General features: G+C 47.5%; 41 protein-coding genes across 41 annotated transcripts; 19 read left to right on the top strand and 22 right to left on the bottom strand.

Annotated features, from left to right (window-relative positions):
* Positions 1-1,029: 1,029 nt before the first annotated feature.
* On the bottom strand, positions 1,030-2,515 carry ONS95_011635 (uncharacterized protein; the record flags this gene model as incomplete). The annotated part of the gene is made up of 11 exons (XM_058505262.1): positions 1,030-1,035; positions 1,087-1,446; positions 1,587-1,592; positions 1,654-1,698; positions 1,744-1,834; positions 1,944-1,961; positions 2,016-2,029; positions 2,094-2,116; positions 2,168-2,180; positions 2,236-2,361; positions 2,429-2,515. 11 exons carry the CDS (start codon positions 2,513-2,515, stop codon positions 1,030-1,032), a joined length of 789 nt encoding a protein of 262 aa, XP_058359819.1.
* Positions 2,516-4,794: 2,279 nt separating this feature from the next.
* On the top strand, positions 4,795-6,261 carry ONS95_011634 (uncharacterized protein). The gene has a single exon (XM_058505261.1). It carries the CDS (start codon positions 4,829-4,831, stop codon positions 5,876-5,878), a length of 1,050 nt encoding a protein of 349 aa, XP_058359818.1. The 5' UTR covers positions 4,795-4,828; the 3' UTR covers positions 5,879-6,261.
* A 270-nt stretch (positions 6,262-6,531) lies between these two features.
* Positions 6,532-11,139, top strand: ONS95_011633 (uncharacterized protein; the record flags this gene model as incomplete). Its single annotated transcript, XM_058505260.1, has 7 exons — positions 6,532-6,950; positions 7,013-7,101; positions 7,160-7,330; positions 7,379-7,403; positions 7,454-7,500; positions 7,559-8,084; positions 8,136-11,139. The coding sequence occupies 7 exons, from the start codon at positions 6,532-6,534 to the stop codon at positions 11,137-11,139; spliced, it is 4,281 nt and encodes a 1,426-aa protein (XP_058359817.1).
* A 261-nt stretch (positions 11,140-11,400) lies between these two features.
* ONS95_011632 (uncharacterized protein) lies at positions 11,401-12,222 on the bottom strand (the record flags this gene model as incomplete). The annotated part of the gene is made up of 1 exon (XM_058505259.1): positions 11,401-12,222. One exon carries the CDS (start codon positions 12,220-12,222, stop codon positions 11,401-11,403), a length of 822 nt encoding a protein of 273 aa, XP_058359816.1.
* Positions 12,223-13,128: 906 nt separating this feature from the next.
* On the bottom strand, positions 13,129-20,787 carry ONS95_011631 (uncharacterized protein). The gene is made up of 7 exons (XM_058505258.1): positions 20,487-20,787; positions 19,354-20,427; positions 18,587-19,242; positions 17,978-18,490; positions 16,702-17,927; positions 14,650-16,604; positions 13,129-14,552 (listed from the first exon to the last, which is right to left on the bottom strand). The coding sequence occupies exons 1-7, from the start codon at positions 20,591-20,593 to the stop codon at positions 13,151-13,153; spliced, it is 6,933 nt and encodes a 2,310-aa protein (XP_058359815.1). The 5' UTR covers positions 20,594-20,787; the 3' UTR covers positions 13,129-13,150.
* Positions 20,788-22,242: 1,455 nt separating this feature from the next.
* On the top strand, positions 22,243-23,765 carry ONS95_011630 (uncharacterized protein; the record flags this gene model as incomplete). Its single annotated transcript, XM_058505257.1, has 2 exons — positions 22,243-22,291; positions 22,348-23,765. The coding sequence occupies 2 exons, from the start codon at positions 22,243-22,245 to the stop codon at positions 23,763-23,765; spliced, it is 1,467 nt and encodes a 488-aa protein (XP_058359814.1).
* Positions 23,766-23,839: 74 nt separating this feature from the next.
* Positions 23,840-24,919, bottom strand: ONS95_011629 (uncharacterized protein; the record flags this gene model as incomplete). The annotated part of the gene is made up of 4 exons (XM_058505256.1): positions 23,840-24,065; positions 24,116-24,291; positions 24,350-24,852; positions 24,913-24,919. The coding sequence occupies 4 exons, from the start codon at positions 24,917-24,919 to the stop codon at positions 23,840-23,842; spliced, it is 912 nt and encodes a 303-aa protein (XP_058359813.1).
* A 600-nt stretch (positions 24,920-25,519) lies between these two features.
* Positions 25,520-27,350, top strand: ONS95_011628 (uncharacterized protein; the record flags this gene model as incomplete). Its single annotated transcript, XM_058505255.1, has 6 exons — positions 25,520-25,806; positions 25,866-25,971; positions 26,019-26,306; positions 26,356-26,500; positions 26,545-26,799; positions 26,851-27,350. 6 exons carry the CDS (start codon positions 25,520-25,522, stop codon positions 27,348-27,350), a joined length of 1,581 nt encoding a protein of 526 aa, XP_058359812.1.
* Positions 27,351-27,672: 322 nt separating this feature from the next.
* Positions 27,673-34,052, top strand: ONS95_011626 (uncharacterized protein). The gene is made up of 10 exons (XM_058505253.1): positions 27,673-28,010; positions 28,084-31,070; positions 31,123-31,234; positions 31,283-31,520; positions 31,575-31,662; positions 31,728-32,063; positions 32,115-32,319; positions 32,369-33,049; positions 33,169-33,728; positions 33,841-34,052. The coding sequence occupies exons 2-9, from the start codon at positions 30,303-30,305 to the stop codon at positions 33,570-33,572; spliced, it is 2,832 nt and encodes a 943-aa protein (XP_058359810.1). The 5' UTR covers positions 27,673-28,010; positions 28,084-30,302; the 3' UTR covers positions 33,573-33,728; positions 33,841-34,052.
* On the bottom strand, positions 27,801-29,170 carry ONS95_011627 (uncharacterized protein; the record flags this gene model as incomplete). The annotated part of the gene is made up of 2 exons (XM_058505254.1): positions 27,801-28,225; positions 28,279-29,170. 2 exons carry the CDS (start codon positions 29,168-29,170, stop codon positions 27,801-27,803), a joined length of 1,317 nt encoding a protein of 438 aa, XP_058359811.1.
* ONS95_011625 (uncharacterized protein) lies at positions 33,966-34,301 on the bottom strand (the record flags this gene model as incomplete). The annotated part of the gene is made up of 2 exons (XM_058505252.1): positions 33,966-34,051; positions 34,118-34,301. The coding sequence occupies 2 exons, from the start codon at positions 34,299-34,301 to the stop codon at positions 33,966-33,968; spliced, it is 270 nt and encodes an 89-aa protein (XP_058359809.1).
* A 245-nt stretch (positions 34,302-34,546) lies between these two features.
* Positions 34,547-35,696, bottom strand: VAS1 (valine--tRNA ligase; the record flags this gene model as incomplete). Its single annotated transcript, XM_058505251.1, has 3 exons — positions 35,300-35,696; positions 35,068-35,231; positions 34,547-34,997 (listed from the first exon to the last, which is right to left on the bottom strand). The coding sequence occupies exons 1-3, from the start codon at positions 35,591-35,593 to the stop codon at positions 34,547-34,549; spliced, it is 909 nt and encodes a 302-aa protein (XP_058359808.1). The 5' UTR covers positions 35,594-35,696.
* Positions 35,697-36,176: 480 nt separating this feature from the next.
* ONS95_011623 (uncharacterized protein) lies at positions 36,177-37,199 on the bottom strand (the record flags this gene model as incomplete). The annotated part of the gene is made up of 1 exon (XM_058505250.1): positions 36,177-37,199. The coding sequence occupies one exon, from the start codon at positions 37,197-37,199 to the stop codon at positions 36,498-36,500; it is 702 nt and encodes a 233-aa protein (XP_058359807.1). The 3' UTR covers positions 36,177-36,497.
* Positions 37,200-40,120: 2,921 nt separating this feature from the next.
* ONS95_011622 (uncharacterized protein) lies at positions 40,121-43,371 on the top strand. Its single transcript, XM_058505249.1, has 4 exons — positions 40,121-40,842; positions 40,914-41,140; positions 41,185-41,857; positions 41,906-43,371. Exons 1-4 carry the CDS (start codon positions 40,571-40,573, stop codon positions 43,050-43,052), a joined length of 2,319 nt encoding a protein of 772 aa, XP_058359806.1. The 5' UTR covers positions 40,121-40,570; the 3' UTR covers positions 43,053-43,371.
* A 91-nt stretch (positions 43,372-43,462) lies between these two features.
* Positions 43,463-47,203, top strand: ONS95_011621 (uncharacterized protein). The gene is made up of 3 exons (XM_058505248.1): positions 43,463-44,258; positions 44,479-44,867; positions 44,915-47,203. The coding sequence occupies exons 1-3, from the start codon at positions 43,771-43,773 to the stop codon at positions 46,900-46,902; spliced, it is 2,865 nt and encodes a 954-aa protein (XP_058359805.1). The 5' UTR covers positions 43,463-43,770; the 3' UTR covers positions 46,903-47,203.
* A 278-nt stretch (positions 47,204-47,481) lies between these two features.
* On the top strand, positions 47,482-48,720 carry ONS95_011620 (uncharacterized protein). The gene is made up of 2 exons (XM_058505247.1): positions 47,482-47,916; positions 48,006-48,720. The coding sequence occupies exons 1-2, from the start codon at positions 47,774-47,776 to the stop codon at positions 48,562-48,564; spliced, it is 702 nt and encodes a 233-aa protein (XP_058359804.1). The 5' UTR covers positions 47,482-47,773; the 3' UTR covers positions 48,565-48,720.
* ONS95_011619 (uncharacterized protein) lies at positions 48,661-50,559 on the bottom strand (the record flags this gene model as incomplete). Its single annotated transcript, XM_058505246.1, has 2 exons — positions 48,661-50,020; positions 50,081-50,559. 2 exons carry the CDS (start codon positions 50,557-50,559, stop codon positions 48,661-48,663), a joined length of 1,839 nt encoding a protein of 612 aa, XP_058359803.1.
* A 1,907-nt stretch (positions 50,560-52,466) lies between these two features.
* ONS95_011618 (uncharacterized protein) lies at positions 52,467-53,980 on the top strand (the record flags this gene model as incomplete). The annotated part of the gene is made up of 2 exons (XM_058505245.1): positions 52,467-53,788; positions 53,848-53,980. 2 exons carry the CDS (start codon positions 52,467-52,469, stop codon positions 53,966-53,968), a joined length of 1,443 nt encoding a protein of 480 aa, XP_058359802.1. The 3' UTR covers positions 53,969-53,980.
* A 90-nt stretch (positions 53,981-54,070) lies between these two features.
* ONS95_011617 (uncharacterized protein) lies at positions 54,071-56,853 on the bottom strand. The gene is made up of 7 exons (XM_058505244.1): positions 56,383-56,853; positions 55,508-56,309; positions 55,076-55,457; positions 54,749-55,017; positions 54,429-54,698; positions 54,254-54,370; positions 54,071-54,203 (listed from the first exon to the last, which is right to left on the bottom strand). Exons 2-6 carry the CDS (start codon positions 55,997-55,999, stop codon positions 54,278-54,280), a joined length of 1,506 nt encoding a protein of 501 aa, XP_058359801.1. The 5' UTR covers positions 56,000-56,309; positions 56,383-56,853; the 3' UTR covers positions 54,071-54,203; positions 54,254-54,277.
* A 3,896-nt stretch (positions 56,854-60,749) lies between these two features.
* Positions 60,750-61,472, bottom strand: ONS95_011616 (uncharacterized protein; the record flags this gene model as incomplete). The annotated part of the gene is made up of 1 exon (XM_058505243.1): positions 60,750-61,472. One exon carries the CDS (start codon positions 61,470-61,472, stop codon positions 60,750-60,752), a length of 723 nt encoding a protein of 240 aa, XP_058359800.1.
* Positions 61,473-62,086: 614 nt separating this feature from the next.
* SWF1 (palmitoyltransferase swf1) lies at positions 62,087-63,767 on the bottom strand (the record flags this gene model as incomplete). The annotated part of the gene is made up of 2 exons (XM_058505242.1): positions 63,487-63,767; positions 62,087-63,433 (listed from the first exon to the last, which is right to left on the bottom strand). Exon 2 carries the CDS (start codon positions 63,059-63,061, stop codon positions 62,087-62,089), a length of 975 nt encoding a protein of 324 aa, XP_058359799.1. The 5' UTR covers positions 63,062-63,433; positions 63,487-63,767.
* A 48-nt stretch (positions 63,768-63,815) lies between these two features.
* On the top strand, positions 63,816-66,678 carry ONS95_011614 (uncharacterized protein). Its single transcript, XM_058505241.1, has 5 exons — positions 63,816-64,079; positions 64,130-64,456; positions 64,503-64,958; positions 65,007-65,880; positions 65,937-66,678. Exons 1-5 carry the CDS (start codon positions 63,960-63,962, stop codon positions 65,984-65,986), a joined length of 1,827 nt encoding a protein of 608 aa, XP_058359798.1. The 5' UTR covers positions 63,816-63,959; the 3' UTR covers positions 65,987-66,678.
* Positions 66,679-66,995: 317 nt separating this feature from the next.
* ONS95_011613 (uncharacterized protein) lies at positions 66,996-71,775 on the bottom strand (the record flags this gene model as incomplete). The annotated part of the gene is made up of 8 exons (XM_058505240.1): positions 66,996-68,197; positions 68,250-68,407; positions 68,470-69,286; positions 69,346-70,071; positions 70,134-70,251; positions 70,303-70,547; positions 70,612-71,509; positions 71,566-71,775. The coding sequence occupies 8 exons, from the start codon at positions 71,773-71,775 to the stop codon at positions 66,996-66,998; spliced, it is 4,374 nt and encodes a 1,457-aa protein (XP_058359797.1).
* Positions 71,776-72,330: 555 nt separating this feature from the next.
* ONS95_011612 (uncharacterized protein) lies at positions 72,331-74,238 on the bottom strand (the record flags this gene model as incomplete). The annotated part of the gene is made up of 1 exon (XM_058505239.1): positions 72,331-74,238. One exon carries the CDS (start codon positions 74,236-74,238, stop codon positions 72,331-72,333), a length of 1,908 nt encoding a protein of 635 aa, XP_058359796.1.
* Positions 74,239-76,093: 1,855 nt separating this feature from the next.
* ONS95_011611 (uncharacterized protein) lies at positions 76,094-77,005 on the top strand (the record flags this gene model as incomplete). Its single annotated transcript, XM_058505238.1, has 4 exons — positions 76,094-76,208; positions 76,258-76,622; positions 76,676-76,790; positions 76,839-77,005. 4 exons carry the CDS (start codon positions 76,094-76,096, stop codon positions 77,003-77,005), a joined length of 762 nt encoding a protein of 253 aa, XP_058359795.1.
* Positions 77,006-77,349: 344 nt separating this feature from the next.
* On the top strand, positions 77,350-77,802 carry ONS95_011610 (uncharacterized protein; the record flags this gene model as incomplete). The annotated part of the gene is made up of 1 exon (XM_058505237.1): positions 77,350-77,802. The coding sequence occupies one exon, from the start codon at positions 77,350-77,352 to the stop codon at positions 77,800-77,802; it is 453 nt and encodes a 150-aa protein (XP_058359794.1).
* Positions 77,803-77,856: 54 nt separating this feature from the next.
* Positions 77,857-79,480, bottom strand: ONS95_011609 (uncharacterized protein). Its single transcript, XM_058505236.1, has one exon. It carries the CDS (start codon positions 79,270-79,272, stop codon positions 78,187-78,189), a length of 1,086 nt encoding a protein of 361 aa, XP_058359793.1. The 5' UTR covers positions 79,273-79,480; the 3' UTR covers positions 77,857-78,186.
* Positions 79,481-81,627: 2,147 nt separating this feature from the next.
* On the top strand, positions 81,628-82,020 carry ONS95_011608 (uncharacterized protein; the record flags this gene model as incomplete). The annotated part of the gene is made up of 1 exon (XM_058505235.1): positions 81,628-82,020. One exon carries the CDS (start codon positions 81,628-81,630, stop codon positions 82,018-82,020), a length of 393 nt encoding a protein of 130 aa, XP_058359792.1.
* A 1,580-nt stretch (positions 82,021-83,600) lies between these two features.
* ONS95_011607 (uncharacterized protein) lies at positions 83,601-84,260 on the top strand (the record flags this gene model as incomplete). Its single annotated transcript, XM_058505234.1, has 1 exon — positions 83,601-84,260. One exon carries the CDS (start codon positions 83,601-83,603, stop codon positions 84,258-84,260), a length of 660 nt encoding a protein of 219 aa, XP_058359791.1.
* A 1,957-nt stretch (positions 84,261-86,217) lies between these two features.
* On the top strand, positions 86,218-86,795 carry ONS95_011606 (uncharacterized protein; the record flags this gene model as incomplete). Its single annotated transcript, XM_058505233.1, has 3 exons — positions 86,218-86,487; positions 86,548-86,682; positions 86,742-86,795. Exons 1-3 carry the CDS (start codon positions 86,422-86,424, stop codon positions 86,793-86,795), a joined length of 255 nt encoding a protein of 84 aa, XP_058359790.1. The 5' UTR covers positions 86,218-86,421.
* ONS95_011605 (uncharacterized protein) lies at positions 86,613-89,888 on the bottom strand. The gene is made up of 7 exons (XM_058505232.1): positions 89,352-89,888; positions 89,272-89,299; positions 88,742-89,221; positions 88,550-88,694; positions 88,216-88,438; positions 87,985-88,141; positions 86,613-87,891 (listed from the first exon to the last, which is right to left on the bottom strand). Exons 1-7 carry the CDS (start codon positions 89,768-89,770, stop codon positions 87,130-87,132), a joined length of 2,214 nt encoding a protein of 737 aa, XP_058359789.1. The 5' UTR covers positions 89,771-89,888; the 3' UTR covers positions 86,613-87,129.
* A 1,718-nt stretch (positions 89,889-91,606) lies between these two features.
* ONS95_011604 (uncharacterized protein) lies at positions 91,607-93,264 on the top strand. Its single transcript, XM_058505231.1, has 2 exons — positions 91,607-92,958; positions 93,010-93,264. The coding sequence occupies exons 1-2, from the start codon at positions 91,659-91,661 to the stop codon at positions 93,222-93,224; spliced, it is 1,515 nt and encodes a 504-aa protein (XP_058359788.1). The 5' UTR covers positions 91,607-91,658; the 3' UTR covers positions 93,225-93,264.
* Positions 93,265-93,394: 130 nt separating this feature from the next.
* AMD2_2 (Acetamidase) lies at positions 93,395-95,643 on the bottom strand (the record flags this gene model as incomplete). Its single annotated transcript, XM_058505230.1, has 8 exons — positions 93,395-93,519; positions 93,610-93,744; positions 93,840-93,853; positions 93,918-94,155; positions 94,207-94,240; positions 94,300-95,004; positions 95,150-95,320; positions 95,374-95,643. 8 exons carry the CDS (start codon positions 95,641-95,643, stop codon positions 93,395-93,397), a joined length of 1,692 nt encoding a protein of 563 aa, XP_058359787.1.
* Positions 95,644-97,147: 1,504 nt separating this feature from the next.
* ONS95_011602 (uncharacterized protein) lies at positions 97,148-97,895 on the top strand (the record flags this gene model as incomplete). The annotated part of the gene is made up of 5 exons (XM_058505229.1): positions 97,148-97,213; positions 97,286-97,373; positions 97,426-97,506; positions 97,571-97,723; positions 97,777-97,895. The coding sequence occupies 5 exons, from the start codon at positions 97,148-97,150 to the stop codon at positions 97,893-97,895; spliced, it is 507 nt and encodes a 168-aa protein (XP_058359786.1).
* Positions 97,896-98,235: 340 nt separating this feature from the next.
* Positions 98,236-99,406, bottom strand: ONS95_011601 (uncharacterized protein; the record flags this gene model as incomplete). Its single annotated transcript, XM_058505228.1, has 2 exons — positions 98,236-99,029; positions 99,094-99,406. The coding sequence occupies 2 exons, from the start codon at positions 99,404-99,406 to the stop codon at positions 98,236-98,238; spliced, it is 1,107 nt and encodes a 368-aa protein (XP_058359785.1).
* Positions 99,407-99,658: 252 nt separating this feature from the next.
* On the top strand, positions 99,659-101,687 carry CDC28 (Cyclin-dependent kinase catalytic subunit). Its single transcript, XM_058505227.1, has 3 exons — positions 99,659-99,964; positions 100,053-100,728; positions 100,776-101,687. The coding sequence occupies exons 1-3, from the start codon at positions 99,928-99,930 to the stop codon at positions 101,059-101,061; spliced, it is 999 nt and encodes a 332-aa protein (XP_058359784.1). The 5' UTR covers positions 99,659-99,927; the 3' UTR covers positions 101,062-101,687.
* A 1,904-nt stretch (positions 101,688-103,591) lies between these two features.
* Positions 103,592-103,945, bottom strand: ONS95_011599 (uncharacterized protein; the record flags this gene model as incomplete). The annotated part of the gene is made up of 1 exon (XM_058505226.1): positions 103,592-103,945. One exon carries the CDS (start codon positions 103,943-103,945, stop codon positions 103,592-103,594), a length of 354 nt encoding a protein of 117 aa, XP_058359783.1.
* A 572-nt stretch (positions 103,946-104,517) lies between these two features.
* Positions 104,518-105,293, bottom strand: FMN1 (riboflavin kinase; the record flags this gene model as incomplete). Its single annotated transcript, XM_058505225.1, has 2 exons — positions 104,518-105,036; positions 105,147-105,293. The coding sequence occupies 2 exons, from the start codon at positions 105,291-105,293 to the stop codon at positions 104,518-104,520; spliced, it is 666 nt and encodes a 221-aa protein (XP_058359782.1).
* A 944-nt stretch (positions 105,294-106,237) lies between these two features.
* ERT1 (Transcriptional regulator of nonfermentable carbon utilization) lies at positions 106,238-108,517 on the bottom strand (the record flags this gene model as incomplete). Its single annotated transcript, XM_058505224.1, has 3 exons — positions 106,238-106,255; positions 106,304-108,108; positions 108,235-108,517. 3 exons carry the CDS (start codon positions 108,515-108,517, stop codon positions 106,238-106,240), a joined length of 2,106 nt encoding a protein of 701 aa, XP_058359781.1.
* A 3,076-nt stretch (positions 108,518-111,593) lies between these two features.
* On the bottom strand, positions 111,594-115,676 carry ONS95_011596 (uncharacterized protein). Its single transcript, XM_058505223.1, has 5 exons — positions 114,952-115,676; positions 114,704-114,844; positions 113,764-114,654; positions 113,174-113,280; positions 111,594-113,084 (listed from the first exon to the last, which is right to left on the bottom strand). Exons 1-5 carry the CDS (start codon positions 115,344-115,346, stop codon positions 112,924-112,926), a joined length of 1,695 nt encoding a protein of 564 aa, XP_058359780.1. The 5' UTR covers positions 115,347-115,676; the 3' UTR covers positions 111,594-112,923.
* On the top strand, positions 115,677-117,085 carry TMP1 (Thymidylate synthase). Its single transcript, XM_058505222.1, has 2 exons — positions 115,677-116,034; positions 116,095-117,085. Exons 1-2 carry the CDS (start codon positions 115,931-115,933, stop codon positions 116,945-116,947), a joined length of 957 nt encoding a protein of 318 aa, XP_058359779.1. The 5' UTR covers positions 115,677-115,930; the 3' UTR covers positions 116,948-117,085.
* The last annotated feature ends 1,604 nt before the right edge of the window (positions 117,086-118,689 follow it).

The raw sequence follows: 118,689 nt of genomic DNA, 5'->3' as shown, positions 1-118,689 counted from the left end.
TTAAGCTTTATAAAATACTTAAGATCGAGACTAAAAAGGAGATAATAGCTCATATAATCTCTGATATTTATAGTATAAGTCTATTAGTCTTTTACAAATATGCTAATTTCTCTTTTAATAGTACCTCTCCTAAGGATTAGTTCCTTCTTAGACTCTAGGAAATTATTAAGTAATACTCTTTCTTTAACGCTTAGTCTTTAGTTACTTTACTCTACTAAAACTAGCTCGCTACTTATACTACTTTACCTTCTAAGGATAAAGATAGCCTTATTATTTTCTTTAAGACTTACTTGGTTCTAGAAGCTTCCCTTCTTCTTCCTTTTAATAACGTAGCTTATACTATTATTTACTTAGAACTCTATTATATCTACTACCTTTACCTAATAGTTATAATCCTCTTAAAAAGCTTAGTTACTACTAGAATCTTTAATATCTCTAGTAGTGTCTTAGCCCTTAGTTTCGATATTATTACTAAGGATAATAAGTAAATCTTTAGCTTTAAGTTCATACTACTCTCTCTTATTAGGTTAAACCGCTAATTTATTTACTCTTCTAAGAATATTATTATATAGAGCTAGATACTTAAGGAGTTCTAGGATTTAGTCGCTTTCTAGTAAGAGACTATAAACCCTAAAGCCTAGGAACCTAAGGTAGAGTAGAATAATAGATAGAATAAAGGATAGAATAAAAGATAGAATATAAGATAGAATAGAGAATAGAATAAAGGATAGGGAGAATAGGAATAAGTTAATATAAACACTAGATAGTAAGGCGGAAATAGTACTTAATAGTAAGGTAGAAATAGTACTAGATAATAGAGTAGTTAGGATTAAGGACTATTAGAACAGTTAACTTAGTAAATATAGTGTTATTATATTATTTCTTTCTTTCCTTTTTTTTAAAAAAGTACTTTTATTCTCAGAGAGAACGCTTATAGAGAGGAGGGATATTATAAGTCACGTGCACTAGCTTAGTTACCTATATTAGGAGAGCCCTACGCTCTCTTTCTCCTTTCTCTCCTTAGATATACTAATACTATATAATTAGCCCCTGAGTTTCCCCTAAGCCGCTAAGTGTGAGGTTTACAATCGGCACCATCATGTCAACACTTTGGACATTTACAAACCCAGCTTTCTCCATCTCTTCTTTCAGCTTCGCAGACGAGCAGCGCATTTCGCAACCAGCTCTCAGCATGCCTTCATGGAAAAGGTTGTGCCATCTGATGATGGCGCTGTCAGCTGGAAAGGAGTCGTCATCACTCTGGGGAGCAAGATCGAATTCTTGTGCTTCGACCCAGCCCCCCGGACGGAGACAACGGAAACTTTCAGCGAGGTAGTCGGGCCAGGACCGAATAGCATTACCGGAGCATAGTCGACTGTGAACGAGATCGATGGGCTTTTCAAATACCCAGGGGTGCTCGAGGTCGTCGATCCGGAACTGGACAGCCTTCAGTCAGGTCTAATCAGATGGTCATGTGAACGAGTTTGTACCTCTACATTTGGCGCAACCCCGGGAGAATTAAAACCAAATCAGCACTGCAAGGGAATCCATTTACCATTTGGGTTGCATTGGACTTAGATCAATACCAATGACTTGCATCAGAGAACCGTCAGTAATACGGATGCGCAAGACAGGGTAGAAGAGTTCTCTTACCGTGCGCTTCTGGATACTGGTCGCCGACGTCCAGTGCCCATATGCCTGATCTACGAGTCAGTATTACCTGCTCATAAGATGCAGCAAAACCTTGCCTGTGCCTGTTCCCATGTCTACTATTCTCTGGATATTCTCTGCCGGGGCAAAGAACGCCTTCCCATCAAACATTCGCAAGATGGCGCTGGAACGGGAATTAGTACCAATACGCTGGGAACTGCTGTAAGCGAAGGCGAAGAAATGCTCTATATTTCGAAAAGGGTGCAAAGACTTGAAAAGCTGTCGACACATACTGGTATACCAGGTCCATCCTATTTTTATCAGTACACAATCGTTACATCCTGCAGATGGGAGATTCTACATACCTATCTTGCTCTCGCTACAGCTCACATCTATGTCAGCCCATCAAGCCATTTCACACAAGACGGTACCGCTCCACAAACCTCATCGTTGGGAAGAGAAGATTCTGATGCGGTTAGAGAGGCAGTTTCGGAGCATTTTTAGACCAGGACCATACTTCCATCTGAGTACTAGAAATTGGGTGCGAATTTAGCGAAAGTCCATCCCAAGCGCTGGTGAACCTACAGCATGATACGTCCTTCCATTTTCGACCCGGAAGTTGTAGATGCTTGACGACACCGATCCATAATTAAGATTACTGCCGTCGTCGTCGTCGTCGTCCCCAAGTGCAGAGTCGCCTGTATCGTCATCCTATGAACTGTATTAGCAAATAATATTGAGCATGCCCGAGATGCTTGAGGACCTCAGTAGGATTTACTGGAGTTGCGACTGGCGGTGAGGCTGTGGCTGCTGCATTTGTCGTTGACTGGCCTGTAGCCTCAGGGCTCAGAGGAGGTGACGGCATACTTTGCACGACTCTGTACGATGCCAAGGCTGGGTTTTGCGACACAAACTAAGAGTGAAGTCAGGCAAGGCAGAACTCGAGTCTTTATGGAAGCGACTTTACCACAAGGACCTGGAACTTAAGCCAAGTTGATGATGTCTACCTGCAGCGGAGGCATTTCTTATTCGAGAAGGGCTCCATGCCTTTTCCTTACAATTCGGTCTCCAGGCTTCGAGATATTGGTGTTGAGGTACATGCGGGAATACCTCCCGCATATGACCAGGGCAAACGGATGAACGATGCCCAATCAATTTACTTGGCACATTGAAATGGTACGATACCCGATTATGGAGCCCAAAGTTATGGATGAGGTCCTATTGGACGGTAGACTGAGCTATTTTATGCGTGCCAGTAGCGAAACAGTTCTCGACTTCTGAAAACTCCTCCAGGTAGGTCAGTACTCCGCCCGGCGCTAGTATCGAAGACTGGAGAAATCACTTTTGCGCTCCTTTAATAGCAAATGAAGTTTCTCTTACAGGCGCTTTATCAACATGCATGAATCGAATCATGTTACTCCCTTGTCGTCCCAAAAATAGCTTAAATTGTTTTGTTCTCAAGTCTAAAAGATAGGCAGAGAGTCTGTACCGAATAATGTTCGTGTCGAGAGGTACTACGTATGTGCATTTTACTTCGATACATCCATTATCCATTTTCATCTAGTTTGTTCCCCACCCTCTTCTCCTCTTCTTTATCTTCCTGTTTTAATTAGGAGGATAAAGATGGGATGTGCCGCTGTTTAACTATTACTCCTAGCCTGTTCTTTCTAGCTCTCTGCAATTCATCCATTTTGCTTTTCTTACCTAGTGAGTTCAAATGTATGATGGGAACCACATTAAAAGTCATTTCTTCAGTTGGTCTCCCGTCCTCTATGCTGTTGTATGATGGCTCATGAGGCACTGCACTATCTTATCTGCTACGTTGAAGGCCATGTTACTGCCTATCATAAAGTTGTGATATCTCTTCGACCTGTCTTAGTTCCCTGCCATGTTTGTTGCTCACCTGTCTTACTAGCTATAACTCTACTCTATAATCTTTTGCGGGGCTTTTAGCCGCGGGGGATTGTTTTGAAACCGACAGAGCCTCGTTGGGCTACATGACAATACCAACATGCTTGGGACATACTTGGGCTGGCGGCTCGAATAGAGGGCCAATCGTAATTTTACTCTTACGAAGCACAGCAACCTTCTGCAAATCTGCTGAAGGTCTGTTAGAGGTCAAAAACGTTGACGCTGTTGTAAGTGCTTAAATATATAGAAGCTACTTCCCGCGACGTTGCTCTCAATTGATCATCTGGCTGTCTATCTACCTTGTGTCCATCTTTCTTCTCACATACACAAATATACAATCTTTCATCAGCTACAAAAGTACTAGACGCAAGCATGTGCAGTGTCGTCAGATATCACCACCGCTGTGGCCGGCACTCAACACGATCCGTCGACTATTGCGAGAACGCACCCCGAGGTCGAACTGGACAGAAAATACTTTGTAGCAATGTTTCTCGCACGGAATCCAATCAGACACAATCGCTCTGTGGGCATGTCGAATGTGCCCACAACACTCTAGGTGGCTACTGGATGTGTTGTTTCTGCCAACAAGGCCCGAATACCGGGGGGATTTGTTTGCTTTCTTACGTGGATGCATATCGCCGCAATGTTGTGTGTGAGCATCGTTGCTGCCACAGTTGCTGGAGAGCTTAAGAAGGTAGACTGGGAAAGGCTCGAAGATTGTTTTTGGACTGGAATGGGTGAAAGAGTAACTTCGTTACTCTTTCATCGTTGGTGCAATGGTGTCCTTTTGTTGGCGATTGTGTCGGTCGGTCAAGGGCTGGGCTGCACTGACGGTACATGCTGGATCTCACGGATTTATCTCGGGCGAACACAGTGCACGCCTTATCTTGCTCGTTGCAATTACTTTCCTTGTCTTGAGTCACTTCTTGGTTGCGTCTTGGGTGCTTTCTTCATAGCCAGGTATTATTTCATAGCCAGTGCGGTGCTGGCACATCGCTGTTAACAATCGAGGGAGCTATGTTCTTTCTGAAGGAATGATGCAAAGGAACTGGGATTACTGTGCTGTGCCCATATATCTCTCCTGAAACGTAATTTATTTTTGGAAGCCGCGCGCCTAACCTTAGGTAACTTTTCGTTCCAATCAAAGCGCTCTGGACTACTAGGGTGTAAAGCACGTGATCTTTGTGAGAACAATCAAAGCTTCGAGAGCCGCACTTGCCAACAACAAAAGAACGCAATCCCGACCAGAATTCTCAGTGCATCAAAGATGATATCAACGACGGAAACAGATGATAGAAAGGCGATTTGGGACGACAATGTTCAATATTGCTGTACAAATGCCACTGGAGAGATCAATCACGATTGGGACTTCACCATCATCTGCAACTCGAAACACTTCATCGTCACAGTATCGCCGGGTCTGCCAGAAGACCCAGTAACCTCTCTTCTCACTCAATTCAGTAAAGCGTTTGACGAAGATGACGATGAGAAAATCCAGGACGCCCAAGACGCAATCATGGAGCTGGTCTTCGATGCCGGGTGGCAGACATTCAGAGCAATAGCACCTCCTATTCCAGAAGGAAACGCATGCGCTAGGACATCTACACAGAATCTTTACTCTGAGCTCAATCCAGAAAAATTCTATCTGCGCCTCATTGTGACCGAGGGACGTACAGAGATAGTGCGAACGCCTCCTCCACGTCCACAACCTGATTCCATCCACTTGAATCTAGGGGACAACCCGCTGAACTTGCCACGCTATTTTTCCCGAGATATATCAGTAATGGGCAAGCTGGTGGGCTCGGGGTATATCGCCAGAGTGATGATAAATGGACTGGACATGTGCTGCAAGATCGCCACAGCGCATTCTTTTGTAGCAGTACAGCGCGAATACGACTGCTTAAAACAGATCTCCTTGTCGAAAAATGAAGCCTATTTTCCAGTGCCGAAGTTACTTGGGCTAGTTGTTGACGACGATGGATCAGTGATTGGAATATTAGAGGAATTCATTGCGAACGAGGGTAGGTTGAGTGATCTGGCTAAGAAGGACGCTGGAGTCTCTTCAGAGACAAGAGCAAAGTGGGCGAAGCAAATCCAAGACATTGTTGCGCTTTTACATGAAATTGATGTGGTATGGGGCGATGGAAAGGCAGAGAATGTGCTTATTAGGAGTGGCACCGATGATTGTTTTTTGATCGATTTTGGAGGGAGCTACACACATGGATGGGTAGATAGGGAATTGATGGAAAGTCGTGCTGGAGACAATCAGGCTGTGGAGAAGATTGTGAAATTCTTGTCTGAAGAAGGGCGTACCTGAAGTGGTGTGGTGTGTATCAAGCTATGAATGCGAATTGGTAAGCAAAGTCATTTGGGAAGTTGACCACTCGTCTTGAGAACGAAGGAATCGCTTTGAATTAGTTCGATCTGTTGGTCGGAGACTTGAGCCGAAATTCACAGCTGCAGGAGCTTGCAAGGTAATCTCCAATTTTGGAGAAATTTATTTCAGAGGAAAATAAAATACACATTCCACGTATGATTACGGCTAGAGGGTCACTGACGTCCAGCTATTAAAATTGGGAGAATCGTGAAACAGGACTGCGATGTTTGAAGAATAAGAATGAGAATTATTAGTATGACGGACAGAGAGCCTCCGGGTGGCCTAGCTCTTACATCATAAGTTTAAACTTCTTCCATTCTGAGATATACGTGTCGTGTGGGAATAATTCAGAAGTCTCAGAGCCTGACAGAATGCCTCTCGACGCACCCTCGCTACACGAGCATACATGATTTGTTGATCTCTTAAGGCAGATCGTGCATGTGAGACTGTGGTGGCTGAGGCCCTGTTGTGCGACTGGGCTAACAGAGCCTCGTGCGATTTTGCAAGAGGTGAAGTCTAATTTCTCCTTCCATCAGCATTCTCTTGCAGGAATTTACATCTTGACTCTACCCAAAGTCAACAGCGATCGCGACATGGCCGAAGCTCTTGGTGTTGCTGCCCGTGTTGCGGGCCTTATCACAATAGCCGACATTGTGGTGCGCCGTGGGTATGAATTTATCAAGCTTGTTAAAGATGCCGGAGAGACGGTCGAGAAGGTGATCTGTGAAGTAAACTGGCTGCTTGGAATGCTTCACAGTCTCCAGAATGTTGCGAGGCGGCTCGAAGGAGATGCTCGGACTTTGGATCCCACCATGCAGATCAAGTGGATTGAGCCCTGCTATCAGACACTGTCCAAAATACAGTCTCACCAGGAAAAGGCAATGGCTGGCGATACAATGACTAGAATGGAGAAGATAAAGTGGCCCTTGAGACAATCGGCTACACGCGAACTTCTGGAGGAAATCGAAAGACACAAATCGAACATAGCCTTGGCAATGAATGCGAAAGAAATGTAAGTACCATGCCGCTTCCCGAACATTTGTTATTTGAATTTAGTCTTTAACGTGCTTTCAGGTCTGCACTGTGCGATATCCGAGACGGAGTACACTGTTTGAAACGTGCCTTTGATTCACACCGGATAGTCCAAAATCAAATTGTCCTAAGTTCGTATTGGGTCATATTCTGGAGCATCTGCGAGCTGTTGACTAATACCATTCTTAGACGACGAAAGACGCAAGATGTTACAGATTCTTGGGGACATCAATGCAAGGAAATGGCAAGACTCAAATATACGTCTCAGACAGCCCGGGACCGGCATTTGGTTCACAAACGGCGCAGAACTCAAAGAATGGCTTTCTCGAGAGAGATCTAAGCTCTGGATAAATGGAATCCGTAGGTTTTCAAGTCAATAATAGATAAATTTTCTGATGAAGTGTCTAGCCGGCGCAGGGAAAACAGTCCTGATGTGAGCACCAGCCGACTTGCTGCGGTAGACGTTGACTGATGGTAAGATAGGTCCTCGACTATACAGAAAATTGAGTCAGAACTCAAGACAACAGAAGGTAAGATTCATCTTATCTTGCTGGGCCTATCGCAGAACCTGACACAGTGGGAATATAGCGCTGGCATTCTTCTACTGCGATTACAAAGACAGCTCCACGCACAGTGCTTCAACGATACTGGGATGTCTCGCTAGGCAACTGATCATGCGCCTAGAGGATTGCTTCGATGATTTGACTTCATTCTATGAAGAGCACATTACCCCCGACCGATCTATTCGTACCCCTTCGCCAGAAGAATGTTGCAAGCTCATCTCCAAGCTTTCGACTCGATTCGAGACGGTGATGTTGGTCGTCGATGGACTGGACGAGATTACTGATGGCCGTGCTGAGGTCACGAGGCTACTCGCATCATTGCAAGCTTCCTCGTCTTCCATCAAAGCCCTATTTTCCAGCCGACCGGAGATAGATATCGGACATGTACTTCAAGATTTTCAAACGATCTCAATCGCCGCCCAGAGTTCCGACATCCGTCTCTACATTGCCTCCGAGATCGAGAGAAGAACGACTGATATGCGACTGGAGATCGGCGATCCCAATCTCAAAGAACATATCATGAAAACAATCGCTGAACGTTGCGATGGGATGTACGTATGTTCTCTGCCTATCTGCGGTATCGTATCTGATTATTGTTCCAGGTTCCGATGGGTTTCCTGCCCGATGGATTATCTGTGTGAATGTTCCAACGACAGGGACCGGAGAGACGCTCTGAGAAAACTCCCACCTGATTTACCCAGCTCTTATGAGCGCATCTTGGAACGCGTCAATAGGAGCACAAAAGAAAATCAGACGCTGGTCAGAGAGGCGCTTCATTGGATCACTTATGGTCATGATGCTGATGTGGGCGTCGCTGATGTGGGCGTCGCTGATGTGGGCGTCGCTCTGACGAATACAGATTTGTTGCAAGCTTTAGCAGTACGCCAGGGCGATACCACCTTCGACTCACGTCAGATAACCACAGAGAAACAACTGTTGTACTGGTGTAGTAGCCTGGTCAGGAAGAACCCTATCTCCGGTCTTCTCGAGCTTGCCCATTTTACGGTCGAGGAATTCTTGCAATCCATTGATCCGGTCGGAAGCCCCGGCTTTGCTCAATATCAGCTGTCTGGGGACCACTCAATTATGGCGAGAACTTGTATCAGGGTCCTGGGTTTTGAGGAATTTGATGGAGCGACATTTCCTTATGTTCCTGGTAAAGCTCATGACACTGACTCTATTGACCTATTCTGCGCAAAATACCCATTTTTGAAATATGCTGCACTCATTTGGCCCTATCATGTGCATAAAAGCGATCCCAAAGAAATCGAGCAGGCCTTACTGGAGCTTTTCACAATCAAAACTGGTCGAACCTTTCAGGAAATGGCGGTAGTTTGGCACTACTGTTCTTACGATTACCGACTCCGCCAAGCCGAGAGGGCTGGAATATGCGCTGAAACAATCGGATTTCAAGCCGATGATCTTGATCCTTCCAAACTTGCTGAGAACAACATGTGGCCCTCGCCACTACATTGGGCAGCGTATTTTTCCCTCCCCGACGTATGCACAATGTTTATAGATAATGGTGATGATATCAACAGACAATGTATTTCAGGGACACCGCTACATTGTTGCATGATGTCATGTTTGGAAGATCGAGATCGAGATCGAATGACGAACGCTTGGTTTGATATTGTTGCTTGTTTTCGTGGTATAAACGGCGACGATGATTATCAACCGCAGCTTACTGTGTTCAAAGCACTTCTTCAAGCAGGAGCATGTCCGAACATTCCATCATCGCCTGACCAAGTCCAATCTCCTCTGGACAGACTGGACCTCGCAATTCAAATAGCATTCGACATTGTCGGTAAACCAAGATACCTTTACTTGGCCAGTCTACTCATAAGGAGTGGTGCGCGATTATCGGCAGACAACTTGGATGACCTCATTTCTTTGAGGGACGTTGATGAGCTTTTTTCGACGCTTATTGAGGCTGCAATACGAGCCAAATGGCGTTCCTGGAGCTATGAACACATTGCCAACATTCTCTGCACTTATTTCAATCCAGACTGGCTGTATAGCGCGGATCATATCGAGTCTCTGAGAGTGGCAGTTGGGGAGTCGTTCCAAGATGAAACCCCTCCAGAGCTCCAAATGATACTTGACAGCGAGGACGGGCAGATCTCTCAACTTCCCAGAGTTGTGCTGAAGACGATTGAGTTGTCATGCCAGACATCCGAAGCTTTCAATCATAAGATGTGGAGCGTATTGGCAGAAATGCTGACCATGAATGAGTCATGCATTCGAGCATGCTTCTTGTTGTTGTCATTGTGTCCTGGAATCGATGTTGAGCTTCACGATGAGACGACTGGCAAGTCACTCTTACTTATGTGCTTAGATGCCGGACTTGACTTCCGGGATGCACGCGAGATGCCTTACTTCGTTGAATTGCTGTTACATCGAGGAGCATCTGTAACCTCTTTGGACGAGGACGGAATGTCGGCATTAGATATTGCTGCTCAATATTGGCAAGTAGAAATGTTCGCGATACTTTGGAGATCGAAAAGCTTCGTCGAATCGAGAAATACAAGCCAAGAAATGGTCAATTGGATATTTTACGAAGCCATGTCGGGATCAAATGGGAGGCTCACAGTGTTTCTTATGAAGGAGATGGCCATTTGCTCTCAGCCCGATTGCATCTCCTTCTTGACATTCGCGCTTGGCCAAGATGAATCCGATATTGTGTCGCAAATAATTGCAGACTATGAAAAGGTTCCTGAACTATGGGCTGTGGCACTTTCATCTCTTCTCCTCGCCTCCAGGCCCGAAGTTTCTTTCCCAACGTTCGAATTGTTACTTGGCACTTGGAGGTTTCCAGTTTCACAGGATAAATTTGGCAACACTCCGTTTCACCACTTGGTATCAATGCACGACGACACATCCAGAGCGAAGTTGCAACTTCTGATTGAAACACATCGGTCTCTCGATGACATTAACGAGGATGGAATGACACCCCTTGCTTTGGCTGTGCGATGCAAGAACTTGGCAGCCACGGAAATGCTTCTGGAAGCTGGAGCAAATGCTAACTTAATTTTGGCTCGAGAGCAGACAGCACTACATTTGGCTGCTTGCCTTGGAAATACGGAAGCTGTTGAAATGCTTCTTGAGAGAACATACAACCACAAGGTCGAAGATGACTCTGGCATGAATCCAGGGCAACTCGCTTTGGCGTGTGGACACGATCATATCGCGGCGATGATTCGGATCGCTATAAAAGATGAGGGTGAAATGAACGACAGAGACGTGACCAACTCTCCTGGGCAGAGAGTTTCTGGACTTTCTGACTCGGAAGATCCTCATGGAAAACTACCGCTGCGACTTCTTGATTGCAATTCGAAACATCTGATACCACCGGACGACAATGTCGCTGATCCCACAGAAAGCATCCCAAGTCGTCCCTCATGTGAAGATATCAGGGGCTCAGAATCGACAACCCCAGAAATTTCTATCGAGAGGTTCCAGGGTGAAGCTATTTCTAGCACATATAACGGCAGCTCCGGTATGGATATCCTTGCCAATGAACGGCGCTTTACTTTGAAGCGTCAATTTCAGAATATCGATTCTGCTTCCCGCGAGCAAGCAGGCAAGAAATTTCGACAGGCCTAGTCTCTCGATTGTCGGGATTTGCTATGCTGTTGGTCATTACTTTAAGTTCGGAGACAAATGCGACTGCTTCAACGCCAGGCAAGGAGAGAGTTTGATATCATTGCGTTTGTATCTGGTTGGGCGGATGTTACAGGGTGTTTTCCTTGGCCTTCTATTATATGTTTCAAATCTATCAGAGTTCTTTGGCAAATATGAAGTTGTTTCACGTTGTCATCTCGACCAGATTCTTTCGCGTCGTCGGGCTATTGTTTCTTCTCAAAATCAACGTTCCCGGAATTTGCGCAATTCTCGTCGACTAGCTTTTGGAAGACAACGCTCTAATTCCTCCGCAGGAGACATTGCTCCAGGTATATCTTGTAAACAGTTGTAAAAAACTGAACCATTCTCATTCTCACAGCCAAATTGCTTCCCGATGTAAGCTGCCCAGCCCTCCGACCGAAACTCGCCCAAGGCTTTCTTGACTCTCAAGTACTCCAAACAAAGTTCTCGCGTCAGCAGGAATTGGTTTCTGCTCTCTGGGCATTGGATCAAGTCTTCAATCAGACGTAAAATGCGAAGTCTGCATTCTAGCGTCTTCCAAATGAGCTCCATGGAAAACTCAGCTCTGCCTTCTAGCCAGGTCATCGTGGCGTCTTCTAAACTCTTCGCATTTTTCGATTTGTTCATGATCTTCTTCTTCAAGACCACATATCTCTCTAGAGCGTCTATCTCATCATCATATATCTCATCCAAGCTCATGAGATGTTTGTCTTCACTGATAATCTCGTCTATTGCCAAACTAGGGTTCGTTTTCCAATGCCGCAGCTGGGCCTCGTAGAAAAACAGGAGTCGAGCAGGATCATATAGCTCCGAAACACCAATATCATAGTCGACCATCTCTTTCGGCGAGTGATAATCCAAGAACCAATAAGCACACCCAACAAGCGCCGTGACGATTAAGCCGCCGCCAAAACCTGCGAAGAACCTCCCACACTTGGCAGCCGCCGACAAAGTTGCGGTACGAGAGCTGGCAAGTAGTATGGTTGGTAACACTACCGGAGGGATTACCATAAGCAATAAAAACATAAATTTCAGAAAAAGCATCTTGTAAAAGTGGATGACAGGGTCGAAATGAATGCAAACTGATTGAATAATGCTAGGCCAAGTTTCGGTGTAGGTGACTGGTTCGATCAACCGATAGGGAGAATTTATTTTGAGATGAATAGTTTTGTTGAAACAGCTGCAGAAACTTGACTATATAGCCATTCGTGCTCCTGAGAGACGCTAGAAGGAGATTGATGTCAGTTTTTACCACAATCCGCAATTCTTGGTACCGATATTTAGATCCGGTCTCCTAGCTCGGTTGGTACAGATGAGCATCTCTGCTAAAATATTCCCATAGCTTTAAGGCTAGGGAACTGTGTCACCTGAACTCTAAATCTTGGGTTTCATTTGGAGGTCTGATTGGTAATTGCGTCTATATTGTGTCATAAGCTACATTCCACAGACTGCAAATGATCGAACTTAGAACATCTCATACTTCATGTGGGACCCGGACTTCCAGAGGTGTGTTGGGAACATGCCCCAAATAAATTCCTAGGCATCTTTAAGATACCAGAGTGACTTTTATAACCTGCTTCTCCGAATACTTGCCAAAAATCGGGAGAGAAATCAAGATGTGGTCGTGGTGTGTGCTTGATTGCCAAATGGTATGCGTGACTGGATTTGTTTAGCTTGCTCTCTAGGGATCATATATGATCATGGCATTATATACGGACTATCCGGTATTCAATTCGTTATCTTTATGATGTTCATACACATTATTTCATATTTTTATCTTTTCATAAAGAACATCCCTCTTTGCTGAAATGAAGGAGGGGTTGCTTTTTTACCCCGCGTTTCTGGCCCCCAAATTTCAAATAGCCGACTGGCAGCAGTCCTCCAGGGAAAATTCACAAAGCGACGACACATCGACTTGCAGCAACATTTGTTGTACATATATGTATATATTTTTATTCGAATATAATTATCTCTATTCTATGTGCATATATTCCCTGAACTTTTTCTTCAGTAAAGCCAGCCTGACCGGCTTCGCCAGATAATCATTCATACCCGACTCAATACACTTCTCTCGATCTCCTTCAATAGCAGATGCAGTCAAAGCAATGACCAGAATACCTCGAACAACACTATTAGAGTCTTTTCGAAGAAGTTTTGTAGCTTCGTAACCATCCAAGACTGGCATTTGCACGTCCATTAATATCATGTGATACGGATGTCCTTCTTTCGCCATCTTCCTGATTCCTTCTACCGCTTCAAGACCATTTGAGTAGGTGTCGACACCTTTGAAATCGAGCTTCTTGAGGAATTGTAACGCGACTTTCTGGTTGACTAGATTATCTTCCGCAATACAAATACGAATATCGCTTGGTGGAAGATCTAAGAAGTCGTGATGCTCAGTCGGGCTTGTGACAGCAGAAACCGACCTGGATCTCACATTATTGTTTATGCCATGATCAGTTGCAGAGTTTGCTTTGGGCAGCGTCAGTGAGAAGAAGACAATTGTGCCCACGTTCTCAGTACTTTTCAGCTTGATGCTGCCCCCCATAGACTCGACAAGGGATTTGCAAATACTCAGGCCAAGACCACTTCCACCGTACTTGCGAGAAGTGCTTGTATCAGCCTGGCTGAAAGGTTTGAACAGTTTGTGAATCTGCTCAGCTGGGATTCCGATCCCTGTATCCTCAATCCAGAAGCTAAGGTGTGTTGCTGATTCTGTCTCCCATTCCGCCTTAGCTCCGATGGTGATTGAGCCTGTCTTCGTGAATTTCAGACTGTTGCTCACGAGATTTCCTAAGATTTGGTGTAACCGGACAGGATCCCCGTATACCATTGCATTCGGTAGAGTGAATTCCTGTATAATCTGAACGGCAGGAGCTTTCAGCTGCTTTCTGGCTGCAGGGATCGAGCGGACCATTTCCTCAACCATCTCATGAACGAAGAAAGACGTCAGGTGGAGCTGCATCTGATGTGCTTCGATCTTCGAAAAATCAAGAATGTCGTTAATGAGGCTCAGCAGCAAGTTGGCTGAGACCTGAATCGAATCAGCCATTTCAGCGTGATGTTCTTGGAGTTGATTATCAATAAGAAGGAGTTCGGAATTCCCAATTACCCCGTTGAGTGGGGTTCGAAGCTCGTGAGATATGTTCGCGAGGAATGTAGATTTTGCTTTTGCAGCCTCTTCAGCAAGCTTAGCAGCCTCTTCGGCGGCCTTTGCGCTTCGAAAGGCTTCTTTTCTCGCGGCATCAGCACTATTCTTCGCAGCGATTGCTTCAGCTAATGCCTTCTTCTGGACTTCGACCATCGATTTGTTAAGCGAGGAGATGCGTTCGACTTCTTTTAGCGTCAGCGAATTGAAGTAGCTGATCCCGATTCTACACGCAATAAGAGTCAGTAAATGCCTATAGAAGATGATCTATGAAAAGGGGGAGACATAAGAAGTAGATTAAAAGGGGCTTGCCCGAGACGTACTGGTTTACAAGTAGCTGTAGCACTTCCAGGTTACGATTCGTGAACGAATTCGGTGGACCTTCAAGGTAGACCACACCAAGAAGTGGATTCTCACCATCGCCATGGCATATCGGAATAGCCACAACTGACTTGCTGTCTGGGTTTCTAGTAGCCCAGTATTTGTTGACATTACTGAACTGTTGGTCTTGCGTCAAATCTGGCAGGAACACCCTCTCGCGAAATCGTGAGCAGTAATTGATAACACTCTCAACAACGAGAGAGGAGTTTCTAAGTGGCAATATTGGACTATGAGCCTGAGATCCTTCCTCAGCAAGCCCACTTGCTGCTATACCCCAGCCGGTGGAATTATCCTCGATAACGATGGCAGCAAGCGTGGCAACGCCTTTACAATTCTGCAAGATAATCTCACACATCGTTTTCAGAAGTTGATCTATTTGAAGAACGCTTGAGATGACTTGAGAGCTTTCGAGAATGGATGTCATATCCAAGATGTGGAGAGCCGGGCCGGAGCCCATGTCAATAAGAGCTGAGCTTTCGCGCCACAAGTCGACTTTATCAGCGACTAGATCGTTTTTCTCCAACGTGTGGCGAATTGGCTCATCCTCTTCAAATTCATCCGGATGAGGTCCGAGAGGGCCAGAGTGCTCATCATGATCGGTTTGAACGCCTACTTCAGCTGTCGAATGATGATTGAAAGGTGCTTGGAAAATGTCATGATGCTTCTTCTGTAAATAGCTCGCCACTCCCGTAGCATCAATTCTACGGTATAGAGAAACCGCTTCACGAAGTGCCATCTTTGCAAGTCTTCTGGATCCCATTCGACCAAGATGTTCACCCAAAAGACTGTTCGCAAGTGCTTCTTCGAAATGGAAACTGTGAGCCGATGCATGGTCAATTGCCGCATCGTAATGGTGCAAGGTGGCGGGATAGCTGTCCTCCATTTCGGCAATCTGGGCGGCCAGGATTTCAGACCAGGCGAGGTAGTTCACATTGGTCACTTCCTGCCACTGTTCAATTTTCCGCTTGAGGTACTTCATAATGGTCTTTGTCCCCGAGATTTCATCTTCAAGCGCAGTCTCCAAGGAGCAGCCATCGACGTCTGAAGATAGTTGAGGAGACTGTTTGCGGTACTCAGGCGTACGTTGCTCTTGGATTCTGGGCCAGAGGGAACCAGCCAGGGAGAGTGCATGGAAAAACATAAGAAATCTAGTATTTCTTGCGGACCATATTGCTGCGATCTTCTTTAAACCAGAATTCCCTAATGCAACGGCGCTGGAAAAGTGACCGTAAAGGAAAAGTGGTGCTATTTCAATACTTTCGTAAAGCATCAGGGGTCTGTCCCAGTTCTTGACGTTGTTTATCAGCCAGGATTTATATCCTGGGGAGGAGTGATGTTCGTCCGTCATCACTCCCAATGGATCGTCAGTGTAGGTTTTTCCTCGTAAAGCTCGAGAGACTTGGCGGATGGCTAGTATCATGTTGCCGCCAGGTGTGTCCAATTGCCAGTCAGGGATGTCCTGGCAGGCGTATGTGCAGAAGTGTTCTAGTTCTACAAGGTTTTCGGACACAAAGAATCTCAGGCTTGCCACAAACCCGTAGTTCAAGATGATCGATCTCCTGTCTCCTGCCTGAATGGCATATTCCAGAGTTCCTTCAAGCTGATCGAGCGAATTATGAAGGCTGTTCTGGATGTGCCCCAAGAACATCGGATAGATAGCTCCACCCCGCCCGACAGTGTAAGGATCTTTCCAGCGATCAAAGAGGTCGAGTGCAATGCTTCCACACTCGCTTGCGAAATTGGCCATATTGTGCCTGGTCAACGCGATCACGCCCAGTAACAAGAAACCCATGCCTGATTGAGGAAAGCTGCCCGAGGTAAGATAAGTGTTTATCAGGATCAAAGTCATTTGGTAAATGGTTAGGGTGTCTGACCAGAATGCGGCGCTGCATGCTTCCTTTGCGGAGTAAGAAATTAGCACCTTGTGTACATTTGATGATAGGCGAGCAGCTAAGCGAAAGTGAAGAGCTGTAAATCACGGATATTTGACTTACAAGAAGGACAGCACCAACTGCAGTAAGACTGGTTTCGTCTTCCATAGTAGGGCTCCAAACAATTCCATTGGCCTCTGATGCCCTCATCACTTGACGCAAACGTTGGAACTCCATATCACATTTTTCGAAACTGGGGTTCGGGTCAACCACAACTTTGAGAGCAGTAAGACATTGTTTCAAAGACTGAAAAGCACTGGCAGAATCTCCTTCCTGCGAAAATGTCCGTGACTGAAGTACCCAGCAGCTTACTTTGTCGATGGCTGTCCTGGCGTTCAGTATTACAGAATGGATAATTTGCTTGGCTTCCGGGTACCTTCTGCAGTACAAGTAGCACTCGGCTGCACCTGTGTAGATTTGCAGCGTTTCTTCATATGACACATCTCCAGCTTCGTTGTCCCAGGGGTCATTCTGGAGGAGGGCTATGCAGGCTGCGTATGCCTTCACAGCTGCTGACCGGACCCCGCCTTCACATGCAGCTTGGGCATATTTCAACGCAGCAACTCGAAATTGCTTTCTTGTGGCCATCGAACTCTTGATTGTAGCCAGAGATTGACATATTGAGCCAACTGCAATACTCCGGTACTGGGGGTCGAGTGAGTAGAGACTGCTCAGAATGTGAGCAACAACGAAGTGCATCTGGTTCTCGTATTCTTTCTTCAGTGATGAAGCAGCTCTGACGTAGCGACCGTGAGAGAATCGAAATACGTCTTCGTCATCCGTGGGAGCAATTATAAAAGCTTGAAGAGCTGCGTGGAGACCGATCATGGCTTCATGCTCTGATAAACATAGCTCGTTGGGGGCAAACTTGCTACTCGAAAGCTGCTGTACCAATTGAAATGAGAACGACGATCCGAGCATTGAGGCCCAACTCAGAATTGATCCTGAAGATGGAGACAGATTGTTGATTCGACTTAGTACAAGCTCGTCCTCTCGAGCTCCCGTAGCTTCGTCTTCATTGACTTGCTCTAGGATCGAGCTTAGATTGAACATCCATCCCCCTTCTCGAAAGTCATACCAGATGTCTTTGTTGCAGTGAAAGCTGTTCAGAGTCTCCTTCACATGAAATGGATTCCCTCCAGTTCTTGAGTGTATCGTGGCACCGAGTGATGATACATCTGCCTTCGACCGGCAAAGGGTTGCTGCTACATATTCTATCGTTTCCAGTTCCTCGAACTGTCTGAGGGGCACATGTGTGACGCTCAACGTTCCTTCATTCCTACGAGTACCTGATCCCTGGTCAGCTGCCAATCCTCGTGTTTTGTCGGAGGGTACAAGCCTTTCGTTTCCTCGGCTTTCAGAACCTTTCGTAATTGATTGGACACAATTCCTTCGGGCCTGTAGGCTACAATGAGTACTAGATTTATTCTTGTGGATATTATTTGACCAATCAAATTCATTGACTCGCCATCTGCTAAGTGCACATCATCGAGCCCGAGACAAACAAATTTGTGCGTAGCAAATATTCGCAGGATATCCAATATTGTGCGCATCGTCGACATGGATTGTGGAGAGAATCCCGGACGAAGGATGTTTTGAGCCGTTTGAGCACCCAGGCTCTGCTGGGTCAAAATACTGTCCGAGCCGACACTCCTCGGCGACGAGTCGCGCCTCCCGGGACTATGATATTGAGTCTTTGAGTGATTTGTCATCCGCAGCGGCAGTTTGATGCTACTGAAGAGAAATTCGGGAAGTCTAAGGCCTTTGTGTAAGACTGGCCAGATAGAAGCCACCCGTCGACTCAGTGCTTGGTGCAAGACCGGGTCGATATTCGTTTCCGAAAATACTTGTTCTGACAAACAATGCAAAAAGTCAGATATAGCTGAGGTCTTGGTCCATGCTTCTATCCTGAACTAGAATAAAAGCCTGAGAAGCGGGTTGTACTCACGGAACAAATTCGACACAAGTTTCAAGAACGAATCGAATGGCCTCCTTTCTCCTTGCCCGTCATGGAACTTTGCGCTGGCGTAATAGCCTCGCTGCCTTGCTTCAGCCTGGACAGATTGCAAAAGGCGAGATTTGCCTAATCCTAATGGTCCTGCTATCGTGATCATTTCACAGCGCCCCTTCAGCGGCGTTCCAATGTTTTTCAGTCTCAAATTAATGCCAGCCACATTCTCACTACCGGATACGGAGTCTTCGTTTACACTGGCGCCAGAACTAGGAAAATCTACTGCCAGTGACATTCTCCTCCCCAGCAAGCTCAGATCAAGGATTGGGAGATTTGGCACCGGGGCAGCTTCGAGAGATCTAGAGTTCGCTCGCGAGATACCGGTATTTGCTTTGTACACTCCAAGCTGCCTCGTTCCAGCCTCTGAATTCGTAAGACGACTGCTCCTCCCATCAGTAGAGCTGATATTGTCATTTTCCCTGAATAAATTTTCGTGCTCAACTGGAGATTCCATATCCGAATGTTGATCTTCCGATAGGCGTGATAGCTGACTCGTGCCATTGTTTCCTCGATTTTGGTTTGCGTGTAACTTCGATGCTCGCTCAATGACATGGAGAATTCTTCCATACTCTTGAGCCCTACCCACAATAGTCCTAGTGGAACAAAGGGGTTAGCAAATCTCATTTAGAGTCGGGCATAATATTGCGGATCATGACAATCCGCATGGATTCAAAAGAGGGTATGAAGAGCTTTCGCAATCTTACTGGGACAAAATAAACGTTTGGGAAACATCTTTGGTGCCAACTTGCAGCTTGAGAAGCTGTGGAGAATTTCCAGTTCTGAGGATTTCTCGAACTTCCATGAAATCGTGCCGAAGTCCGCTCACAGAATGATACCGTTCCGAAACTGTCTTGGCAGTTGCTTTGTTGATGATGCGACCAACCACATCTGGAATATCCGGTCTGATGTCACAAACGGATGGAAGACATTTACCCAAGACTGCCTGGATCACTTCCATAGGAGACTCTCCAACGAAAGCTTGCTTTCTGGATATGATTGTCCACAGGACTACCCCCAAAGAAAATATATCCGTTCTGCTGTCTGGCTCAAAAGGCATCCGGCCTGTCTGCTCAGGGCTCATAAAGGACAGCTTAGCCATTACACCGAGATCTTTAGACATTCTTTCCCACCCGATGCTCGTAAAACCATGCTCAAATGTCTTCAGACGGCCTGTGCCAAGATTAATCAAAGTGATTTTCCCGGTCTCGAAGTTCATATGAAAGGCATCCGCCCTAATTTCGCCATGCACAATTTGGAGGCTATGCAGAAGCTCAACACATTCTGCCGCTCCAATGGCGAAGTCCAAAAACGCTTCAAGTGGCATTTGTTCTGGAACAAAGGAGGTATCTCGGTAGGCTGAAAGGTCATCTCCTCGAAGTCCCAGTCTGCCAGGTCCGTAGTCGATAAATCTCGAGAGGTAATTTATACCTGGGGATTCGAAGATACACACAGAGATGGATCCTTCGCCATCTTGACTTGGGAAACGCATTCTCTCGAGCGGTGGTGCAGTATGCTCGGAGTTTGGATATGCCTTTGCAAGGCTCTTCCAGGTATGGTACGCTCTCTCCTCACGAAGGACATTGCGAGAAATACGAGCCACAACTGCCAGGTGAGTGCTTTCAACACCTTGAGACTCTGTATAAGTAAAGAAATCGTCCGGCTGCTGAGAACTGGATCCATTGGACTCGTAATATGATCTCGCACTGTTTGAAGATGCTGGGGTTGAAGCAGTCGATGTGGGGATGCTCCGCCGAACGTGTCTGGTGCCAAAGACATGCCTACGACTCGTCCATTAGTATCGCGCGCTGAGTTGTAGATTGAGTCGTGATGAACTGACCATGCTCCGTAGCTGGAATGAAAGGGCTCTCTAGAATCGTTCCAGGTATAGCCGGGAAGTTGTCGCAGTCGCGTCCAAACGCCATGCTCGAAGAGTGAACTATCCATGGCGGGGTGACTTCTGGTAGCGCCTTCTGGTTCCTGAGTTAGTTGATAACAGACTTCACCGCAAACCCTACACTGCAGTGAACATCAAAATCGTCCATGATATGCTGTATTTGCTCTCTCTTGGCCCTCAAGAATTCCAGAATTTGAGAAAGGACCGAGGAAAACATTGTAGCAAACTCGCAAGAAGTCTCGACATGCTAACTGGTTCTAGTTGCTGACACACTGCATATCGTGGGTATTTATGCAGGGTTCTGACTGTGCACGAGAAACCCCTGCATTGGCCTTTCAGAGACAGCCCGACTTGCATCGGAAATAAGAACTCCACGCCATTATGGTGGTGGGTGCATATAGCCTGTAATGTTAGTTATCTTCACATTTCTAGCAATATCTAACCTTGAAGGTATAGAAAGAGAGCCGTATTGTCCCTTCTTCTTTCCTTGAATGTGGCAAATGAACTTCGAAGCTTGTCAGATGCAACACGTAAATTCAGTCAACACTTCAATACAGTTCATGGCCGACTCTGCTCGAACCCACGGATTACACGATTTAGACGAATAAAAAGATCTTGATTGAGATGATAATCTCTTGATTGCTTTCGGGAGCGTCTGTTATGATGTTATCTGATTGGGTGCAATAATACTTATACCTTTTCGGGCAGAAGCGAGATTTGTAAGACTCAGACAGTCAGCACTCAAACCACCCCGCCAAACTTCCCTCCGGTATGACAGTGGAGCCGACTTGAACAGAATTGTGTATCGAGGACCAGATACTTTGAAGTACTGGACTGCTTACTTTTCTTTTATGGGTAACGGGAAGGAAATACGCAGCTCTAAGACATGGTCGTATCCTATCGTGTTGTTCATTGCAATAGCCGAAGTTCTGTGAAGATCCAGCATGGCACAAGAGCTTAGAGCTTTTCCATCCGTCGATTTTACCTGCAGAATTGAAATTGAAGTCTGAACTGACAGATTCAAGGCTTAGCTTAAGTTCAATCGCACCGAATCTTTATGCGGACTCAAATGAAGGCTTAATCGAGTTTCACGAATGGATTCTCAGAATCGCGTACCCCGCCTTCATACTGCGGAGCTTTCGCGCGTCGCGGACTCAATACAGGCTTCGGACAGATACCAAACAACCACTCCTGTCAAATATATTCCGCATGATGATAACACCGTTCATCCAGGTGTAAAATATTCCAGTGCGAAGGTCATGTTCCTTGATTTCCGTATCGTGAAGCCCTACTAACGATATACCCAACTGTCAAAGGAAACAGTGAATGCAGGTCGAGGATGAAGGCTTACTTAAGATCAAATTTTTGTTGATTTCAAGATGTGTATCTTGTTTGGTAAAGGAAAGTCTCAGAACCACAAGGATCGAGCAATATTTACTCAATTTTAAATGGGATATATCGCTGGAGTCTTGATATGGTTCATTGTGCTGATCAGGTCCAGCCGAGCTCGCTAAAGATACGGGTTATTTTAGTGATCATGTGCTGCAAAACCTTGAGTTTAGCGCAGTTCCCTGATCTTCAAGGTGCCCCAACTGGACCTGTCTCACAGCAGTAATGTTGCTTGTCCTCCTCAACCTCCCAGACGTATCGATCAGTTTACAAACAATACCTAGTCCCTTGAGGAACTTTGCTTTCGATCATGACAGCGGGAGCTACACACACTGATTCTATCTCTTTGGGCCCACAAGGTGCGCTTAATTCTTTCGCCAGGTTGCGTCGATAAATCTCACATCTTCCATCGCAGATTGCCAGAAGTGCAAGCAAAGGCGCATCAAGTGTGATCGTAGCCTTCCTACTTGCAAGAAATGCGCCAAGAGACATTACTCGTGTCCTGGATATAATCCAAAGCTACGATGGGCCAACGCCATCGCGGTTCGGGGTCGGTTCAAGGGAAAGAAGTTTCCCCCAAGTGACCAAGATTCAGGGCTCAGCACAACAGCATGTTATGACCCAGAGAAGAACCAAACCAGTTATGGCACAGCCACAGATATTTTGATGAAGCTCCCCAGCGATAAAACGGTTGCTCACTTGTTGCATCATTATGATCAGAAAATAGCCGGTCTGATGGTCTGGCTAGACTCAGAGAGTAACGCATATCGTCGCCTTGTGCTGCCGCTTGCACAACGACACCCAGGTCTCATGCTTTCAATTCTTGCTATATCAGCCAAACATCTCTCACAGGTCGGAGATGCCGATTCTACGTTCTCCGAATCGGCATGCGATGCAGCGGTTGTGGCCATAACACAGAGTGTTCAACAAGTCACAACCCGACTTGCACAAGGCCATGACTTCAGCTCCGAAGGCGATATGGAGACTGCGGAATGGATGTTGGCATCCATGCTTACACTTTCTGGGTATGAGATGATGGGCTCCAATTCGATGAATTGGCAAACACACAGACAAGCGGCTCGGACGTTGGTGAATGCGCTTGGCAAACAGAATCGAAGAGACAACGAGCTTTACACGTTTCTACGAAATCAACTCTCGATACTCGATGTCTTCGCATGTACAACAAACTTTGATCTGGACATCGAACATGGTGCAATTTTACCAGATACCACAAGAGGGGAAATTATCTTTGGGGAACTCCTCGAGGTCATCCATTCTGTGACTGTTGAGTCACGCGCGATCCTAAACCCAGCCTCTGCCATCCCTGGACCTACACTATCGAGGAATTTGGAAGTGTCTCAGAGGCTTCGTGATAGATTCATGATAGCTCGTGGCTCCACGTTAATGGCGGCAGGCTCTTTAATTCTCGACCTCGAGTGGAGAAAGCGTGACTTCATCCGTCTCGTTGATGTCCACCATCATGCCGGCTTGCTTCACTCATATAGGAGTCTTGGTCTGACTGACTCCAACTCACTGGAAGTTCAATACTCCTTGAATCTGCTGGCGGAACTTCTAGATGGGTTTGAGAATCCTCTAGCATGGATACAGAACTTTCCGTGGCCTGTCTTCATCCTCGGAACAGAAAGCTATGGCGAGGCTACTCGACAGGCTTTGGTCAGATCACATTATCAAACGATAATCGAGATGATGGGTTCTGGTCATTTTATTACAGTCCTTAAGTTTCTAGAAGACTTTTGGGCAGGCGATAATCCTGATTGGGCCGTAAGAGCTCGGGAGTGGGAATTAAGAGGTATACGGATCTTGGCCGTTTGAACACACACCACTTTCCCCCATAAGATCAACGAGCAACAAAGAATTATCACACGTAGAACAATCTCATTAGAAGGCTATCTCATGACGATCTCCTCGTCATCTACACCGAAAACAGACAGCATAGGGTCTTGGTACCTGTAGAACCCAAGAGCCGGTGGACACATCCCATAGCCAAGCAATCGCAGCGCCTGAGGCGACAGTTTCTTGGCAGCCTCTGGAGGGACCATGAGGTATTGGTTCTCCTCTTGTCGAAGAGTACCTTTGCACATGAATATACCTACGGTCTCTCGGGCTTCGTATCTGAAAATTATGTCAGCAGGGGGATGCCAGGGGTGGGGTTGGTTGTTTACTTCGTAGTGTTTGCTCCACCAGCATGATACACATTGCCGACAAACATCATTGCATCGCCAATCTCAAGTTCAGCTGGAATAGCTTCTTCATCAAGAGGGCATCGATCTGGTCCCCATAGATGACTTCCAGGAATGACGATTGTCGCTCCATTCTCTTTGGTGGTTCGCGTCACTGCCTAATGTAGATCTTGAATCAGCTTCAGTTTTTCGACCTCCGATCAAAGAGAGACAAACAGTCACACATCCCAGCATAACAGGCATATCAATATTTCGAGTATGATAATCCGCATCATCACGATGCAAGGGTTGCTGTTTCCCACCCGGATTGATACGAAACCCGACCGTACTTGCAATCTGCGGCTTCCCCGTCACGGTTTTTGTTTTCTGACCTTCCCAGTACGTATAAGTACTATTGAGAATCCTCTCCGCAACAGCTTGGAAAAGTGGTGTGAGTGCTGATTCAACGCATGAGTCTGAATGGGCAAAAAGCCCGGTCGCTCGCTGGGTTGTGGTGGGAAAGAATCCACGCGTGTCGGCTTTGTCGGAATCGAAATGAGGCTTGAGGTCTTTGCGGATTTGGGCACAGAGTGATTGAGATGCGAGGGATTGGATTACTACGGCTCCGTCGCGGGAGAGAAGGGTTTCGATTAGCTCGGGTGTTGTTTTCGGGTCGAGTGCTGAGAGGCGGGTGATTGTTGTGCCTGCTTCAGGTGGGAAAGTCTCGGGGACTTGAAAGTCTGGGCTGTATGTCAGTATTGTATAAATTTCGATGCGAGCTCTCTATTAGGAGTTCTTACAAGTCATTGTGCTTTTCGGAGCTCTGACAAGACTCTCAGGGTTGGATGAAAACACTCGATGGGTACCCAACCGTCGCGGTCTCCATTACCCATATATATATACATTTCAGGCTTTCCACCATGACACATCCAATTCACCCCATCGCCCATATTATGGGTTCCATTTCCCTTCTCGTCATCGTCAGCTTCTCGCTAAACATAAACTAAGCTGTGGTCAAGAAAAAGGAGGCGAGAAGACTGAAGCGATGCTAGACCGGAAGAGGAAGTTCGCTTGAGAAAACCAAGGATGCTGAATCTGGCTGCCGCTGGCGTGGGGCAACGACAACGAAAGGTGGGGGAACTGCCTGCCAATACCTTCCTGCCAGAATATCAGAGGGAGGCACGGAAATGTGGAATCGGCTGGTAAACTTCAAGCAATAGGAACGATTGCGACTATTCCGACTGATGACAGAATCTGTGTTACCTCTTGTGAACCATCTTATGACCCCGCACTCTGTCAACAACCCCACCCTTGACTTCGGCGTATCAAGAGCTGGCTGATTTCCCCTTTCAGAATTGAACATAGAATCAATAGTTATCTGTCCATGAAAGCAGCTTTCATACCAAGATGACGATTATCTACCAGAACAAAGCTTCTGCCAGAGTGCCAAGGCAGAGCGTAGATACGGTCCCAGAGCAACCAATATACTGTCCCTCCAAGCGACCCGATATCTCATCAAGCTCGCTCAAGCGATATGAGAGCGCCGAGTTCCGAGACATCATTGCTCAAAGACTATCTGAGTTAGTGCAGATCCCAACAGTCAGCTATGATCAAATGGGCTTGGTTGGCGAAGATCCACGATGGGACGTATTCAATCGACTCCCAGAGTATTTCGAGAATACATTTACTCGAGTGTAAGTCACGTGTATCGCCGATTTGAAAGTGTAGATACCCTGCTCATGTTTTGTGGCAGACATCGGGATCTGGAAGTTGTTACCATCAATGAATTTGCGTTCTTGTACACCTGGAAGGGATCAGATCCCTCTTTGAAACCGCTCGTGCTTATGGCTCATACAGACGTAACTTCCCCTCCTCCCGATAAAAGAGTATTTTCTAATGAATTCAGGTCGTCCCCGCACCAGACGAGACCTTTGATCGATGGACGCATCCGCCATTTTCAGGTCATTATGATGGCAAGTATATCTGGGGTCGAGGTTCAGAAGACGACAAATCAAACGTGGTTGCTATTCTCTCGGCTATCGATTCGCTTCTGATATCTGGTTTTGAACCAAACAGGACTGTTGTTTTTGCTATTGGATTTGATGAGGAGGGAGGTGCACCGGGTGGCTATGGTGCTAGATGTTTGGCGGAACGCTTACTCGAGATCTATGGAGAAGATGGTGTTGAGTTGATAGTAAGTGAAAGAGGTGATGTCGTGTTTCGTCTAGCTGACAGAAATATAGTTTGACGAAGGAATTCCAGGCATTGAGGAACATTTCGGGACGGAATTTGCACTGCCTACTACAGCTGAGAAAGGATATCTGGATGTGGTTGTCACAGTCGACACTGCTGGAGGACATTCCTCTACACCACCAGACCACACCGCAAGTATGTGGCTTAAATCACTAAGGTGAAATTTGCTGACCAGCTAGTCGGATACCTTGCCAGAATCATCCAAGCCATTGAAGACCACCCGTTTCAGTCTCGGTTGACAGCAAAGAATCCAACATCGACTTACTTAAAGACGATTGCCCTTCATGCAAAGGACATTCCAGTCGACCTGCGGAAAGCAATTCTTGATCCCAGATCTGCAAAGGAAGTCCTGAAATATATGGATAGCTCGCTTGAATCGAGGGCACTGGTGAGAACTTCCACAGCCGTGGATTTAGTCCGTGGAGGGGAGAAGGGTAAGTCAAATCAGATTCCATCAGGCGGACACCAACACTAATTATATGCAGCAAATGCCCTTCCAGAGACCGCCCACATCATGGTGAACCACAGAATCGCAGTCGAAGAGACAGTCCAAACAGTGAAAGACTACTACGTTCGCTTCCTTTCCCCTCTAGCCAAGAAATGGAATTACGGCCTGCAAGGATTCGGCCAAGAGGCTTCCGGCACCAACGACGGAACAATCACTCTTGTCGGACTCGACGCACTAGAACCATCTCCAAGTTCCGATCCCGAAGATGAGAGATTCGACTGGCTGACAGGGACCATCCGAAGCGTATTCGGGAAGGATGTGATTGTCGCACCCGTGTTGTTGACTGGCAATACGGACACGAAGTTTTACTGGAAGCTTTCTTCGCAGATTTACCGTTGGTCGCCGTGGCGTGCTAGTTCGGATCCGAGAGGGACGATGATGCATACGGTAGATGAGAGGATGCCTGTTGAGGGGTTGCTGGATATGGTGAGGTTTTATCATGAGTTTATAAGGGTTGTTGATGAGAAGAGACGGTAGCTGGCTGTTGGGTCGGAGAAAGGAGCGTTCGCTGAAAGGAATGCTGGCAAGCTAAGCTGGATAGACGTGCCTGTTTAGCGTATCTATTAGAACACCATTCAGCTTGTTTAACAACCAACTATTTGCGTATAATGCTCCAAACTCAATTTTAAACATTAAGAGCTCTGCCGACTCTTATCGCTACTCTTTCGCAGCGATAGGGAAGAACTGAGTCTGCTGCAACGGAATACGAAAGGCGTTCGGGTATTCTTCGGGAACTAGGTCCAAAGTTAGAATCTCGCGTCTTCGTCAACGCTTCACTTTAAATTTAACCTCACGCAACAGACAGGTCAACAGACGGACATCGCGGACATCGCGCACAACTCATCAATTGATCTAAACCTATGCTCACAAACGCCGTCTTGGTAGTACTCTCGCGAGGAGCATCCAGGGCCCCTCAGCCATTCCTTGTTATTCGACCATGACAACCGCCTTCTCTCTTACAACCAGTGCACCATCAATGCCATAGTACGCAAAGCCTCGGCGAATAATCCAGGCCACTCTGAAGCTTTCGTCTGGATTCAACGTGGTGTCATCACCTGCTAATTGGAAGAGGTTGGGATCAAATGGATCCCCGATGTTAGGCTTGATGTCCCTGACAGTTCCCCGCAGTGATTGGAAGTACGACCAAAGCTTGATCAATGCCTCTATCAAGTCATGCTTTGGATGAGAATATTTGCTAATATTGTCATAGCCTTTCGTCATCGGCTCAAGGAATGCATCGAACTTGCTCGTGAGGAATTTTTTGTTTTCCATCAGCACGGCTTGGAATTCTGGTCTGCTCCATGTTCGTAACTCCACCTCCTGGAGGGCTTCCTTGCCTTGCTTCGGCCATCCTGGAGGAAGTTAGCACGCACGTTGTCAGAGATGGTACATTCCGAGCGCTTACTCTCTTCCGCAAAGCGTTGCACGGCCCACATCATGATTCTCATCGGCTTCATGTTTGGCAACTCATAGATGTCGATTTTATTGAGCAGAACATCCACCACGAACCACCAGATGAGGGTCGCATAGACCTTCTGAAACGGCATGCTCTTCAACTTGTGCTCAATTTTGAGGGGCATGTCTCGAGGAACACCAAGCACCTCTCGTAGTGCCGCCGTAATTGGCGCGTGACTTCTTGTCATATTCTGTACATTCTCAGTGGTGTACCAATGTGTTCCCGGAACGACGTTCGCACAAGAGTCAACCATATCCCAGGTAGCCAGTGGCAACGGGTTGCAACTGTGGAACTTGTATTCTTCGTCGTTCCTGAGCCTTTCCACGATGTCCCATGTGTCTCGGGAGAAGTTGACTATAGATTGATCCAGATGTCGCATGAGAGTTGTGACTTCAGACTTGTCGTAACCTTGGAATTTCTCGATTCTAGTTGGCTCGAAGACTTCTCTTTCTGTATTTGACCAACCTAGAGTCTGTAGAGAAGTGGGTGGCTCATTTGGAGCAGGATCTGCTGAAGAAGACAGTATTCGGCCAGGGGTTTCAGGAACCTCCGTTATTGTCGCAGCCGATCTCAACTCGGAATCCTGATCGCCTAGCTTGAGTCGTCTCATTGTTTCCAGAAAAGTTAACATAGCCGCAGCCGCTTCATTGGCATAACCTCGACCAGGTGGCTTTAAGCAATCAGGACAAATGAAAATCAAATTGTCATTTTCTTGATTTCCCACCTGAGGAGAGAAAATCACATAATCCGAAGCGGCATCCTTTTCACCATCATCTTGTACCGTCATCAGACACCAATGATGCCACCACTTCCCGCATTCTTGGATTTCGCAAGCTACCATGGCGGTGTCGCGGCTTTTTTGCCACATGCGATTATCATTCTCGCAAATATCGCACCTTGCTGGTCCTGCTTTCTTCTTCTTCTTCGGTGGCAATATCGGGGCGGGGCTATTCTTCACTGGAGGTCTGACGCTCCTCGCCTTCCTGGATTGATGTTTTCCGGTCAGTGCATCATCGGGTTTGCTTGACACTGTCACAGAAGATGTCGCTCGGCTGTCCTGGCAACTTTCACTGTATTGGGATCAGACAAAGACCAGAAAGAAATGAGATAGCATTGTTCGAACTCATCTGAAAGGGTTTGCGGCTCCTCAGTTCTGAGCCTCTTTCTGCCCGCATTAGGTCCTCTTGAAAAGGTGCAATTGAGACCCCTCTCACGACAAGCCTCACACCGCCCAGAGCTGGTCCGAGGAATACACTCGAGCTCAGCACTGATGCAATGTTCGCATCTCTCAATCTTGCCAGATTTACGGCGCCGTTGATTCGATGACATTGGAGGGACTTCACGATCGCGTCGTATCAAGAATGTTCGATAGTTCTTCGGAATTGTGTCTGCTCTGTTGTCGCGAGATGAGGGCGGGCAAGTTGATCCTAACACAGTACCTGCGACAGGGACTGTATGATCTGACTAAGCGGATTAGTCTCATTCTCCAACATGTTCCTTCCGGGAACTATACCTTAGTGACTTACAAGGGAAAGCAGGTTCCGCCCCAACGTGGCAGGTGCACTTTCCTGAAATAGGTAACGACCTCTGAACTGTTAAGAATTTCTTATCACTACCTTATCAATTGACTACTAGTTGACAGTTACCAAAATTTTGTAAGAGTGATATTATATGATTATTATTTTAGGAAAGTACTCCCACGGTAGGGCGGAACCTGCTTTCTCCATCAAGGTATGGAAGCTTTCTCTACACTACACCAAGCCCCGCTGCTGCCTGAATAAGGTCGAACGAGTATCCACGGGGGCGTTTTGTTGTTTGTTGAGATTTCCGGGGGGTAGTTGCCTCATTGAGCTTCCGTCACTGGCTAGTACAATACTGTGCCTGCCGCTCACCTCTTCCACCCCGTCCACAACAAAGTCTCTCTCCGGCAGTGTCAATCTTTCTCTCCACAACTGTTGCTCTACCAATGCTTTATGATGTCTCTAGGAACTCTTCTCACGGCTTTTGATCTAGGCACAGCTACTACGACAGCACGATTCACCCGCGTGCGTGACAGCCACGATGCCGCAGGCAAAACTCATCGTCAGCCTCTCAGCAGCCGTTCCCCCATTGAGAAGAAAAGTTGGCCTGGTGGAAATAGAGGTGATACAATCGGCAAAGCATGTCTGCCTACGGACTTGATATATGATCGAGTCACTGGTGACCTCCTATTTTGGGGGTTCGAGGCTCAAAGGTACTTGGATGATCCAGACCCAGAATTCTCCATCGACCGCGTACTAGTTGTCCAGCACATTAAGCTGCTCCTCAACGATCCGGAAAAGGCAAAATCCAATAGTCCCGCCATCCAAAGATACCGGAAGGTACGTGGGGAAATCTTCCGAGTGCTAGGAAAGACTCCTTTCGACCTCTTCGCAGACTTCGTTGATGTCATTGTCAACGAAGTAATCAAAACCGCTAAACGCTACTTCCAAAACTTCATTCCCGGTCAGATTGAGCTAGTGCTCGCATTCCCATCTGGATGGTCAGATTCGATCCATAGACAAGTGGCAGCAATTGGGGCTGGTGCGATAAAGAAAGCTCTTGCCACAAACCAACTCCAAAGTGCAGCATTCGCAATTGAGAATGTCTATACTGTGTCTGAGACTCTGTGCGGGGTGAAAGAATGGCTTGCCGCTACTATGGATGATGAGGAGGGATCACTCGATTTTGTACAGTCAACAAAGAACATCGCAGAGCTTAGCGTAAGTATTCGGCGTGGCGTGGGTTGGTCCGTACCTGCTAACGGGTTCTCAGGTAGGGGATGTCTTTATTGCAGCGGATATTGGTGGCGGTACTGGATGCATGACAGTTTTGAAATTGGTATCCAAGGAACCACTACAGGTCGATCAGCTTGGCAAAACCAAATGTATGAATCTGAATGATCTAAAGGGCAAAACACTAATGATCATCATAGCTCTGGAAGTGTCAGGCGAAGCCGTCGAAGCCGAATTTGAGCGGAAGCTTCGACTCATGATCACACAAGATGATTACGATGGCGATATCGAACGACAGATCAAACGTATCTGCCGTTTATTCAAGGAGGAGAAGAAAGATTGTAGTCCAAGACTCGGAAACTCCACTTGGACTATAGAGATCAAACTTCGACCGAATCCAGCCAAAGGTTTCTATGCTAATTTTATGAAAATCGATCGGTAAGGAATACAATGTCTGTGGTATGCTCTTCTAGCAACTAATGTTGCCGATAGGGAACTCCTCGATGGATGCTTTGACCCGATCATCGACACCCTCAAAAGTGCAATCAAGCAGATCCTGGAAAATATATCCGACATCAAGGTAAGATGCGGTACTCGATTTTTAACAAAGAACAAAGAAGCTGACCAGGCGATCATTGTGTTCAGGCAATCATCTTCCTCGGACAGTTTGGCGGCAGCTCATCTTATCTCAGAAAATGCTTGGCAAGAAGCTCCATCGCCACTACCGTCAAGCTTCGACACAGTCAAACAGGAAAGATGGATGTAGTCATAGGAGCTCTGAAGGAACGGATGGAGCTTAGAGAAAGTTTCATCAGAGAATCACAGACTGTGAAAAGTTACGGCACATTAGTAACAGTTCCGTGGAGCAAAGGCCAAGAAGGCATGCTTTGGTTCCCGAATGCAATCGCTGACGGCGCTGTTGAGTTCGAGAAGCATCCAGATGGACTCTGGTTGAAAGTAATTGAGTGGGCCATACCGAATGTTCGTATTTCCCTGAGCATCTGTATATTGAAGTTACTTAACTCCACTCAGGGAATTATTTTGGAGAACCAGAGCTACGACATTGCAACAGACGAAAAGAAGAATCATACTTGGTTATCCAACGACAGGGAAATTAGGTTTGAAGATATCATCATTGTCTCCGACGAATGCCCCCCAGCGGAGGAAAATGGTAGGTCATATACGCTTTGGACAAAGGCGCACGAGCAGAACGAGCTATTCATCAACGGGAAACACGGTAGGTTTGAGAATTTGTATTTCTAGAACACATACTTACAACCAACCAGTCGAGGTTCAACAAATCTCATTCTCCTGGGATCTAAGTATGTCGGAGAAGCTTTCCGCCGTCGGAGACTTTCTTGGATCATACTCTATCAAAGACTTAGAATATAGATGTCTCAAGCCTTCAGGTCGGAAGAAGGGGAGCAAGTATGTGAGAATTCTGCATTACAATTTGGTATGGGAAATCACGGAAATGCAGGTCAAGACATACGTAAAGGCAATCTTTCCTAAGGCGGTAGGTCCACCGACAATGCAACTCGCCAAGCAAAGACCAGTCACCGCTGGTGAGATGCGTGCGGGAGAGTCAAGAAGTCTCGATCTAGAGCACGATATTATGATCACGGAAGGTATCGAGGATTTGCCGGCGGTTCTTGACGGCGACCATGATGCCGACGAAATGCATACCGATCCTGATGTTCGCGGCTCCGGACTCGACAGGGAGGCATCGATTGATTTGGACGACTTCATAGGTACTCACAGCTTGTTAGCCGACCCTGCTAGAGCTCGCTCACGGCAACAAATGGAAACTCCGAGCCATGACAATTCTGGAACGCAGCTCCGCAATAGAAGCTTAAACCGCTCGATGGCTGGGAATAACACACAGATCGGGCAATGGAGAATAGTTCAGGCTGCGGAATCACCCGCTGGTACGTCAAGCCCAAGACAAGATGGCAGATATCGAGAAGGTAAGTCATCGTTCCAGTGGCTCCATACCGGCCATGTATAGAAACAGCTTAGTCTCTGTTAGATCCGTATGGCAGCAGGTGCTTACGAGATTGAGAAGTGGACACTAACAAGAGTTCAGGCTGCTACACCTGCAAGGATCGCAAGAAGAAATGTGACACTGAATACTTCTGGGATCAGCCGACACAAGCTTCAACATGCATTGAATGTAACCGCCAAGGCATTGAATGCCACATGAAAAAGCCAGACTGGGCAGATGACCCTGTCCAAGTCATGCTACGAGAGGAAGAACGGAAACTCATCTTACTTGGCAAGAGGAAGTCGAGGGACCTGGAAGGAGTGGCCAGTGAGAGCCGTTCTAGGGGGAGAAGTGGTGACAGGGAACGAAGCTCCAATTTCGGTCGTGATGGCGAGAACTTCCAAATGGGTAGAGAAAATCCCGTCGCGATGAGTGGGCCGTCGGTACAGAAGAGGATTCCTGGGAAAGGGAAGGCGATACGAGGTGGCTTGAGCAGGAGAGTCTGAAAACCTGAGAGGCACACTTCATCGTGGGTTGCGTTGATCATCTTCTAGCGATCAAGAATTTCGGTATTGTCCAATATCACCACATGGCTTTTTGCTAAGCGATCCTTCGTTCCACATTTATCAGAGAACTCCTACCCTGCTGCCCACTTCTTCAATGTTCGTAAAGCTCTTTGTATTATGAAGATGCTATTCAACGAACATGACATCGAACCTACTATATTATAATGATAATATGAAGCAGCTAACCTGTAATTGTTGCACATATCAGATCCAGCTGAAACTCGTTTCATCTCCTACACTGCGGCCTGCTAGCCACGAAGACGCCGTGGCAAACCCCCCGGAAACTATAGCACATGCCTGCGCGAGCCAATTAAAAATAGCAACGCCATAGCCTCACATTGCTGCACTCTGCAGATATGCAAACACACTATGTGCTCCGACATTCCCCAGTATCGATTGAAGGGAGGCAGCAACGGAGCCTGATACAATTCAAAGATACAGATCAGTTTAAATTATTCTTTATGCCTCACGTCTGGAAGTCTGACCAGCGATAGGGCCTGAAGCCCCCCAACCCATAGTCGCAAGGAGCGGGCCCGTAAGAGCAGCTGGCGTAAAGATCAGAATGCCGTTGCTGATAAGCAAAGCAGTTTGTCCGGGTTTAGCAGTAACCCATTGGAGGATACCGGCTGGGACGTCTGTGATGTTGAATCGAAACCTTTGGTCTTGCATGATGCTGCTAGCAGCCTGTTGAATTGAGTTGCAGATTAATCGTGCGACACAGGGTATGCTATGCTCGAAGTTGGTATTGTTGAAGTGCGATCGATATGTCTTGCCAATTTTAGCTGCCTGGCCCAATCCTGACCTTACCTCCTCAGGCAGCCAATATCCTCCAAGTACCTGCCTGCCTGTCGAGACCATCCACTTCCTTCTTCCGAGGCAGCCTCAATCAATCGCCAGAAACGTCCTCTCCCTCGTCAATTTTTCTTGTCCCTCCAATGACCAATTCGATGAGACTCGTCCTCACACCAATCCGTGAACGGTGGATTGATATAATCATCGTACCAATCATCCCACGCGATCCGCGCGGTGTAGGTCTCCGTATACTGAGCAAGAGGCATGTACATCCATCCCTCGTCTGGTGTATGCTGCTCATATCTTTCGGCATAGGCTAGTTTTTCCTCTGCACTCTCCTCTTTTAGATTGAAATCTTTGAAAACCAGTTTTGCAACAGGCGAGTTGCTGCCTGGATGATCTAAGGACTCCAGACAGATCTGATCAACTGCGAGGCATAGCATGTATCGAGGTGTTGTATCTGCACCAATACGGGTTATGTCATCAATCATAGTGTCTGGACGAAGTCTAGAATTGAGACTTCTTGGTACCCATTCCCGAAAATGCTCACGAACTTGTCTGATCGATGCACCACTTATCAGACGAACATGTGATCAGCAGCTGCTTTTTCCAGACTCAAAAAATATAGATGATTCAAACTTACTAGAGCTTTTTATCGTCAACAACATGCAAATCGTGGTATTGCAAGATATCATCTGGTATAGGGCTTGTATGATTCTCAGGTTCAAACGAAGTTCGGACATCATCTTGGATTATTTGTAGGAGGGAATTCCACGCAGCGTCATTTCCTTTCACGCAACGATAGATCTGAACATTACGATAATATTAGCCAAGTGGCACAGATATATCTTAACTCCAAAGGAAGATGATCTCACCACAAAGCCCCAAACACTATCGTGAAATTCGGGGCTCGTCATTTCATGCTTCAGGATTTCCAAGCAACGCGGCAGTTGGCCATCGATCCCCGAATAACCAGTCCTTGGACGGCTGGTCTCACTTCCTGTGCTCATGGCTCGGTACATGGGGACCGATTTCACGGGAATAGTCTTTGGAGAAACTCCACGGGTTGAAGGCAAGGTCGCAAAATAACGAATGTAATAGCGGGAGAAATAGGGGGCGGGGGCGGAAAAAAGGGTTGCTGTTCTGCATCTGACCAGTCGTTGATACATTGTCAAACCTTCGAGCTCGTTTGGGTCTCGATTCAGTCACAGCAGGAATTTCTTGTGTAGGAAGATGAATATATCAGCTTGAAGGTTGCAACGAGTACAAAATGATTTGTTAATTTACGGAGGTCCAGCGGTTAAGTGGTAATAGCACTAGCAGGGGCCCATGTCCATAGATTTCGACACGTGATAACTCTACAACCACGCATTCAAAAATTTTAAGCCCAACCAGAGAATAGTCTTTGACAGAATCTCTGCATAGAGTTTTTTTGCATCTGTTTTGTGTGTTGTTGTTGCGTTACAGGGGGGTCGGGTTATGGCCGCTGTACCTCTGTTGTTAGTCGTCAGCCAATCAGCTTTGTTATTTCCTCACTTGATGGCCACGCCGTATCCTGTCATGGCACGTCTCTTCACGCACAAGAATAGACATTGTCCACCAGATACACCAAAGAAAAGGGCAAAATTGCGTAGGGCAGAAAGGGATGGACAAGGAACAGTAAAGTAAACTGGGATATATATTGGTGCAAAGGAACAGGAACTGCGACAATGTTAGAGCCAGGCATATATAATTTTAAGAGGATGAACGATGCTCCAAACAATTTTCGCACCCTTTTATTACTTCAAAATTATGCCATGACTTGTGATCCTGGCCGTCCTCTCAAACAAATCTAATAGGTGAGGCTCTAGTACTCTTCACACAAATGTAAATCTGATGACCTGCAATAGCTTTCTCTCATTGGTTCAAAACGAGATCAGCATGCTCACATCAAATCCACGCTTTAAGCTCCTTCCTGCACCAAGCTGGACTCGTCCGTAGAACAGTATATTGCAACCAGAGGACCGAAGTCAAAAACTCGAGACTGTAGCGTCGTTGGACTAGCAAAGATGCACCGTTTTGCACACCCCTCACTCAGAGCTGACCACTCATCACAATATCCACCCCCAATTCCTCAAACCTCTTCAAAGCCTCCACATGCGTATTCTCCCTCCTCCACCCCATACAATCCGGCACAGCGTGCACCTCCACCCTCGTCTTAGCAACCGTATCGCAAATCGTAGCCAACACACAAGTCCCACTCGCCACCCCACAAAAATACGCATCCCTCACCCCCTTCTCCTCCAGCGCCTCTTCCAACCCCTTATTCCCGCCCCAAAATGCAGAATACCCCTGCTTAACCACCACCTCGTCCTCCGGTTTCGCAAGCGCAAGGATCTCAGGGTAGATTTCTGCACCCCATGTTTCGGCTTCACAGCATGGCGTGGGATGCACGTGGGTTGCGGCAACGAGCCATTCGTTGGAACCGACGACGAGGGGGCCTTTATCTTGTGCGGCCATACTGGGTGGTTCGTCGGTGCGGTTGGCGTAGGTGGCTTGGATCCAGATGATGTGGCCGTTTTTGGAGCGGAAGCGGGGGATTAGGGATTGTAGGTTGGTGAGGAGGGTGGGTCGGATGGTGGGGGAGATGGGGAAGTTGCCGGAGGGGGAGAGGAATTCGTTTTGTACGTCGATTATTATTAGGGCGCTGGTGGAGGTTATGGAATGGGTGGATGTGGTGGATGTGGTTGATGATGTGGATGGTGAGAATGATGTGGATGATGTGGAAGAAGACATGATTGATTTTGTCTGTCTGCGGGGAGACTCGTTCCGGATTTCGAGGTTGGAGGGAGATATGGAGACAGCGTCATTTCGAATTTTGTAGCTTGTTGATGGACACTGTTTTAAGCGAGGAAAATAAGGCTGTTGTTCTGTCGGTTGTCTAATTTCCGATGCTTATTCGTGGTTCAAGGCCTGATCTGTGAAATTTGGCTTTGTTCGGAAATTGCGCGCTTTTGTTGAGGCTTTCTGCTTTGTTTAAAAATTTCACTGATTTAGAAATAGGCGCTGGTTTTCTGGTAAGCTAGCGGATTGGACGTAAACAATGCATTGAGTTGTTAGAAACTAGTCTAAAAGCATGCATGTGTATATTAAAAGTGCTTTCTAATGTGTTATGAAGCAGTATTCTAAATTCAGATCTGATTTTGGGTAAACTAGCGCCAAGAAAATGAAAACAAAGCTAAGCGAGGCAGGAATAAACAACGACTTTAGGGCTCTGCGATTAATCTGGGCGCCGGACAAAGCTACACAAAGCAAGACGACATATGTTACAGAATGTTTTAAATAATTTAATTGCCTGGATTAGGAGCTATACGGGCTCACTCGGCCAATAAATGAAGAGTGTAGAGCGATATTGGACTCCTGAATTTACGCCAAGAAACGATAAGCAATGCGGTTTCTAATTCCTAGTATCTGAATGTGTGCGAAATCGAAGTGATTTTACGCCAAATCACCCCATGTGTTATTCTCGAAAGCAATCAGAATCCAGCATCTCTTCAACTCAAACAAGAAATTGCAGAAAAAGCTCAGAAAACGTGCAGAGATATGCTTAGATCTGCAATGTTGTCTCTGATTTGAACGAATGCGTCCAAACGACAAAAATGGTTTTGATGGTGAGGGAGGTTGGAGATCAGCAAGCTGTCAATCTCCCCACGAGTTGAAGGGTTGAGCCGGCTGATATGTTGTAGTCCTTCAAGGTTTGCTCGACATCAAGCGGTCTACCTGCATATATCAATCGTTGCTGATCGATTGGAATCCCCTCCTTCTCAAGGATAGCTTTGTGCACAGTGGCGAGCTTCGACATCATGCTCGTGTTGATCGTGATAGTCTTTCCGTTCAGGCCCTTGACGAATATCTGGATTTGGTCGCTTCTCAAGGCGAAAAAGGGAGTTGGTAGACTGAAGTCAATCTCCATGTCAACTTTTGGGACAGTAAAGATAGTACTGCCGTCTTTGAAGCCGTACTGGGCTAGCGGAGCTCTGCCATTAATGAGAATCGCACCTCCAAATATCAAGCGCAGTTGCTCAGTCGGTACATTCATCAGTGTGGCAACTTTGATTTTGAATCCATCAACGGTATCGTAGTCGGTGGTGGTAACGTTGATGACCGTGCCGGCAAGAGAGCGAGCAGAGATGGTAATATTACGCGACCGGGTAACGGTGCGTACAATCTGTTTAAGGGTGAACTCGATCATAGAGTCCGAGAAGTGGGATCTGTAGATAGCTTTCATGGTTGCCAAGCGCTTCTCTCTGTTCTCGGTCTCGACACTACCGAGGCTTGCTCCTGCTGGGCGGTGGTGGAGGGCGACTCCAAGGGCGGCTTGAAGGTCAGCGTAGAAGCGTGTATCAAGGATCGCAGTGTGCCAGAGCTCATCCACTGTTTGTCGTATTAGTACATGATGCTTAATTTATATTGTCGAATGCGAGATAGAGGCCTAAAAGAGAAGAGACATACTTAGAGGAGTCGGACTGGTCTTTGTGGCATCCTGATCGGAAGTGAACACCTTAATCGCAATAAGTCGGCGAAATTCCTCGATGATCTTGCCGAAGTGACACCGTACGTTGCCGTAAGAGAATCAGCTTTGGCACTGAGAGCAGTGGTCAAGGTAGGACCGAAGAGGAAGGTGATTCCTGTTGTGTTGGAAGAGAGCAGGAAGTTGTATGTCTTGAGGACATCGCTTGGAATGTTTTGACGCATTGCTGTTGCTTGACTTGCCATGGCACGAGCTGGTATATTAGATTGGCGTGCTGCTCCACTGTTTTTGAGACCAGTAGAGGTGCTCGCAAACGTTTGATTTCAGCTCAAAGCTGAAGAAGAGTTGAGTTGAGCGTGAAGCAGTGTATTGATCTGACGAGGCGTTGCTGCTGGTGGAGGTGAAAGGGTTGCGTTGTAGAGAAGAAAAGTCTTCTAGATGTAGAAGTATTTATAACGTTTCAGTTTTTGAAGGTGTTGAAAGAGAATGCTGACTTGCATTGGAACTTCAAAAGCGAAGTCAACATGGAATGGAAAGACCCGATAGCTGTCACATGACTATAAAGTCACGTTTGTAGGTAATGTACCTCGACTTGGCATTTGCCTCAATTCTTCACTCACAATCAGGTTAAAGTGCCCCACTCAGCATTATACAATAGAGATACCTGTTCTTGAACTGTTCGTCATAAGTATTATTATATTGGATGGATATTGCAGAGCAGCTCCGGATTGGTCCATCTTGAATTGAATTTGAGTCTTGGATTTGGATTTGGTTTTGGATTTCCCATCCGATTTGACTTTGGTGTCTGGATGTCGTCAACGTCTCATTTCATCCGAATAGCACTCTTATAGATCTGGATATGCTGTCAGAAAAGACTTCGTTGGCAAAGAAGCTGAGTAGGACAAGACAGAAAAAAAAAGAAGCCGATTCAATTGGCAGCCCTCTCCACGCCAATTGAGTTTGACGTGAGCCGGCCGTTGCGTTACTCTAGTTGCTCCACTCGTTGTTAGCTCCGACCCTTGATGCTTGTTTGGTATCTCTGCTTTGCTCAGCTCAGGTGCCGAGATATTCCAGAACAATGAGATTCTGTTGTGCATATTGTCATGAGCAATATCATGAGAGAAAGAGTGATCAATAGACAGTTGAAAGAAAAGAGAAAAACAAATTATCTGGTCTTTGTGCTATTGAAACCTGTTGTTGTGGAAGCTCCAACCCTCACGCCACAGATATCGTCATTCAAACATCCGCGCTCGCCTAATATTCGCAGCTACACAGACACAGACCTCCCTTACCTCATTGACCACTCTCTGCCCACTGCAGACTGCTCCAGCAAACCCTGGAAAAGCTGCCCTCACTCCTCGATTTCCTTTCTCCCCAACGGTCGCAGTGGTTCTCCCACGCCGTTGTCGTCGTCGTCGTTTCCTTTCTTGTGCAGTTGCCAGTGTCCAAGGCCGCCAGGACCATTCTCCGCGTGTCGACCTGCAGACCCTGCAAACCCAAGCCTGCCAACACAGCAGACCACGAACCCACCCCGTCCCAGACCAATCAACCGGCCGACCACAGTTGCTTGTCTGCTTCCTTTTGGTGACAGCAGCTGCAGCTGTCAATTCAAGCTCCGCTCGCGACAGGACGGACCATGGCCTCGAAATCTGCCATGATTGCTGGACGGCAATCATCATATCACGTTCCGAGTGCGCGTCGACCGGCTGCCCAGGGTGTCGCGAAGGTGCTTCTGCTCGTACTGGCGCAGATTTCCCATGTGGCTGCTGCGCCGGTGAAGGAGTTTCTGGGTCTGCTGAAGGATGACGACGAGCCGAAAGATGCGAAGGATCCGAGCCTCTGGCTATATTTGACGGTAGCTGCGATACTGGTCTTGCTGGGTGGTGCATTTGCGGGATTGACTATTGCGTGAGTTTTCCCCGTGGTTACGGTCTGCGATGGTTGGAGGGGAATTGGAAGCTGATTTTGTGTGTTTGCAGCTTAATGGGACAGGATGGTGTGTATCTCCAAGTCATCGCAACGTCTGGAGAAGGAAAGGAACAGAGACACGCGCAAAAGGTTCTATATTTGCTGCAGAAGGGAAAGCATTGGGTGCTGGTGACATTGCTGCTCAGTAATGTCATTGTCAACGAAACTCTGCCCATTGTGCTGGATCGGTCACTCGGAGGAGGATGGCCTGCTGTTCTAGGCAGTACGGTTTTAATTGGTATGTTTAGTGGCAATTTCACAAGCCCTGCTAACAGTAAGTAGTTATCTTCGGCGAAGTTATTCCTCAATCCATCTGCGTACGATATGGTCTGTCAATTGGCGCGTATATGGCACCTCCAGTGCTTTGGTTGATGTGGATTATGGCACCGATTGCCTGGCCTACTGCGAAGCTGCTCGACTACCTTCTGGGACAAGACCACGGCACAGTATACAAGAAGTCGGGGCTGAAGACATTGGTCACATTGCACAAGACTCTGGGCTCAAGCCCCACGGAACGGTTGAATCAGGATGAGGTTACTATTATCAGTGCCGTTTTGGATCTGAAGGAGAAGGCCGTGGGAGATATCATGACGCCGATGGAGGATGTGTTCACAATGTCTGCGGATACCGTTCTCGACGAGTCTACCATGGATAACATACTCAGCGCTGGCTATTCTCGAATCCCCATCTATGAGCCAGGCAATAAGCTCAATTTTGTTGGCATGCTCCTTGTCAAGATTTTGATCACATATGATCCAGAGGATTGCAAGAAGGTCAGCGAATTTGCTTTGGCCACCCTACCAGAGACACGACCAGAAACCAGCTGTCTCGATATCGTCAACTTCTTCCAAGAAGGAAAGTCACATATGGTTATGGTCTCGGAATACCCCGGCGAGAACTTCGGTGCAATAGGAGTGGTTACACTGGAGGATGTTATCGAGGAGCTCATTGGAGAGTGCGTAGAATCATATCTTTGGCAAATTCTGTGACTAACGAAGTATAGGGAAATCATCGACGAATCGGATGTATATATTGATGTGCATAAAGCCATTAGACGGATGGCTCCAGCACCAAAGGCACGAGCTCAAAGAGGCAGCGTAGCGGAAAACCCGATTGTTCACATGCCTGAGGGTCGCCTCATTGATCTCGCAGAGGAGCAACAACCAACCGTGAAGAATATAATGGCTGGCGAGAACACCAGTGAAGCGGCAACCACCGCAAATTATGGAACCAGTCCCAAGACTACATTCCTTCGGAGGGCATCTAGTGGGATGGATGGGAATACGGTTGCTGTAAGAGGCAATATGAACGATATGCGCGAACATTTGAAACATCTCGGACCATCAAACCTGGCAAGTCGACCTAAATCGACACGTTACAATACAGTAAAGATCAAGTCTGCCTTGAGACCTCGATCAGGTTCTCGGACAGACTCGAGCATCGTTCACGAAGCCCCGAACGGAGAGCGGTATCTTGACAATCCAGAACCTGCACCAGAGGGTGGAGAGGGTGAAGGTCTATTAAAATCCGCTGGAAAGGAGGCGAGTGACGGTGTTCATGCTTTACAGCAAGGATATGGTTCTTTTGGATCTCAAGGCAGGCTTGCTAGCCGGCAGTATGATGGCAAGAACGATGAGAACGAGCCACTCATCAGGCCGAGATCTCAACCAGATTCACCTGGCAAACCAGTGATCAGAGTAGACAGCCACGAGAGTCAGAGGAGTAGCGACACCCTTACATCGCTCCACTCCGCTGGTAGTGTGCCCAAGAAGAAAGGACCAGCAAGAAGCGGCAGCATCACAGAAAACATCATCGAAGCTGGCGGCATACGAAAGGTGGTGTTGGAGACGACCAGCTCGGGCGACGATACAAGGCTTGGAGAGAGACCCGGGTCTAGGGAGCAGCGACAGAATGGTAACTACCAGACTACCTCTGTGGCCAAGCCCAAACCCAGCCCCTCTCCAGCACGTTCAAAGGTCCCATCTGATGTCTCTGATGCACAGGGTGGTTCTCCCGACGAAGATGCCGTGAATGGAGCTGGAGTGACTGGTGAGCAGGTCAAGAAGAAGCGAAGGAGGACACGCAAGAAGAAGGCGAAGGGTGGTGAGGAGGGATCAAGTGCTGCGGTTGGAGCTGAGGGAGGAAGCTGAGATAGATGTACATGCGTAAGGGATTGGTGGACGGGGTTCAGATGAGTCGTGCTTTTTTGGCGGCATTGCTTGCTCGGTATGATTCGATGGATTTGTGCATATTTCCATGCATCAACGGAATGGGACGCAGTAGGGTGAATTGTATTATATGGTTATTCACAGGGGGGCTGGGTATACGATGTTCCAGACAGAAGCTGCGTATGGCAGCGAGTACCAGGCTACAAATTGTAGCTGGTGCGCTTAAAAGTCGGTAGAACATATTGTACAATTGGTCTGGCTAAATAATGTCTGTCTCTAAACTGTGATTATTGTGCTGCCTCTCTATTCGTTCCTCGACCTGTTTTTGAGCCAAATGCATGACTGAAACAAGCTTCAGGAATATCCAAATATCGTTCCTAATAGCTCGCTTTTGGAGAGATGGAGAGCAATTTAAACTGAATGGAAGCTATGGACCCCACCACCGCCTCATTGGATGAAGCTCAACGCCCCCTGTCCATGACCCGACCCAGCGGAACGGCAGGGCATCAACGTCAGAACCAAAAAATAATTCCACAGACCTCCACTCCAACACCCCTCAGTCCTCCGCGCTTCCCATACACCTCCCTCCCAGCAACACACCTGCACCCGCTATACTCCCTCTTCCCCTCTCATCTCCCAACGCATATAGCAGCCACGAAAAAGACGGGAAAGACAGGGAGCACAGCCTAGAACAGAAACCATGTACTGCATCGAATGCGGCCACCTGCTCCCCACCCACCGCACAGCTACCACCATCTGCAGCAAATGCAAGACACCACTCGCCACCTGGTGGGACGAGAGCTCACAAACCTACCGCACAAACAGAGAGAGCATCCTCCCCGACACCCTCAACCCGTATACCTCACACCCACACTCTCATTCCCATCCTCACAACAACGGCGGCTCTCCCAACTCCAGCGGGAATAGCATGAACATTGGTATGAGTGGGATGGGGTTAGGCGGGATAGGGATAGGGATGGGCGGGTATGGAATCACGAGTAAGGAGATGGAGAGGATGCGGGAGAGGAAGAACGAGCAGACGGAGGAGGAGAGGAATTTCAATGGGGCGCTGGTTACGCTGGAGTTGCATTTTGAGAGGCCGGGCCAGTACTTGATGAAGGCGATGGTGGAGGTTAAGAAGATGGTGGCGAGGACGTTGGATTTGAGTTTGAATAAGGCGGAGGTTAGGTGAGTTTTTTTGCCCTTCGGGAAGGTGTTTCTTTGAGGTGTTTCTTGGGGGAAGGGCCGAGGAAAGGGAGAGAGGTAAGGAGGGGAGTAACAGAGGGGTTAACAGCTGAGAGAAGAGCAATGATGGAAAGGAGGAACGTGTACAGCGGGTGGGAAGGGAGACTTCGGGATTGGTACAAACATGCAGTTACAAGTACACATGCTAACCCACTGAGTTCAGAGAAACACTGGCCAAAAACGTCGATATCTGGATGCACCTTCAAAAAATCTTCAACACCGCCATCCCTTCACTCGAAAAGTGGTCCCTAAAAAGCATTGACACAGCAGACAGTCTACGGACCGGCCATGACGTCTCAGAATCCGCAGATCTGATCCTCAAGAACTACGATGCGCTGCGCGAGGATTTACATTATCTGAACAATCTCCTGGTCATCAGTAGGAATATGTTAGCGATCAAGGATACGGCGCAAGAGATTTGTGCCGCTGTTAGATTTGACCGTGCGGTGCAGAAGCTGGTGGTGTTGTGTGTGAATGTTACGAGTAAAGGATATGATGGGGAGACGGTGGATGATTCGAGGAGGCAGAAGTTGAATGAGATCACGGAGCTTTGTAGGTTCCTGGTTCTAGAGTAAGGAATGAGTGCTGATGAGACGCAGACAAAAAATTGCTGGTTACCTGCTTACAACACACCCATAATTGGACCATGGGTAATGATCGGTTCAAGATGTCATTTTGGTTCGAGATGCTCTTCGACGAAGATCTGAAGAATGATGCTATCCACGAACTTCCACCTGATGACCTGAATGTGGAGAAGGTGCACGAGGAGGTGAGGAATTGGATCAGGCGACATAACCGGAAGGATCCACTTGCAGCAAAGCTGCTTGATAAATATTCTGCTGATGTCAAAACTGGATATACACCTGGACCATTACCGGAGCCAGAAGATGACGATGTCCCGGCTGAGACAGAAGAGTCAACAACCCCAATCTGGAAGCCGGATTTGGAGGACAAGTATGAGCAGGATCGTCTTTATGCCAGAGTATCCCACGAGATCGATATCTGGTGGAAGCAAGTCCGAGATCGCAACTTCGATGGCTGGGTCGTGCAGATGGAGACGGTTGAAAATGCCAAAGAGCGTGCAGCTGCTTGCAAAGAGAATGCCATGCATCGATATATGCCTAGAGGGCAGGATCCAGATCACTATGAAGAGGAGCAGTATGAGCATCAGCATGGAAATGGAAGTGTGCATGAGGACATTGATGATCGGTCACTTCATGGAGAAGATGGAGAGGACGAGGAAGACGAAGAGGATGATGATGATTCGTACGCGGAAGGCCCACTTCGTGGCTTGCTCACTGAAATTCCGAATATTCTGGATACGAAACAGATCGAGGCTCTGCATATGACGGTCAAAGCTTGCATTGTCGATTCTATGGGGTCTGGTCTCACCCCTGCTGGAGAGAACTTGCAGAAGACGAGATGCAAGATGTTTCTGGCTTTGGACTGTGGCAAGAATCTGTTGAGAGAGCTGCTGGTTTTCATTGCTGTGTGGGAACAGACGGATCAGCAGTTCATATTCCAGATCACCGCACAGATTATCGAGTCGTTCCATCATAACGCCTTGCTGCCTTATGCATGGAATTCTCTTCGGATCTTGAAAGACATTGTCTCGCCAGCACAGACAGTTCTACTTCGCCTTATCACCTACATGTTCAGGGCTCGAAAGGATAGCCCCATCTACGACGATGTCAAGGACTACAATCGAGACGCGAAGCTCATCCACTTTCTTTACGGATACTTCCGCACTCGCGTTGTCCCAGATTGCCTCGCTCTAATCTGGGCTCAAGCACAGATTCGTCAACAGAAGAAGCACCACAGCGATTTCCCCGTCGATCTCTGGGATATGGAACGCGCCAAAGACGGTCTATCCCAATACCTTGACTTCCTTTCCGTCATCGCCGAGATTCCAGAAATGCGTAACCTCCTCATAGAATGGGACACTGTCTACGAACTCATCGCCCTCCTTAAAGCCCTCGAGGCAGGCGTCGCTCGCAAAGCACTCGATGAGCGACCTCTCCCCAACGCCCAAAATCCACATCCTCAACCACCACTTCACGATACACCTCATAAGTTCCCTTGGTCGGGTATTAAGATTCAGATCCTGATCATACTTACCTCGCTCATCGCACCGACAAATGCGAGACGCAATGGCCCTGGCAATCCGATCGTGCAGAATCAATTACTGAGTCATGAGGGCATCATGCCGCTGCTTAATTGCTGTGTGTATGATGGCTATAACGAGTATCTGAAAGAGAGAGCTACGCTTGCTATTAAGTTTCTCATGGAAGGATGTAAAGAGGCTCAGGATTTCGTCAAGGAGCTCGTACCAGTCAAGCAGGCACAAGTTCAGGCACAAGCTGCCGCCAGAGCTCAGGCGGAAGCTAAAGCTGCTGCGGCTGCCGCGGCGGCGGGTGGTGTGAGGCAGGAGGAGAGGCCGTTGCCGAGTGCTGTAGGGCATGTGGATGATAAGCGGAGGGAGCTGGAGTCTGCTTTTCAGAATTTGCAGTTGAGTAAGGGTGTAGCCTCTGGATCGGGGTCTGTGTCTAGTGGAGGGGCAGGGGGAGCAGGAGGGGAGAGAAAGTGAGCCAATGGTCAGCGTTGAGCACACAGGGGAGGAACTTGGATTGAGGAAGAGAGGGATGGTTCTTGGATCGGAATGATCGAGCGCATTTAGGGACTTGAAAAGGCATTGCGCCGGTGTTTTTTGTATATCGGATTGAAGAGGAGATGATTATGGTTTGTGGAGAGGGAGCATTGATACCCCCGGATTATGGGTTGTGGGATCGGCGTTGGCATGGGTATGGAGTAAGCATAGAACGAAATTAGACTAAAGCATGGATGTCAGTCCAATTGCGTAGAAAATAGGTTTTCAGTTCAGCTATGAATTTCTCTTTTAGTTTAACTTGTTTTGTTTTCACTGTTGTGTCGGAGTATGAAAGTAGAATGTGCAGCTGGCTGGGTAGCGCAGCGGTGTTTTTGGGTAGCTTCGGCGTGTTTTGATGCGCTGTGTGGCTGAGTATTGTGGCCATAAGTAAGATTGCCAGAGGATGCGACGGCTGCCCGCCCAGTAAGCATAATACACTGTACCTACAAACTTGGCTCCTTCCGTGAAATAAGGAATAAGAGGCCGAGTGTACTTGGTTGGGTGATGTTGGCCGTCGGTGGAGGATTCGAGATGCGGTGGGGTCAGGGTTTGACCAGCCGAAGAATATGTGGGGAAATCTGAGGCTCCGAATGTGCATTGCGGCTTATTATGTGTGAGGTGATTGGCGGGTACTTGTGTTTATTTTGATTATGGGAGAACGGGGAGGTATGTATAAAGAGGGGAAGTATCACAACGAGAGACAGAGGATGTGAAATACAGTGTAGTGAGACTTGAGATTACCAGCAAGAAAACGCATCGATATCTATCCTTCGCAGACATAATCACTACCAACCAAATATCAAACAAAATCATGGTCACCACACGCAAACGGAAGTCTCTCGAGCTGGAAGCTTGTGTAGCTGCTGCTGCTGCTTCGTGTAAGCGAGTGTGCGCGAAATACACGGATGAACCTCCTTCGCCACAACATATTGTCAATGAACCACAGACTCCCCAGTAGGTTCTCTTTCCCTCTCTCTTCATCCAATTATCGTACAGAATATTTTCCTCACAGAAGAAACTTATTGACAACATCACCCTAACAGAGCAGACAAAAAACGCATCACAATCCGCCTCATCACCCCCTCCGCACCTAAGAAAATGCGTCTCAGGATACCAATCAGACTCCCCAAGACAACAACCAGAGTCTTAACACCATATCCAAGTCCACCTTTAGATTCCTACTCAGATAAATACACGCCAAAACTTTTAGAAAGTGTATTTGAAGCCCGCCAGGAGGAGGAAGAGCGACAGTGTGAGGAAAGAGATGTAAATGAACTTCTAGATCTGTATTTCCTCGCAGATGGGTTCGGACGGGAGGATTTGAAGAGAGAGATTAGAGGGAGGCTGGAGAGAGGGGAGTGGATTGGAAAGGTGGAGAAGGAGGGATTGAAGAGGTGTTTTGGGGAGTTGGAGAGGGAGGATGGGGTGAGGAGGTGGGTTGTTAGAGCATTGGTGGCGGTTTGGAGCGGGGGTGAGGGGTTGGGGTATGAGATTATGGGAGAAGATATGGGAGGGCAACAAGATTGGAGTTGGGTAAGTGAGGAGATGAGAGAGGATGTTTTGACGGCGTTGAGGAATGGTGAGGAAGAAGATGAGTTCTAAGCGAGCTGGCGAGGAAAAGTGTAAACAGGAAATGACCGTCGTATTGAGCATCCTATGTACAATATTTACTTGGCATCTTGTTGGAGGCTAACCAACTCAACACTGATCCGCCTTCTTCGCGTCTTCCAACAACACATCCGTCGCCTTTCCACTCACAATATACGTAGCAACAACTGGAAAAGCTCCAGGGATCCTAGGGAACACACTTGCATCCACAACGCGCAGTCCACCCACTCCTCGTACCCTGAACCTCGAATCCAAAACTGCATTCTTGTCATTATCACCACCAATCGCACAAGTGCTAGTAGGATGATGTCCAAAAGTCTGCCCAATAATCCAGTCTTCGTCATCAATCCCACAACTACCATCCGCATTAGGAGTCCCCTTACACGGCGGCTCAATCGACGTCAAAGGCCCAACAGGCGCCTTGACGCTAGCATGAACTTTCCTCGCCCAAGAAATCGTATCTTTCATAGCTCCCATATCAGTCTCCCGTCCCTCCTTGAACAAGTTAAAATTGATCTCTGGCATATCCTGAGGATTAGCACTCAGTAATTTGACGGTGCCAAGCCGATTCTGCGGATGCATCTTCACAGTCGAGATCCCGTACGAGCCTGCCCTGTCGTTTGGCAGAGCGGAATTACTCTGATTGCTTGGCCAGAACCCACGGAATACAAATGGTCCTTGGAAGGTAAACATATCTCGCTCATCGTACACAGCATGTTTTGTCTTGAGCAGGACACAGCCACCTGGTGACCCGGACCCGGATTGTTTGGTGATGCCTACGACGGGGACCTCTTGGTTGTCTTGCATGTTATTTCCTACACCTGGAGAGTCAACTAGGACGGGGATGTTGAATTTCTTGAGCTGGTCGGCGGGCCCAATGCCGCTGAGCATGAGGATTTGGGGAGAGTTGAATGTCCCGCCGCTGATGATGACTTCTTTTCTGGCTGTGGCGGTCATAGGTGTGCCTTTGTTTGAAGCTGAGAATCGAGGATCGGCAGCGTAGATGCTCTTCCCCTGTAAATACGCCACACCTGTCGCTCTAGGCTTAGAACCACAAGCTGTTGAATTTTCGAACAGGATTTTCGTAGCAAGCGAGTTCATGCTTAATTTGAGCGGGAACCCTGCATTAATCGTATCGAGTATATAATCTCTTGAGCTGAATCTCTGTCCGTTGGTCTTAGTGTGTGAGGGGAGACCCCAGATGCCGACTTGTTTGTCGCGGGTGGGGTCGAGGAAGTTGGAGTCATTGGTGACCATTTGGAGGACCTTTGAGGGGTCGAGGGAGAGAGAGGAGGCGACAGCTTGCATTACGGCGAGTCCGGGGTTTTGTAGAGATGTGGGTTTGGCGAGGTTGGTTTGGAAGTAGCCATTGAATCCGTGGCCGGGTGTACCTTTGGGAAGGTAGTTGTTCTTTTCGATGCGGGTGAAGACATCGATCATGTTTGCATGGCTGGGATTGGATCGTTAATTTAGGAGCCTTCTTGGGATAGCAAATAAACAACGAGCGTACCTCCATGTCTTGTCACCGGTCAAATTCGCGATGTAATTCCAATCACTCTCACTGGGAAGGAAGGTGACCATCGCATTTATCATCGAACTCCCTCCCACAGTCCCACCTCGAGGATAGTAAACACCCAGCAATTTCGCTCCCGTAGGCACATTCTTATTACCGACCCAATAATTTCCATTGGTAAGTCGCCAGGTGAGCAAGTTGTGTTTCAGGGTCAGGGCTTCATCGTCATAGTGCTTGACGAAGAAATCCCATGTGATTTGAGGCGGATATTGCCCGCCTGTATTTCCGTTGCTTTGGTCGCCGCCTTCGAGGAGGAGCACAGTGTAATTTGCTCTTGCGAGGTTGGCTGCGAGAGGACCACCGCCTGGTCCGGAACCGATCACGATGTAGTCGTACTCATCTGCTGCTCGGACCAAGTGACATAATGACACAATCACCAAGACCAGAACTTCTAATGGGCAAAACTTTAACCACATTTTGGAGGAAAAGATTAGGGAAAATCACGAGTTACTCTCTGACTCGGGAAACATTTCTCGGAACCGCGGTGGTTATATAGTACCTTCCATTATGGTAGTATTCACCACTGCCGAAGATTACCATCATCCAAATATGCTTAGAGTCTCTGCCAGGAAGGAACATAATTACCCCCAAATTGCAAACGTGGAGAATACGGCTTGGACGTAATTGCCAAGAATGATGTATTCATCCATGTTGCCGGAAAATATTAAAGCAACACTTGCATATAGAGTTGGGGAAATGTAACGGAAATCTACCGTTGCAACATGGGGTGGAGATGTCCCGAGTCGGTGACAGAACGAGAAATGCCGGAATGAGCTTGATCATTTTTGTGTAAGTGTTTGCATCTTGGTCAGCAGAGTGGTAACCCAGGGTCCTATGGCTTTAGACTCTCTACCCAGTTGGGAACCTTCGAGTCATGATTTTGACGTCGCAACCTGTCTGGGGGTTCCCGGGTAAACAAGCTCGGCTAAGAAGAAAAGGGGGAGGGGTAAATCACGTGATGGTTCTACAAATGGAATCCGGCCTTGAAGGAAAAGGGCGGTTTTGGGATCGCTAGAGGTGCGTGATCTATTGAGGATCAGCAAGCAGTATTTGATAGTTATTAGACCCTTGTTGACATTCTCAAGGATTTCCGGTTCATCCTAGGACCCTCCTAAGGTAAGGTGAAGGCAAATGTGCATTCTCCACCAAGGGAATCTGAAATGCTCATAGCGAATTCCCGATGGATGGCTATACTTTCAATAGCGTTTGTCTCGAAGTTTTGGTCCAGGTCGTACATGGGGTATTTGGTGAATTTTCGGGGCAGTTGAATTTGACGGACGCCTGCAGCTCTATTTACCACTTCAACTTGCTTTTTCTAAGCGAAAGGGTACAAAACCACACTTTGTTCCACCTCATATGTGACGATCTCTGAGCTGCTGGCGAATCACTTCATCGATGGTATCACACCGCCACGTTTGTTGTGGAGTACGATCAAGACGCAAGACTTGAAGCCACCAAAGCTTTTCTTTCAGCTGAAGCTCTCGTGGCTTGGCGTGCAGCAGCACAGTTAGACAATAATGCTGGCTAGGTGATAGCGAACGAAGGCATTGGAAGATCTGCTCATATACTTTCTTTTATGCGAACTGTGATATTTGACTAATATAAATTAGCATCGCAAAGGTTGATACGTCACTTTTGCTTTGAAGAATGAAGATTGGAGCAACTGTTTTCTGATCGAAACGAGATCTTCTGGGGAGAAACCGGGTCTCACACATGATGCCCGACGCAAAGGACGTTCATAATGTCAACACAACCTTCAGATAAATAGAGCTGCAACCATATAGCACAAAGAGAAACTTGACACTATTGTTGGATAACGTCTCAAAAACGCTCATTTTCAGGCGCCATGCACTAATTTCAAGGGTCTGACCACCACAATCGTGTCCAAGTGTCCATTTAAACTTTTACCTGAGAGCATGATCTTGATGCGAGATGTGCTTTATTATAACCCAGCCTGTCTTATCTTTATATCGATATCGGAATCTATTATGATTGGCCCAACGAACGTAACTTCACTCATTCAAGAGCGCCGACCTTTCACTCAGCGCGCCGCCACTGCTTGCGCCCGAGAGAATGGATCAGCCTGAGCAGTGTACGCTAGTAGGAAAACTGTCTAATTTGATGAGCTGTGTTCGGAATCGTTAATTGTTGCTACCTCACCGATTATAAAAGGTGTTCCTGGCATCAGGCTTACGTCAATGCAAGTAACTTTCCGATAGCGACTTCCCCACCTTGAGGCTACTTCGAGGATCTTGAGCTCACTCCTATCTCCATCTATTTCTTTTCTACTTCGAAAATCCTGGATTGAGCCATTTGGTTTCTCATGGCTTCCGACCCTGGGTTTGTGCACACAGATCCCCTTCAAACAAGCTCCTCGCTGCATAAACCAGACCTCAGTGCCACAATAAAAGATGTTACGATCACAACAATTTCGGCCAACCACTGTTCCACAAACACTGTGAGAAAGTCTCACTTTTCGACAGAAGGCCATGACCGTTCTGTGTACAGTGCTTCAGCAAATGGATCCTACTCTCCAACAGCAGACACGTTCTGGAGAGGCAAAGTCACAACGCTGTTTGAGAACTTGCTCTCTACAGCTGAGTATCCAGTAGAACTCCATGGCCAGTACTTAGCGTTCCTGAATAATTTAATTGTTCCTTCTCTCGGCCCACAACCTAGCCCGTCTTCAACTTGGACACCGCATCTCACCAAAGAGCACTCGCCTTTCGAGCCGTCCTGGAATATTCAAGGAGACAAACAGCAAATCCGATTCACCCTTGAACCTGTCGGACGAGAAGCGGGCACAGCCTCGGATATCCTGAATCAAGCTCATCCTCTCTCCTTCGTGGAATCCTTGGCAGCATCGAAGCTATGTCCAAGCCTCAATACAACATGGTGGAAGCACTTTACCTTCGAGTTGTTTCTGTCCAACCCAGAGATTGAATGTCTTCAAGAACTGTCACCACCTGCAAGAGTAACTCCAACATGTTTTCTTGCCTTCGATTTGCCCTTCGAGCAATTCTCACCAATTCTCAAAGCTTACCTCTTCCCTCACCGTCGAGCTCGCTTGTCCGGAAAAACCAACACTCAATGTGTCATCGAGGCAGTAAAGAAATTAAATTCACCAACAATATCGGTTTTTTCAGCCTTGTCTCAGATTGAAGCGTTTCTTGACACCAAACAACCCACACCACAGCAATCTTCGGACACGATGGTCGTCTCCAACCTAGGCGGCGAAGAACATGGAAAGAGTATCGAGATGGTAGCAATTGATTGCATTGATCCGTCAAAAGCACGCATAAAGCTATACGTCAAAGAGAATGTTTCATCCTTTGCAAACGTGAGAAACATCTTCACGCTTGGCGGCCGTCGCTGTGGTTTCGAGATCGACGAAGGCCTGAAAGCGGTTGAGAAGTTCTGGGTAGCTTTGTTTGATGGCACGGAGAACATGAATCTCAAGCCAGCATTCTTGTTTCTTGGACTCGAAGTTGTTCCGGGTGTAGAGATGCCGGATGTCAAGCTGTATATTCCGGCTTGGACTTGTCCTTTCAGGGACAAGGAAATCACGAGTCGCCCTTCGGGCTACTTCACGTCCGAGAACTGGGATGTTGGTAGTACTTTTGATGACGACTTTCAGAAAATTAGGTATGATGTTTTGCTTGCAATTTGATTCCTCGGCAAGTTGAAGGCTAATTTACTCGTAGTGAGACAAGTGAAGGGGGGTCGGCCAAGGCCTCATATACTTACCTCTCGTTCGCTTATTCGGTGGCAAAGGGACCATATGTCACCTTGTACTATTCTCCAATTCTTCTGTCGGGCGGCTGAAGATTTGATTTACGATCATAGAGTTCTGAACATCAGTTCTATGGAATACCGAATTCTGTTTTCAGAGTTTGCGGAGCTGATACGTAAATCAATTGATTCTGTTTAAGCGACTGAACTTCCTTGGTTTGATGCATAGATTCTTTCATAGAGTATGATTGCTAGGATGGTGGATTTGAATGCTTTTCTACACCATTACATTTCACTTAGGTACTACCTCAATAGTCTGGACGGTTCCCTGCTACACATCAGCGTCAAAATCTAGATAATGAATGATTGGGTTCTGACATCACACTCTCCCTTAGTCTCTTCTTACGAAGCAACTCTACTCAGCTTCTCTTCTGCGCGCAATGGACCGACACAGACATATTTGCGGAACTTGCGTGCTGGAATCTTGTGCTCGAACTTTTGAAGAATTAGCAACTTGATGCTCAAAGCCACATTTTACCAAGGGCTCGCTTACCATTTCATCCATCTCTTCCAATTTACGGCCTTTCGCCTCGGGTAGATAAAAGTAAATCCAGATTGCGGTGACCGTAGCCGATGGGAACCAAATGTACCCGTATCGTGGACCCCAGTTGAGAGCAATTGGATTAATGAAGTATGGAGCAGTGAATTGAGTCAACCAAGCCATGAAGAAGCCGATGGCCGCAGCAAGTCCAAATGTGTAACTGCGGAGACGCTGAGATGGCATCTCACCGCCGGTAAGCCAAGCAGATGGTGCAACCATACCCTGGACGATTTATTAGCATATCCGGTGCAGAAAAGACCCGATAGACTTACATTGTAGCTGAACATGTACAACGACGTGAGAGCTACAATCACTCTTCCAGTGCTCTTAGTGCCAGGATTCTTGTCATAAACCACAGCAATTATCAACTGTAAGATACCACAAACCAACAAGCCGGTCATCAGGAGTACTCGACGACGACCATAGCGGACGACGAACAAGGAGTTGATGATCAAGGCCAAGAGACCAATGGTGCTCAAAACACAGGACATTCCGAAGGGATCTGCGACTTTGGCCATAGTGAAGAAGTATGCTTTATATGCTGGAAGATTGTTAGCTCATCCTTTCAAACTGCTGATTGCAGGTCTAAAATGTCGTACCGATGATGAACATGGAACCAGTAGCTGCTTGTGAGGTGACACCTGCAACCGCAATAATCGTCCTCCTCCGATCAATAGGATTTCTGAAGCAATCAATTATGCCAATGCCATTACTGAGCTCTTTCTCCTTATTGATAGCAGCTACAATGACAGCTGCTTCGTCTTCGACATCCGCGCCGTCTGGCCTCAATCTTGCCAAAGACTTAACTCCTTCTTCGCGGCGGTTATTCAACAAGAGCCATCTAGGACTTTCCGGGATGAAAAATAGTGCAACTGTGAGGAACGCAGGGATGACGTATATTATGCCGAGTGGGATCAAGTATGCGGATTTTCCAGGTCGCTTAGCCGTGGCCCAGTCAACAATGGTGCCGACCAGTGTTCCCTTCGAACTGTCAGTGTGGGCAATAAGGGGACGCACGAATTGACACTCACAAAAGATGTACCGAACTGAAAGGCCGTCAAGAAAAGACCTCTGTATTTTGCAGGACTGCTCTCTTGGATATACAGCTGAGCAAAAGTCATGAACAGACCATTCGCTAAACCGTTGATGAATCGTCCAACGTAAAGGACAATGATGTCCTCAGTGGTCATCATGATAACGTTTGAAACACAGCATAGTAGGCAAGCGAGCCATAAACAGTGGCGTCTCCCAAGTTTGATAGCCAGGAACCCAGCGCCACCTGAACTGAGGAACGCTCCAAGTGTCATAAGCGAAGAGATGAGTTGTTGGCGCTCAGTGGTGAGGTTCCAGCCATTTGGCGTCTTTGGTGCAGGGAACCCAAACACTTCGAGGAAACCTTTCATGGCTTGCAAGCCTCCGATCAGCCCAAAGTCAACTCCATATTGAAATGAGGCTAGAGTAACAACTGCATTTGCGATAAAGACTCTGCGATTTGCGGGAATGGTATCCTTCAGCTCCGCCATGATGGTTTGTATTGTTTTGTTGTCGTCAAGTTTATTTTCGAAGTCAAGCTCCACGCTTGGGACTTGGATTTGTTGGGACAGTTACTCTATATGTATGATCTGCACTCTACAGGTACAGCACAACTTGTCGGCAAATTGGACTTGAAGATCTCGACATTTGCCGGTCTTTGAGCAGCCAAGAAGTAATCGTGGGGCCCCAGTATTGAGAGAAATCCTCGTCAGCATTGGAGTTGCATTGCCAAGTATGCAGCCAAGTGTTGAGTTTCCCGGGGTATCAATAATGTTTTCTAAACATGGTATTTGATCCTCACTGGTTGGTTGATCCGTGTCAGTGATCCGAGACGGCTTGATTCATTCTGCCTTCAAGATACTTTGGTACTTACTCGTAAATTAAAAGTTGGCGACGGCATTATTGATGGGGTGAAGGGGGTTAATCATCTGGTTCTGTCAGAAAAAACGTTTGGTGCTAGAGAAACTGTCATCTACAGAAGACTTGTCTTCTCTTGTCTTCTGTTAAGACTTGCTTATATATGGATTCATTTTGAAGGCAATGATACTCCTCTGTCTCATTTCATAAAACCTTCATTCTGTCATATTGCCTTCACCTGATCTTTCTAGGACCATTAGCAGATCCAGTACTATGAAGTCGACGTGGGGCTTGCCCTTTACTTGGTGGGGCTCAAGCCGCTCAGCGGCCAAGGTGTACTCTTCATTACTGGCGACGAAGCTTGGGCAAACCTTTCAAGTCTCGATTGGATCAATCGTCCCGCATTTCTTCCAGCTTCATGGAATGTTGGTTCGTGGGGTATGGAGAAGTATCATGCTGCCAAGCGACCGAACGCGGGGAACGCATCACGGCTCGACACCATATTATCCATCTCGGCTGAATCGTTCCGAAGCTGCCAGTCACTGAGACTCAGTATGCATTCGGTTTGTAAGAATTCGTCCCCATGAAAACTGTCAAGTTCACACGAATGAATCATTCGGTTGCTGTATTTTCTCAGCACTTCTTGGTATTACTTGTCTTATTCGGCAATTAATATTGCAAAGTCACCACCGCTCAGCGATCTTGATATAGTTCATATAGACAGTCATGGAGACACAACTTGTCAGAGCTACTCAACTTCCCTGTACAGTGAATTGACAGTAGAGAGAAATACCAGGCCCTCAGTGGTGGCTCAGACGACATGAAGTAAACATATCTGCCACGTACGCCAGACCCAGGAGACTCAAGTTTTCCAAGAAATACATAAATACTGACTTGATTAAGGAGACGATGGCAATAAAGGATGTTGGGCGATCTACTTAACAAAAACAAGCGGCTCGGGGAGGATCGTCAGTGCGGCAAATAATCCCCCAACCCTAGCGAGGAACCAATTAAGTAGTACTCACATGAAGATCTCTGAATACGAAGAAAACGCTACCGAACTGATGGAGATAACTTGACCTCCCCAAGACATCAACTTACCGAGTTGCTGGTCCCGGGAAGCTGATATCTGTCTGTGCCGCACTCCCTTTTGCCACACATATCGACTTAGTGTTCCAAAAAGCTTTCCACACCATAGGTAGCAGGAGAATGCTGAAGCAAGGAGATTAAGATATAGACAGAATTCAGCTCTTTTGGGGTCCGGGGCAATAAAAAGGCTCTCCAACTTGGAAGGTGACTTGCCAAGCTCAGGACCGGTTCCTGTGGCACTTCGAGTAAACCGAGTCTTGTGTCGTATAGCTGTACAGAATTTCGCTTTGGCAAATTAATTGGTTTCAAAGTGATACTTCATGGTGCAGACAGTTGATCTACACAATTTGATCTTGAAGAATGGTGTTTTTATCGATGAGTTCTTCTTCGGCCAGTAAATCAGACGAGTCGGCTCGTCACGCTGGAATAACTTTCCATCGGGACGGAATTGATATGGGGCCAACGTCAATACTGTCTCTTGTAAATTACTGATACTATTTCGAGAATGAATACGAGGCTTGTCACACCCTTGAGCATCCATCCTCTTTACCGACTAGCCGGCACTACCCTCATCTATGGTAGACCGATCAATCGCAAAAAGCCTGGTAACTATAAAGACTTCAATATCACAAAACTTGCTGATGATCTACTGGTGTAACTTCTACTTTCATATTAGTGGCAGGCTTTTAGTGACATGTTACCTTTTTGTATGGAGAGAACCACAAAAATTCTCATCCACGACGTGTTCTGCAACAATGCTTTGGATCTTTGCCTTACTATTCGTGGGTGCTGTTATGTTCTCCCCAGATAGGGTAGCAGGGCAAATGGAAGATCCAAGTAGCGATCAAGTCTTCATATCGAACTTCACCGCAGCAGGCACCGGATGCCGTGATGGCGCTGCAGGAGTGTCATTGTCACTTGATCGCAAAACGTGTGTATTCCTACTTGCCCAAAAGCTGCTCAATTTGTCAAGCTTACCAAGGGTAGTCTTTCGGTTTTTTCTGACCGATATCAGGCATATATCGGACCAGGAGTATCTGCCAGTGACAGACGCCCGTCATGTGATCTCTCATTCAACATCACTCACCCACCCGACTTCCAATATTCCGTTGCCAAAACTACGTACCATGGATATGCAACTTTTGATAAAGGTGTTACTGGGATAATGCAGTCTGTGTATTACTTCAGGAATGGTTGAGTTGCCCTTCTGACATTCCATTCTGGCCTTTACCTCTCGCTGTAGAGCATAATTTCACAACGCTAACATTTCAAAAGCTCTCGAAAATACCACAACAGAAGCAAGAATAGCTGGTCCAATACGAGATGTTTACACGGTTTCCGTACAGATACCGGATGCTGCAAGTGTCTGGTCTCCTTGCGGTGTCAACACCCCCTTGACAATGAAGACAAAGGTTACGCTCACTAGCAGCACATCTTCGACAGGCACATATGTCTTTCCAGGAACGTTGGATGAAGAGGATTCGGTTGGAAGTACATGGCAGACGAGTTTAAACTGGCGGAGATGTCCAGCGTAGCAAAGCAACAATAGTGCGATATAAAATTGTGGTCATCGCCAAGTCCCGAGATTTACAGAATCGTGAACTGAGCATTGATCTTACCACTCCGACAACTGCTAGATATTTGTATTTTTAAATCAGGACGGACTGTAACATTTAGCCTCATTATTGCAAGAGCTTTTGTCAAGTCAAGTGCATACCTAGGTCAGGACTTTGACAAGGCTTTCGTAAGTGGTGCGAGCTCATTTGCACCTTGCGATACCACACCTCTCTGTCCGACTCGAGATCCAACCTAATCATCCTGAAAGAACCAAAAGTATCCGGGGAAATGAGATTTCTCATCTTTTCAAGAACACGTTGACATCAACACCCGGCATCTAGCGGGGAGGAGATTGTAAGTCAACAAACATAAGCGAGGCTAGCGTAGTGTCACTGCAATCAGGTCATGCGTCGATTTTTACAGAGGCAGCGCGACGTGGGTCTTCTATGTTCATCTACACAAGGGTACAGCGGGATTTTAGGATAGCCGGAACTTAGTGTTGGGGAGATCGGACATCGGCTAGTCAAATGTTGAATAGCACATCTAAGAGAGCAGTGGATCCGGGATCTACCCCACATGTTCCGATCATAGCCATGAATGCAAAACTTATTCTTTGCGATCGATAGCTTATAATAAATTTTCTTAGAACCTATGCCACATATTAGGATGCAAAGATGTAGGGAAATTGCTGATAGCACAATGTCGAGCGATTTAGAGCACATGTAGATCGATGGTTCTGAAATTGGACCGACGACCGCTTCTCAAGATGACTGGCTGCATAATTCATCCTTTCAAACGCAACAGGGAATCGGATGGTTTCTCAAAGTTGTTGGAAAGTGTCAAGTTGTATTTTCAATTTGCAATGGTTTTGAGCGCATCATCTAAACCCATCATGAGACAAATGACTGGAAGCGTATCTTTTATGAATTTAGTCGCCAATCCAAATTAAAGCTATGTGAGCATCTGGGTATATGCCTCACAGCAGGGTACTTCCCAGAGACATTTCATCTATAGAGAACAAGACAGGGTTAGCTCGCGTCACATTCTCGCTAAATACAGAGAAAAGTTTGAATGCCAAGGGAAACGGGGTCATGAATAGGGATTGGTTCTTAATCTTACCAGTCGGATCCAATCCAGATGGCAAGATGCCATAGTTGCTTAGTTTCCAGAGATGGGTTTGTTTTTTCAGGGAGAACATGGAATTTTATTCGTGACGTCATGTTGCAGATACAGGATCCTCTTGGATATCCTACTGGAAGATTGTATCAGCGCCCAGGCTCAACAAAGACATGTAAAGGCCTCACCATGTTAGAAGCTGTCGAGCATGTCTCCAAGGCTGAAAATTGCCAAATAATAGAGATGGGATGAAAAGCTTCTCGGGGATGTCCAGGACCTTGGACTCCAGATCTAGGAGACGAACATACTGAAGCTTGATGGCTACAGGCTGCTGAGATGTTCCTAGCTCATATCAAGACATGTGTGCAGATCGCCAGAGCAGCTTCGGTTGATCGGACCCTCGGTGAAGATTGATTACCGATGAACCTGAGATGACTACAGGCCTGAAGGGTAGAGACATGAGGCGATAGCGGTATCGTTGGCCTACAAGGCGAGGAGCCTTCTGTGCTTTATTCGTCAATAGTCAGATATATCAGAGGATATCCAACGGGCCGAGACCGAATGATTCGCTTTGAAAGGTGTAATCCGAACAACAGACTGTGACAAGGTTGCTACAGCTGCTCAGTAGAATGGGTGGATATCGTCATCCTTTCTCGTCGACCCACTCGGCGAAAAAGAATCTCCTGGTCTGTTTTGTTTTGTAGGAGCCGGCTGCCAGACGCTTGTTTCCATGTTCTTGTCTGTTGATCCTTCCTCTGGTGTAGTCCCGTCAGCTTTTGATGCTCTCAGTTTGCGCTTCTTGGAGATGTGTTCGTTACTATCTGGCGTACTCAACGGTTGCTGCAGAGGTGAGCTCGATCTGTCATCGGAGGAGTCAACCATCTGTGAGGAAACCAATTGCTGCAGTTTTCTGGAAAGGTCTTTTGCATTCATTTCCATCATTTTCGCGCCATCATCGGTTTCGGACCACGACGAAGGACGAGTAACCAAATTGTCAAACATTTCTTGCATCTTCCTTTCGGCCCTATTTGGCTTTGGTGATTGGTCGTTCTCCGAGTGGTTTGTTCCCACAGTTGACGGGGTAACATCGAAAATGGAAGATGAGGAATCCCTTGAGGGTTGCCAGTCTGGACGGTCTCGTAGCTCCGACCAGTATGCAATTCTAGCTAAGTCTTCGACACTTTTGTATTGCGGCGGTCCTGATATCCCAACAAGCTTGCTGGCGATGATCCCCGCTTTCAATTCAACGAGCACTCCAGACTCGCAAGTTAGGACAGGTGACGGAGGCCGAGTTCGCAGATTTGCACACATCTCCTCCAGATCTTCTTCATCCTTCCAAACCATGGTGATTGCTGACAGCCGATGATCGTCCTGTGATTCTGGTGGGATTTATCTTCTTCAGGTTGATCGAGAATTTTTGCTGAAGAGGAAGTCGTGACTTGTTGGGAAAAGACAAACACGCTAAAAGCGCATTATCACGTGCCCACCTCAAATTCATAAATCTTGTCTAAAGCCGGTTTCTGCTCCATTACAGCCTCTGCCGTTGTCTCAGAATGGTAAATAATACAAAGCATACTAATATAAGGCAGCCATGCCATATTCCTGACATAAGTTGTAAGAAATGTCCATTGTGAGGGTGAACGATCTTGAAAGTCAACAAACCTTATGGACATGCTTATGAGTCGGGAATTTAAGTCATTAAGCAAGCAGATAATTTTCTAACTAACCTATGTTGAGGAAAAAATTAACATCAAAAAGTGTTTGTACGTGTGTCCCCTGTTATGGTTGTTAGATGTCCTTGCTGAACCGGTTTGTGGATAGATCTGGACGGTTGGCAACGTCCGGCGTGGATGGGAAAGATGAAATAATAAGGTGGTAAATTTCCGGGATTGTAAATCTATGCAAATTGTGTATAGATGGGCGATCTTCCTCTCGTGTATTGTACTGTATCTAGAATATTATTGGGGAACGAGAGCGTCGGTCTCTGAAGCTGACGATGAGCGACTCCTCCTGGCCTCAGGACTCGCATCCTCACGATCTCGGAATCCATTCACAGGGAGAAACACATCAGCCAGGTTGTCCCAGAAACCTAGATCATACAGATTCTCAACATCTGCCAACTTCCACACCCTCTCCCACTCACCAATCCCAATCGCGCCAGGTCCTCTGGGAGGCTGTCCATCTTCAGTTCGCAAAACGACTTGTTGACTTTCGACGGGCCATCGAGTCCATGCTGGTTCGATGCGTTCATCTTTTTGGCGGTCTGTGGCAAGTGAGCGTTTGAATGCATAGCCGTCTGACATTTCGATTTGCCAATCGGACCACTTCATTGATTCGTTGGTGGTGGTACCCACCCAAATAAGGTAGATGTGGTAGCCGAGGAGTCCGAAGATCAGTGGTGTAGTCAGCAGACATAGTAGTGTGACGGCACCGATGCGAGTATATTCTTGAAGCACCCAAGCCCAGACATTGACAAACTGTGACCAAGTGAAACCCTTGCCGCGGATCGTCCATGATGGAATCTCCTTGCGGACCTCGTCTGAGAGGATCGAAAAGCCGATATAGGTTGCGTAGGAGGTCAAGGCTCCAGTAGTCCAAAGGAGCAGGAGGAAATAGTTCTGATTATTATAGCCGACACAATTATTGATGAAGATACAGTGATGGTCTAGTTTGGATATACATCTCTTGCAAATGCTGCAGTGCTTGGAGCGGGCCGGCTTCAGCAATTTGCATGTGTTGCATGTCTGACCAGGATGGAATATCGTGAAGTCGTATGGGTAGAGACTCATTGCTTGACTGTGATTTTCAGGCCCGATATATCCTGGATCCAGAGCAGCGGATGCCCACAAAAATATGTACGGAAGGGAAAGAAGTATGAAAGAAGTGACTTTCCTGGCGGTGCTGAGTAGTTGCCAGGCTGGAGGAAGAAACATTACTTCCGATACCGAGAGGAGAAGGATAAAAAAGATCTATGTGGCTTAGTAAGGTTCTACATATATAGATGACTTGGACAAGAACAAGAAAGGAGAAACGTTCAAGATGGTTCTTTGACACAGAATCACAGCCATCCCCACTGCAGCATTAGGGAGTGGAGCATTTGAAAAAACGAGATCGAGAGCAAATAACACAAAGCAAAAGTTCTGTCTCTCACCATAACAATAGGATGTCTGTCGTTCCAGAGAATGTGCGCTTGTCTGGTCACCCAAGCGCTTAAACGTCCCTGTGTCAATCTTTGGTCCCATGACCGGAGAGTTGCTGGTATATGAATCCATAGTAATCTATGAAGTGCGCCAATAGGAGTATTGCTGCATTAGATGAGCTGGATGTGATAGTTTTAGAACACAACTTAGCAACTTACCGCAAGGCTGGTAGTCGACCAAAGAAGGCAACGAATGTGAAAAAGGAGATGACCAATATCAAAATGGCCACTTTTCGAAGAGTTCCCATTCTGGATGGAAGGCTTGTAAATAAGAGATGTATCTCAACGATAATACATTGTTATATGTGGATTTATGCCACTCGTTAATTGACACGATTGTGGCTGACCCCGACTGAATTTGATGACTTGAAGTGTCGTCCGAATTTCCAAGCTCGGGCGCCGGGGTTTTGCCGAGTCAGGTGCTTGCCCGTCTTGAATACTTTCGGACCGGATCACGTCGCGTCTCGTCAATGTCGCATTCGAGATCGAGCAGAACCTCGCAGATGCGCCAACTTGTTCGCGCTGAACTATGCGATGATCTGGATCCGCGTACAGAACACCCCGATAGCCAAGCCCAAGGTAGCAAGCTGGATCTGAATTGACGAGGCTCCAAGCAGAAGTAAATCGCGAGTATGGCTGCCCGAATTGTGTACGAAGGTGCTGCTGGCGGGGGAGGGGATCTCTTTCAGGGGAAGACGTTCTGGCTGTCTCATCGGATACCAATGCGTACTACCTGGAAAAACCAAATTGAGGTTGGTCTATCCTCTTCATTGTTGCGCGACCCCAGCTAAGATTGCAACAGTCGAATGGTGGAACTGTCGTGAAGCTGGAGGTAAACGCCGACATGATACTTGCCGACCATGCACGGAAGGATTGCGCACCTGGCTCGATTTCATGGAAATGGGTAGAACAGTCGATACGGAATGGTAGACTGGAGAACATCGAAAACTACAGAGCAGGGCCAATTCATGCACAAGTCAGGGAGGTTGGGTCTACGCAACCAACCAAGAAAACCAGAACTAAGTTCACGCCAGAAGATGACAGAATTTTGATGGAATGGGTAATTCGAGCTGAAAGGAGAGGCTCTTCTCTTCTGGGAAACACTATATACAAGCAACTGGCAATAAAAGTAATATCTGTGGCGAAGTTGTTGTTATATGCTGACTTTTCCCAAGTACCCTCATCACACCTGGCAATCATGGCTTGATCGGTGGAAAAAATATATCTCTGCAACCAAGCGTCCTACACTGCCTGAAGATGACGAGGACGACGAGGAGGAGGATGACGTTGAGCCTGCACCAGTTGCTCCGAAATCCAGCCGGCCTCGTAATCTCTCAGTTGTCTCGCGACCTTCACGACGTCCTGCTCAGGTTTCAGCGTCGCCGCCTCCAAAATCCAGGTCAAAGCCACATTCAGTACCAATCAATCAAACTCCTATTGCCAGTCCTGCCGTCAGCACGAGGTCTCAACGTTCGTCAACCTCAATTCAAGCAATACCATTTGTGCCAATGTCCATTGGCGGAAATGTCTTCACCGATGAAGAGAGTGAGCTTCTCTTTGAAGCCTATGATTCGATTATGGATCTGAATGAGGATCAAGTCATTAACGCTTGGATGGCATGGTCCAATGTGGTTTGTCTTGCACATTCGAGTTCTGGTTGAGGCTGACGTTAATGTTAGCATAAGAACCATACCCCACAAGAATGGCACAATCATTTTAAGGAGTACGTTGCTCCTACACACCAGGCTCGTATCAGATCGAAAGAGGCCGCAGCAGCAAATCGCTCGAAAGAGATGCCGCCTCCAAACTCTACTCTAGCACGGAATGATGCTTCAAATTCCACTCGAGTGCATGAAGTAAAAGATTCACAGGGCTCCTCTGGACAAACTGTTCAGAGTCCTGCAAAAGAGATCGGAAAGAACCCGTCTTTCACAAACAGTCCAAGGCAATTCGCGATAAACCTCTTGCAACTTGCAGACCAGCTTGATTTAGAAGTAGATCCCAACCCAGTCATCTGTGGGAAAACGATTAAACTGTTTGACTTGTGGCAGGTTGTTACATCTGATGAGTTTGGGGGATTCGACGAAGTCAATGGGCGGAGAAGATGGGTCAAGGTCGCCCAAAAATTGGGCTTTGAAGGTTCAAAACAGAGAGAAGCTGCAGGAGATCTACAAAGCTGCTATGGAGAAATCCTGTGTGATCTGGAACAAGGAGAAAGAGAATTGCAAGAGGGCGAAGACATGACTTCAGAGCTGGAAGCCGAAATGATCGCGAATCAGCTTCGTCAAACAGCGGAACAACCAGAAAATGTGGACATTGAGGAGGGAAACTCCGAAAACAGTCAAGAAAGTCAGGTATTCCTAGAAGAGGAAGAGGAACATGACGACCTCCTGAAGGAACAAGAAGAGAGTGACGACGACCTGGATAGCCCCCAGATCTCGCCTCAGCGCCCACAACTTCCATCTCCATCTGCCGGGAAAAGAAGATCCGGCAGTGATCACAGAAGTTCTGATATGCCATACTCCAAGCGTCAACGAATCGACAAAGGCAAAGGCAAGGAGCAACTGGAAATTCCGTCCACTCCTGAGGATATCATTAACAACGCTCAGATGAGTCGGCCGCCTCAACAGCCGTCCCCACTGAATTTTGGGCAGGCTGAAACCTCCTCGCCATCAGCCAGCTCATCAATTGAGGAAGTCAGGCCGATCAAATTCGAAAGAAAGAGACCAGCTTCTGCTCGACACCTCGAGCCTGAAACACAAGACTTCTATCACCCAGCTCCAACCTACCCATCAGTGCCTCAGGACGATGATCCCGACGACGACGTCGATGACGACGATGATGTGGTGATCCCAGGCTCTCACCCTGGACCTCTTGAAGAGGAAAGTGACAATGATGATGACAACGATAAAGACGAATACGACGCATTCGTCAACCGGGTACCACCTCGAACTCAACAGCAGACCTCTCAGCGTGATTTCAGCAACGCCACAACCCGAGGTACCCTCCACTCAAGCAACAACTTGAACAGCGCCACCACTCGAGGCACCATCAACTCCTCGAGCACCAACTACGAGTCCTCCACACAATCACAAACCGATTCTCAAAAAGAAGCACTGCTCGAGGCTTTCATCACCAAACACGTCTCCGACGGCTATGCACAAGATGTTGTCATCGAAGCGCTCGAATCGACTAGCATGAGTATCAAGGAGACTTTGGCGGTTATGGAGAGCTTGGCTAATGGTGAAGGTATTCCAGAAGACATGCCTGGTGTGTGGACGTCGTGGGATGATGAGGCGCTTGCGGCGGGTAGGGGAACGGAGGATTACGATAGGGTGGTGCGAAAGCATGGTATTAGTAGGATTGGTGTGAGAAAGAAGTATTTGAGGGATGTTCAGGCGGCGGTAGAATTGTGAAATGGACATGGGTCAATTTGCATATCGCATTGCCGTTGCTTCTCGTACAGAGCGAACAGTGCCTTTAAGAATGCAGGACGATGTAATCATTAATGGCAGCGGTGTGGCTATGATGTTCTCAAGATACCTATTTGCTGGCAAGCTCTTTCAATCATACGAGCTTCGGAAGATGTTTCGCCCTCCATGCTAGTCGCCGGTATCTGAAATCACATCATCCCTATTACACCACCAATATCCAACAGCCATCCCATCTCATCTCGAAAACCACAACTCCCCAAACGCACTCCCCTCCCTCTCAATCAACTCCCCTGGCACCCCAACCTCCACCACCCTCCCCCCACCAAGAACAACCACCCTCCCAAAATCCACCACAGTCTCCAACCTATGCGCCACAACCAGCACCGTACACGCCTCAAACTCCTCCCTCAAGACCCTCTGAATCAACGCATCAGTCGCCACATCAATACTACTGCTCAACTCATCGAGCACCACAATCCTACTCTTCCTCAAGATCGCCCGCGCAAGACAGAACAATTGGCGCTGACCATGCGAGAAGGTCTCTTCCTCAAGTGGTGCAGACAGACCGCCTTTTGAGAGGACTGTGGGCCAGAGATGCACTTTGGTGAGGGCGGAGATGATGGCTGTGTCTGTGTGGAGGGAGGAGGGGGAGGCGTTGAAGCGGATGCTGCCTTTCATGAAGAAGGGGTCTTGGGGGATGGCGTTGAAACGTGAGCGAACTGTTTGTCGGGGGATGGTGGAGATGTCGATTCCGTCTACGATGATGGAGCTCTCAGGCTGGATTTCGAGCATTCGGAAGAGCGTCATGAGGAGAGAGCTCTTTCCGCTACCACTGCGGCCGCAGATGCCTATTTTCTCGCCGGCTGCGATGTGAAGGTTTATGTCTTTCAGGATTGGCGATCCGGAGGTCGTGTATGCGGCTGTGAGATTCTTGATCTGGATTTCGCCCCTCGATGGCCAGTTTTCTGGAACCGGCTGGATTTCTGCAGCGAGGTTCTCGCAAGGTGTTTTCTCTGAGAATGTTTTCAGTCGAGATATTGCCCCGATACTGGTCTCCAGATCGGTCCATTGTTTCACGATCCATGACAATGACTGCCCGAAACCCATGACGCTCAGAAGTGCTAAACCAACATAACCAGCTCCGATGGTGTGTCTCAGTTTCACCAGAAGGACCATGAGAAGGATAGCTAAAACGCTGACCATGAGGTCCATCACAAGACCGAGCCATATTTGGATGCAGAAGAGTAGGTAATACGGTTTCTGAGAGGCATCCAGGAAAGCGAGGTTTTGCGAGATGAAAGATGACGACCAGCCGAAGGCGCGGATTGTTGGCAGACCAGATAGGGTCTCGATGAAGTGTGTATAGAGCGGTGACTTGGCTTCGAGATCGAGGATGCGAACTTGACGAGAAGTACGAAGGTAAAACTTTTGAATTACTATTTTGAGGTCAGAATATGAAAAATGGTGACGAGGGGAGGTTATAAGTACGCCAAACAGTGATGCCAACCACCGGCACCGTGAGAGTGAAATATCCAGCGGAGATGCACATGAATATTACACCCATGATTGTCTGTATGCCAGCAAAGACGAAATCCACGAGCGCGAATGGGAGCTCGCCATCCACGACCGACATGTCTTGGCTGAACCTATTGCACTGTCAGTCCATGGTCTTTGGAGAATCTGCTTGAGCAGAGAGAAGATGATTCACCTGTTCGTCGTCATACCCGTATCCGTCGCCGCGAAGAAACTCAACGGCGCACCCATCACAGACCTCAACAGCCTGGCATGCAACTCCTCCGCGCTCCCAGGTACTACAAACATGAAGTAGTGAAAAACAGCCACAGGCCACATGACGATTCCGATACCCGCGAGAAGGCCATATATGCCCAAGTAGAACGGATTGACACCATTTCCATTTGCAGAGACAGCAGCAGTCCAGAACTGGATGACGAGTTGAGTCACTCTTGTTGAAACGGAAGCGACCAGGAAAAGGCCCAGAGAGAGGAAGCTTCGTCGCCACCCAATCGACTCGAAGTAGTACTTATAGGTGGCAAACTCAGTTTCATGTATCGTTTTTTCGTCGTCTACTGTTTCAAAGTCGATGGCTCTGCTTGCCAGCTTCTCTATGCGCTCAACCTCGTCCGGGATATCAGTGTTCTCTTCACCACGAGATCTTTCACCAACTTGTTGTAGAAGGCTATCCACGTACCCACCTCCAGCTTTCAGTTCTTGAAATGTACCCTGCTCAACCATACGACCGCTTGCATCAAGTGCTAAGATCTGGTCGGCAAATGGTAGACGGTGAACAGCGTGCGTGACGAGAATAACCGTTGTACCGATACGTTTCAGTAAGCCCGAGCTTCCAAAGAGCTTGGAGAAGACCTTCTCCTCTGTCTCAGCATCTAGTCCAGAAAAGCCATCGTCGATGACCAGCAACTCTATTTTAGAATATAGAGCACGAGCTAGTGCCAATCTCTGCTTCTGTCCGCCGCTCAATGTGATACCGCGACTTCCAACAAGTGTTTCTACCTTCTATTAGCTTCTTGTAAGCTCAATTGCCGGTCTGATATCCAGATGGTCTTACCAATTCCCCTCGGCAAATCTCCAATATCTTGGTCCAGTGCACAGGCTCGGACAACTTGGTCGAACCAGACATCATCATACAGCTCTTGTCCACTGATATTCTTCTTGATGCTCGTATTCTGTATCCAGGGTGTTTGATCCACGAATGCGATATCTGAGACGGAAGAATACACGAACCCTTTCAGAGAAGGCGTCTCGCTCAACAAGCCTTTAAGAAGTGTACTCTTGCCACATCCAACTGGGCCAATTATGAACAGAGAAGAGTGGCGGCGGAGCGTGAAAGTTATGTCTTTGACGATAGCAAGGCCAGTGGTGGACCAAGCGAAGCTCGCGTTGTGAGTTGTGAGAATTGGTGTATTGGCTTTTCTGTGCGATGGATGTCTTGATGTGACAGGCATTTGTCGTAGTTCAATATCTCCATTCTCATGACTGATATGAGGAAACGGTTGTCTCTCATCCTTTCTTTCAAACGATCCTGGTTCGAGGGGCAGGACATGCACACGCTGAGACTCTGACTCCAGAAAAGTTTGAATTCGGCCGAAGCATGCCAGTGCTCCATTAAGAGCCGGAATCGTCCTCAAGAGGGTATTGATTGGGATTGTGAGTAGACTTATCAGAGACAATGTTGTGTATGCTTTAGAGGTGGTTAATTCCTCCTTGGTTGATTGAGCGAGGAGAACGAAGACAGTGAGCGTTGCAAGTGGTGTTACGAATGTCATGCAGTTGGCTGTAGTGATTATCAGCTAATTAGTCAGAAGTGAGAGTATACCTTAGATGGGTAAGTCTCACCAAAGAATACGCGTGCGACGAGAAGCTGTCTGAAGTATCTCGCAATCTTTAATTCTCTTACCCTAAGTCCCTGGCAGATATCTGTGAGTTTATCGGTGAATCCTAAGAGTTTGATAGCCTGTACGTAGCAAATCAGTAACTTTCCACCAGCACATGTGAATATAATTACCTTCATTGATCCAAGCATCGACGTCGTGACGTCAACACGAGTCTGTATTCCTTCATTCCAAGCTTTCTGCGCGCCGCCAACATATCTCGATAGACCAACAACACACGCTGTTGAGATAATTGCCACGACAGTGGGGGCCAGAAATGAGATTCCAAGTTCTCTTTGTAGCAGAAATATGGCAATTCCCAACTCAGCAGGCACTGCCCAGAGCTCATGCAACGTCTCAAAGCCCATGCAGATTGCTTCTGAACACATTATTAGCCTTTGATCTATCCATAACATCTACCATCAGCGGAAGAGATTACTCACCAACATCATTCGACATCAACGTGATAGCGGCACTTTCATCCAACGCAGTGATACTCAAATCTACCGTCTTCGCATACACAATACCAACCAAACCGCCTCTAACAGCCGTCACAAATCGATAGGTCATATGGTAATAATTACCTCTCGCAATCGTCATGCCCACAAACACCACACCAAACGCACCCGTCAATCCCCATCCAATCGTATCCCTATCCTGCGAGTCCACAAAATTCACCGTCCGAGCCAGCAACAAAGGCTGCGCATACCGAAACCCAATCAGACACAGCCGCGGAAATACACACATCAAGACCGCCTTCGCGTTAGCTTTCAACGTCGACCAGAAAAGCGCATGCGACCGAGTCTTCGGCGCATTCTCCCACGCTTTCTGCGCCCGTTCCGTCAAAAACGAAGATCTCATCTCCTCATCAATAGGAAACATATCATCCTCCCTCACAACCCTCGCATAACCAATCCTCATCAAGCCATTCAACCACCAGAACAAACTCCGACTATAAATCCCACTCGTGGCCTCAAGCGAGCCGCGCTGGTACGGCGGGAGAAGAATCTTGCGCTTCTCGATCGCCTCCGCTACCGCGACTGCGAATTTCAGGATCGTTGCGGCGGTGAAGACGCTGGTTATGGTGAGTGGGGCGTGGGAGATCCATAGGGTGCGGGTGCGTGCTGTGTCGAAGATGAGGGTCGTGAAGAGGTAGGTGTTGATTATTGTGGAGGGGCGGATGGAGCGCGTGTGTTCTAGGTGGGAGAGGAAGCAGAGGCCCAGGGCGTCGGCAAGGACGAGGGTATATGAGGCGAGGGATGTGCTTGTTCGGACTTGGGTGTTGATGGCGTAGAGAATCAGGATGGCTGATTGGAAGGCTGTTAGGATCGCTAGCAGGATCTGGGTATTTGGTCAGTGAGATCGTGGTGTTTTTGAGTGGGAGGTTGAGAACAGACGAGTTTATTGCTTTGAAGCACGCTTCGAGAGACTTTGCGAGATTCTTTGCGTAGGGAGAAGAGACGGAAAGGTATGATCAGAAGCAGTAAAGCAGAAGGAACGATCGATAAGAACGTATTCTCAAATAGAGGGGTAAAATCGAATGTATCTGGAGAAGCTGGACCAAACAAATGCAGGCCATCTTCAAAATCAGTGGAATTCGGTGCCATGATTAGCTCAACCGGACTTCTAATTCTTAAGATATTTGATCTAAGAAGTTCACGCCTTGGAATTTTGAGGTTGAATCCTATATAGAGACACCAGGGGATAGACGCGTACCACGGTGAAGTTTACAAAGTCGGTGCCTAAGCGAGCACGACATCCTGAGTCAACTCACTGGTATTCCTTATCGCACCTTCCTGTTCGAGGAATTGTTGGAGAAGTAAGACCGGCTTAACAGAACGTCTTGGCGTGTCTGTTCTCCTTGCATTGCAGGATTAATTCCGCGTTGCGGGGTTTACCAAGGAATTGCCATACTGCACTTGTGATGACTTCGCTTTCTCAGGCGGGGAAGCTGACTGGTGCTGAAAGCGAGAACAATTTATTCTCCGCCATAAAGCTGTCTCAAATTTTCTCGGGTTGTTGTCCCACTTAGTTCGGCGAAGATGTCCCATGAATGTCCAATACGGCAGCGAATATTGAACAAAAAGGTATTGTGATATATATCCCTCGCTATGCAGTAGTATACAATCTGAAATGCCACTATTTCCCAGTTGACCACTACTTCACAAAACCTTGACCTTTGTCCACTCGCTAACCTGGACCCCTAGATTCAATCCATTCTGAGCCCACCACTTCTTCACTTGGAAAGCTGTCCCTTCGCTCCCCACACTATCCTCCAATGCCTCTTCGATATCGCAGGTCTTATATTCCACTCTAGCTGGCGGTCGTCCATCTACGCCTTTGCTAATATTCTTCCACCACTCCAAGACATCGACATGACCATTCTTCGTTGGCTCAACCAGGACTTTATTGTCGAATGTCATCTTCTCCCCTTTCAGCTCTCGCCATGTCTCTAGGACACCGACATGTCCATGTGCAGATGCGATTTTCGCAACCAAATCGTCGTGCGAGATGGTGATCCCAGAGTTATCCCACCAGCGCAGGACAAGCGATTGGTTGTTCTGTGCTGCGGCAAGAAGCGCTTTGCCTGGTTTGAGTCTTAAAGCAGGTTGGGCTTCGTTTGGTGTGCTGGTCCCGTCTCCTGCTCTTGACGGCGAGACATGGCGCTGTCGAGACTCGTTCTCCACATAGTAGGAGCCTTGTAGCATACTTGCTTGTTTCCACCACTCGAGAACAATGATATGTCCCTTCGATGATGCTTGTTCCAGAGCGGATTCGGTATATTTCAGGGGTAGGCCAGAACGACGCCACCAATCCAAAACATGTACGAATCCAGACTTGGAAGCTCCATCGATAGCCTCTGGTGTGTAGTCCTTGGACAAAAAGCTGGGAGACGTCCGCCACCATTCGAGGATCTCAGTACGTCCATATCCGGCGGAGGCTTTGGTAGGTAAGAGTTTCTGGCCAAAGGAAGACCAGAAAACCTCCTTGAAATTTGTCTCCAGATATGTTAAGAGATCTGTGAGACAAAACTTGATGACAAGTTTCACACAGAGACTTGACAGGAACTTCATGTTCTCCGGTGCTGTTTTCAACTTGTCGATAATCTTCTCGGTACTACATGTGAGAATTGTCCATTCCAGCGAGCGCATATAAATGTGTAATTCATCTTTTGCATCCCCCGGCCGTGGCTGCCATTCGATCGGTGTTGGTAGGTTCGTGTATACATTAAGTGCCCTGGCCACCTCCCAGTCTCCGACCCGTTCGAAGATCAACGTCCAAATCTCTGGTGGGAGGAGACAATCGGTCTTGATATTATATCTTGCCAGACTAGCAGCTCCAGAAGCAGCTATGTCCACATCGTGTCCTATAGTCATGAGTTCCGCCTGGTTCTTGATCGCATCTACAAGCTCGTTAAACCCATCCCAAGCCAGCAGGCATTTCGAAGGTCCACTGTCGTAATTCCACAGAATCGGCTGCATGACCCGCACCCACTGCCACTTCTTCTGAATCTTATGGAGTTGTTTCTTCGTCATCGGATTCTCCCACATTGCGGTTGTCATCCCCGGCACGAGCAGTATCTTCTTCGAGACATCCCAACCGCGTAGAATTTCTAGCAGTAGGCAGTCAGTTATGCCATGGAGCATCTTTGCGAATGTGTCTGCATCGATCGGTGCCAGTACCATCATATCTGCCCAATCACATAGTTCATATGCCTGCTGCTTGTAGTATTCGATCTGCGCTCGTTCGATAGTCTTCTGTGCTTCATCCGTCTCCCTGCAGGCTCGGAAGCATCTATTCTGTAATGCCAGTGTCTCTTGGGATAATCGGTGGGCCGGCCATGATTCCTCGTCGACAATAGCCCTCGTTTCTATCTTCGTGTTCTTCGACAGCCGTACGACCAGTGACAGTGCTTGTGCCACGTCCTTGGATCCATTTGCTGCGATAAGGACTCGAAGTTTCTGGGATTCGTTGACCCTCATGTCTGCAATTGAGGACGACGAGGCAGTCTTTGGCAGACTGCGTATAAATCGAGTTCTGGGGGAATGGGCGTGGGGATTGTCCGCCATGGCTCTGAATAGTGGCAGGTGTTGCTGTAGGTATGTGTTGTCTCGCAGCAAGAAGCGGTGGAGGGGCAATAGCAGTCTGTCTCAACCGTGACGCCACTGCGGCGAGACACAGACGGCGGTGAGAATATTCGACCAAATCTTGACGATGGGCCGGAATAATTATTCACTGAGGGGTCGGGTTAGTATCTGCTGTCCCTAAGTAGCAGAAACTCCAGTCAGGGGGTCGGCCAGATCATAATGGTCGTTATCGTCCTTTATTCTTTTCACTCGCGTCGTGAACGATCATCCTCCTAGAGCAAATGGACTCGATGACAGGGCACAGTGGGGCAACGGCTTCCAGCGGAACATACATCCGTCGCCCGGAAAAACCTTAATGCCACAACCATTTCTCCCCAAACCATCTGCTGGGCACGATTGATTTCATTCAAAGCTCTGAGACCAGTTTTTAAACAGCTTTTATGGAGCCATTTCCAAATCCAGCCGGCCAGCCAACGTGGGGAAGATAAAATATGTTTTCATGTCGAGTCACAGAACTCATGGTATTTGTCGATGCAGATCTGTCCACCAAAATCCTAGAAAGCGAAGACACTGGCAACTCAGCTCCTCGCAAGCAAAGCTATGCTAGCCAAGCTGGATACGAGAATCTCAAATAGTGGAGAATGTGCTCGGCGTGTAATACTTACTCGTTCTCTACGCCAAGGCCATCAAGCAGCACAGGCACGGGCACGATGCGATGTTTCTTGTCAAGAAACAGCATCAGCTATCTCGATTCTTTGGATAGAGGCCAAGGCTCCAAACAGCCGATGAACTTGCTTCTTGCTCCATACCATTGCACGTTGTCGCATTTTCTTGTTCTATCTGCTCAGGTGTCCGAGTCCATGGATATCATTGTTACCATCCAATGAACCGCATTTCTGCGAATGCCGAAGCTAAGCCGTGACCTTGAGAGCTCGAAAAGTTACTTTGCAGATTTTCCTTGTGACCTCCAAGTCCTGCTTCTTGATTCGTCTTTACTTGCCACGATGACTCTCAAGCGTCTTACTTCCTTGTGCTATCTTCCTAATTTTTAGTGTCTGTTTTGGAACAGTTCCACCTTGGTATAGCAGGAAGTTTATTCCGACGACGCTCACATGTCCGCCACAAAATTCAACCAGTCACCTCCTCCAGTCCTTCTAGCCTGAAAGTACAAGGGTGATGAATCAATTGGTGTACAAGGGCATTTGTTCCGGAAGAATAAGAACTCACTCTGCGCAACTTTCTAACTCTTGCGATATTGAGAAGCTGAGCTCTATGGCTTTATATATCGATGCGATCGAATTGACAGTCTTCGACACTCGGTGGCATCTGTGGCAATGTCAATTTTGGCCGATCTGACTTGAACGTCATGGATTCTCCTCGCCTAACTGGGTCCAAACACGAAAGCCTTCATGCGAGTGAACGATCGTCCTTAGCTCGCATAGTTAGCACTACCGAGTGGCAGCTGGCGGATATGATATTCTACATTTTTTTTTTGTTCCTGTTTCCTCTTTCATCTAGTGCAAGCCACTGAAGGCATAAAGCTCTGGTCTCAAAGTACCCCTCATGGCTTATGATGGTTACTTACAGTGGGTAGCGCGATGAGCGTAGCCTCTTTTCATATGCCGGGGACTTCGAGTTTATCGGCTTCAGCCAGGGCTTTTAGGTCCAATTTCGTATTTTCTATCCTCTTTACATTCCTCTTTTCTTCCGCCATGGCATCATCGTTACCAGTTGGCATTCAAGCCATGTTTCCTACATGCTCGATGAGCTTTGCATAAATCGGACCTCGAGTGCAATTGATACTGAATGCTCACAGCTTCTCTGTGTGACCTCCGCCATGGACTCGGAACCGTCAATAGCTCAGGACCTCAAGTTACTATGTGCCCATCCTCCCATAGAGAAGGCTCTAGCAGACTGTGTCAGAAAATCATGCAGTTTTCCCGACCAGCAGAGTAAATGCTGTCTTGTTGAGGTCCATTCAAGTTGCTGATAAGCTTACAGAAGTTGGAACTGTGAACAATGATCTATGTAAAGACGAGCCCGTTGAAAGCAGAGTCGTGATTGCGACATCAATCTTGGGACTTCTTGGAGTCATTACAAATAGTGCCGTCGGCTTGCGACTATACACTCGAATCAGGCTCGCGAGAGGGATCGGATACGACGACTACCTGATTATTGCAGCCAGCCTCGTTCTTGGATACGTGCAAATATCAGGCACTATTGAGGTGATTGCTTTTGGACTGGGCAAGCACACTTTCAATGTAGATCCAAGGTTCCACTTACCCAACCTCTATCTGTATTGGTCAGATGAGATTGCATACCAGATTACCATCACACTCATCAAAAGCTCCATTCTCTGCTTCTACGTAGGTCTCTTTCCTCCGTGTGATCTTGAAGGCTCATTTGCTAACATACTTAGCTGAGGTTGTTTCCTGGCGAGCGATTTCGTGCCGCCTGCTTTGTAATGATAGGCATCACAGTTGCCACAGGCCTCGGGTTCTTGGGCGTCACCATATTTCAATGCAAGCCAATTCGTGAGTCATCTCTCTAAGCCTGTCTGTACGCCTGCTCACAGTTGTCAGGAGGTGTTTTTGACAAAAGTATTCCATCGACCTGTCTGGATGTTAATGCTCTAACGTATGCGTCGAGCGCCACGTCAATCGCCATTGACTTCACAATTCTCTTGATGCCAGTACCGCAATTGCTCAAACTGCGGGTACCCAAGAGACTCAGTACTGCTGCTATTTAGCTTCGGGCTGTTGTAAGTCCCCGAAGTAGCCCAAAAATGGTGGCCATGTTAGGCTAATATGTGACATAGAGCTTCCATCATCAGGTAACAGGTACCTCTTTCCTGTGGTGAAAATATGATAGACTGACATAATTGACTGTCAAGCGTTGTGCGCTTGCCGTTTATAATTCAGTACGGCAAGACCACAGATCCTCTATGTGAGATATGTTGTCCTGCCTGTTTATTCATTTGGACCTCACTAACGTATTTCAGTCGATAACATTGGCCCAGGAATATGGTACATCTCTTATCATACCTGTACTGTTCACCATAACTTCTGACAACTCTCTAGGACCGTGTCCGAAATGGCCTCTGCCATCATTGCCGCCTGCCTCCCAACCCTCAAACCCCTCGTTGCTAAGTGGTTCCCTCGCTATTTTTCAGAGAATTATTACCTCAAAAACCAACCATATACCAATCCTACAACTCAGCAACACCAGCAGCAAATGCCCCGCGATCGACGACGAGGTCGCTTATCGCAAGAAATCAACTATATCCTCTCACATCAAACAAGAAGCGACGATGCGGAGTTACAAAGAAGCCAAGCTACAAATGAAGGCGAAGGGACGGCGAGGGAACGAGAAATATATGATACGGGTGAGAGTTTGTGCTCGCATGAGTATCGGAGGAAATACTTTGATCTGAAGGATGGGAAGATCGTGCAGATCAATGAAAGGTTCTCTGCGTTGAGCGGAAGCTTTTTATCAGGGACTGGACACGATTCCGAGAGTTCAAGTCAGGCAGACACTGCTGGTTAGACCTTGTTTCTAATCTCAATGCTGTGCCGCCGTTTATGATTCCTCGCGCAAGGTCACATGTTCAAACACGTTGGTTTTCCAATCTAACTGTGTCCTTTTTTCCTATTTCTTTTGTGTTTCGGGCAACCAGAGTTGACTGTTAACTCGTACCACATTTTCAGCGTTTTCTGAATACGATGGTGTGGTACTTATCTTCAGCATCGGATCCACGGAAGCAATTCTCAGGTCACCGATATCAATTGCAAGATATCCGAACTAGGCATCCTACAAATCCTCAGAAGATTTGCCAGAATATTCCACAGAATTACTCGCACATATCGACGCCACGTCAATTCTCGTCTCTCAATCTCTGTAACAGTACAGATGCCATATCCCCCCATTTTATCACTTGGCATCAGCCACTACCTCCTTACCACTATCCTCATCATCACCCATGTACCCCACCTCCGGCACAAACAACTCAACCTGAACCCTCTGCCCAACAAACCCCTCATTCCCAAACACCGTCCCCGGCGCTAAAACCCACACATCCCCCTCCTCCGCCTCCTCAAACCCAAACACCGTCCCCGGCGCTAAAACCCACACATCCCCCTCCTCCGCCTCCTCAAACCCAAACACCTCACCCCACTCCGTCGCCCAAACCACTCTCCCCCCAACCCACCCCCCAAACAACACAACCACCTTCCACCCCTCCCGAAACCACGTCCCCACCCCATCCTCCAAGCCCCTGGAGCTTGAGCTCGAACTACCCACCCTCCTATCCACATTAACACTAACCCTCATCCTCGCAAACGGCGTCCTATACCCATCCTCCCACACCGACCTCCCCACTCCCGGATTCCTCGCCGTAGGAAACGTACGGATCAAATGATCGTGATAGATCAGCATATGCGCATACTCATCCGGTCTGAACTTCTTGAAGGCTTCACCCGCTGCATCGAGACACGGTCTGAATTGACGGAGGAACGACTTGAGGATTGGCCAAGTGGACAGATGAGAGCCACATGTTGCGGTTTGGCGCCAGAGAGGGAAGGTTAGACTGTAGGGCGGAGGGTTGTGCCGGTAGGGGTTGGGGAGAGGGGGTTTGTCCGGGGGGTAGATGTTGAGGGAGAGGAGGTGGGTGAGTTCGGTGTAAAGGAGGGTGGAGACGAGGCCGGAGGGGTGGGAGTAGGTATTGTCGATGAAGTCTTTGGAGTGGTAGATTTGAGTGGGAATGTAGAACCCACCGTTGGAGAGGCTGATGCGTGTTAGGTCGAAGCGAGTCTCTGATTGTGCCTGTTTGGGCTTTGGAAGGGGTGGGTTTTTGGATATCAGTCGGATTTTGGGAGTTGACTCCGGGGTTGCATTTTTGAGTGTTATTTGTGATGAGTCTGTTCGAGGCGTATTATCAGCTGATTCTGTATCCTTCGTTGTACAGATTTGAGGTAGTGGTGCTGTTCCAGTCACACTGACATCCTCCGCTTCAGACATGTTTATTCAAGTATTGAGAGTTTCGATGGACTTGTAAGGTTCGATGCTGTCTATGTTGTATTCAAACAGTGGTAAAATAGCAAGCGAGACTCGATAAAGTAGCTCGAATATTCTATTGCATCGAGCAGAGTGAATCACGAAGATATCGGACTTCATTGCTGCCAAGCAACAGCTAGCTTCAGAGCGGTGTCACGTAGCTAGCCGAGATATTCACCTTTGAAGAACTCGACAATGAGTAACTGTTGTTTGATTCTTTGAAAATATGGAAGAACTACAAACAAACCCCTTCTCCCTCGATCTTGAAAGCCAGAAGGTCCTTCCCGCAGGGTCCGATTTTCGTAAGCGAGCCCGCACTTTCGGATGTAAACATCTGACTAATCAAGGCCGAGCCATTATATCTTGACCCCCGAGCCCAGCGATAAGGTATTTTCAATACCAATATTACCCTGGGAGTGCTCATGAGGATAGAGCTAACCTCACATTATCCAAATTTGAATGGCCATACAAGGATGCTGGCGAGTGCAAGACCATGTGAACTGCCCAACCTCCCACGCAGCACAGTCAGTCTTTTACTTTTCAATCAAAACTGGGAAGAAGATTTTGGTTGAGTTTTGTTGCACGTTGCTCTTTCACAAAGATAAGTAAATGATCGAAATCCAGTATGCAATGGCGTGGAGTTCGATCATGGCAGTATCGGCCCCTACTCCTAGAAGTGCAGGACGCTAGTGGTTAATCTTAAAGTTGTGGGCCAATCAGAGCTCACCAATTCTGAAGACGAAAAAGTTTTGTTGCACGTCGCAATTCCCCTCGACGATTTTCTCAAGAAACTTCTCGATAATCGATCTACCGAGACGCGCCAAGCCTCGGAAAGTAAACAAAGCTAGTTAAGCTAGGACTACCGCTTCCACGTACAATACGCCAATGATCAATCAGAGCTCGCTAATTTGGAGGTAATAAAGTTCTGTTGCATATCGCAAGTTCATAAAGATGAGTATATGATCAATGATCCGTGATACAGGGTAGACACCGAAAGACATCGATCCCTTTGATCTCCTACTCACAACTAAGAATTCAACATCGCAACTAATCGCAATTAGAACTGTCTCTCGTGTCTGTATGTACAATTAAATTCTGTTTGTTTAGCAGAGCAAACGCATGAATCCTTACTCTAATTATCAATTCCGTGGTCGGAAAGGACTAGGAAAAACCAGAACAGTCAAGGCAGAAAAATTCACCATCTTCCCTCATGCAACGGCACGATGCGCTAATCAAGATCTAATCTGCCAATCGGGCCCTCGCTCAGATCAAATTGGAGTTTGTTGCACATCGCACAATGTCGCATCTCGAACTAGCGACAGGTGGCGATACGTTCAACGTTCGGTAATAGCGGGAAAGTAAACAAAGTTCCACCATGGACGGACATCCGGAGCGAAGAATGACAACCACGAACCTCCTGTTGTCCACTTTGTCGGGACACGCAGGCTGATATCGCTAGGCATACTTTGAGTGCGCCTGAACAGCATGAAGAGAGAGATGAAATTGAGGCAGGGAGAGATTCTTATTCAGGCCTTTCACTTGATGCGGGGTCGTCGCTCACCCCGCGATTTTGGCTCCCCACATGCCACGCTTCTTCTCAGTCCAGAACACAGAGTCTGTTCGTATTGAAATCAAAACATCGGGTTCAACGCCAGTATCTAGCCTAGCTCAGTCCTTGTGCCTTGCGATTGGCCAGCTCTTGTCTGGATCTAAACATCAGTGAGACGCGTAAGCGAGGCCACACGCAAAAATCACCATTTCCATGCGCCACTCCATTTGCCATAATCCACTCAAGAGACTACCAAAGTTTCTTTGTATCGTCTGATTTCAACTCCAATCGTCTTATCAACCTCGCATCAATTTTAGGCCTTGTTGCCACGTTTCACAGACCGCCGCGAGCAATTATGCCTCGGTCCTCAATTCCGCCAATCACAGACCTCGCACCCTGACCTCGAAACATTCGGGGTCTGAACAGTGAAAGGCTTCTTGCAATTGAAGAAGCTCGTCAGATCATTGGGATCCCATGCACGGTATTCATCAAGAGATAGGGACACGCGGCTCGAAGTTTGACTTGACTGTCGGTTCATCGGACGGGGAGAATTTGTTTTTCGTGGGCTGTGACAGGGAGAGCAGGTGAGATGAGATATGCTCTCCTTCCTGATTTCGAATACTTAAAGACTCAAGTAGAGCCACCTTTCAATAGGAGAATTTTATGATAGTTCGTTGTAATCCAATTGAATTTTTCCGAAACAAGCATTTCATCCACTCGAATCTCTACCAACCTCACACAAAGGACAGTTACATCAACGTTCATTGAACATGTGTCGGTACACCAGCAAATGCGCTCGCTGTGCTCGCAACACCGAGCGTGACATGATCGCCTCCCAACGACGACCAATAATCATCAAAACACCACTCAGCATGCTGATTCAATATATCATCGATTCTCGAGCTCAGAAACGGGCTGCTCTGCAGCATCCATGCGGTGTTTCACACGAGCCTGTCTCTGAGGTCATCTCGTACACGTACCCGAAGCCGCAGGAGTTGAAGCGTTTGGAGACTTTGCAAGGGATCTTGGGACAAGATGAGGTTGTGGGTATGAATGACAACCAGAAAGGGGTGGTCAGGATGGAGAAGACTGAAGAGAGCAGAGTGGACGTAATTGAGGGACCGGATGCGTTACCGCGGTATAGTCAGGTCTTCAGAGAGTGAAGAAATGGGATCAGTTGGAGTCTTAGGATCATTGATATGGTATGATTTCAAGGCTGCACACTTGCTTTGAAAAACGACTTGATCATTTGCCATTGTACTCAACTGATAAAGTGAACAATGTGGTATCTGTCTCTTCCACTCGAGCAATGCAAGAGAATGGTCAGCGAATCCCTAGAAATCTCTCGACCCTCCCTTGCTTCTCAGATCGAAGCTTGTGCGTGTACAAAAGAAATAATGAGAAGGGTAAATTTCAAAAACCCAAATCAAGTGCAAGTGAAAACTTTGGACGTCGAGGCCTTTGTTGTCACAGAAATCTCGTTGCAAAAGAATATGTATATAAAACCAACAAGACATGGGGTTCAAGTGCCCACGCTTGATCACAGACGCCATAAGGTTAGCTGGAAGTTGAGTTTTTGTTTAGGTTTCATGGTTGGCCATGGTCGCGTGGCTGACTAAGTACCAATTCAACAGGCCTCGTCATCTTTTCAACAACCGCATTTGTTCCTCATTGTGCTACTGAGGTTTAGGTGCAAGTGGCTACAGCGATAACAATGGCATCAAAGTGATAGAGAGGAACGGACCACATACCATTATCATCGTCGATATCGTATCACCTCTCCACTCTTGGTCGAAAATCATTGCCCCTTCCATTATCATCGGATCTCCGTACATGCAGGCGGGATAGCTCCCCGGTTCAATACGATAAGAGAGCTGTCAAAGTTGCAGATGGGATTTAGACTCTCTTGAAATGGCAGTCAAATGCCGTCCTGAATCCCATCACTGACCAGTAAAATCGCGGGCAGAGTGTTACATGGAGTAAAGTCAACCTTATCTGCACAGCTCCGTCATCCAGCAGATCTTGGGTGTTCAAGAGCTGGGGATCGAGGCGCGAACTACTCCTCCGCTTATCTCATGGAACTTTCGGTGCTTGTTCCTGTGAATCTATGTCAGCGGAGATACAGGTTTGTTCTTTCTGTATCTATATCGAGGGCTTCGTCACATTTTCCCATTTTCCATCCTCAGCCAATCTTGAGTTTCTTTCCAGGTTTCAAAAGTCGCATAATGTCTCTGCGGGCAGTATCAATCAAGAACAACAGCTCAGATGAAGAGAAGGTCCAACCCAACTATGGTACTGGAGTTGTAGAGCCATATGAAGATCCGCTGGAGGAGAATGAAGTGTTCAAGAGGACGAAGGATGGCGTCGACTTTCGTACTGTCGGGTGGCCAAGAGCTTCTGTCATCTTCCTCAAAGGTATAGTAGGACTTCATTTTCTAAACTTATCCACGTACTTACAGACTTGTAGTTATCTTTGCGACAGGCGTGCTCAGTATTCCCTCCGCAATGTGCAGCTTAGGAGCCTTAGGTGGGGCACTCAGTGTGGTCGGCTGGGGAGCTTTGAATACGTACACAGCCGTTGTACAAGGCGACTTTCGAAATTCGCATTCCGGATGTCACTCCATTGCAGACATGGCAGCTGTACTTGGTGGGAATGTGTTGAAGGAGATCGTTGGTGCTCTTTTCCTCATAGCATACGTTTTGTGCGCGGGATCAGGCATTCTTGGAGTTTCGATCGGTCTCAATGCTCTCGTCCCATGCTGCATGCACTGTTTGGTGGTCATTCATCGCAACAATCGTCGTAGCTGCCACGGCGTCAGTTCGGAAATTTCATCAGATCGACTGGCTCGCCTGGGCTGGCTTTATCAGTATATTTGTGGCCGTTTTCATCGTGGTGGTGGCAGTCACTGCCCTCGACCACCCTGCTGCTGCTCCTCAGACTGGAGATTTTGATCTTGGTTATCACGTTATCGGACACCCAACCTTTATTGCTGGCATGACAGCTTCAGCAACGATATTTGTTTCCTCCGCCGGAACCTCGGCATTCTTGCCTGTCATTTCGGAAATGAGGAGGCCAAAAGATTTCCGAAAGGCACTTTTCACCTGTATGGCAATCGTTCAAAGTGCTTACCTGAGCCTTGCACTTGTTGTCTACAGGTGGTGTGGACAATGGGTTGCGTCGCCATCGCTAGGATCTACAGGCCCAACGATCAAAAAAGTATCATACGGTATCGGAATGATCGGATTAATCGTTTCAGCAACTTTGTATTTGCACGTTGCAGCGAAGTACCTCTTCGTTCGCATCCTGCGGAATTCTCCCCACTTCCAACAGAATACAATGGTGCATTGGGGAACTTGGCTCGCATGTATGGTCGGCCTCTCCTCGATCATTCCTCCTGGCTGAAGCTATTCCAATGTTCAATTATCTCATCGCATTGACGGGATCGGTTTGTTTCGCTCCCCTCGCAATTGCCCTTCCAGGCTGTCTTTGGCTGTATGATCATGGTTCATACAGACGTGGAAGTGTTGGACAGAAGCTTATGTACTACTCACATTGCATCCTGCCTCCTCTTGGAGCATTTTGTGTGTCGGTGGGACGCACGCAACAGTCCAGTTGATTATTGATGCTTACGATAATGGGTTGATCGGTATGTTCTGCTTTTCAAATTTTTCAGTCACCGAGTACTGATCGGGGCAAATAGGGAGTGCATTTTCTTGCGCAGATAACTCGAACTCCTTAGGTCACTAGAAATTGCCAACCTGAGAGCGATTATGGATGGCTAGTCGCAGTTGCGATCAGCGCAGTCGATAGTTTTGCCGTTTCGTTAAGAACTAGCACTAACTGCCGTTCGTTACCGCCTACTATAAACGGACTGACGTTGAGTCTAAAGCTTCAAAACGGCTGTTAGTTGGTCCGGAGGCTCGGTAAACGGGTTCGTTTTAACCCGTTTTAGCTAGTATTCCTAAAGGCAATTGTGATCATTCTACAGAGGCAGAGAGGTATAGGTAAGGTAAGGCCTTTAGGCCTAAGCTTCCTAGGCTCACCGCACCAGCCGCCTTCCAGCTGCTTACTTAACTGAGCTAACTCCCTTGTTCTGCTGTAGGTGAGACATAGTCTTAGTAGGTTCAGTGATTACTAAGCTAGAGGCCTCTTTGTAAAAGCGATCTAGAACACGCGTCGTAGACTAGTCCACTAGAATAAGAGCTTAAGGTCGGGATTTAGAGGTTATATAGGATAATACTGTTTTAAAGGAGCTAATGATTAACGAAGTAAATAGAGACTCTGTAGAGGCAAATTTGCAGGTTAGTTTGTCTCTCCGTTCTTTAGAACGACCCCGTTCCGTTCGTTTTAGCTGTACTAGAACTAACTACAGTTCGTAATTAGGTAGTAAAACTACAGTTAGTTCAAAAGCCTTAAAACGGGGTAGTTTGAACGGCCGTAAACTATCGACTACACTGGTTGCGATATAACGGGCGAGTCATCATACCCAATAGAATAGTAGCTTGAGCGAAAATGGAAATGTCGTTGCATCTCGTGAGCGTGATTCAAACAACTTTCTGAGAAGTGGAAGGCTTCTCTATCACTACCAACAAGGTTGAAACGTTGGGGGTTGACACTGCCATGACCTTCGTCTCCCAAGGAGCAATTGCGTTGTTTGATACCGTTGGCGTGCGACTGACTCAGCCTGAGATGTGAGAAATAGATCGATTGAAACTTGATCGGCTGAAACTTGCACTGATCAAGAAGTGACAATACCATCTATACTCATTCTGGAACCATCTCCGAGTCATTGTTCGTAAGATAAGGTTTTGAGAAGTATGCATAGATCTAACTAAGAATTACCAGCAACTGGGCTCGCTAATCTCCGTGAAAGCTTCTTGCTCCTATTTTTGAGCGTAAATTAGGTTTTCAGATAAGGTTCAATGCAAGACGTCCGAAGATTAGATGAAACATGACAGACTGCAGTGTGGTCCATGCAGACCCGGAAACCTGGTTGCGACTTTGTTTATTGTGGACTTGACTAATTTCGGCTTGGAAGGCAGTATCAAAACTCAACGGTGTACCCGGTACTCTTGCCCCTGTGACCGAAATGTATAAGGCACGTGGGGACGATAAACCCGAATTGGGAATGTTTGGGGATACCGAGTCGTGATTTGACTTTCTCAGTAGAGCCATGGACTGATTAATCGCCCTGGACATGACTTTTCATGATCGAATTGGGATGTTCCAAATGAGACATGGAGCGAGAACGACAACCTCTCTACTCGGCCGACTGGGACCATGTCGAGCATCTATGAAGTGCACCCATGGATTTACATCGGTTGAGCATACCACGCCTGCGCCATGCTGCAATGAGGATGGAACAACAGATCTGGTGGTTTCTAGGATATGATGACAAAAGCAGTATCTATAATGAAACCCCCTGCAAAGCTCTGAATACTTAAAGCCGTCGACGTGCCCTCTAATTTCAAATCCTCATCCTCACGATCATCTTCACATTCCTTCCCATAGAAGAACATCTCTCGTCAACAATCCACTCAACTCGAAGCTTCAATCCTTCAACATGCAGTTCTCAACCCTCATCAAGTCCACCTTCGCCATTTTGGCTCTCACCCAGACTGCCATTGCCGTAAGTCCCTCGCCTCTCCCCCCTACTTCCCCTCTCCACAATTTACTAAACCCACTCCAGTGCAGCGGTAGAGATCAGGATTGTTGCTGGAATGACTTCGACGGCTGTGTGAACCAGCATGGACAGTTTGCTCAATCGCCTTGTACCAAGCAAAGTTACCAAGACGATTTCTGCGCAAACTTCGGCGTCAACTGCGTATGTATTCTTGCTCAGGCTCAAAGCCAATGCTTCACCGGTGCTGACTCAATGAATAGGATGGTGCAGACTGCTGCTCTATCAGCACTGGAAAGGGCAGAGGATGCCCATAGATCTTTTCGCTATTTGGTTGGGGGTGTTGGGGATTTTGTATGTAGAGATTCATCAACAGTACCTAAGAAAATGAGTCACTTCGCGCAATACGGATCAAAATCTCCCCAGAGACGGGTCTGTCTATCGTTGAGTTGTGTTTATTTGATGCGACTGCTATGTGCTTGCTGAAACCTTGCGGCTTTTACACAGCTTTCTATGAATGCAGCAAGTACTGTTCTAGAAAGAATGGAGTTTTCCTTTCCCAAAGGAGATGCAAGTGCCGATTGTCCTGACACCTTAACCCCGTGTCGATCCTTTCATTATTCGTACATCCTCCAGAGCACTGCGAGACAATCAATACTGCAGAGACTGCCCGCCAAGATCATTCGACTCGTTAGTTAGAGGTGCGACCCCAAGATTCCAGTCCATGGAAGACCAGTCAATTTGATTTGGGTCCAGGCTCAGCGGCGCCATTCCAACCATCCCTGCGCTGGCCCATGGTTCCGGTGAGGTAAAGCCTTGCTGACTACCCATCCCTGAAAACATGTTCGGATCGAAAGTCATAGGCATCGGCATAGAGAAGGCATTCGTGTCCATACTAGGAGTAGACCCCTGCTGTGCTGTGCCTGGCAAGGGGTATTGCGAGAAGACCTGTCGAATGTACGAGATGATTCTTGGGGTCACCACTGACTCCCCTACCTGCTCAGCGGCTTCCTCTCGTGCAGTCCATGCCTGAAGAACGACTGGTGCGAGAATTTTGTAAAACATCACAAAATGTGGGCCTCGAGTCTTGAGTCGCTCAGCCAGAGTGTGGTGATGTGCTTCGTAATTTGCGCTCAGAGCTTCCCAACATTTCTCGGCTCGTGCGCTGAGCGGTTGACGCTTCAAGTTCTGAAGGATTTGGACGTATGCCGGAAATGGGTAGTAGAACTGGGTCATCCACATGAAGCCTGCTGTCAAAGGAGAGGTGCTGAGTATCGTGTTGCACTCGAGCAGGGTGATGGCGTTTACAAAAGCAGCTTCACGTGCAGTATCTGCTTGATCTCTGGGTATGCTTGATGTCTTTGAATAATGCTCGACAAGACGGCATTTGGCTAGGAGTCCTCGTGCAGTCCACTGTGACAATGTTAATGGTGATTTTCAACATACTCGAAATGTTCCACGAATTCGACGCTTGGGAAAGAGAGGCAAGACGGGGAGTTTACATACGATAGTCATGAAATGGAGAGGGATTTCCGGGTCGCAATGCCTGAGATACTTCTCCTCGATCAGGCTCTCCAAGCTACCCATCTCGCTGCCTTCCACAAAGTCATGGGGTTGATGCGCTAGAGCGAGCGGGAGAAGCGCTGGATTACTAAAGTCGAGGCTGCTCGCAAGTTTAGCTAATGTTATTGGGACTGTATGATGGTTGGGTTTCCAATAATTGGGGGATTAACGTACTGCCACTTTGTATGCCGAACGTAATTTCCCACTTCACTCCTAACGACTGCAAATATTGCGTCGGAGAAGGAACCGTGAGCTTGTGGAGTTTCCTTCATCTGAGGTCGCAGCTCCGAATCGCCTACATTGAGCACAACTCTACAGTCCCATATCGGAGTAAGTGACGGAGATTTAGAATCGGCCATTTCACCAACACGAGTATCGAGGAGTACAAGCGTCCACCCTTTGTAAAAGCGGCACTATTAGCAAGCGGTGCATATTTGTAGAGGATGGTCGATCAAGAGCAGTTATGACTTCTTGGGAATAACTACAAGCAGTTTTCATCATCACTTACAGAGTCGGCGGCGTAATTCAGCTTCGAGAGGAATGGATCTAGCCAAGATTGCCTCTTTGTCAATACCCATTCGTTGGGCGATACGCATAGCAACTGCAAGTAAAGATGAGAGCGATTGCACCGCAGTCTCTGGCCTGACTGACATCTAGGCTCATTAGTATGCAGTGCGGGGGTTACAACTGAATGGCTTACGAGATAAAAGACCAGAGCGGTCAGGCACTCCCGGTCAGCGGTTCTCAGAAACCCACAATTCAATAGAGCCTGCTGACACCCGAACTGGAATCTAATCGCGAGGTCTTCCTTTGGGGAACCAAAGGTAGACTGGCAAATATTCTCGTCTATGCTCAGAATAGCCATACAATATATACCGAACATGAGGGCTTCCAAGGGGGGTTCGATATTGGAGATATTGCTTGCAGCTTCTATAATCCGCCCTTGAAGACTGGGCGTATGCGTAACTTTGAGCAGTGGGTTGACATTATCAAGATAAAGTTGCCAAAGCTTGAATAGTTGGATCGGTTCAGGGTGCAGGGATGAGATATCCACGGATTCCTTCCCTGAGCCAAAAAGGAGATGGTCATCATTTAAGGCCATCTGGCTGATTGCGGTTCTGATATGAATCTCACGCACGTCATCGTCTGAAGAGTTGCTATGATTGTCAGGGTCCCGGAACTATATTTGCTTGTCAACAAGAGAACGTTTTGAATATCAGACATATATACCTCTTGACTCATGGCGTGCAAAATATTCCTAAGTACAGTTAGCCTCGGGTATGAAGAATATCAAAGAGGTGTATTCTTACTTTGTCTCTGGCAACCGTTCGGAGCTAGTAGTTGTCGCCGGGGACGGTCGATCCATGACCGGAGCTCTTGATGGTTCGTCATCTGAATCATAATTTGCTCCATCTTCTATCTTTGGAGAGACTTTGTCGTTTGCGTCTTTGTGAAGAGGCTCAAATCTCACGTTATTTTGTCGCAGCAGATCCTCATACTTGCGAAGCCGATCCAGCAGCTCTCGCTCCGGAAACCTTCGTTTGCGCACACGTGTTACTTGAGTTGCGGGGATACACTGAGTTCTAGCTTTCACACAGTTGGCGCATGGATGCTTCCTGTCGCACTTGACCTTTCTCTGCTGGCAGAGAATACAGGCAAGTACTCGCTGAGGCTTAGGCGGCTGAGGAGGCCGAGAAGGAGGCTCGGGCGACGGGTCCGTGGCTGACATGACAAAGCCCGCAACACAAGATGATGACGAGCCTTCAATATGTTGTGAAACGGGATCAGATATGAGTTGGCCAAGAAACTGAATTGAATATGGTTTTGTTGTCCAGACTTGTTTAAGTCGTCAGCACTTTAGTGATGTCGGTACATCTGGGGCACAGTGCTCCACTTGTCAGTCGGCCTCATGAATCGCCGACACGTCATGTGATCTGAGCCACCAACACTGACAAGGCAAGTTACCTAGTCAAATGAGGTTAGCGATGTTGTCGGTCAGTTGAGTTGACGTACGGAGCAGATATGAAACATTTAATTAGCAGCTTACTCTCAGAACATTTTCGGAGGTCATCAGTATTTGACGAGCAGATGGAGCTCTCACGGGAGCCGTTTCTGGTTGAGATAAAGTGACGTTCCTGCGAGTGAGAAATGTTACCAGAAATATGCCTTACCAGTAACGTTTTCAAATTCTAGCAATCTATCCATCAATACTTCTAGAAACATAAGTCATGCCTACTTAAATGTTTATTTAATTCTCGGTTTGAAAGCAGGAGGCTTGCTACCGCATCAGTATGTAGTCTTGACCAGAATAATGGGAACCAAGTAATCGGAAACCAACGAGCTTGATTATCAAGTCCGGATCTATCACTGTATGTTCTAAAAAAAAAGTAGTGTGATAGTCTCACCCAGCTTGTTGAACTCACTGGACAACTAACACTTGGTTAAACCCTGAATTTTGGAATAAAATAGGACGTTCCAAGATTCGAGGTGCCATAATTCTGCATGCTTTCGCTTGGAAACTGCAGAGTCACTTTAGCTTATTATACAACATAGAACATGTTTGAGCACCTTATATCGTATTGTCTCAAAGTTGTATGTTTCCTATGAAGCCATCAAATCTTGTTGCACCGAAAAGTCCAAGTGAAGTGGTCGAGTCTGCAGAGCGTAAGCGAGCTCGCCAAGCATCTTCGAGAAAGGATACCAGTAGAGAGCGACACCCATAATTAGCAATTCTGCAGGTGATAGCCAGGAGAATGAAATGCAAGTGAAACTACTATGTAGCAGGCCAAAGTGAGATTTATTAGACATTGGAGGAATGAAATCGATAAGGCCCCCTTGCTTGACATTGCAAGCTTGGCTCCGGTTCTCTGCTCCAAGATCGCCCTTTTTGGGCTTCATGCTTTCAGAATTTGTGATAACTGTCAACAATTAGAGGAATATGTTTAAAGAATAATACGGTTTTCAGGACTGTTGTGCTTCAGCGTCAATTTATGACAAAATTGATGTCACTGGACAATCCAAAGAGGTTTCTTTACAAAGTATTCGAGCAACACCTTATCGACATGAAGATTAACAACTTCGCAATCAAAATTCACAAACAGTAAACTACATTGAGGATCTCTAAAAGACACATTTCAGTGATGGTAGCCAAATAATAAGTTCTTCAGTAACCAACACATTGGTTTCAGCCAGCGGAAAGCTGCTCACACAAAAATCACGAACACTACACTTGAGCCCCGTGTCATCCCGATCTGGCATCCCGTCGCCAATTCCACAATGTTTAGTCACAATAGATCCAGAACGCAAAACAAAACATCTGATTCCAATCAAGATAAGATTACATTTCTCCATCCTTGCCAGCAAGCCGTCGAGACACCTCCCGCTATTGGTTGACCCGTCCCAAAGCAGACGATGCTACATTCAGAATCAGCCCAGCTGAAGACATGTCTCTCCTGTGGCGCGTCACATTCTCCAGGACCACAAAAATGCTGGAATTGAATAAATACCCAATTTCTTCGATCCCCTTCATCCTGTTCCCTTGAAAAGTTGGAAGAAAGAAGTGTAGCACAAGTATCCTAAGCAATCGATCGGCATTTTACATATTATATTTGGACAAAATGGCAGGGAAAACAGTACGACTTGAGCGCGAGATACAGCGGTATCTGAGAGGAAGTTGCGACTTGCCGTCTTTGCGGGGGAAGTTGATCGCTGCGAATCATTCTTCAGGGGTCACTCCAGGGTCAGGTCCAGGTTCAGGGGCTGTTGCAGATCTGGGGTCTCCAACATTTCCAACCACTCCGGCAACAATATCACTTTTGACGGTTGTGACGTTGAATTTTGTCGCTGTGCAGTGCCTCACGAGTTCGCGGCCGATTGAAGTTTTAAGGATTTTGCTTGGGGATTTGGGAATCAGTGCGAGGAAAGGGGAGAATGATGTTAGTCCGCTGGACTTGTTCTTGACCGCTGTGTTGAGGGATAGACTCTATATCCCATTGGTTGTGGAACTGAGAGATTGTAAATTTGTGGTTGAGATTGTGGAGTTGTTGGTTCAGAGAGGTGCTGGTAGGGAGGAGAGGGAAAGAGAACATGTGCTTAGGAAAGCGGTGGAATTTGGCCATGCACCATTGGTGGCCTATTTGAGAGAAGAGTTCTTATGTCTGGACTTGAATACGGCGGTGTTGAAGTCACCACCGATGGGAAGTCCTTTGCATGATGCAGTAAGGGTGCTGAGCTACCACGCTGTTGAAAGTCTACTAGATGACGGCGCAAATATCGAAGTCAGAGACCCGGCCGGGCTGACACCACTGCACGTCGCTGCGAAGTTCGGATGTGGAATGCTCATTCGACTGTTGCTGGAGAAGGGAGCAGACCCGAACTCACTGACGAAAAATGACACAAACATCACGACTAGAGACGGAGCCAATGCGTTGCATTTGTATCTGTGGCAGAAACACCATGATGTCGCCACGGTAGATTTCATGTTGAAAAGGGGCGTGAGCCTGAGTGCTGTGTGCGAGGGAAATACTCCACTCGACTGCTTCGCCGATACGAGGAAGGCCCAAAAGTTCGAATCTGCAACCATGGAGGCTGATTATGTGAATGCGGATGTCCTGAGATGTCTTTTAGATGCTGGAGCGAAAGGGCTCTGTCACAAGGCATGGCCACAGATTTTCCAGGCCTCACCACCTCCGTCAAAGAAGCCCATCGCATCTGTATCCGGTCTGACTACCCGAGATGTGGTGGAGTGGGAAGTGGCTGCTGATCGGGAGACAAGGAGACAGTATCTGAGGGAGCTGAGAAAGAAGGATGAAACCATGTGGGAAGAAGCCATGATGCGTGAGATGCAGCGAGAGATCGCGAAAGAGAAACGGCACAGGAAGATCTTACGGGATATCTTGGGCACCAACCTGGGTGGACGTGAGTCTCATTCCGGCGCTCTCATCCTAGCAGTCCTAATGCTCGAACCAGGACATATCATCTACGTCAAGTGTAGTCGTGCTTTCTATCCCTTCACATATGGAATGCTGTTGGAAGGGACGAGGATCATGTTCCCGCATGAGAACAAGAAGAAGAGTATCAGGCAAGAGAATAATACTTGGGTCATGCATAATGGGAATCGATACATTAAAGACGATCAGAAGGATCCGGGATTCATGAAGTATGTTGAATATGCGAAGTTCTGAGCTGCATGGCACTTGAGGGGTCGGAAGAGTAAGGAGGGGGCTCGGCATTGCAGGGAATTTTTCTGTTTTATGGGATTTGCAAGCATCATATATACCCATCATATCGTGTAACTCTCAATTGATTAACGTTTCAACCTGAAGCCGATTGAAAATCAGGAAGTCATCAAACCTCAAACAATGTGCTTCCCAAGTGCATCTCCCAGGTACTCTGTCAAAACCAGGACTTTCTCTTCCTGCAATCTCCGTCCTACAATCTGTACTGACACATGCGTGCCATCATACAACTCAGGATCATCTGCAACATGATTAGCAAAGTCCTCTCGGACATTGTTGCTGACCCCCGAATCAAGTAATTTGTTCAAGAGAAGGAAATAACGCGACTCACAAGACTCCCAAACTTTCTCATCCGCCTCGCTCAATGGCTTGTAGCCCTCATCTACAACATCGACATTCTTATCCGCCTGAGTAACCGGTAACACTGCCGCCGAGTAATCGAGGAGATTGATCCAGACGGAATATCCTGGCATGATACGTTTAGTCTTTGCGAGTTCTTTCCAAAATTTGTACCTAAGAGAGGAAGAGGCGATCAGATTAGTGATGAGTTCTGGTACGTACCGTAGTATTTGTACCTAGGAAAAAGAGATGACTTAGCAGTCGTTCTGCAATATCTATACTTGAGGAAATAGCACTCACATATCGGGTCTCGCAGCAGCAAATGGAGCAAGAGGGCTGATCACTGCGTCGACTGGATGTCCCGTGCCGGTAAGTGATGCAGTGGAGTTCCAGTAGTCCATGTATCTCTTCTGATATTGTCGTTTCTGGACATTGACAGCAGCTATTTTAGAAGCAGAGTACTCATCTTTGCGGGTACCGTAAACGGCTGAGACTTGGCTGGCCATAGGCTCTCCCGAGAGGTCAAATGCGCTGTGAACTAAAAGCTGTGTCAGTCAGAGTTCGGCTAGGTGAGCCAGGGATACCATACTATCTGCACCGCCGTCGTAGACCCATGATTTGAACTAAGTTTGGTCAAGTCAGAAATTTGACCTGCTGAGTCTCATGGGTAATAGGATCTCACAGTGATCTCAGCAGCTTCAACGTGAGAAGGCGGTTTCCACTCAATGACTTTATGGCCCAGCTTCTCAACCGTCTTGACCACAATGTCAATCGCCCTCCGAACAGGTGGTTGAGGCTGAACCGTCCCATCGTGACGGAAGACACCAAAAGACAGCTGTCTCCCATCGCTCGACTTAATGATATCAAGCACAGCCCGTTCTTGCTCATCACGCCAGGGAATTTCGGCCACGAGAGGATCATGAAGCCAGGGCTGTTGGCTGAGAATCGCTTTCAAGACCAATCTCAAGGCACTAACAGATGTTCCTAGTGGTCCAACAACAGAAAGAATCGAGTTCTGGCCATCCATGCTGTTAGCCATTCCTTCGTATGGCATCCTTCCGCTGGATGGGCGGATACCATAAAGACCGTTGAATGCAGCGGGAATGCGAATGCTGCCTCCAATGTCTGTGCCGAATCCAACAGGACTTCCCTTTAGGCCAATGAGGGCGCCTTCACCCCCGGAGCTTCCACCAGAGGCTAGGTTTCGGTTCTTGGGGTTGAAGGTGTAACCGATGATGTTGTTTACTGTCTCGCCGGCCATTAAGGTGTGGGGAACGGAGGTCTTGCAGTAGAGAATGGCGCCTAGGTTGCGAAGTTCTCTGACCATTTCGCTTTCGAAGACTTTTTCTTTTCCGGTTCCCTTTTTGCCTTCAAATGTGTCGATCCACTGTGTTGATTTAGTGCCGAAGTTCCTCTTGCGATATCCAGTCTCAGCTGCAAATGAGAGACATAGAAAATCAATTTCAAGAGAAACGAATAATACACGGTGGCGAGGATTAATATCGTCTAAATTATGTAGAGAGAATACTTACACCAATGTAGCCCATTGTTGTTTCAACATCTTTCACATGGAATTGATCTTTCAAACTAACTGGCAGTCCATGAAGTGGACCAAGTGGCTTCTTATGCTCAACATAGTAGTCATCCAATTTCTGGGCATCAGCAATCGCAGCATCAAAAAATATCTCATGCAGACAATTGACCTACCCAAATCAGTATAAATTTGAGCTTATCACGACGTATCCAAATCACATACTAATTGATGGGCAAGCGCAGCTCGATGACAGAACGCCTCAGCAACTTCTCGAGCTTTCCATGTCCCAGAGGAAGTATTCTTCACAATACCAACAGCATCCGTTTGCGTGATTTCTATTTCCTGGGGAGATAGATATTGCTCAATGTACTTTCCCGTTACATCTCGTTGTTCCGTGGCGGAGGGAATAGGTGATGGCAATTGCCAGGCTTTGGGGATGAGTGCGTTGACTGAATCGCGCTTTGCTGCGCCTAGAGCTTTCCAATCGACCATATCTGAAAATTATATGCGAGGCGCAATTGTCGTAGTACAGAGAGGGAAAATGTCGGTTGATTACAACGTGGTGATGGGAGTGATGTAGTTGATGGAGGGGTAGCTTTTTAGCGCGGCATGATGCCGAAACCAAGAGTGGGAGCGAGTATGTCGGAGTAACCTCCAGGCGCGCCGATCGTTGAGGCGTTATCAACATCAGCTCTTCCTTCGCTGCTTTTCTTGCACCTTTCTTGTCGCTATCTTGTCTCTCATATCTGCACAAGTTGACATGCTCTATGTGATGAATCAGATCTGGGAAAATAAGCGATAACGAGTGTAACAGGACTTGAACTCAGTAATCTCGAAATCATATTAGAGATACATTTTCGACTTTTGAACTAAATGCTTGCAGAAAAGGTTGCTTGGTTCCTGCTGGTCTTTTTGTCTATTGATACTCGGATCACTTATCTGCTTTTTCTTTGAAACCAGAATCTGCCTCCATCGTCTCATCAAATGAGAATTGAAAAGTCTTGTCGGGGATGGTCTTAGAAGAACCGCTTTCCTATCCAGAGTGTGCAAGACTTCCTCCACTGGAGATTATCATTGACAGCTGCTGGTCAGGAAGTTCACTCGAAGGAGAACAAATGATCCAGGTGGCTCAAAAATAGTTTTCATGCTGGATCAGATATCCTTTCATGAACACATTCTTCGGTCGAGGGGACGCCTGTGATTCCAGAATCCCAGATAGGAGAAAGCATAGTTCAGTTCTCCACGAATCTGCAATTGAGAGCGAAAGCGTGTCGTGTTTTACCCGAGAACGACCAAAAACCCCCAGAGGAAAGAGTCAAGCAGAGACTGCTCAATGCAGACAACGTTGCATACCCTCCGTACTTCAAAGTACGGTGCGCAAAACAACTCCGCTGAAAAAAATCTCCATCACAAGAGCAACTCCAAGAATATGTCAAGACGAATCGGAATAGCATCCCAGCCTCGTAAAACAAAAGGAGTGACGGGACAGCAAAGCCGCACCAACAACCTCTTGGCCATGTTCCCATGACTTCCAATTATCACACTCCAAAGTCATCTGATCGAATTGTTGAAGCAAAGGATCTCAGCTGAGAACTAAGACTGGCACACAAATGTAGTCAAATCTATAAGAGGAAGCACCTGCATCCCAGGAGAAATGATTTCTTTCCTTACGCGACAGCGAGCGGTTGACCGGTCCGTAGAACTTACGGAATGTCACTTGCCGGAACTGGAAAGGTAACATGTCGACTCCTCGTAAACCAACAAAGCTGGAAAGCCAATCGACAAATATTGGGCGTGCGCCATACTTCAATAAGTGGTGGAAAATTCGCCGTGTGATAATGGGAAAGCATGTTGGTGATAATGAGAAAGTTGGTTGGACCGAGTGCAGCTGAGACTCAATGGAAACACCTTTAGTATTTAGTGTGGAGAAAGTCCTGGTCTTTGTTTGGCAACGATCCTCTCTCAGGCCCATTACTTTTGTTAAAAAACCTCTATCATGAAGTTCGCAGCTGGTCTTTTGCTCGTAATGGTAGGTGCGGGAGCTGCAAAGAGCGAGCTCCTGGTACCGTATGCGCAATGTGAACATCCCATAGTTCTCATCTCTACCCATTGGGCCACACTAACATAAAATTAGGTGGAGGACCGGAATGGCGAGGTGCCTATGATTGTCAAGCCGGATATCATTGCGGTCCAGGTAAGTGGCTTCAGTGGTTCTGGCACTAGTCAGTGCTAGACTATTCAAGTCCTCGTATTAACTGATAGTCCATCTCGTAGCTGGAACCTCTGCATTCCCAAGCTACCAGTGTCTGCCAGATACCGGCCCTATCATACCACATGCTTTCCCGTGGGGCCAATGTAAGTAATCGTATCAATGACTGCTTGGCGGTCAAGAAATCGGAACTCGACTAATCACCTGTAGGCGGGGGAGTGAGCTGGCAGGGTCCTTTCCTTTGCGCTCCTGGCTGGTCATGTGTAGTCGCAAACGCTTATTTTTCCACTTGTGTGGTGAATCCAGGCCATAGCGATGCTTCCGTCTCTCCTACTCCAAATCTCGCAGCACCTGGGAGCTGGTGTAAGATAGTCTGGAAAGTCTGATATCCGTATAGAAGCTGACTCGTTTCACAGGTGGAGCAACCGCAATTGCTAGAAAGGAACCAGCGGAGTGTGTGAAAGGGTTCACTTGTTCTGGTCCATGCACCTACGGATACTATGCATGTCTCCGGAGCCCAAGCATCGGCACTTAGGTGACTACTACACTAGTCACTTCCGCGAAGGCTTCAACAACGAAATAGCCACGTGAGGGAATATCTGCCTCCATAACTATGAGCCCGTGAACAGAGTGTATCATAGCCTGGTGTCTAGCACTCTGACGTGGCTGAAATGGATGTTTTAAGGCCTAGAATAAATTTGTTAGTCTACAGCATTTGAAGGAGCATGAATATAGTTGGAGATCCAAAACAGAAATATCTCACGTGCTGTGCCCAAAGGATGTCTTCTGATAACAGAAAAGGCGCTGCCACGAGGTTGAAGATGCGCCATCGTTCGAAATTTCGCTTTGGAGTTGATCTCCAAACCCCGCTTCACTTATGTTCCATTCCCTTTTTCATCATCAAACATCTGGCGAATATTGAGGTTGATCCTCTTGTCCTTCATCCAACCTCTCCACTCAGGATATGCTTCTCCAGGCCATTCCTCCAAATACTCCGGGCAAGTATCGGGCAGAATACTTGCGACGCCATGCCATGCTAGCCGTGACTGACCAGTCATATACACCGCATCGCCAGAACGTAGTCGCAAGACCTCACAGACAGGCGGGTGGTCTTTATCAGCAAGTCCGATGATGAAGATGGCATCGCAGCCAATGCTGATACTAACGAGTCCCTTGTGGACCTTCTCGCTCACGTCTCGATGCATACTCAAAGTATCGCCTGGAGAATAGACGTTGATGATTGCTGCCTGGGGTTCCATTGTGGGAAAAAGCTTGTGAATGAAAGAAGCGATGTCTGATGGAAACGGAGGTGGAGCTTCCGTTGGATAAGCTTTTGCGGTCCAGTCGTACTGCCCGCCTAAGGTCATCCATCGCAGTTTCTTTTTGAGCGCAGCTTTGATGGTGATTGGCTTGTGTTCTTGTGGATCCTTTGGTACGAATGCGACACGATCTGGCGGATCGCCAAAGAATGAGCTTTGTTCAGTGCTTGTGGCATCAAGCTCAGAGGTGCTGTTGACATTCTCCGAAGGCTGAGATCCAGGATAATTGACGTCATAATGTAGATGCAGGTTTGTTTTGTGCATTGGATCTGACAGGTCTCGATGGAATAACCTAGAAAGCATTGTTTGCTGAACCTCTGGAGGAAGAAGTGACTGAATGACAATCAAGCCTATCCTTGTCAGACGAATATGGCATGGCAAAGAATCTCAGAACATTCATGGAAAACGACCTACCTGGAATATTAGACACTGAATAAGAGTCAACAGTGTGGTAATCCGCAAATTTCGAGAGCGATATAACCTGTTCCTCGTGGAGTCTTGGAGTTGCTTGAAAAGCTTGACTGGCGGCCCAAAGTGTGTCGACTGATATGTCATTGCGCTTGATTCCGACAGCAGCTAAATCAATAACATCTCCATCACGAAGTTGACTGGATGATGCTTTTTTACCCTTCCATGACTTGAATGCATCTTTCATCACTTGGGGAACGGGCTCATGAGGAGCAAGTTCGCCTGGTTGGACATGAGGCACGGCGGAGCCAACTGCCATTCTGAAGCCGCTCTGACGAGAGATGTAGCTTCTAAAACCGGTGAACGCCGATTTTCCTATCACGCAACCATTTCTGGGCACCAAAATAATTCTGAAATGGAAAAGAAATGAAAATATGCGATGACTGGTTGGTGTCGTTCCTGGGCCAAACAAATTTCATCAGCCGCAGGCAATTTAGCGAGGCGGCTAGCGGACTAGAGGCCGCCCTGTTTTCGCGTTTCCGTCTTGTCTGTTGACTTTCGCGCTGATTCTGTTTACGGCCCTCGACAACACAGCGACCTCGACAATTCCCTGGACCCACGACCTCCACGCCCAGTACGATTCTTCCACTCTGCGATAGTGCAGCTGATCTTCGACTTCAGCTCTCGATTGTTTTCTTTTCTGCAAAAATCAATGCTATTTGCACCAACAAACTACCCCTCCTTACGTTCACCGCCCCACCAGAGCAGAAGACGGAGCAGATTAACGTGCATCAATTAATACTCGACACTCATTAGCACACTCGATCACCACCCGCAAACATGGAGAACTACCACAAGTTAGAGAAGGTCGGAGAAGGTCGGTCAATTCCTGCGGGGAGGAGCTTCGAAGCTGTGCAGCGCTGGAGGCACAACACGAGCCAACATACTGACTTTTACGTGTCCAGGAACATATGGTGTTGTATACAAGGCCAAAGATCTCCTGCACAACAATCGAATCGTTGCTTTGAAGAAGATCCGTCTCGAGGCCGAGGATGAGGGTGTTCCCAGTACCGCCATCCGTGAGATCTCGCTGCTCAAGGAGATGAACGACCCAAACATCGTTCGACTCTTCAATATCGTCCACGCAGATGGCCACAAGCTCTACCTTGTCTTCGAATTCCTCGACCTCGACTTGAAGAAATATATGGAGTCGCTTCCAGTCAGTGACGGTGGCAGAGGCAAGGCTCTCCCTGAGGGCTCTGGACCGGATTTGGGAAGACTTGGCTTGGGTGACGCGATGGTCAAGAAGTTCATGAGCCAGTTGTGCGAGGGTGTGCGATACTGCCATAGCCATCGTATTCTCCACCGTGATCTCAAGCCTCAAAACTTGTTAATTGACCGCGATGGTAACTTGAAGCTGGCTGATTTCGGTCTTGCTCGCGCCTTTGGTGTCCCCCTTCGAACATACACTCACGAGGTCGTTACTCTCTGGTACAGATCACCTGAGATTCTGCTGGGAGGTCGCCAATACTCTACTGGTGTTGACATGTGGTCTGTTGGATGTATCTTTGCCGAGATGTGTACCAGAAAGCCACTTTTCCCAGGTGATTCCGAGATTGACGAGATCTTCAAGATCTTCAAGTATGTTTTCTCTCTCCCGTTTGCACAACTCATCTAACATATACCAGGCTCCTAGGTACCCCCACCGAAGCCGAATGGCCAGGCGTCATGGACAAGACCTGTTTCCCCGACTTCAAACCCTCCTTCCCCAAGTGGATCCGCGACGAGTCGATACCTCTCTGCTCGAACCTGGATGAGAAGGGATTGGATCTTCTTGAGCACATGTTGGTGTACGACCCCGCTGGGCGAATCTCCGCCAAGCAGGCTTGCATGCATCCTTACTTCGAGGAAGGCAGTTCCGCATACTCTGGTCGTGGTCTCGGCCCAACATACACCAAGAATGGATACCATTGAGGCTCCCTCCATTCGGTGGATCTTTACGATGTGACGAAAGCTTAGCATATCACTATCGCGAGCTTGGATATGCAAACATCACATACACGAAAATAAAAACATGAATACAGTGTGCGAAGACATAGCAAGCAGGCTGAGGGTTTATGACATGGTCTGCAATACACATTACGCAAACAAAACAAAGCGCACAATACAACTCCTTTTTCTCTTTTGTTAGGTGGGAGGGATGGAGCATGGATGGCAGGAAATGAAATGATATGGTATTGCATTGGGGGGTAGGGTTGGCGTCATCTGGGGGCTTGCTTGTCTTGTCTTGCCTATTTTGCTTGCCTGCTTGCTTTGCATACCTTCTTCGAAATCGATGACTTGGGTCGATTGATTTCTATATTTCGCGTGCGATGCTTACCTGAGTGGTTGAGGCTTTTTCTCTCTCTATCTTTTCTTTCTTGCACTGTACTGTACAGAAAGAGTGGATGGGCGGCGATACACCGGGATCTCGATCTCGGGTCATTGATTCCGGGCTTGCTGCCTTTAGTGTGTTAATAGAGAAAATGCAATTGAACGAAGAAAACGAACCTTGGGCTGGGAAAACACCATGCAAAGCTATCAAGTGTGTATATGTATGAAATATCTTTATATTCAAGCCAGTATGTTCAAATCCGGCTGGGTAAAACCCCCAAAATCCCAAACGCCAAATGCTATATGTACATCTATGTGCATGTCGTGCATTCATACCAACCTATCGCCATATCCCCCCCATCCCATTGAAACCCATCCATCCATATCATTCAAACTTTCTCCCATAACCATCATTACCCCTCCAAAATATATTCTCCAAACCAGACTTCCACCTCAATTCATTCATGCATCCATACACGCATATATGCATCGTATGCCGTACCTCCCTCACATACCAGATCCTACCATCCACATAACACAAAGCCAAATTGGTATATCCTCCTCTTTCCCTTCTCTTCCCTCTCCATTTCCTTCCAACCCATATCTCCAACTTCCATGCAAACTCAAACTCAAACTACTCCTCCTCCTCCTCCTCTCTAATCATCCACCAAACTCCTCGAGCTCCCACTCCCACTACTGCTCCCGCCGACACTGCCGCGCGCGACGGATACCAGGTGGTAGATACCGAATGCTATCAGGGCGAGCACGAAGAAGAGGACGATGATTATTATGGCGATTACGTCGTTTTGTTTGACCATTTTGGGCGGTGGGTTTGTGGGGGTTTTGTTGTGAGGGGGAAGAAGGGAGAGGGGTGGTGGAGGTGGTTTGAGGATGGGGGTTTTGGGTGGGTGCGATGTGTGGTGTGGTGTGGTGTGGTGGTGGTGATAGATGTGTATGTAAATGTAGATGTCAAGATGGGTAGATATATCTGTATCAATAAGTCAGTAAAAGCTCCGAAAGGAACCATCATCACAGCAATGGGAAGATAACATACCTCTCAATCTGTAAATCCAATTCCAAAGCTCCCTTCGAGTAGCTATCTCAACCAGATCGTAGTCGCAGTCTTAATCGTAATCGTAGTCGTAAATTCGTTACTCTTTCTCTCTCCGTCAAGTCACACAACACTGACGCAGTCGCAGTCGCAATCGCAATCGAGTCGAGTCAAGTCGCACGATGAAAGTCGAAAGTCGGAATACACGATACAACAGTACTGACTGAATAAAGATAACGAGAGAAAGAGAAAGGGAAAGAGGAAAAACCCGGCACCTACATGTTTTAACCAACCAGCCCAGCCTTTCGCATTCAATGCTTGTTCATTTTGCTTGGGCACTTACTTGCTGAAGTGGCAGCTGCAGCAGGGAAGTGGATTGAGAGAGGGTGGAAAAGACGTGGTTGGGAGGCTGGAAAGTGAGTTTTTGCGCTGGAGATGGTGCCGAATGAGTGGTTGGCGGTGGGATACAGTGGGTCGGACAGGGGGGCGTGGTGCCCGTGGTGGTGTGGCGGGAGAGCGCGGCGGGCGGGAGGCTGGGGAACTGATGTGGGGCGTACCTGAACATCACTTTCAGGGTTTGTTTTCGAGAGAATGATGATGAGGAAGAGGACTTTGAATGCGAAAGAAGATAAAGGTTTTGAGAAGATGTAATTAAAGACTAGGAAGAGATCTACCTACAGGCAATACGAAGAATGTCTGCTCTTTTGTGGTGCATCGCAACAACTCACTGGTCGCAAACCTCACTCCCCTCGCTAAACTCGACTCAACTCACCAGCCACCTCTATTTACCCCTCCATGTATCACATCCCTCTCCCTCTTCCCTCCCACAACAACACCAACCCCTCCCATCACAGTCTCACTTGCTTTCCCAGCACCACATCTTACACAGCACAACCCCGTACAGCATAGCACGGACACAACGCAACCTAGCGCCATACAATTGTTTGTTTCAAGTTTTCTCTCTCTAAGCGACGTGATGTGATAATGCGAACACTGCATTCTGTCAGTTTGAAGTTCGACTGAATGTTGTGAAGACTCGGATGGATATGTGTTATTCATGCATGTCATGCGAGTTCCCTATCACTGTTGTGCAGAGATGTGGGATGGGCTGGATATAGAAGGGGTTGCATCTGGGAGAGATGGATCCATGGAATAGGTGATGAGTGATGAAGTGATCTGCCTCTGAGAGATATTTGTGAGACCGTAGGTAGGTAGGAATAGCATGATTTTTTTGGTGGTGGATACAGAGGGGAAGAGACCTGATGATTTGGTTTCGAGAGGTAAACAACGTAAATGTGCTGGCCTCGTGGCTTTGGTATTCAGGCGGCAGTGATACTCCTGAACTACATCTTTCTGACCTTCCCCACCACTTTCAATACCAGAAGTTTTGAGATGAACTCCAGGCGTCAGATCAATGCAAAGATAGTGGTTCATCCACAACTTTCGCAATTCATGGCTACGACTGTACAGCCGTAATGGCTATTTCATGTAGTACAAATACGCAACTGGAAATGTCAATGATTGGTTCCCAAACGAGCATGGAGGTGCGAGTGAGGAGTCAGGTAAGGTTACTTCCGCTCCCGTCGAGATAGGTGGAGAGATGTGTTCCACCAGATAGACACTAGGGAGTACACAAAGGAGGGGCAACGTCTAATGACTACAGAAACTCTTGATATTGAGTGTAATGATACTGTTTGTTCGGTATAGACGGGTTTAAGTGATGAGACCGCACGATCTGTGTAACGAGGTAGAGGAGAAAGTCAATGTAGGGGGAGCGCTCATGAAAGATAGGAGAGGTGTGTAATATCGAAGTTTCTTTTGTGTAAAGAATATCGGTCTATGTCTTCCAACCTTTCTATATCCATCCATCATCAACTCCATAGCTTGTAATAAGCGAATATGTATCAACATTGTCGGAATGTACCCAGTGCCCCCCTCCATCTCCTTCTCTTCCTTATCTCCAGCCCACTCTCCTCAATCCGCTCATCACCCACCCACCCACTCACTCACACCTCCTCCTCCTCCCCCCAAAGCCACCTCCCCTCCCCCTCCGCTCTCCACCGCTCCCTCCCCAAACTCCTCCCCGCAACCTCAATATCCATCCTAATATCACCCACCAACGCCTCCAAACTCACATAATCCAGCTCCTTCCTAATAAACCCCAACAACACAAGTCTCATCTCGCATCCATAAAAGTCCGCCTCAAACCTATGCATGACGTGCACCTCGGCGCTCCTGACGGTATTCTTGTAGAACGGGTTGAACCCGATGGACATCACCATGGGGTAGAGACGCCAGCCTTTGGCGAGGGCGGAGGGTGGAGGCGAGAGGGTAGGGATGGGCGTGTTGGAGGCGGAGGTGAATGTTGTGGAGGGTTGGGAGGGGATCGTTGATGAGATGTCTGAGGTGAGGGAGGGGTGAGAGGGTGGGAGGAGGAGGGACGCCCAGCCGAAGTAGACGCCGGATTCGGCGGTGGAGATCCAGGGTGTGGTGTCGACGGGGATGTTGGCTGTGGGGATGCCGAGCTGGGAGGTGTTGGTTAGCTGGCTGTTTTGCTTACAGCAGTGAAAGATTCGAAGAGTTTCCTGCACAGGAAGGGCAAGGCGGGGAGTGTGGTGTATTGGGATAAACAAACCTCCTTTGATCCTCTCCCGAATCCACTGACGACCTTCCCACTCATGCGCAGTGGAAACGGTGGCTCAGGCCCAGAATCTGCTCCTATGATATCAGGGCGCGCAGCTCTACCATCGGCTTTAGGAGCTTCTTCTTGCTTGTCCGCCATATTTCCTGGTCTTACTATATTCCTTTGAGCCCCTCGGTTTCGGCGTGGTGTTCAAAATCGACTTGAGCTCCGAAGCTGCGATAGTGTCGATTGAGTTGCTGAGATACAATGGAATTCCGCAAGGACAGCAGATTAAGAGCCCGTAGTGAGGGTAGAACAGGTGGTACGTAGCTGCAACTTGAGCGAAGGAATGTTGAAGAGGGTGGAATAATTAGTGGAAAGTGGTGGGTTGTCGATATGATGCAAGGCTGTGGTTTATCAGCAGCGGGGTCAAAATCTGGCCGATGCCATTGATTGCCCCTCATTCCGCTTGGCGGGGACGAGGCTGATCTCTTACATTCTCTCCTGGGCACTTTGACTGCCTTTTTCACCAACATTTAAGCAATTATATATGATTTTTAACTCACGATTGCCTCACCGAGCAATGAAAGCTAATCAAGAGTGTGCAATGAGAAAATTTACTTTGTATTTCACTTCCCATCTCCTCAGGGACAGCTAATTTACCATCAAATATCCACACCAGGCATAGATACGATATACACAACGCAAGCCCACCTGCTTCTGCCACACTGCATTCTACCTCTTTCTCCCTCACCTAGGGTATCCATCCACTCCTCAACCGACCCTTCTCGCCAATGCCCACCCCATCAGAAAGAAAGAAAATCCAAAAAAAGAAAGAAATCAAGCAAGATCCAGAACGCCACCCAAAGCTCGCTCATAGCAGAGCGTCCTGTAATACCCATGCATTTCCCCTTCCTTTCCCTGGCCTGATATGCGAATTACCAATGCAGCACGCCAATTTTTGTGAATGATCCATACATCAATCCATCATTCATTGCCAGTCATACATTTCTCAAGCCCCGTAAATGCAGCCATGCCGAAAATCCCAGATACGCCAGTGAACATTTTGGTGAGGTATACTATAAGAAAAAAGGAAATAGTTCTTAGATGCAAGGCAGAAACTAGGGTTATTAGTAGAGTCTTGGAACGAGGGAGGAATAATAACTTACGTTCATAACAATCAGCATGGGGATATCAAACACATCTCTCTTCACGGTCCAACAATAAGTACAATCCAGCTTGCCGTCACGATGTAAACGCTCAATGCCATGTTCACCATCGATTTCTCTCACTCGGTTCCCTAGGCCGCCAATGCCGCCACTAATCTCTCGCTTGGTTTTGATCGTGGTTTCGTCTTTCTGCTCAGGAGATTCGAGACCATCCTTCGTCTGATACTTAAGCAACTTGCATCGAGTAGTTACACTGCCTCTACTATCTCCAAAGGCCAGTCGTGCGAAGTCCTCGTAGAATTCGATGACGCTGTCGTCGTCAAGTAACTCGGCCAAGAACACAGGTTGAGGTCTGCCATCTTTGCCTTGTTGGTCGGCAAGATTTAGCGGCCGCATTCTTGGGGTTGAGAGACCTGCTCGTCCGGTATTGGTGAGACTTGCTGGACCAGAAGTATCTGTACTACTACGGCCAGTGTTGATGTTGAGATTTGGCGCCTTGCCTAGTAGTACATCCTTCTTCCAGCCAGTCAGCAGCGTGAACTCTTTATTCACGGCTGCCACTTCGCCTGTTCGCCGACATACGAGAGTTGGCGTACAACAGTTCAGCATAAAATCTTCGTACTCAAACAGCGTTCTCTGAAAGCATTTCTCCATGAAGATCAAATCCTGTCGGTTTAGCGTCTTCGTGCAAGATATAAATGAAGGACGGATAGAAGCTAGAGATTTGGCAATGCGTAGAGTCTTGTTCGCAGAGAAGCGACGCTGGAGGAACGCAGTCAAGCTGTGAAAACCTGTAGTATAGGAATACGGCTCGTGAACTGTATCGTAGATTGAAGACGGGTCTCGGTTTCGTTTCCCCAGAACAGAAGTAGGACCAAACTTGCCAGCTGTAGATTTCGTATCTTGCCTTTTAGCTGGTCGTTGTGCGGCAGAAGATTGATGCGAGGTGACATTCGGAGTGTAACTTGTTGCAGTAGGTGAACTCTCAAATCCCATACCACTTGCTCCTGGACTTGCGTCTGTACTTGGGCTGTGATGGCTTGTTCCAGCACCGATTGCATAGGCATGTGGTAGTCCAGGATTCATCCCGAACATGGTGTTCTGGCGATCAATACCAGAGTAGTCCTGTAGCATGTCTTGGCCATACATCTGCGAGAATGAACCCATGTTGTTACCATACACGCCGCCATTGAAGCTGACATCGCCCATGCCCTGTGACGAGATAGAGCCGGTCGTGTCCTTGGGTGGGGTTTCCGCGGCTCCAGAAGACATGTGTCCCAACATGCCAAACTCCAACGCACCATAATGATTGCCAAAGTTCAACCCTTCCAAGTCGAAGTTGAATAACGCAGGATTACTGGGGTCAAATAGCGCTCCGCCAAATGCAGCTTGGGCATCCTGGTTGGTAACTTGGGGTACTCCCAAACTTTGCATTGACGACTGTCGATTGATTTGATTTTGGAATGTTGGTGACAACGGTGATTGTTGTTGACTTCCATAAGATAATCTTGACTGTAGAGGAGGCGGCATTTGATTCTGCTGTGCAGGGAAAATTGGGTACGAAGGTGATGTATCCGCTTGGGAGAAGAAACCACCAATTCCTGGTGATGTGTCGGAAGCAGAGCTAGTAGTATTTGGCACGTTATTGCTTCGAGTATTATTGACCTGGTTGTAGTTTGGACCCAGAACAGGTCGTAGAGCTTCTGCAGGTGCATCATGGAGATACTTTGCTTTCTTTCTAACACCATCTTGACAAGCATCTGCCAGGTTTCTCTTGATACATCGTTGACAAGGACGTTCATCACCTATACCAGTTCGTTAATACTTATCATACCCATTAAGAGGACGAAGTTGAGGTGTCAGTAGGGAGCTAATGCAACATGGCATCTGGAACCAAACATTTTCCTCCATCCGAAGAAAAGCAAACATACCACATGTCAAGTGAGCTCTCTGACAAGCAAAGCATGCTCTTCTCGCCTTCTTCCTCCTCGGTCTTAGAGGATCCTTGGGATCCAACTTTGGCTTTGTTGTCACCGTCGATCCCCCGACCTGTCCATTCTCATCACCATCAGGTCTGAATTTCTGCTCGGCCATGTCCGTATTATCGTCGTCCTCCTTGTCTACAACGTCGGGCTCATGATCATGATCACTGTAATCATTCTCCGAAGCGCCATCCGAAACCTCAGGGTCATCTATCTCAGTATCTCCCGACATGCTGCCTTATATTATCCACTTCGGGGCTATCTTTGTCGAGGCTAGCTCGTGCCTGCGAAACCACACCTCGTCAATCAATACAATAAGAACCCCAGTCGTTGCCTCGTTCGTCAGAGACCCTGGGAATCAACCTTGCCGCAGATGATTTGTTGCACAAGAAGGGAACGCCCGCACGGATTGGTGGGTGCCGTAGGCCGTCTGGCGCAACCACAATGCACAATGGCCTTGCTTGCAACTCCCACACACTCAGCTTTCACGGTCCTTGATGGTCCCAAGCCCAAGCCCTGGCCTGCAATCTGCCTCCTCCGTATTCGCAACCGTCTGGCGTCTCTTTCTCAGCAGGACACTAGATACGCTTCTGTAACTTCAATGCGCCGCCTCAGTGCAATTTAGAGCCAACAAGTATGTACCCGACACTTCTGGCTTGCCTCCCACGTTTTGTCGCGTGCCAATATCAGCACACGGACACGACTTCGCATGTACCGTCAATACGGCTTGTTTCTCTCCTCTGATATCCTGACCTTTGTGTCCTATGCCTCGCGTGTATGCCCTCCTATCTCGCTCCCAACCAAATCGCTGGTCCTACCACTCTCGCAATCTCTAGTATTACCAGCAACCCAAGGCCCTGTCGGTCCCAGCAGTGCGAGCTCGCAGCACAGAGCCACGTCTCGGTCGCCGACCAATACCACCTGCCTCCTGTCTGCTTCGTTGCCCCCACTTCTCGCCCAGTCCAGATCACGCGCAGACCAAGCAGAGCACCTCGAAGCTGTACGCCACGGCGTGAACTTGCGCAATTGGGAAATTTGACTGCTGGCTGCCAGTGCCAGGCTGCGAGGGAAGGGCAAGGAAGGGAGGGAGCAAGTCAATGCTATGCGGTGCAACGTGCTGCTGTGAGTCCAGCATGCACGTATCCGGTCCTAGTCTCTTGCGCTGCAGCAAATGGGGGCATTGATGCCCAAGACCGTCGTCGAATTGCTGTATTTAGAGGGTTCGAAGTATTGGATGCTCGTTTCTTTGCTCCGTTTCGAGGATTCGATCGACGAGGGTGAGGCCAGCGTAAGGATTTGTTTTGTTAGAAGTGGAGAGGCGCTGAGAAATTGAGACCGAATTATTGGGAGCTGAGCTGAAGCGGAGGTGGAGGAGGATGGGAGGCGGGGTGGTTAGCGCTGGGATGGGATGGGATGGGATGGGATGGGCCCTTGCCGTGGATGAGCTCCTGAGAACCTTGAAGGGAACGCCAGCCTTCTGCTCATGCGCGCAATTCGCGCACTGTTGATTGACTCCCTGCGGCAGGCTCTCGAGCGTCACAATAGTGGTGGAGGCGAGGATAGAGGGGTGGTATCACGATTGAGTGTTTGGATGCGCGTGGCAGCACGTTGTGAGGTTTCGCAGGAATTGCGTGTCCAACCTCGAGAAGTCGAAATTTGAGCATGAGGAGGAGGTATTTGCCGGGTCCGGGCTCCGGGCGTCAGCCACACCACCTCGAGACCACCAATTCTCTCGCTCGCTTAATCCTGCTGGAAAAACAAGGGGAAGGGGGATCACAACATTGAATAATTGGATACACCATTTGTGCAGCAATGGCAGAAGCAACTGCATGGCTCCCGCTGGTAAAATTAGATTAGATTGGTGGAGCTGGACATAGAGACAGGGGGATGGTCTGGGTCTGAATGTGATAGCCATTCTGACGGGTCTTCCCATGGTTCCAAAACACCAAACAGGAGCAATTCAGAGTTGCACAAATATCACAACAATGGTCACATGCCTTCATTCTGAAACCGCATGTCAAGACGCCACGATCGTCTGCAGCAGTGAGGCGGCAACTACTGGGAATGAACGGACAGCCTTTCGGCTTTTCGGCAACAACGAGGAAATCAACATGGGGTTTTGTATGGGCGACTTCGGTTCTGCGGTAAAAGTTAATTCCCGCAGGAATCTGTGAGATCGAGATCTAGCTAATCCTATGATTTTCACGCAAGTATGGCATTCAATTGAAACAGAAACACCATCAAGATTCGCTGGGTAGACAGCTGCAATTTTTTTGACAATATTGAAGGGTAGGCAGTGGGGTAAGTATCCAATTCTCACTACAAATATATAAATTCGAGAAAAACAATTGAAAATAATTACAGATTCCGCCTTGATATTATACTGAACAACTTTGAACATGACTGCTAGTATACAAACACGGCCACTAGTCAGTCATACAACTAGAGATAATAATCCAAACCACTACATCTTCTCGGTAGTTCCTCTTCTCCTCAAAGGCCCCGACTCAGGTAACCCTCCACCCCTCCACCAAATAAGCAGTTTCGTAATAACCTACATCAATGTCATGATCAGTCTAAATCTTCTGATATTCTCACCTCTTCCCCATATTCAACAAAAACGAACTCAAAAATCAAAGGTAACTCACAACCAGCCACTCCGCCACCCATTTTGGCAGATAGAAAATAAACAGCAACACACCCGCCGCCCAGAACCATCCACGACTCGGTAAACTATTGATGAACATACGGATGTACCACACACCGGGTTCATCATATCTACAGTCGCAGTCGCACTCTGTCTGTGTTGTTTTTGAGACTGGAAGGGATTCTGTGTCTAACCCAGGCTCAAGGATGGGTTTTTGTCGATCAGGAGAATTCCCCTGATTTCCAAGTTGGAGGGAGGAAATCTTTCTCGGCGCGAAGTGCTTCATCACGACATCTTACATGTCCTGATTGGTCTTTATCTTTGCCTATGGGAGGTTCGGTCTTGTCCACTTTTCGTGTTTCGTCGAGTCTAAATTGTGGTCAATTGTCAATTGCTACGCTGGAGAAGATCGAGTGTCCAGCTGAGTTGCTCTAAACACTCACTCCGTTTTGCCAAGTACTTCTGCACTTATCGTAATCGCACAAATAATCACAAGGTAGGCTATCCTCATCTTCATGTATATCCTCGCCCTTTTTCCTCTCCTTGAACGCAATATTCGCGGACAAATAAGGCGGAGCGATGAGCACAGATATCTCCGGTTTGTGTCACTATTCACAAAGCCAAATTCAAGAGCACTTTTCAAGGGAAGACAACCGAGTTGATCTTATCTCAAAAACGAGGAGTTCCAACTCGTGCCAAATTGGATTGCGCGTTTCCAGATATGGACCAACAATGTTGGAAATCCGGCCAAACAGGAAGGTGGTAATCCCAATCCGTCAACGCGATACTACCTTTCCAAGGCTCGATTTACCCCGCCATGATAACCTCAAAGGAACATTGGATCAACTACTACATGCATTCCCATCTCATCAACCTCAACTCAAAGGCTTTGGTCTACTTTGCTAGCTACCTCCACTTTCCCCAAGAGAAGGCATCCAGAGTTAAACCGTAAGCAGACTTTGCAAGTCTCCTCACAAATTGCTGCGAACAGATAGGGGCTATCACATCGCCAAAGCCCCAATGAACGTTATTGGCGATCAGCTTACCCTCTCGTACTGACTGTACACCACGACTCGACACCACTAACTCGTCTCGAGACACCTCGAACACCACGCTGGAATTTCCCACTCCCAGTCCCAAGAACCATGAACCCCGACCCCTGTACACCACTCACTATGTTCCACCGCATGCTAATCCTGTCGTCCTGTATACGGAGTCCTGTACGTACTCTCTCTCTCCCTCTCTTGTATGACAGTATCACAGCGAGCAGCGCACAGCACGACGTAGCGCAACTGTCTCATCCGAAGCCAAGAGTCGGGTCTGTCAGATGATAGGGTCGATGATCAGCAGTCGTGATGAGTTTCTCTTGGGTATGTATGTGGTGAGGTGGCTGTAAGGCATGGTATGGTGGTGAAGGATGATGCGTGCATGTGTGAGTCTGAGGGTGAGGATGTGCATGTGTATGTGTTGCTGATCAGCGTCTGAAACGATTTGGCTAGGTGTGTGAGGTTGCTTCATCACTACCTACTCTTGGTAAGGTAAGATGAATCTGCACAACGTGATTGATGGATCTCGTAGACAGCTGCGAGAGGTGAGGCTGAAGCTGAAGTTCGGTAAGAAGGGAATGAAGATGTGACTGCTGGCTGGGAGGTGATTTGATGTAATTTTGCTCATCATTATTGTATTCCGTCCACTTCTCCTTTCTGTTTCTAACATGGGGCTAAATGATTTCCCTGTTTCCCACGCTATGCATGTGTATGTCAAATAAAATAAAACGAATATTGATATCTCCACCACCTCACAAACGGAGATCATACCCTCAGCTCGCCATCTACACTCCCATTCAATAATAGAAATGCCACTTATCTCCAATAGATACGTTCATACATCCATCCAAACAGATAAAGTACAAATACAATACGACCGCCAACACCACCGCCAAATCTAAAATCGGGTGTCGTATAAGATGAGAGATGTCATACAGTAAGGGCTCAAGCGGTAGCGAATCGACTCGTTCCTCTTATCCGCTTGCCGTATACGAAGAATAAGTACGGGAACGGCGCCATGGCTACGGTAAGGAAAGCCAAGAGCGAGGTAGCCCAATGATCGCCTAGCGTATGATACATCTGTACGCCGAAGAGTGGGAAGGCAGCTGTTCAAAAAAGGAAACCGTATAAGTGCAAAGTCTTCTTAAGCTAGAATGGAATTATGACTAGTATATTGCGAGAAATCCAAACTTACCTCCAAAACTGCTCCGCGCAAAGCTATTCGCAGCAAGGGAGCTGGCAGCGTAGAGTGGATACGCATCGACGAGGAAGGTGAAGATGCCGGAGAAGACAAGGAGGGTCCTGTGTGAAATTTCCAACATCGGTTAGCTACACGATACTACTTTCGACCGTGCAGTCGGTGTAACGGCACGTGCATTGCATATGCATATATGTATGCACGAATTATCTGCAGCGGCGGCCGGCAACAGGCTTGAACCGAAGGCAGCTGCAAAGGGAGGGGAGATTGGGGAGCCTGTTCTTTATAAGGGGCTGAAAAATCGGTGTGCGAAGCGAGGCGTCCACATCAATGGCATGAAGCGGATGCGGAACGGACATAAACGTGGATGCGTATTGCCAATCAACTCGCTGCTCATCGAGACAGCCATAGATGGAATATGCATTCTTGAGATTCGATACTTCTTACTTGATGCAGGTACGGCACTTCCTGTCTCGACGCCACTTGCGCTCGGCATGAAGTCAGGAGCCACGCAGCAGCTGGTACCATACGCCATAGGTCCAGGAAAGGAAATCAAATGCAGAGAAAGGGAGGTGATATTGACTTACCCCATGCCGAAAATAGTTGACCCGATGATAGGTACGATCCAGTGCACAGACGAGTAAGTCGTCCATGCGAACATGAAAAGCCCAATTGGCACCAGGATAGCGCCGCAAATGGAGGGCGGAAGGCGGTACTCCGGCTCGCTGCCGCCAACTTCTCCTGTTCTCTCTTCGCGTTGTCGGATCAGGCGAGCGTAGTTCTTGTGCCAAATGGGATCTGTTGCTGCACCGAGGACCATGCCGACAAAGATTCCCATGAATGACATTCCAGTTTGCCAGAGAGAGAATCCATGATTGCCAACGAAAACGATAGGGAACGCCCCGAAGAACAGATACAAAATCCCCAGAAGAATTGCAGAGAATAGGCATAGATTTAGTACCATCGGTTCTAGAAAAAGAAGTTGGAATGGTCGCTGAAGCGAAAGTCCGATGGTCTTTGGGATCGACTTGGTGTTCCTATCCATCGTTGATTTCCATCTCTCATCACCAGTCTCCTTTCGAAGCTTCCGAGCCTTATTCCGTAGGAGAATAGGATGGTAGGTCTCTGGAACGAACAGCATGATCATAGCCAGGTCAACACCTGCCCAGATCAGCAGGACATAGAATGTCCATCTCCAGGTCGTATATTGGTTGATGAAGCCTCCGATCAGTGGACCAAGTGACGGGCCTACGAATGGTGAGGCTGTATAGATCAACATGGGGAGTTGAAGCTGCTCTCGATTGAACATATCGCCAACTGTCCCTCCAGCAACAGAGAGAAATGCGCTCCCTGAAAGTCCATCAAAGAATCGACCTATGAGCATCGTTTGGATGTTCTTGGCAACAGCAGATGGAATGATCCAGATGATGAACATACTGAATGATACCAAGTATACAGGACGGCGTCCATAGAACTCACTGCCACAGGTCAGCTAGATCTAGTATCTTTGGGTAGACCTGGACATACGAAAGAGGTCCTAACAACATAGGTCCTATGCCTAAACCCATAATGAAAAGCGACAATCCTAAAGTTGCAACAAGTTTCGAACAATGGAACTCCTTGGTTATCTGTCCATACGTGGAAGTATATATCGAAGATGTACAAGTTCTGCAGTGGAAATTAGTACTTTCTCAACTTCCATACAGAACTCTTTTTGCCTGCCACCCCAATCCCAAAGAAGGACTGGACTGCCAATGGACATGGTGAAGACATACACACACAGCGAGCTTGCGCTAACAATTATTACCACCAGCCATTTCCTCGCAGTGGTCATACTCCTAGGATTCAGAGGATCCAAATCACCTCCTTCCCAGACTACGTCGAATGGGTCCTTGTCTGGCACTCCTCCCTCCACGTCCTGCCCCGAGTCCTCATTATCATCGCATCCATATCCGTTGTGCGTTCTCGTCCTACTAACACCTGACATCGAAGATGCTCCAGTTCGGTACCTTCCCAGAGCATTTGGTCTGCTAGGAGTACCTTCGCCTGGTCCAGCAATGGGTTCGAATTCTTTAGAGGGTGGGAGGTCGTGGTAGGATTCCTCTGATGGCGATAGCCCCTCTCCAGATAGTCGATTTCCATCTTCCGTTTTCTCGCTTGCTTCTGTCATGGTGCTTGTCTCGAGTCTGTTTGTTTTCGATGTCGTCCAATCACTCGATTATCATCGTCCAAGCTCCAAGCTCTTCCAAAAGTCGTTCGATATGTACAGTCTTGACGAAGTTCCACCAGCTTCATTCCCACTTCGATCCTCAAGCTCCTCTTGTAGTCCAGCTTCCGAGGCCTGCTTGATAATCCTCAACAGGGTTTCTCGACGGTGGAGAGATGCTTAGCAGACAATTGCAGATCCATTCTGCAGAGACTCCCGTTCCTTTACTGCCAGATGCCGTCCTTGCACCGTCCGGCATCTTCGCCGCACCGAAACATGCGACCCCATTTTTGATTATCATAAATCCCGACAATCTTCCGTTCCTTGCGCCCCGAATGCGGTTAGTGTGCTTGCTGCTCTTGCTCAGGCGCTAATCACCCTCGGCTCAGTCGACGCGAAACAGACGCGTCCCGTCGTGTTGCAAAGTGCATGCATCTCCATACCCCTCCACAACCACATACTTTGGCAGATTTACGCTTTCTACTGCCATATCTCAATAAACAATCTTCAATCCTTTCCCCGACAAACCGTTCTTCTGGGGAGGCTCTATGGGTGAATTCGTACCAATGGCGTCTCCGGCATTACACGAGGAGCATCAATACCTCGATCTTATCCGCGAGATTCTGGACATTGGTGAGAAACGACCAGATCGGTGAGTCAATATCCAGATCGATATGTAATACATGCAAGTTTGGAATCTCACACATCTCAGAACAGGGACCGGGACTCTGTCTATCTTCGCACCGCGGCCACTCAAATTCAAGCTCAACGACAATGGGCGACCGATCCTCCCTCTTCTTACAACAAAACGTGTTTTCACGCGCGCCATTATCGCCGAGCTACTCTGGTTCGTTCAGGGCAACACATCATCCCTCGCACTGAGTGAAGCTGGAGTGAAGATATGGGATGGCAATGGATCGCGCGAATTCCTAGACAGCAGAGGCTTAACACACCGTGAAATTGGTGATCTGGGTCCAGTGTATGGCTTTCAATGGCGACATTTCGGCGCCGACTACAAAGATTCATCAACGGACTATACTGGTCAAGGTGTGGACCAACTGGCAGACATTATACACAAGCTTCGAACGGATCCTTACGATCGCCGAATGATTCTTTCCGCTTGGAACCCCAAAGACTTGTCCATCATGGCGCTGCCACCTTGCCATATGTTTGCCCAGTTTTACGTCTCCTTTCCAGGACAGGCGCAAGAGGGGAATAGCGAACATAAACCGAAAGGGCATCTCCATTGCCAATTGTATCAGCGATCCTGCGATATGGGGCTTGGCGTACCATTCAACATCGCCAGCTATGCTCTCCTCTGCCATATGCTCGCTCATGTTTGTGACCTGGTCCCTGGAAGTCTTACGCATGTTATGGGAGATGCACATGTCTATCTCGATCATATTGATGCTCTGCGTGTACAATTGGAGCGTGAGCCGCGGACATTTCCAGAACTGGAAATCAAGCGAGATAAAGGTGGAAGCATTGACGGCTGGAAGTTAGAGGATTTTGAGATCAAGGGATATGAACCTCACAAGTCGATTGCCATGAAAATGTCCGTCTAGCGAATAGTGCATTGGGATACGAATCTGGCGCGGCTTGTGGGCTAGACACGATGAATGCTTGGTGTTTGGAGGCGCGACGACCATAATGATTTAATCGATTTACACATCACAACTGATTTACACATCACAACTTGCCAGATCTAGATTTAACCCCCTCAATGAGACGCCTGCACATGTGACTTGATCCAGATGATCCATATTTACATTGTAGCCAACGGCAGCGATTTAGCTGCATATTCAAGCTCTGTTAAAGCAGCAGCTGGTCACGCCTAAAAGCTAAAACAGAACCAGCGAATGGGAAAGTTAATCCTGAGTCCATGGTAATGGAGTTCACATGTATCCAATCAAGCTCTATCAAAGCAAACAAGCTTTTACATGTCTGGTCTAGCTCAACCTTAACGCCGATTTAAACCCGCCATGGGTCTAGCCAGATCAAAGCTTCTCCCTCGAATTACCAGCTCTTCATTTAACCTGCACCCAAACAAACGTCACTTCTCGTGATCACGCATGTACGGGTCATCAAATTGGCTTATATCCTTTTATCCCCGTGGCTTTTAGATTTAGCCAGACAAGGAAATATACTCTGATTTGACGACGGACCGACCGCAGCTTCGTCATCGATCGATTAGAAATGCTGACAAGAATTTACCACAGCATGCACTCGACTCGATGACATCTGCATGTCCGCAGTCTAGCAAGCGAGCGGTGATAAACACGGTTGAGGACTTATCCGAGCGGATCGAGCGGATCGAGCGGATATCGTCTTCAGCCAGTTTGAGAAACCAATTATTATCCTAGGGTTGTATTTCGGGACCATTCGAGCTTCAATGGCTCAGTTTCCCGAGGACAGTAAGCCATGCCACCAAGAAGTTGGCCTCGTTGGGATGTGACCAGACCCATCAGCTTCTTTCGCCTGCTTTTGTTTTGGAGCTACCACCTTCCTCGACTTTCAACACTTGCATTGAAGAGGATATATTTTGGGAAATGATAAGCATTGTGTTTATTCTCATCACGCATTTATTTCTCTACTCTTACTTCCTGTTTTGTGAAATCACTTGGCGTTTCATCTTCTACCATTATTCTCGGTTTCGCTATTATTGTTCTACTGCATTTCCAGGCCATTACGTGAGACCTGCGATAGGTTAGCCTCGCCTCAGCATAATCAACTCTAATAGAAGCCTCACCGATTGAGGTGCGATTTGCAACGGAACTTCTGTGTTCAAATCAAAGTCCTTGTCATTGGTTGGGTTCCCTTTTCTCGAGTCAGTGTCATGGCGATTCATTGTCTTAGTTAAGCGACACTTTGTTTTCGCTCGCTACGCACCTTGTAGCTATTCATGATGGAGCACTGCTGTTTAAGCTGTTCGATATTAATTATCACATAATACGTGATCAACAATAGTATGAAAAATAAAGTGGGTGTACACATACACGGGCTTTGACAATTTTCCAATTGTGTGGGTAATCCATGGGCGATCTATCGTACGTGGCAAGCACGAAAGCCCTCTCTGTCTAACGAATCATTGAGTCATACCTAACATGTCAACATATGAACGAATGATTGAGCTCTAGGTGATGTCAACTAGTAAACTCCACTAAACTCTTACCAAGTAGAACCTTCGGTTGTCGCTGTACACGTGCATTTGTTGTTATGATCGGCGCATCCGGGGGAGCTTCTCTCTAAATTCTACATTACCAATCCCGAGAATAACAAATGCGGGACAGCTAGGTCACTGTTTCTC

Source organism: Cadophora gregata, assembly GCF_030347475.1.
Source record: "Cadophora gregata isolate MNR1 chromosome Unknown scaffold_5, whole genome shotgun sequence".
NCBI classification, from domain to species: Eukaryota; Fungi; Ascomycota; class Leotiomycetes; order Helotiales; family Ploettnerulaceae; genus Cadophora; species Cadophora gregata.
This window is presented reverse-complemented; position numbering and strand designations above follow the sequence as displayed.

Bases quoted from the DNA above. Each gene is read 5' to 3' on its own strand.
- CDC28 (XM_058505227.1), top strand. From the start codon at position 99,928: ATGGAGAACTACCACAAGTTAGAGAAGGTCGGAGAAG. The intron at 99,965-100,052 runs GTCGGTCAATTC...TTACGTGTCCAG, and splicing joins GTTAGAGAAGGTCGGAGAAG to GAACATATGGTGTTGTATAC. The intron at 100,729-100,775 runs GTATGTTTTCTC...AACATATACCAG, and splicing joins GAGATCTTCAAGATCTTCAA to GCTCCTAGGTACCCCCACCG.
- ONS95_011626 (XM_058505253.1), top strand. From the start codon at position 30,303: ATGATGTCTCTAGGAACTCTTCTCACGGCTTTTGATCTAGGCACAGCT. The intron at 32,320-32,368 runs GTAGGTTTGAGA...ACAACCAACCAG, and splicing joins ATTCATCAACGGGAAACACG to TCGAGGTTCAACAAATCTCA. The intron at 33,050-33,168 runs GTAAGTCATCGT...ACAAGAGTTCAG, and splicing joins AGATGGCAGATATCGAGAAG to GCTGCTACACCTGCAAGGAT.
- ONS95_011621 (XM_058505248.1), top strand. From the start codon at position 43,771: ATGTACTGCATCGAATGCGGCCACCTGCTCCCCACCCACCGCACAGCT. The intron at 44,259-44,478 runs GTGAGTTTTTTT...CACTGAGTTCAG, and splicing joins TTGAATAAGGCGGAGGTTAG to AGAAACACTGGCCAAAAACG. The intron at 44,868-44,914 runs GTAGGTTCCTGG...GATGAGACGCAG, and splicing joins GAATGAGATCACGGAGCTTT to ACAAAAAATTGCTGGTTACC.
- ONS95_011614 (XM_058505241.1), top strand. From the start codon at position 63,960: ATGGCTGCCCGAATTGTGTACGAAGGTGCTGCTGGCGGGGGAGGGGAT. The intron at 64,959-65,006 runs GTTTGTCTTGCA...CGTTAATGTTAG, and splicing joins GGATGGCATGGTCCAATGTG to CATAAGAACCATACCCCACA. The intron at 65,881-65,936 runs GCAAGGAGCAAC...AACAACGCTCAG, and splicing joins ACGAATCGACAAAGGCAAAG to ATGAGTCGGCCGCCTCAACA.
- ONS95_011622 (XM_058505249.1), top strand. From the start codon at position 40,571: ATGGCCTCGAAATCTGCCATGATTGCTGGACGGCAATCATCATATCAC. The intron at 41,141-41,184 runs GTATGTTTAGTG...AACAGTAAGTAG, and splicing joins AGGCAGTACGGTTTTAATTG to TTATCTTCGGCGAAGTTATT. The intron at 41,858-41,905 runs GTGCGTAGAATC...AACGAAGTATAG, and splicing joins ATCGAGGAGCTCATTGGAGA to GGAAATCATCGACGAATCGG.
- ONS95_011596 (XM_058505223.1), bottom strand. From the start codon at position 115,346: ATGACAGAAGCAAGCGAGAAAACGGAAGATGGAAATCGACTATCTGGA. The intron at 114,845-114,951 runs GTATGTCTTCAC...TTTCCACTGCAG, and splicing joins AGCGCAAGCTCGCTGTGTGT to AACTTGTACATCTTCGATAT. The intron at 114,655-114,703 runs GTATGTCCAGGT...GACCTGTGGCAG, and splicing joins ATGTTGTTAGGACCTCTTTC to TGAGTTCTATGGACGCCGTC.
- ONS95_011631 (XM_058505258.1), bottom strand. From the start codon at position 20,593: ATGGATAGTTCACTCTTCGAGCATGGCGTTTGGACGCGACTGCGACAA. The intron at 20,428-20,486 runs GTCAGTTCATCA...GACGAGTCGTAG, and splicing joins CATTCCAGCTACGGAGCATG to GCATGTCTTTGGCACCAGAC. The intron at 17,928-17,977 runs GCTTGTACCCTC...ACCAGGGATCAG, and splicing joins GAAAGCCGAGGAAACGAAAG to GTACTCGTAGGAATGAAGGA.
- ONS95_011604 (XM_058505231.1), top strand. From the start codon at position 91,659: ATGGCAGGGAAAACAGTACGACTTGAGCGCGAGATACAGCGGTATCTG. The intron at 92,959-93,009 runs GTGAGTCTCATT...TGCTCGAACCAG, and splicing joins GGGCACCAACCTGGGTGGAC to GACATATCATCTACGTCAAG.
- ONS95_011620 (XM_058505247.1), top strand. From the start codon at position 47,774: ATGGTCACCACACGCAAACGGAAGTCTCTCGAGCTGGAAGCTTGTGTA. The intron at 47,917-48,005 runs GTAGGTTCTCTT...TCACCCTAACAG, and splicing joins AATGAACCACAGACTCCCCA to AGCAGACAAAAAACGCATCA.
- ONS95_011605 (XM_058505232.1), bottom strand. From the start codon at position 89,770: ATGTCAGCCACGGACCCGTCGCCCGAGCCTCCTTCTCGGCCTCCTCAG. The intron at 89,222-89,271 runs GTATATATGTCT...AAGCAAATATAG, and splicing joins TGCACGCCATGAGTCAAGAG to TTCCGGGACCCTGACAATCA. The intron at 88,439-88,549 runs GTAAGTGATGAT...GCTTTTACAAAG, and splicing joins TGAATTACGCCGCCGACTCT to GGTGGACGCTTGTACTCCTC.
- ONS95_011617 (XM_058505244.1), bottom strand. From the start codon at position 55,999: ATGGCGGAGCTGAAGGATACCATTCCCGCAAATCGCAGAGTCTTTATC. The intron at 55,458-55,507 runs GTGAGTGTCAAT...GACAGTTCGAAG, and splicing joins TTCAGTTCGGTACATCTTTT to GGAACACTGGTCGGCACCAT. The intron at 54,371-54,428 runs GTAAGCGAGCCC...ATTCTTCAAAAG, and splicing joins TGGAAGAGATGGATGAAATG to TTCGAGCACAAGATTCCAGC.
- ONS95_011609 (XM_058505236.1), bottom strand. From the start codon at position 79,272: ATGTCTGAAGCGGAGGATGTCAGTGTGACTGGAACAGCACCACTACCT.
- ONS95_011634 (XM_058505261.1), top strand. From the start codon at position 4,829: ATGATATCAACGACGGAAACAGATGATAGAAAGGCGATTTGGGACGAC.
- TMP1 (XM_058505222.1), top strand. From the start codon at position 115,931: ATGGGTGAATTCGTACCAATGGCGTCTCCGGCATTACACGAGGAGCAT. The intron at 116,035-116,094 runs GTGAGTCAATAT...CACACATCTCAG, and splicing joins GGTGAGAAACGACCAGATCG to AACAGGGACCGGGACTCTGT.